Source organism: Tenrec ecaudatus, chromosome X (assembly GCF_050624435.1).
Source record: "Tenrec ecaudatus isolate mTenEca1 chromosome X, mTenEca1.hap1, whole genome shotgun sequence".
Taxonomy (NCBI): Eukaryota; Metazoa; Chordata; class Mammalia; order Afrosoricida; family Tenrecidae; genus Tenrec; species Tenrec ecaudatus.
Genome location: NC_134548.1, coordinates 151,401,518 through 151,545,696, shown reverse-complemented (window position 1 = coordinate 151,545,696; position 144,179 = coordinate 151,401,518). Strand labels below are relative to the sequence as shown.

The 144,179-nt window shown below is 46.4% G+C and overlaps 4 protein-coding genes across 6 annotated transcripts; 2 read left to right on the top strand and 2 right to left on the bottom strand.

Annotated features, from left to right (window-relative positions):
• Positions 1 to 32,161: 32,161 nt before the first annotated feature.
• Positions 32,162 to 35,119, bottom strand: LOC142433887 (small integral membrane protein 10-like protein 2A). Its single transcript, XM_075538537.1, has 3 exons — positions 34,505 to 35,119; positions 33,932 to 34,050; positions 32,162 to 33,324 (listed from the first exon to the last, which is right to left on the bottom strand). Exon 1 carries the CDS (start codon positions 35,051 to 35,053, stop codon positions 34,817 to 34,819), a length of 237 nt encoding a protein of 78 aa, XP_075394652.1. The 5' UTR covers positions 35,054 to 35,119; the 3' UTR covers positions 32,162 to 33,324; positions 33,932 to 34,050; positions 34,505 to 34,816.
• A 2,172-nt stretch (positions 35,120 to 37,291) lies between these two features.
• On the bottom strand, positions 37,292 to 53,955 carry ZNF449 (zinc finger protein 449). Its single transcript, XM_075539187.1, has 5 exons — positions 53,925 to 53,955; positions 50,986 to 51,426; positions 48,898 to 49,102; positions 40,513 to 40,626; positions 37,292 to 40,356 (listed from the first exon to the last, which is right to left on the bottom strand). Exons 2-5 carry the CDS (start codon positions 51,337 to 51,339, stop codon positions 39,461 to 39,463), a joined length of 1,569 nt encoding a protein of 522 aa, XP_075395302.1. The 5' UTR covers positions 51,340 to 51,426; positions 53,925 to 53,955; the 3' UTR covers positions 37,292 to 39,460.
• Positions 53,956 to 81,741: 27,786 nt separating this feature from the next.
• ZNF75D (zinc finger protein 75D) lies at positions 81,742 to 93,402 on the top strand. 3 transcript variants are annotated; one of them, XM_075539037.1, is made up of 4 exons: positions 81,742 to 81,891; positions 84,028 to 84,517; positions 84,973 to 85,099; positions 92,275 to 93,402. In XM_075539037.1, exons 2-4 carry the CDS (start codon positions 84,110 to 84,112, stop codon positions 92,982 to 92,984), a joined length of 1,245 nt encoding a protein of 414 aa, XP_075395152.1. In that variant the 5' UTR covers positions 81,742 to 81,891; positions 84,028 to 84,109; the 3' UTR covers positions 92,985 to 93,402. The 3 variants fall into 3 exon arrangements, with proteins under 3 accessions (XP_075395152.1, XP_075395150.1, XP_075395151.1); XM_075539035.1 differs by having other exon boundaries at positions 81,762 to 81,997; XM_075539036.1 differs by lacking the exon at positions 81,742 to 81,891 and adding an exon at positions 82,161 to 82,314.
• Positions 93,403 to 113,940: 20,538 nt separating this feature from the next.
• LOC142433794 (zinc finger protein 75D-like) lies at positions 113,941 to 118,953 on the top strand. Its single transcript, XM_075538482.1, has 3 exons — positions 113,941 to 114,411; positions 114,845 to 114,971; positions 118,241 to 118,953. Exons 1-3 carry the CDS (start codon positions 113,941 to 113,943, stop codon positions 118,951 to 118,953), a joined length of 1,311 nt encoding a protein of 436 aa, XP_075394597.1.
• Positions 118,954 to 144,179: the final 25,226 nt, after the last annotated feature.

Sequence of the window (144,179 nt, the reverse complement as noted above, 5' to 3'; positions counted from 1 at the left end):
AGGACCTCAGCTCTTCAGAGTCTCTGATTTTGGTTGATGATCATGTGACTTGGTATCTCTTGTCTCTCATTTCCATCACCTGTCTGTCAGTTTGTCATACTGTGGTGCCTTGTCAGTTTTGGTTATGTGCCACTGGTATTTCAAATGCCAACAGGGTCACACAAAGTGAGCAGGCTTCAGCCGAGCATTCAAACCAGGAACAGATGACGAAGAAAGAATTGGCTGCTCACTTTGCAGGAAGTAGCTGCTGACAAGCTTATACATAACATTAAAAACAGTGTGAGAAACAGATGAGCCAATGAATGGAAGTATAATCTTGTCAGAGCTAGTGCAGAGGATGGGCTTCTTGACTTGGAAGCAATGAGACTAAGGAGAAGCTGCTGCCTCAGAATGGAATCAACCATAATGACGTGGATGAGAACTTGGAATGTACTAAATATAAACCTAGGACAATCAGGAGTCGTCAAAATTAAAGGAAAAGCATAAAGAGCTATATCATAGACATTAGTGAGCTCAAATGAACCGGCATTGGCCACTTTGAATCGGAAAAGTATATGGTACACTGTGCTGGGAATGACACACTCCAGAGGAATGGGGTTCATTTATCATCAAAAAAGACCTCTCAAGATGTATCGTGAAGTACATTGCTGCCTGTGATAGGATAATATCTGCCCACATACAAGGAAATCCAGTCACTACAACTCTTACTCAAATTTATGCACCAACCACGAAAACTAGTGATGCAGAAATTGAAGAATTCTACCACTGTCTTCAGTTGGAAATTGATCAAACATACAATCAAGATTCATTGATAAATATTGGCAATGAGACTGCAACAGCTTAAATAATATGGGAACATTAATTGGAAAATATGGTCTTGATGATAGAAATGAAGTTGGAGATCATATGATAGATTTTTATAAGGCCAATGACTTCGTCTCAAATACCTTTTTCAACAACATAAACGACAATTGTACGGACACATGGACTTCTCCAAATAGACTATCTATAGACATCAAATTGACTATATCTGTGGGAAAAGACAATTAAAAAGCTCAATATAAGCAGCTAAAATGAGGCCAGAAGCCTACTATGGAACAAACCATCAATCGCTCATATATAAGTTAGGGTTGGAAAGATCTGGAGAATATGCCACATGAATGTTGAGACCATCTCAAGAACAAACTTGACTCTTTGAACACTTATCACAGAAGGTTTTTGATGTGCTGTGGGATGATATGAAGAACATCCTACAGTAAGAAAGCAAAAGGTCATTAAAAAAACAGGGGAATAAAAGAGCAAGGTGGATGTCAGAGTAGACTCTGAAACTTGCTCTTAATCGTATACTAGTTAAGGCAAATGGAAGAAATGAAGTCAAAGAGCCGAACAGATAATTTCAAAGGGCAACCAGAGAAGACAGGAAAATATTATAATGAACTGTGCAACGACCTAGAATTATAAAACCAAAAAGAATACATTTAGCGTATCTGAAACTGAAAAATCTCAAGAAAAAATTCAAGCCTCGGGTTGCAATCTTGAAAGATTCTGTGGGTAAAATATTGAATGATGTAGGAAGCATCAAAAGAAGATGGAAATAATACACAGTCACTGTTCCAAAAATAACTAATTGACATCCAACCATTTCAAGAGGTAGCATGTGGAATATAGCAGCCAGATAACAAGCACGGGAAGACTGCTTCAGCACCTACCAGAGAGGTTTCACTAGGAGAGATATCCTCCATCTCCTGGCAAGGAGAAATCAACTTAAACTCTAAGTGACCCAGGTTTCTTAAAGTGGGAGAGCTGTGGGAGACTGCTCTTTGCTATTTACTAGAGCAGACTCCTCTTTACTATTGAACTGAGTGAGGTATGCACTGCTTTTGTGAGGCCAGCTCCTCCCTGGCACAGTCAATTCTTCCCACCCTCTGAGGCATTCCAGCCAGCCAAACCTCTTAACTCACTGGCCTCTGCGGGCATGGGTGGATAGCAGATTGCTTGGGCAGCTGGGTGCAGACATACTCAGTACCCAAGTTTCACTTTTTGTCCCTGCTCTTTCCTCCTTCGTTATTGCTTTGTTCTCTGGTGTCCTCCCCCCTCAATGTGCCCACACTTTCCCCATACAGCACACGTGTACACAAAATAACATTAACAAAGGCACAAAAATCCCCACTCAAAAGAGTTTTCTGTCTTTTAACTTTTTAAAAATTTTTATACTTTTGTTTATTATAGTACTTTTATTATATTTTTCTAGTTATCTCTCACTTCTTCTGGTGTCCTCTTCTGGTGCAACCGCACCCTCCTGAGAATATGCATTCTCTCCTGGCAAAAACAGGGAGGCCTGTAGATTCCAGCACACCCACCCAAATAATGGCTTCACACCACCACCCCAGCTCACAGACATTTCCGCATTCATACTGCCATAGCAAGAGAACTTCAGCACCCAAACTCAAGCCAATCCAAAGTCTTTTTGTCTCTTCTGTCCTCCTTTTCCCTGCATAGCCACCTATTTTCTGCTTTTTTTCCCTGTGAAATATATTTCTGTGTTAACCAGGGTTGGCTAAAGAAACAAATCCAGAGACACTCTTATGTGTGTAAGAGAGAACTTTATATCAAAGAGTAATTGTACATTAAGAAGACATCCCAGCCCAGTCCAGGTCAAATCCATATATCCGATATTAGCCCATATGTCTGATACCAATCTATAAATTCCTCTTCAGACTCACGAAACACAATGATGCCAAATGCAGGAAGATCACAGGCCAGTGGGTGGAAAGTCTTTTGGATCCCCTGACATCTCAGTAAGCATCTTAGTGCTGGTGTGTGTCTCCACATAGTTTCTTCAGCTCCAGGACTCTAGCATAGTTCCATGTGTCTTGTCATGAGGAATACAAAGCAGAGAGTGTGTCTGCCCTCCAGTAGCTATTTATCTCCTTCACGCCTCCAAATGAGGTCATCAAGCTGTGACCTGATTGACAGGCTAGATTCTACCCCTTCACAAGTTGATGTGAGATTATGTAACTGCCACAATTTCCATGAAACTTATTGATTATGATTACAATTCTCAAAATACATTTTTCCTATTTCTTTAAGAGATAGCATATGATCAATAACCAGTGGTACATAAAAAAGAAATCCAAACTGCATTGAAGGCATTAGCTAAAAATAAGGGTTCCAGATATTCATGAAATACCAATTGAAATGTTTCAGCCTGCTGGTGAAGAACTGGAAAAATTCACTCATTTGTCCTTGGAAATTTGAATGGCAGCTACTTTGCCAACTGTCTGAAAGAGAGCCATATATGTACCCATCCTGAAGAAAGGCGACCCAACAAAATGCTCAAATTATTGAACAATGTCATTGATAAATACATGCAAGTAAAGTTTTGCTAATTTAAAAAATTGCTGAAGATGATCCAACAACAGTTTCCACAGTACATTGACATTGAAGTTCAGGTCACATTCAGAAGACATGGAACAGGAGCTATCATGGCTGATGTCAGATGGATCTTGGCTGAAAGCAGAGAATACCATAAAGATAAACTTTTGCACATATTTTGCTGATTATGCTAAGGCCTTACACAGTGTAGATCACAACAAACTATGGAAGTTCTTGAGAAGGATGGGAATTCCAGAACACTCCACTGTGTTCATGGAGAGCAACTCTCTGTACAACAGAACAACACACTTCTTGGTCCTGGGCCCATCTCATAATTGTTACTGTATTTGAATGCATTATAGCCACTGGCTATGTGTATGTGAGGAGATGCAAAAATACTTGTGGTTGGCAAAGCAGCTCAATGCTCATAAGACAAAAACTGATTTTTAAAAACAGCTCTCTCTTTAACCTGTTGTTATGAAAAAATAATAACACAGGAAGTCACATCACTTGGATTTAGACTGTGGGCAAAGGGAATACTTGTAAATACATATCAGAAGTTTTAATTTTATCTGACTTGATTTAGTATAAGTTATAACCCCTTCCATTTGAGTGGTTCCCATCTGGATAATTTCTTTGATTAAAACTAATTTTTTTGCATGGTAACAAAAAGACGTAGTTGTGCAAACAGAATGCTGCATGATTTAACATCAAGAAAGTGCGTGTCAGTGTTGTATCCCCTCACCATTCTTTTTTAAAAAATCATTTTATTCGAGACTCATACAACTCTTATCACAATCCATACATACATCAATTGTGTAAAGCACATTTGTGCATTCCTTGCCCTCATCATTCTCAAAACATTTCCTCTCCACTTAAGCCCCTGGCATCAGTTCCTCATTTTCCCCCTCCCTCATGAACCCTTGATAATTTATAAATTATTATTTTGTCATATCTTGCACTGTCCAACGTCTCCCTTCACCCACTTTTCTGTTGTCCATCCTCCAGGGAGGAGGTTATATGTAGATCCTTGTAATGGGTTACCCCTTTCCACCCCACACTCCCTCTACCCTCCTGGTATTGCCACTCTCACCACGGGTCTAGAAGGGATCATCTGTCCTGGATTCCCTTTGTTTTGAGTTCCTATCAGTACCAGTGTGCATCCTCTGGTCTAGCCGGATTTGTAAGGTAGAATTGGGATCATGATAGTGGGGGAGGAGGAAACATTTAGGATCTAGAGGAAAGTTGTATGGTACATCATTGCTACACTGCACCCTGACTGGCTCAACTCCTCCCCAAGAACCTTCTGTAAGGGGAGATACCATTGTCTACATATGGTCTTTGGGTGTCCACCCCGCACTCTCCCTCATTTACAATGATATGATTTTTTGTTCTGATGATGCCTGATACCTAATCTCTTCGACATCTCGTGATCGCACAGGCTGGTGTGCTTCTTCCATGTGGCCTTTGTTGCTTCTGAGCTAGATGGCCGCTTGTCTACCTTCAAGCCTTTACGATCCCAGATGCTATATCTTTTGATAGCCAGGCACCATTAGGTTTCTTTGCCACATTTGCTTATGCACACGTTTGTCTTCAGTGATTGTATCAGGGAAGTGAGCATACAACGATATGATTTTTTTGTTCTTTGATGCCTGATAACTGATCCGTTCGGCACCTTGTGATCATGCAGGCTTCACCATTCTTTTTTTAAGATCATTTTCAATCATTTTTCATTAGATCATTTTATTGGGGGATCTTACAACTCATTACAATCCATACATCAATTGTATCCAACATATTAGTACATATATTCCATCATTCTTTCTAGACATTTACTTTCCATTGAACCCTTGGGATCAGCTCCCCTGTCTCAGTTTTTTAATCGTTGTGCTGAGCAAATCATGAGAGAAGCTGGATTCTATGAAGAAGGTTGCAGCATCAGGATTGGAGGAAGGCTTATTAACAACCTGTGATATGCAGATGACACAACCTTGCTTGCTGAAAGTGAGGAAGAACTGAAACACTTGATGATGAACATCACAGATTGCAGCCTTCAGTATGGATTACAATTAAATGTAAAAAAATACCAAAAACCTCACAACTGAACTAATTGGTGACTTCATGATAAATGGAGAAAAGACTGAAGTTGTCAAGGATGTTGTTTTGCTTAGATCCACAATCAATGTTCATTGGAAGCAACAGTCAAGGTATCGAAAGATGGTTTGCATTGGGAATATCTGCTACACAAGACCTCTTCAGAGTTTTGAAAAGCAGGGATATTACTTTGAGGACTAAGGTGCGCCTGACCAAGCCATGGTATTTTCAATGTCCTCATATGAAATTTCGATATTAAATAAGGAAGACTAAAGAATAGATGTATTAAATTGTGGTGTTAACATAGAATATTGAAAGTACCATGGAATTTTTAAAGGATAAACAAATATGTCTTGGAAGAATTATGGCCAAAATGCTCCTTAGATTCAAGGATGGTGAGGCTTAGTCTCATATACTGTGGACAGGTTAACAAGAGACACCAGTCCTTGGAGAAGGACATCATGCTTGGTAAAGTAGAGGGGCATCCAGAAAGAAGAAGACCTTCAAGAGATAGATTGACTCAAGGGCAGTGAGAGAGTTGAGTCAAATTAACTAGATTGCAATCACCTCAGTAGCACTGAGAAATGCAAGGTTATGGTAATGTCCTTCCTTCCATAGATATGCTGAGCTGAATTCTTGCTTCAAAGAAACACACACAACTCAAGAATTCAATTATCTCAAATTAGAGAAGTTTGTCATAAAATATGAGTGAACTTCTAAATGTTTGCCAAAAATATCATTTAATTCCATTTTCCCATGAACTTTTCAAAGCCCTATCATATGGCAATAGAGGAATTTTAATTTATCTGCATAAATTAATTGCAGTGAGTCCTAGAGATCATCTAAGCTGATGTGTCCAGAATGGATATACAAGTATTACTAGGAATATAAAACAGCATAGTCAATTGACATGTAGATTTAATGGATGCATTTGATATTATATGGAGCCCATGAAAGTAATGTGGTAAGAAAATAGACTCTGCAGTAAATCAGACTTCACCACAAGCACAAGATGATAGACTATTGAGAGAGAAGTAAGTAAGTTTGTGTCATTTAACTTTTATACACTTTTGTTTCCTCTGATGTCCAATGGGGGCAATTATAATAGAAGCCCTGGTGGCATCATTACAAGTTCGCCTGTGATCCACAAGGTCAGCAGTTCAAAACCACCAGATGTTCTGTGGCAGAAAGACAGGCCTTTCTACCGCCCAAAGTGTTACAGTTTCAGAAACCCACAAGGGCAGTTCTACTCTGTCCTGTAGTTAAAAAGTCACATCTTTCTCCCCAGATCCACATGGTCAGCAGTTCAAAACCACCAGCAGCTCCTCAGGAGAAAGACTGGGCTTTCTACTCCTCTAAACAGTTACAGTCTTGGAATCCCACAGGGGTCACTATGAGTCAGCATTAACTCAATGGCAGTGAGTTTTTGAGAAGACTCCTACCATGAAAGAAAGGCCTAACAATTGGCTTCTGATAAGATTACAGCCAAGAAACCCCTAATGGAGCAGTTTAATTCTGTAACACATGGGGTAGCCATGATTTGAAATCTATCAGGTGGCAATGGGTTTGTTTTCTGTTTGTTTATAATCTTAAGAGCATTAATTCTAGAACCAGACTGCCTGGATTCAAATCTTAGCTGTACTACTTGAATAATTATGCTACCTTAAGCAAGTTACTTAGACTCTCTGGCTTTAAATTCCTCATCCTCATCTGAAAATTAAAGATAATAATACGCCCTTCATAGGGTTGTTGTGAGGATTGAATGGTACTTTTTGCTATTTTGTTTTTATGTAAATGTACTATCTGTCCAACCAAGTTTCAGCACATATCAATGAGGGCAGAAATTTGACATATTCATTACTGAAATTAATGTTCAATAGATATATTCATTGTTGAGGAGGAAATGATATTTTCCTTAATACATCAATTTTGAAAGATAAATCTCTGCAATTGCCCCAAGGTGGTTTTTAGCTGCCACTTTCTGGTTTAACTAGAAATAAGTCAATAAAATGGGTCAACTACCACTCTTAAATTTATTAAACAAAACCAGATACTCCTCATGTAATAATGCCAATCATAGCTACATTTATCACTCAATACAGCATAAAGTTTTGGCTTTTGTTTTAAAGCAATCCCCAAAATGTTTTAACAAAGCAAAGAACTTCTGCTGTGGTGATAGTATTGTATGGGACTTTTAGCTTTGCTTCCTAAAGAGAAAAACCTAGGAATCAAGCTAACCAAATAAACAAAACACCTATACAAAGCAAGCTACAGAATATTACTACAAGAAACCAAAAGAGACTTACACAATTGGAAGGATAGCCCAGGTTCATGGATAGGAAGACTTTATATTGTGAAAATGTCAACACTACCTAAAGCAATCAACAAATACAGTGCAATTCTGATCCAAATCCCACTCATTTTTTAAAGAAATGAAAAAAACCCAACTAATTACCACCTTCCTATGGAGATGAAAGAGACCCAGGATCAGAGTCTTTCTGCTCCCTGAAGAACATTGGCCTACATGGAGCCATCCTGATTTTTGGCCAAGTGCCAGTCAAAGGAAGTCACCCCATGATGAGCCCCAAGACTATCTGTCATTAGAGTTTGTCTGAGCAGGGTTTCCCAAAATGGGTGATACCACTCTCTGAGGAGCACTGAAATGATCCAGGGGGACTGAAAAAGCAGATAGCTATACTTTATCCTGTATTATGGGCTATAGAACAAACATTTTTAATTGCCGGAGGTGGGGGAATGCTGAGTTTTGTTTTGTTTTGTTTGTTTCTGAAAAGGAGGCAGTAAGCCAAATCAGCTTGGGAGTCTATGGTCAAGCAATACAGCACTTACTTGATCACAACATTGTTACTTTGGAGATATTCTATAATCTGAACTCCTGGACTGTACTGGGCCATCCTGGAATTACCAGAGAGATTGGAATTGAGATAAGAAAGGGTTCAGTGGCCTCAGTGTAAACTCTATTATCTCAGCATTGCTTTCCCCAAATCTGTTTGTCCAGCCCTCTCCCAACCCTCCAAAAAATTTACACAGGAAATTCATGATTTTGCAACTCTCCTAAAAATATATAGCCAATTTAGTTGACTCAGGAATCTGGTCTCAATGTGGGTCCATTCTCTAAGTAAAATGGATCCCTGATTGTGCACTGGAATAAGCATCAGGCTTCCAGCTTCAAAGTTAATGATTCAACCCAAAGCAACTTCTAGGAAGAAAGATGATGTGGCATACTCCTCTGAAGATTTATAGCCTTAAAAACTCCAAGGAGCAGCTCTAACCTGTACTTTAAAGTTTTTAAGAGTCAGAATAAACTCAATGACTTGATTTTTTTTGTTTGGTTCCTAATCAAAACTTTTATTCTTGAGACTTTTATACTATCTTATTTTCTATGCACCTGTTTTAATTGTTTTGACTTTACCAGCTCCAGTCTTTTGACCCTTCCATGTTTTCTGATGCAATTAACCTTGTTTTCTATGCAACTCCTTTATGACCAAGACTAACCTTGTGGTCCACTAGACTAATCATGATCTCTATTTCTAAGTCATCCTTTTATACTGAGACCATCTCTATATCCCAAGCCAGCAGCCCCCAAGAGCTATTTTAAACTATTTTCACGTCTCACTCATAGTACAAGAACCTTTATCCAAGAAAAATGAAAATCTTCAGGCAGTGTCAAAATGGTGTGGCAGATGGGTCTGATCTCCTGTAATGTCACAAGGGAGAAGGAGAATCATTGTCAGCATCAACAGCCCAAGGCTGAGTCCTGTGGTGCTGAGGTAGACCTACTCTCACCAACTGTCTTATCAATTCAGACACCAGCCATCCCTCCCACAGCCCTCTTTACTTCTCCTCTGGGTTCAATAATTTATCGCAATGATCACACGGAACTCACAATCAATAATAAACCTTATGGTGACTACAATTCAGGATCACAAACAACCCAGGATACAGTTGTTCAGCATCCTGAACAGCTTCTTCTCAGTCAGGCCCCAGAGCAAACCACTTTCTGACCATTGGCCTCTCACCCCCCCCCCCTTAGCCCAGTCTCTGCTCTTCTTAGGCAAAGTAATATAAAAGCATTTTAGGTCTTCCCATAAATGCCCAGATGCACCCCCGTTCAGCCAGTAAGCCTCTGCCCAAAGGCACTCCGCTTTCTTAATTTTTGAGTAAGCCTTGCTCCACTTTCAAGTACCCAGAAGCACCCCACCTTACGCACAGGCCCCCCTCTTTCTCACTCTGTGGATGAGAAGCCCACCATACTATCTCCTGCCCATGCCCTGGTTCAGCTGCCTCTACTGTCACCATTTATCTGTCACTGCTTCTTGTTGCCTCTTAGCATCTCCAGTGCTACAACTCTTGTCTGCTGGGTCTAGGAGGTTCCCTGTGGAGGGATTCCAGGTTCAAAGAACATGCTCCACTTCCAGTTATTTTTTCTTAATGGTCATGAGCTTCTCTCCCCCCCCAGCAACGCCCCGCCCTCTTTGGTGGGCCACAAGCACCTCATTTACATAATCTCACCCTTTAGCGGTCTAAAGGCTGGCTTAAAGGGTCATGTTAAGTCATTCACTGCACCATCTCAACTTTCTGCCCTCATTCCGCTAAATCCCCACCGATATCAGTATCCATTCTAGTTCCTCTTTCGTGCCTCAGCAAAAGAGCAGTCACTCCTAAACCCAGTCTCTCCATCTGTGCCCTGGGTTTTCATTACTCCTGCATTCTTAGGCTCTATAGAGTGTTGAGCATATAGTAGACTCTCTGTAAGCATTCATTGAATGAAGTCCGTCCTGACTTCTTGCCTTCATTTCTCCCTTTCTTCCCACTAAAGTCAACCTCTTCTTTAACGTTTACCATTAGCAGTGAAACACATCAAGTTCTTCCTATTAAAACTGCATACGTAGCTCCCTTTACTCTCTAAATATTGCCCCTTCTTCCTTCAAGATCATGCTTTATATGTGCTGCCTCTACAACTAGCTTTCCCATCCACTCCTCAACTATTGCAATCTTTCTTCTACTCCCATCATTTATTTTATATGGATCTTGATAAAATGCAATTATTTTATTTCTGGTCATTTACATAGAATAGGCCACGGTTACCAACTACCTCCATCCTGATTGCTCACGCAATTCTATTTCTGTGCATGGTTCTTTATCCAACCAGATTCCAAAGGACCAGTCTTCAATTACTTTCTTCTAATATTATCCTCGACTTTACCTACTTGAGGAAGGAACGCCATCATACATTTCTTTTTCACATGACCCACAGGCGCTCTTGTGTCCCACAAATGCTATTTTAAACTATTTTCATGTTCACTCATAGGGCAAGAAAAATGAAAATATTTACGCAGTGTAAAAATGGGGGCATGTTTTTTTTTTACAATGGATACATCAAGTAATAAACTTTATTTGTGAAATCATAGGTGTGGTCCTAGTAGTACTTGGCCTAAGGACACTTATATGTCCAAGCTACCCAAATATTGGCAAATGAGAAGCATGACAGACATCAAAAACCCTCCAATTACATATGGAGTCCTTGGAGGGGAAATCTCTGTATTTTATTTTTAGTTGTTGAATCATTTCCTGAAGATAGCATCCCCAAAGTGATAATTGATAGGTTAAGGAGTTACATAGCTCATAATAAATATGTTCAAATTGCTTCCTCCAAGTGTTGCTGTTAGGTGCTGTTAAGTCGGTTCCAGCCCACAGAAACCCTGTGCCCATCCTAACAAACACTGCCTGCTCCACTACCATCCGGACAATGATTCGTATGTTTGAGCTCATTGTTGCAGCCACTGTGTCAATCCACCTCATTAAGTGTCTTCTTCCCCGGCCCCCTTATGCTTTAGTAAGGATGATGTCCTTCTCAACTGTTTCTTTTTGCCCATAGAATATATTTTTAAAAATTAATAAATCATTTTATTGGGGGCTCTTACAGCTCTTAGAACAACACATACATCGATGGTATCACACACAGTTGTACATAGGTTGCCATCATCATTTTCAAAACATTTTCTTTTTGGTTGGCCTTTGGTATTAGCTCCTCTTTCCTCCCCTCCGTCACCCTCCCATGCTCGTGGACTCCTGACAAATCATAACTTATTATTATTTTCATATCTTACACGACCCGCTGTCTCCCTTCACCCACGTTTCTGTTGTTCATCCCTGAGGGGGGAGGTTAATATAACAATCAGTGTAGTTGGTACCCTGTTTCTCCCCCTTCTCCCCTCACCTTCCCCCTACCCTCATGGTATTGCTACTCCCATTATTGTTCCTGAAGGGTTGATCTGTCCTGGTTTCTGTGTGTTAAGAGCGCTCATCTGTACCAACATGCATGCTTCTGTCTAGTTGGATTTCTAAGGTCATGATGGGGGGCAGGAGCATTAAAAAACTAGAGGAATGTTGTGTGTTTCGTCAGTGCTATGCTGCACCCTGTCTGTCTCATCCCTTTCTTGTGACCCTTATGTGAGGGAATGTCCAACTGTCTGTAGATGGACTTTGGGTGTGCACTCTGATCCCCATAATTTGCATCAATATAGTTATTTGTTTTGGGCCTTCTGATGCCTGATCCCATCAACACCTCGTGATCACACAGGCTGGTGTGCTTCTTCCAGTGGGCTTGTTGCTTCCCTGCTAGATGGCCGCTTGTTTAGCTTCAGGCCTTTAAGACCCCAGACTACTATATCTTTTAAGAGTCAGGCACCTTCAGCTTTCTTCACTACATTTGCTTATGCATCGATTTTGTCTTCAGCGATTGTGTTAGGGAAGGTGAAGGTTACAGAATGCCAAGTTATTCAAACTAAGTCTGCTACCTTGATATTTAACCTATAAATATATGTACATAGACATATATCCCTATCATTATATATTAATATATTGGCATGTGTGCATACCTCTATTTAGACTATTTAGACCTCTATAAATGTCTTTTGTCTCCTAGTTCTTTCCCCTATTTCTTTTTACTTTCCTTCTGCCGCACTATGAAATTTGACCTTCATTTGGCTCTCAGTATTTTCTCTTAGCTACATTGCTCTTGATCAAACCCCATCAGGCATTCTATGCGCTCCTCGTCATTGATTTAAGATCTCTATTGTTCCCTTGTCCCTAGGTTTGTTGGTCCCCCCTCCCTTTCTCTCCCCTCTTCTCTCATGTCCCCCCGCCACCCCACCCTGAGCCATCAGCCCTACTGTTTTCTCCCAGGGATTGGTTATCCTGCCTATCATATATTGATAGGCATGAGAAAAAGGAAAAAGAATGAAAGAAAGAAGGAAACCTATAAATAGTTACAGGTATGTCTGCTCTTTCTGAATATTTTCCAGTCAGATTTGGTGAAGTGTGTCGGGTCAGATTCTGATGTTTTGTTCAAGCTCCAATGCAAAATTTTTTCAACATTTCGCATCGAATTCCAATTATGTCCAGTACAGATTTGGTTGAGTACTGTGTTTGTTAAAAAGAAATAAACAATTTGTTAATAAGAAATAAACAATTAATCTATAAAGCAGTATAAATGGCTCAGTGCAACTCACTTCCATGAGATAGCTAATACACTGGCAGTCCTTCACGTCTTGAGGGCCACCAGGTAGCCCTCTGTAGAGCAATTCAGGCTATTTGGCCACAGGCAGCAAACATCAAGGCAGGTCACCAACAGTCAGCCAGATGACAGGGTCCAACAGGCCCCAGTGGCAAAGCAGGTCTTGGAGGAACCTCAAACTACAGCGACACAGTCCACGGGTTAGGTGTCCCAGAGGTAGTATAGCTTGCAAATTGAGTATTTGTGAGAACCCATGGTCTGAAGGAAAGGCAACCAATGGGCACTCTGGGGAGGCTAAGTGAGGCAGGCTACATTGAGTTGACCAGAACCTGACCAGATGACGAGATTTTGAGCCTGTGAACGGGTGCATATTGCTGCAGACTTTACGGATGGCCTGTCCTGATTTGACTTTGCTTATGGATGCAAACTTCACAAGGTTCCAACTGGAATGAAGATTCTTCACACCAAAAAACATGAATGTCTCCTCAGAGCACTGGGTTGGTGTAAGTGGGCAGTATAGAAACTGGATAGCCCAAATTGAGGGGATAACGGCATGAAGTGGTTGGCTTACAAACTTTCATAGGTGGGGGAATATATTCATAGGATTAAGGTGTAGGTGTTACTTAACTGAAATTGTTAGGCTAAATAATTGTGTACAGGGGCAAGGGGTAGATTGAGATCGTAAAGGTTTATTTGCCATCCTGGCCAATAAATACATGTGGGATTAATTGAAGGGCAGAGCGAGAAATGGCTCAGTGAGCCTCAACTTTGTAGTTCTCAGGTCTCTTGCTTTCTGATGATCAGACCAGGGTGCAGCTACCTTAGCCAGTTCCCTGCTTCAGCTGGCAAGGCTCACTTCCTGTGAGACATCCCTGAAGAGAAGCCACATGGACCTACCCTGATGCAGCCCTGGGTGTTGGAGCAGCCACGTGGAGACCCGTCCAGTGCTGAGATGCTTACACGCTCAATGATTCTGCTTTCCTCCTGCAATGGGCAACATTGTGTGTGTCTTGTGAGATGGAGGAGGACTTTGTGGATTGGTGTCAGACATATGGGCTAAAGTTGGACTTATGGACTTGGACAACACTGGGTTGGGATGCCTTCTTAATGTAGACTTACCCTTTATATAACACTCTCTCTTATGCATATGAGTGTCTGTGGATTTGTTTCCCTAGTTTACCCAGAGTAACACACCGGGGTTCTACTGCACATTTCTTTAGGGTTTACCAGACAACTCTCTCCTGAAACCTTGTATTCCATTGCTTATCTGAATGGGGGATGCTCCGTACCTGGCTATTATCTTATATTTTCCTTTTTTTATTTGCTAATTGAAAGCTCATTTTAGGGGAGCGTGGGCTCTTACAGCTCTCATAACAATCCACACATCAATTGTATCAAGCATACTTGTACATATGTTGCCATCATTATTTTCTAAACATTTACTTTCAATTGAGCCCTTACTATCAGCTCCTCTTTTGTCCCTCCTTGCCCTCCACTCTCATGATCCCTTGATAAATGATAATTATTATTTTCATATCTTGTACTGACCACTGTCTCCTTTCTTCCACGATGTCTGTTGTTCCTCCTCCTGGGTAGTGGTGGTAGTTATATGTTAATAACTGCAATTGGTTCCCCCCTCCTTCCCTCCTCTCCCTACCTTCCCAGTATTGCAACTCCCATTTCTGTTCCTGGATTCCGTGTGTTGTGAACTCTTATCTCTTATCTGTACCTGAGCACATGTTTCAGTGTAGCCCACAGTGAAAGGCAGGTCATGATAGTGGGGAGGGTGAGGAATCCTCAAGAAACCAGAGGACTATTGTGTGTTTCATTGGTGCTTTACTGTGCTTTTATTGACTCATCCCTTCCCTGTGACCCTTCTGTGAGGGGAGGTCCCATTGTTTACAGATGGGTTTTGGGTCTCTGCTCGGACCCTTCTCATTCTCAACAATATGTTTTTTTTGTTTGTTTTGGATCTTCTGGTTCCTGTTCCCATCGACACCTCATGATCCCACAGGCTGATGTACTTCTTCCATATGGGCTTGTTGCCTCTCTGTTAGATTGCTGCTTGTTTCACTTCAAGTCTTTAAGACCCCAGACACTATATTTTTTGATAGCCAGGTACCGTCTGCTTTCTTCTCCACATTTGCTTATGTACTCATTTGTCTTCAGGGGGAGAGTGAGCATCACAGAATGCTAGGTTGTTAGAACAAAGTGTTCTTGAATTGAGGGAGGGTTTGAGTGGAGGCCCAAAGTCCCTCCACTACCTCAGTGTATTGCCATATAAATATATGTACATAGGCCAATACCTCTATTTTTATGAATTAATGTATTTACATATGTGTACACCTATGTTTACATCTCTATTCATAGCTATATTTCCTAGATCTTTCATCTGTTTCCTTTTACATTCCTCTTGCCCCAGTAACACGCTCAACCTTCCTCTGCCTTTTAGTGTTTCCATTCAGTGAGATTGCTGTTGCTCCAACTTCCCAGGATCTCTATGTCCTCCTTGTTGTTGGTTTTAATTCCCGAGTTGTCCCCCTGTCTATGGCGTTGTTTGCTCACTGCTCCCTTCTCCTGCCTCCTCCTCCCCCCAAGACCCTCCAGAATCGTCAGTCCTGTTGTCTTCTCCTCGAGCTTGCTTCTCATGCCATGCTTTTTTTTTTTTTCTTTTTTTTTTTATTTTATTTTTTTTTTCATGCCATTCTTATATAAGTAGGCAAACCAACAATAACAGACCAAACCAAAAGTAAACAAAAGAATGAAAATAGAGAAAAAGAAAAAAAATAACCAGGAGAAAAAAAAGCATACATACTTCCATGTCTGTCCACTGACCCTTTTGACTATCTATCCACTGGTCCTGGGGGAATTCTGGTAACAGCCCCTCCTAGCTTGAAGTCTATTTGGGGAGGCTCCTCAAGGACTTGTGGCTGTGCTTTGCTCCCATTGCTGATCTGTTATGTTCCCGTCTTGGTTCACCCCCTGTGGGATGTTCAGACTGGATTAACTACCCGCCGTGTGTCCCCAGTATTGTCCTCTGTCACAGTGTGCTACAGTGAGGGGACATCATGTGTTGAGCCATTGTTGGCTCTACAATCCTCTCTGTGCCATAGGAACTCTGTGTAGGGATGTGGTCCTCTAGGCTGTGTGTAGGGATGTGATCCTCCAGGCTGTGTGTAGGGATGTGGTCCTCCAGGCCGTGTGTAGGGATGTGGTCCTCCAGGCCGTGTGTAGGGATGTGGTCCTCCAGGCCGTGTGTAGGGATGTGTGCTGCTATGCGGTCCAGAGCCTCACTCTCTTTTTCCTTCTTGGATTGCTTCCGTGTGGGCATTGCATGCCAGCTCCTCTTTCTAACGGGGCTATTTACTTCCCAGAGTTAGAACATCCCTACTGGTTAAGCTTAAAAGGATTTTTTTTTCTGCAAGGGAGGGTGCCGTTACATTTTGGATTTCAAACAAACTAAATATTAAATTGCTGTATGATATATTCATAATATTTTTATTAGCAGCAGGGTAACTCCTTAACCCCTTCTATCATTAGGAAGGTAATTTTCTGGCTGTGACTCATTCTTTCCTGGTGTCCCATCCAAAGCTGAATCCCGTGAGATATCACCTGAGACAGCATCCTTTACTTCAGTGCAGGGTAAATTGTATCAGGATCCTGGGCTGGTACACTGCATACACTGTCATTTTAGTACCAATATCCTACCGGTACAACTTAAATTCAGAGTTAATAGTTTCCTGAGTTTTATAAACATAATTCTAGACTCGAAACACCAAATGCTGCATACTTTTGGGTGTCATTAATCCAAATCAAGTTTCCACAGAAGGAAATGAGAACCTCAAAGGTGAAGGGTCTTAAGCAAGCACACACAGCTAAGACATGCTGACTAAAAACGGGTCTCTGGACTCACCTGCCACACAGTTCTCCCTATACATTATACTTATTTTGTTCCAGCATGCTTCCTTCTAGGCTACCTTTGTTGGGGAGGTTACATCTCTTAGCTCGAGCCCTAGGTCTTCCTAGCTTGGCTGGGGTCTACTGAATCCAAGTAGTAAGCACCTTGATAGTGTTCCCTGAGATGGGAATGGAGGAGCTCTGGTGATGTAGTGGATACTGTGTTGTGCTGCTAACCTGCTGGTCAGCAGTTTGAAACTACCAGGTGCTCTATGGGAGAAAGATGAGGTTTTTTTACTCCTGTAAAGAATTACAATCTAGGAAATCCACAGGGGCAGTTTTACCCTGCCCTATAGTCAGAGTCGATGGGGTGGTGGTGAGAGTGAAGATGACAGTTACTCCATGCCAGGTTTCCCAGCCTGGAGCACTCAAGCTCTCGCCTTTCTCCTCCTCTTGGTCAAGACTAGCGTTACTCTGGAAGCAGCACCAGATTCGATTTCTTTCTGAAGACCCTTTGAGATCAGGAGTTTGGAAGCACCCTTAGGTTTTGTCATTTTTCTTGCCTGCATCTCTCCCCTTTAGGGCTTCTGCCCAGAGCCTAAGAAACCACAGGTAGGAGGACATCTCCGGATCCAGCACTGTCTTTGCAGAATCTGAGGTGGGTGGGGGTGGGGTGGATAAAGGAACACTTAGTAGCAGTCTCAATTCAGAAAACCTTTGAACTTTTTAATCAATGGATCTTACATTTCTCTTGGCCACAACCCCTTCCCCCAACCCTTTAAGGAACTGATGAGAATAATAGGCATTGCTCAGTTCACACTCACAAAAAAATTATAATAACAATTTCAAGTCCTTTAGTGGCCCTCTGAAGCCCATCCAGTCAACAGATAATTGTGGGCCATTTGATCACCTTGGTTTCTTCCTGGCCTCTGCAGGAGATTTCCTTTTCTCAAAGAGAAAGCACAGATCACCGCTGTGTTTCCAGTAGGGGGTGGGGAAGTCCTTTGTCATGGAAGGTTTTTCTCCCCCTGGGCTCAGGCCCACAGTGGCACCTGAATAATTGCAGGGGCTGCAGGGCATTATCACAGCATGCTTCTTCCTAAAGCCTCCCTTTGAATGTGCTGCTGGGCATATGACACAGTAGCCAAAATAGTCTCACGGTCCAGGTCTCCCTGTAACACTGGGAACCAAAAGCTGCTTATGATGCATTTTGGTCAGCTTTTAGGATGAGAGCAGGGTTAACTCCATAAAAGCTCAAAAATGAATTGGCTTTAACAGAAATGAAATGCTAGAGACATTCCACCAAATAAAAGAATGGCAGTACTAGATTTAAAAAAAAAACCCACTGTCATGAATTGAACTCCAACTCTCAGCGACCCTGTAAGACAGAATAGGGTAAAAAACAAACAAACAAACAAACACAGAGTAAGGTCCAGGTTAGGGAAACTTTAGGCTTTTCAAGACTGTGCATCGTGATGGGAACAGATAGCTTCATCTTTTTCCTGCAGCGTGACTGGTGGTTTTGAACCCCGGCACCCTTGCAATTAGCGAAGCAATGCAGAACTCACAGCACCAACAGGCTACTTTGATTAAATTAGACCTAGCCATCCCAGGTACTATGGAGCTGTTTCTGACTCATGCCAACCCTATGTGTATCACCGGGTATTCAATCACGACTTTCCCCCCTAGAAATAGTAGCCAATGGAATTGTCAAACACCACCTGACATGGATGAATTTGGAAGATATTATGCTGAGCAAAGGCAATCCATTCTAGTGACTGACTGCTAATGTGAAAGATAAAAGTCAAGAACATTGCTTTCACACCAAAAGAAGCCAGCTTGGATGGTTACAGAGAAGCTGTGGTGGGATAGGGTTTAGGGTGTGGGCGGGAAGGGAAGAAAATAAATGAACTTTGATTTTTGGAAGATAAATAGTGGCATAGATACATGGGTAAGCAGATAGTAGCACAGATAGAAAAAAAAGTGTTTCAAAAAAGGCTTTGGGCAAAGGCCCTGCTATAAAGCAAATGGCCAACGCATAGCTGAAATCCAGAGTTGAATGTGTTCAGCGGCTTGTCCTTGGGACTGTTTGGGTAATATATCAGTACAGGTTCTATTCCAGTGTCTTTTTAAGCACCCGAACTTTTAATACTTCTTTCATGGGAATTTAAAATTTTACACATGCCCTCCACTTCTGAAACTAAGCACCATGAAGATAATGTGTTCATTCCTGATGCCTAAAGGGCATGGTTATAAATATTAATCATTCATACTAGTACTATGACCAATGTACAGTAAAGCAACCCATGACATTTACTTTTGGTGGTCTCATTACATTATGCTTTCAGACTTAGGGAAGTTCACTCCTTCATGGCATGGTCATTGTTCATGACTTTAGTCAGTTTTTTGTTTGTGTGTTTATTTTTTTATCATTGAAATGGACATGAGCCTTGTCCACTTCTATCTGCTGTTAATCTACTGGGTTATTTTGCATACAGGAGAGCTGGAAAGAATGGGAGTTTGGGTTATGCATCCTCTTCTCTTGCTCAACTCTCAGTGTTTCCTGAACATTAATGACTTCCTTGTTTTTTGTGTGACTTCAAATGTCCTCTACCTGCTTTTGGTACAGTATTTGAAAGTTGGCCATTTTGTATGGGGGGGGCGGTGATGGATAACAAACTAAATGTTAGAGGTATTAAGGAGTTTTAGATTTAGATTGAAAGCTGAAGGTCATGTGGGGATGTATTCATGGTGGGAAGAAGGTTAAATTGAATCTCTAATAAAAGGGGTTTGAATAAGTTCCTAGGAATATGGTATTTAAGATAATGGAATTTTTCCATGAACTTTTTGAAGCCCTCTCGCATATCACTCTGTTTGCAGGGAACATTGGATTAGTGTGGTGGTGTTTTCGGGATAAAGAGATGGAGAACAGGCAATGTAGATCTCTATATTTTAGAGGTCTTCAGAATTCAAATTTAATGATGAAAAAAAATGAATATTCATTGGAATCCAAAGTAAAAAGAGATTAGTTCGATTTCATAAAAATTGTTAACATTTCATGACACAAAAGACACTGTGATAAAGGAGGGTCCAAGGTGATGATTGAGTCACACTATGCTATCCTTCTATAGCAAAGACCCGAGAGAAATCAAGTGATACATATACAGGTGACAAACCTGGAACCTTGAGCATCCAAAGGAAAGATACAAAATTCCATTGAACATCAATTGGAAAAAGAAACTAAAAGAAAAAAAGAAGGAAAGAAAGAAAGAAGGAGAGATATGAAGCAGAGTTGCCCTGCCAGCTGACTTGGCAAATTGAGACAAAGGCGGCAACAATCCTGAATGGAGAACATAAAAAGGTGACTGCCCAGAATCCCCAACAGGAGACTGAAACTGTGTGGAATCTACCTGGAATGGAGCAAGTGGACTGAAGGTAAACCCACTTTAAGGAAGGAAAGTACAGGAAGGAAGGTGAGGGCTCCAGGGACCCAGATGTGCTCCGAACAGGGACGGTTAGGGGGACCTTGTTACAGCTCCTTCATATTTGCAGCACATATACCTAAGTACATGTGCAGAAATAACCTTTGTGAAACTTTGTCTCATGGACTTTGGATATGTTGTCAGGAGATACCAGTCCCTGGAGAAGGACATCATGCTTGGTACAGTAGATGGGAGGCGAAAAAGGGGAAGGCCTTTTACGAGGTAGGTGGACACAGTGGCCGCAACAAATGGTCTCAGACATAACGACAATTTTGAGGATGGTGCGGGCCCGGGTGGTGCTCTTTCTGTGCTGTACAGGGTTGTTCAGGGTTGGCGGCGTCGTGATGGCACCTAACAACAGAAACAACATGCTGTTTATTTTATTTTTAAACTTTATTCGTATTACTATTTGTGCTGTTTATAATTCACTTTTGATTCTAGGAAGTTATTTCTTCTACTACAGACCTTTCTCATTTTTTGTTTTCTTCTATTAGTAGACGTTTTTGAAACAGGATACTATTCAGTTTCCATGTATTTTATCTTTTTCCTTCTCCTATTATTGATCTCTAATTTTTATACAGTTTTGATCTGTTCTTCCTAAGCTATTCACATTATTATTTGCCTTTAGTTGTGCTAAGTTTATGAAATATCTAGGTGACTTTCTTTTGGGGTCATCCTATATAGGGTTCTTTGAGTTTCTTGGATGGATATCTTCTCATCTTTTATGATGTTGTTCTAGTTCAACCTTTGGCAATTCTCTCATTATCTTTATTTTTCCCTCCTCCTGTTCTGGAATTCTGATCCCATGTAAATTTTTCTTTTGATAGTGTCTCACATAATTCTTAAGCTTTCTTCATTTTGTTTGGTTAAAACTTGAGCCATGGGGGTAAATTCCATTTCAGACCTCAAGGATGCTCAAGGGCCATAGTCTAAGGGGTTCTGCCAAGTCTCTATCCAACCAGCAAGTGTGGTCTCTTTCATGATATTTTGCTTAGTTTATTTCCACATTTTCTCCCACTCCACCCAGGATTTCTACTGTCATCACTTTCAGAGAAGTTGGTAGTAGTAGCCGGGCACCAACTAGCTTTTCTGATCTCATGCTTGTGGAGACTGATATTTGCATGGACCAACTCTCTTCTTTTCTCCAGACAAGGACAGACCAATCATTGCACCTTAGATGAGCTTTTAAGAACCCAGCTGCTTCCAAAGAAAGGATGATATATATTTTGTGAACTATTTTATGCCAATTAACCTGGTGTCCCCCACGATGATGGTCCTGACTCTGCAGGTCCAGTGTCTTATTCCTTCTAGTAAAATGTAGTCCTTGACAACATCGATCTTTTCTCCATTTATCATGATGTTTCCTACTGGTCAAGTTTTAAAGTTATTAGTGTTCTTTGTGTTGAAAGCTGTAGGATTTGTTCATCAATAAGCTCTTCAAATGTTCTTCATTTTAAGTTTACAAGGTTGCATCATCTATCTATTGCAGGTTGTTAATGAGTCTTCCTCCAGTCCTGATACCACATTCTTCTTTGTATAGTCCAGCTTTTCAGATTATTTGCTCAGCATACAGACTAAGTACTGTGAAAGGATACAACCCTGATACACACTTTTTTTATTTTAAGTCACACAATATCCCTTTGCTCTGTTTAAATGCCCACCTCTTGGTCTAGGTATAGATTTTGCGTGAAGACAATTAAGTTGTCTGGAATTTTCATTATTGGCGATGATACCCCTAATGATTCACAAAGTCAAATGCCTTTCCCTAGTCAATAAAATACAGGTAAGCATCTTTCTGGTATTCTCTGCTTTTAGCCAAGAACTCTCTGATCTCAGCAATGATAGCCCTCACTCCATATCCTTTCTGAGCCCAGCTTGAATTTCTGACAGTTTCCTGCGGATACACTGCTGCAACTGTCTTCAAATTGTCTTCAGCAAAACTACTTGCATATGAAATTCATTACAATTTTCAATAATTTCCACATCATGCAAAATCACCTTTCTTTGGAATAGGCATAAATATGGATTCCTTCTAGGTAGCCACCTAATCTGGTGTCAATTTAAGGATTAAGAGTAGGGGTGGAGTCTAGGCTATCAATGAGACTTCTGTGTGGGCATGGTCTTCTGCTGAGCATTCTGGAAAATTGGGGAATTCCTTCTTGGAGGCAGGAAATCCTCTCTCTCTCTCTCTCTGCTACACCCTGGGAGACATTACAGAAGATAAGCCACATGGACGCAACCAGACCTCAGAAGCCGGAGAAACCACAGAAAATCCCCAGCCAGTACTGAGAGGCTTACAACGCCACTGGACCCAAAGACTTTCTACCAACTGGATTGTGATCGTCCTGCATTTGGCTTCATTGCATGTGTTTCGTGAGTCTGAAGAGGACTTTATAGATTGGTATCAGACATATGGGCTAATATCAGACTTATGGCCTTGGAGTGGACTGGGTTGGGATGTTTACTCAATGTTCAATTGCTCTTGTATATAAATCTCTTTCTTATACACATGTGTGTCCATGGATTTGTTTCTCTGGTCTACCCAGACTAACACAGTGCTTCTAGTGCTTCATCAGTTTGTTGAAATACTCCAATTGGTATGTGTCGATTCCTGGAGGCTTGTTTCTGTTTAATGCCTTCGGTGTAGATTAGATGTGTTTTCTTTTTCAAGACCATCAGTTCTTGATCCTGAAATGATTGAACATTGATGGATTCTTTTTGGTACAGTGATAGAGATTCTTTCCTTTCATCTTCACTTGATGCTCCCTGCTCCATCCAGTAATTTATTCACAGACTCCCTCAATATTGCAACTTGGCATTCAAATTGTTTCTTAGGTCCTTTCAGCTTGAAGAATGTCAAGCATGTTCTGACCTTTTGGTTTGCTAACCCCAGGTCTTTGCACAGTTCCTAATAATACTTTAATTAGTTTTCTTGATCACCCTCTGAAATCTGTTCAGCTCTTTTATTTCATCATAGCCCCCAAATTATCTATTGAGGGGCCTGGAGAAACTGCTTTTGCCAGGGAGTGGTTGTTTCTCAGTGTCATCCAGGGCCCGTAGAGCTTTCGACAGCTTCTTGCATGCCCTTCTACTATCCTGATATCCAGGGATACCAGAGCTCTCAGCAGACTAAATCCCTATTATCGCACTTCATTGTATGCTAAAATCTAGAAGAAAAGCCTAAGATATCCAGGGAAATATCAAAATATTTAAAGCTGAACAAGCAGAGGATTGTTCATCTTCTGCTCAGCAGACAAACCAAAAATAAATCTCACTGCCATGGAGTGAATGTCACCTTATAGTTAGCTTACACCAGAGTAGAACTGCCTTTGTAAGTTTCTGCAATTGTAACTCTTTACAGAAATAGAAATCCCTGTCTTTCTCCTGAGTGGTTGGTGGTTTTGAACTGCTGACCTTACAGTTAGCAGCCAACTCATGATCCCATGGATCACCAAGTAGTAACTCACCCATGCAAAGGTCATGTGCACAGGAACCACGGCCTTCTTTCCCAGCACAGCCATGCATCTTGCAGTCACAGTGTACAGGAGACAGGCCCTTCAGGGCACAGACAAACCCCGATGAACACTCGTATCTCCCAGCCTTCTTCATTCCTTCCGCCATTGCAGACCTGCACGGACTGTGCGCTTTGGACATGTTGACAGCAGCTCTTTAACATGAGCCATTCTTTTCCAGCAAATCATGCTCAGAAAAGCTCCCAGTTATTTCACATGATCGGGTTCTGCGCCCTGGGGGCACAGTGGCTGCTCATTGGCCTGCCTACAGCAAGGCAAAATCACCGGGAGACAGACGGGGCTTTCCAGTCCCATCAAGAGTCACAGTCTCGGAAACCCACAGGGGCGGTTCTTCCCTGTCCTAGAGGCCCACTTTGCATCGGCATTGGATAAAGGAGAGTGAGCTGTTGTTTGTTTTGGTTTTATGTCTGCTGAGCAGACGATGGAAGGACAAACCTTCTTTGCCCGATCAGCTGTACGTATTTTGATGACTCCCTGGCGATCTCAGGCTTCCCTGCTAGTCTCAGAAACCCACAGGGGCGGTTCTGCCCTGTTCATAGGGTCGCTATGAGTCTGGACTGACTCGATGACAGTGAGTTTGTTGGTCCTCCCTTGATAAGGCGCCCAGGTGGCACAATGGTGAAGAGTTGAGCTGCTCACCCCGAGGCTGGCAGGTGGAAGCCTGGAGCTTCGGGGGAGAAGGACCTGGTGACCCCACTGCGGCCTAGGATGACGTGTAGGCCGTTCTTCTTTGTCACATGGAGTTGGCACAGGTCTGACAAGTTATTGGGACCCTGGTGTCTTTTTTTAAATTACAGCATTTTATTGGGGCCTCATACAACTATTACCACAATCCACACATACAGCCATTGTGTCGATCGCATTTGTACATTCGTTTACCTCATTTTTCTCAAAACATTTGCTTTTACTTGGACCCCTGGTGTCTGCTCCTCATTTTCCCCCATGAACCCTTGATAATGTATAAATTATTATTAGTTTGTCATATCTTATACCTTCTGACGTCTCCCTTCACCCACTTCTCCGTTGTCCGTCACCCAGGGAGGAGGTTACATGTAGATCCTTGTAATCGGTTCCCCCTTTCTACCCCATCCTCCTGGGTCCTGAGGCCGTCTGTCCTGGATTCCCTGTATTTCCAGTTCCTATCTGTACCAGTCTGCATCCTCTGGTCTGGCCAGATTGGTAAAGTTGACTTGGGATCATGATAGTGGAGAGGGGAGCTGGCGGAGAAAAGTTATATGTTTCATTGTTGTTACACTGCACCCTGACTGGCTGGTCTCCTCCCAGTGACCCTTCTGTAAGAGACTGTCCAGTTGCCCACAGATGGGTTTTGGGTCCCCACTCTGTACTCCCCCTCATTCACAATGATATGATGTTTTGTTCTTTGATGCCTGATACCTGATCCCTTCGACACCTCGTGCTCACGTAGGCTGGTATAAACAAGCGGCCATCTAGCTGGGACTCTGATAGCTTAACAGCCTCAGATGCAGCTGGGAAAGCGAACGGAGGCGGCATGGTATTTAGCAGGCACTCCCCCGCGCCATCTGCTGGTGGACGGTTGTATTTCAGGTGCGTAGGTGACATGCAGGGCCAGGCGGCTGCTGGCCGGTCGGCTTCAGAGGCATCCATCCGTTCTGGCCTTGCTGGGTGAAGGCACACCAGCCACCGTGTGCCCATGCCCACGCTATCCAGGAGAGCAGGCAGAATAGTGACCCAGAAGAGGGCTCCTACCCCCGGTAGCCAGCATGTCCCGCCTCAGTGGGAGGGAGGGAGGGAGGGAGGGAGGGAAGGAGGGAGGGAGGGAGGGAGGGAGGGAGAGAGAGAGAGAGAGAGAGAGAGAGAGAGAGAGAGAGAGAGAATGTGTGTGTGTGTGTGTGTGTGTGTGTGTGTGTGTGTTGAGTCCCAAGGTGATGGAGGACTATGGCCCCAGAAGGGCAAACCCAGCAGCGGATAGAGCACCTCGGGGCCTCCTTCCAGAGCAGAACATGCCGGCCTCAAAGATCGCCCAAGCCACAGAAAGGCCATCTTTTCAAAGGACTGGGGTGCATGGGGGTGTGGAGAGAAAGAGCTCCCTACGTCCACGTTTTCTTTCTCTCGGTCACCTCCTTCAATGTACACATCCTCCAGCCCCATCTGCAACTAGGTGCTGGGCCCCTGGCCACGTGCACAGACCAGGCCCTGACTGCCAAGGCCCCTGACCCAGCCCTCCGAAGTTCCAGCACTGTAACTTGCAGGCTGCATCTCACCTTCACATCGGCCCGAGGTGGCTGTGCCAGTCTCATGGGCGACGACGTGCCTGAGGTCCCTTACGAGGTGGTTGGTGGCACTGCTGTGCTTAAGGAGAGAGCCTTCCCCATCGACCCCAGGCTGCTTTCCTGAGGTCCTGTGGGGGAAGGGCCAGCCCCCCACCGCTAATGGCGGGTTCGACAAGTGCAATTATATGGTTGATATGTATATATAGCTCAAGTGTATATATAAAGATTATAGTAAAGTCCTAGAGAGCATGAGAGATAGAAGGAGATTGACGTAATGGAGTCAGACACATTTCATAGTAGCATGCTCACCTCAGCCCAGCTTGGTGGTCCACGTGGAGAGAGGGGGAGGGGAAGAAGGACAAGGGGAAAGGGAACAGGAGAGCGAGGACCGGAGAGGAGAAGAGGAGCTGACAAGAGGCCAAGAGGGGAGCCCGAGAAAGCTCTTTATTGCGAACCCAGGCCTAGATATCTTTTGGGGGGCGTGCAAGCCCACTAATTACAGGTAAAGACAAACGTCCCAGGAAGGGGTTGCACTATAAGTTATACAGCAATGAAAGGGGGACAATCTAGGGATATACACGCAATAGGAAGGGGAGGGATTGGGGTATACATGTGACAAGAAGGGCGGGTCCTAGATTCAGGATGGCAGCCTTATTTTGGAGCCAGTTTGACCAGTTCCCTGGCTCAACTATAGAGACCATTATCAGTAGGATGTAAACCCACCCTAGACCATTATCAGTAGGGTGTAAACCCACCCACAGGAACAAAGCTAATGGCCACAAATCTTTAGGGAGAAGTAGCCAGTTGTCCTTAACAGCAGGGAGCAGGCTCTACCTTGGTGGCACCAGACAGTTGTCTGGTAACTAACTGCCTTTAGGGAGGATGTCTCTAAGCATCTGGCCTCCCACCACATGCTGGCAAAAGTCATTAATGTTTGGGGGAAACAAAACTGGGAAAAGTCTCTTTATAATCCCACAAGGCCCTCTCTTCCTGACCGATTGGATTTGTATCATGCACCAAGTGAAATGCTGCCTTATATGTGGGCCTCACCATCCCCCCCCCCCCCCCGTGGATTACCAACCACTTTGCAGGTGGCAGAGGTGAGGGCTTGGTCAGAGTCACCAGCGCGGAGCTTGCTACCTTGTGCGCCTTCTTTAAGGAACAGGGTGGCCTGTCTCCTGGAAATTCATGGCGCTTTCCAGAGACTGTGCTCTGGGTGGTGTCTATGAACCACTGCTGGAGGCTTTGGGGCGCTCCACTACTACTGTCGGATAAGACGTGGGCTCCTAGTTGCAAGGTTGAGCGTTCAAACCCACTAACCGCTTCGTGGAAGGAAATGGAGGCTGTCTGCTGCCGCACAGATTTACACCCTCAAACACTTTAGGGTTGTTATGAGCTACAGACCATGGCTTAAGCTTATAGTCCCGAACTTCTACACTTTTTGGGTAACGACTAATCCCATCTTCGTGGTGTATTTCATTGACTCAAACCTACGTTTGTTAAAGCGGGTGAAGCGCTCCGGACCCGTCCGCGGTGTTAGACTTGCGCGCCAGTGAGACTCTCGCCACCTGCTGGCGTCTCTGTGGAACAGCACCCGAGCGCCCTGGGCGGGTGTCCCGCCGCTTTGGCCCAGAGACTCTGTGGGTGTCCCAGCGGGCTTAGATGAGAGGGAGAGGACAGACCACGGGGCACGGGGGCACAGGGGGCAGGAAAGCCTGGAATCTCACGGGGAGCGACGAGGGAGCGCCTCCTCGAGCGGCACAGTCTCTGGGGACAGGCGGGCCAGCAGCGCGCCTTCTTCCGTGGGTTGCAAGTATGAACCGGTGGGGCGGGGGACGCCTGTGCTGGGGACCAGGGCCAGGGCGGGGCTGAGACCTCAGAGCACCCGGTCCCCCTGTGCAGGTGGCCTCCACCCCCACTGCTGGCTCGGGAGCGGCACCAGCAGGATGTGCCGGCGGGGTGGGGTGGAGGGGCTCTGACTGCCTAGGGTCCTGCTGCTCTCTGTGATCCTCTGCTTGGCAAAGAGGAACAAACAGCCTGCCTGGGGGCAGGGGAGACCTTGGAACATTGAGGGTGGATCCCAAGGGAGGGAGCTGGCCTTTGGGGAGAGGGGGGAGGGCGGTTGCGCCCTGATGGGGTCCAAAGAGAAGTCCACAGGTTTAGAGCCCAGAGACACACCTGAGGGCCTGGGGGCACCTGGCGCTGCCTGAAGCACCATCTGAGCCGTGCTCCCCCAGACTGGCTGCAACCAGGGCACCTTGGAGGGAAGGACTGAGGGCCAGGGCCGCCAGAGGATGCATGAATGGCCTTATGCTGGGGGACTTGATGGACGCTGATGCCGTGGGTGGGGTGCGGGCGGCTGCCTAGGATGGAGGGAAGGGCCAGGAGCGGCCTGCGTCTGTGCACCAGCCCAAGGACGAAGCGCAATCACAGGCCCGTTCCTTGTTTTTCTACCGCGCCTCAATTCACACAACATACAATCCATAGTTTCAGAGTACAGTTGAGTGGCGTTTTGTACATTCACAACGTTGAACCACCAACCATCAGCTCCAGCTAGGGCAGTGGTTCTCAACCTTCCTAATGCCGTGGCCCTTAATCCAGTTCCTCATGTTTTTGTGAACCTCAACCATAAAATTATTTTTGTTGCTACTTCATCAATGTCATCTTGCAACTGTTATGAATCGTCATGAAAATATCTGGTATGCAGGATGTATTTTCATTGTGACAAATTGAACATAATTAAAGCATATTGATTAATCACAAAACAATCTGTCATTATAGATTGTGAACTATTTCTGTTTTATAGATATCTAAGTTTATTAAGAGTTACTAGGGTCAGGAAAGAGAAAGTAGGGGGTGGAGGGTATGGGTGATGGAAAAACTACATGGATCATGGAATAGTATGCTTGCAAACAGATTCTTGTAATTGCTGTCCAAAAGGCTAAATCCTGGAAAAATAAACAGGCAAAAGTTGTTGATAGATAGATATACAAGGGGGCTTCAAAAAGTTTGTGGGATGAACTATTTGTTTCTAACGATAAATCAATGAAATTTTGTCTTGAAGCATGGTGCAGCATGGGTGACAGTCTTCACGCCGGGGACTTCTTGTAGGTGGGCATATCTGCATGTGGGCGGACCCGCCTGGGGATGATAGAGGAGCTGTGTCTATAAAAAAATAGGTGTTTTCTGATGGTCTTAGGTGACCCCTGGGAAAGGATCATTAGACCCCCAAAGGGGTTGTGACCCACAGGTTGAGAACAGCTGGTCTAGGGGGTGGAGTGAATTCTGTGTTGGGCTGCTAAGTTCAAGGTCAGCAGTTCAAACCCTCCAGTTGTTCCCACCAGGTGCTCCTGTGGAGAAAGTGGAGGTTTTCCACTCTTGTAAAGCGTTAGCAGTGGTCTCAGAACCCCCGAGGGGCAAGTCTGCCCTGTCCCAAAGGGCCACCATGGATCAGAGTGGACTCCATGGTAGTGAGTTTTGCTTCTTTGAGGGGTTTTGTTTTTGAGAAAGATGACCCACAAACACTAAGTAGTCACCCCATTCCCTGCTCTCCCCAGCCCCTGGCAACCATTAACGTGTCTTCTGTCTCCTTGTTGGTGGTGTTGTTGTTAGGTACCATCAAGTGGTCCCCACGCACAGAGACCCTGTGCAGGACAGGAGGAAACACTGGCAGGCCTGGGGCCATCCTCACCATCAGTGTTGGCTTTCAGGCCCCGGCCGCAGCCACCGTGCCAGATCATCTCTACCAGGGTCTTCCTCTGCCACCTCCCCTGACTCTGCGGGCTGCCCCATGCTGGAGCTGTCACCTGAATGGCATCTCACACTATGTGCGTGTGGTGTCAGGCTGCCTCGCTTGGCACCCCGTGTGTACCAGGAGCACCAGCCTTGCAGAGTGCATCCATGCGCGATGCATGGCACAGTGGAATCATATTGCTTGGCGGGGGTCTTGTGCTCTGCCAGCACCACGCTTCACATGCCCTCTGGTGCGTTGCATTCGTCCATTCCTCCAGCGAGGGGCGGCTGGGCGACTTGCACCGGGGCTACTGAGAATGCTGCGGCGGCTCTGAACATTCACATCCAAGCTAGTGTGCCTGTGCCTCTTTGCAGGTCTGTGGGGCTTACCCACACCTTACCCGGAAGGGGGGGGGTCTTGCTGGACCACATGGGCACCCGCAGGAGCCCTAGTTGCACAGTGCATTCAGCACTGCCCTACTAACCTCAAGGTGCGTGGTTTGAGTCCCCAGCCACTCTGCGTGAGCAGGACGAGGCGGCCTCCTTGGGTGACGAAGAACAGCCCCAGAAACCCTGCGGAGGGGCTCTGTCCTGCTCTGTGCTACCAGGTCTTGGGGAGTCAGAAGGAACTTGAGGGCAGTGGGGTTGGCTTCACTTTGGGTGTCCGATCATCCTGTGGGTAAATTTTGGAGCAACGGCCAAACTCTTCTCGGCAGTGGCCATGGCATTTTACCCTTCCACCAGCAGTGCGTGAGGGGTCCAGTTTCTGCACCCCTGACCGCCACTTGTCTTTCTGTCCATCTGGCCGGCCACCGTGTTGCTGTGAGCCGCCTTTCTGGTGCTCGGCCAGTTCTCCCTTGGGTGCATTGTTTTCCTTATTACCTGCAGAAAGTAGAGCACCTTTTCTGACGGATGGAGGAGGCAAGGCCCTGGTCAGATGGACTTGCTGCTGCTGCTGCTGCTGTTGTGAGGGGCCACGGGGCCTGCGCCCTCCTCACCGTGGTTCTTCCATCCAAGCGCATTGTTGCGGCCGCTGCGACGATGCCGTCCAGGCTCTTCCCCTTTGTCGCTGCCCCTCTGCTTACCAAGCCTGATGTCCTTCTCCAGCCACTGCTCTCTCCTGACAGCATGTCCCAAGTACTGGGCTCCAAGGCTCCCCATCCTAGGCTCTAAGGAGCCTTCTAGCTGTACTTCTTCCAAGACAGCTCTGCTAGTTCTTTTGTATTTTTCACCTGCACCTGCATTCAAATGCATGCACTCTCCTTTGGTCTTCCTAATGTCCAACTGTCACTTGTCTATGCGGCCATTGAAAATACCAAGGCTTGGGTCAAGCTGTGTGAAAAAATGCAAACCCTGCCAGCGAGCGGATGCCGAGTCATCGCGACCCTTAAGGGACAGGGTAGAACTGCACCTGTGAGTTTCCAAGACTCACTCTTCACTGGATAGACGAGAAAGCCCTGCCTCCTTGGGATCAGCTGGTGGTTTTGAACTGCTGACCTTGCTGTTAGTACCACAACTCGTAACCACTATGTTACCAGGATTCTTCTCAGATACACTGGGGGCTTCAAAATGTTCAAGGAACATGGAATTACCGGACCATGGGATTTTGCCATGCGTTTCGGCAGGAAGCCCCCTGGCGTGTCCTTCGTCTGACCACCAACTTGCATCCTCAGAAGGCCCTGCTGCCACGCCTTTGCCCACACTCTAGCCTTCTGGCAAGTTGGCAACCCTCAGCGCTGCGCACCCAGCAGTCCGGGTTGGGCTTCTCTGCAGAGATCCACGGAGCGGGGCGGAGCGGGGTCTAAGCCTGGGTCTCCTGTGGCCGGAAGGGCAGCAGGAAGCCCAGGTCTAGGCGGTTTACCTGCTTCCAGGCTCACACCAACCTGGGCAGGAGGGCGGCCTGGGCTGACACCAGCTCGGGAGGGTTCTCAGTCCTGCCGCTTCACTTCATTGGCCACCCGCAGCCAGCCCCGGTTCAAAGGAGTCAGTACTTTTAAACGCGCGGCTGCACGGTTGTCCAGCGCATCAGGTCGCCAGGACACGCGAGGTACATCTGGCCAGGCCTCTTGTCTGGGGCGGTGGTCCAAGGCCAGTCTGCTCTTAGAGAGCCTTTCAGAACAGACCTCATACCCGCCCCTGCCACCCCCACCGTGAGAAGCCCACAGCCGGAGAACCCCGTGTTCACCAGACCCAGGTCCTCAGCACTGGGGATCTCCCCTGCCTCCGAAGTGTTATCAACTGGAAACAGGAGGTCTCATTTGTGTTGCATTTTATTTGAATTCGAAGATTTGTTTTTGGTTTTTAACTTAAAGAGTCAACACGATGTGACAACGCAGACATTAGGACATTGCTCTGCCCAGGCTACGCCGACAGGTACAGTTAACCCCCAGCCATCTGACACCTGAGGGGCCTGACACTCAGATCCCCCAACCCCTCTGGGATAAGTAAAGTGCACTCAGGCAGGTGGGGGGGGAGGGGTTTAGGAGACAAGGGAAGCCATCAACTGTCCAAGGGCAATGTGGTCAGAGACCCTAAGGCTGGTCCCTGCCTTGCCCCTACCCAAATCCCTTGAGCCAAGGCCCCCCCGCCCAGGGCAGGGTAGCATCAGGGACCCCTGTGCAGGGGTGGGGTGGCTCTGCAAGGCAGGGTCTCTGTGAGCTGAGGGCAGGGACCCCTGGGCTCTGCCACACATTTCTCCTGTGGGAAGGTAGTGTGTGAGGCTTTAGGCAGTGCCTGGGGAGCCTCATGTCTGGGGCAAACACCCTGCAGGCAGCTCTGTCCCCAACACACACACACACACACACACACACACACACACACACACACACACACCCCACTCATTCACTCACTCCCTTCCATGGTGGCCCAGGCAGAGGCTGGAGATGAGGGTGGTCACCTAGAGGGGCAAGCCCGGGTTGGAAGGGGTCCAATCTATGAGTTATAGCCAGGAGGCCCTTCACCCCTCGGCCTCCCCCCACCTGTGGTTGGAAACGGCAGGCTGACATGCCCCCAGAGACTGTCATGGGTGGAGAGAGATGGGTGGATAAGAGGGATCACCAGGATCGGGGCTCCTAGGAGCCTTGGCACAAGGAGAGAAGCCCCCCCAGCTCTGGCTGCGGCAATGGGAGTGGAGGCAGCAGACGGCCTCTCCTTGGCCCGGCTTCAGTGGGGCAGCCGAGCAGGGAGGCTGCTGAGACTGGACCGCTGTGTCAGGCAGACAGGCTGCCACTCCGAGTCCAGGGCCTCAGAGGACTTGGGCTGTGAGCAGCCAGCACCAGAGTGTGGGTGCAGGGTCCGGGCATCTGTTCCTGCGCCCCTCGGACTGGGTGGCCGGCCAGGTGGCAGCATACACAGGGCCTTCAGGAGCAGCCAGAGATTCTGCAGTGGGATCCTGGGCAGGCGGTGGGGTGGGGGTGGAGAGGCTGGGGACAAAGAGACAAAGGATACTCTATAGGTCTCAGCTCCATCCTACCCTGGTTGTGATCTTTCTGGTTACAGTAGGTCCCGGGAGTAGAGATACACTGTGTAGCCGCACCTACCACCACCACCGTTCATGGCTCCTGACCCTACTAGCGAGGCGCCCTTGATGAAGTACTGTGTGGGCTGGGAGGCCGGACTGTTTTGGTACCAGCCTGTGTGGGTGGGGACCTCCACTCCTGGGGGTTCTGGGCCTCACCTTTCTGTCCCATCTCAGGCCAGGCAGTCCTTGTGGTCTTCTCTGGGACCTTGTATCCAACCCCAAGGAGGGCTAGACTAGATACCACTCCCTCCTCGGTTGTCTGGTGGCCCTGTGTTCCCTCCCCATCCCAAGGTCTTGGAGACACCTGAGGAAGGAAAGGGCCTCTGGGAGGGGAGGCCTAGCTGCACTCTGCTCCCCACTTCATAGTGTGGACTAAGTAGCAGGACCCCAGCAAGAGCCCTGGCCCACCCGCCCACAGTGTGGTTGGGGGACACAGTGCCCTCGGGGCACAGGGTGCTGACCTTCCCCAGGGCAGACTGGATGGGCAGCCTCGAAGCCTCTGAACTCACCTCTGTCAGGCCTTCTCCCTGCTGCTCCTCAGGCATCCCCTGGGCTGTGGGTGGTGGTGCTGCGACTCAGATCTCTTGCCCAGGAGACAAGGGGTGGCCACCCCTACACACCCCGACTCCTGAAAGAGACTCAGTGATGCCTCCCACCCAGAGTGCCCTCTGTCCCCATTGCTGTCCCTCCTGCCCTCGTCTGCCCCTGCTTCCACCTGAAGCTGCTGCTGTCTCCCGGGCTCATGAGGACGACCCCACTGCAGAGGCCCTGGGAGGGGGCTGGCCGGGGGAGCATCTGCAGCAAGCTGGGCGGGGCAGCCTCTCCTGCCCTCCTCAGTCTCCATGACAGTCTAGGGGTAACCCGGGGGTGCGCAGTAAAGGTGACAGCAGGCAGGGCCCAGCCCCAGCCCCAAAGATGGGCAGGAGACACTCGGTGAAGGGTCGCGGTGGGAAGAGGCCTGCCCTGCCTTCCTGTTATTTCCCAGGTTCAGATGCCACCATGGGGCCTCTGGGGATGGGGGGAGGGGGTGGATCCCATCTGTCTGCACCCCCAGGGGCTTGTGGTCTAGCTCTGTCACCTACCGTGGCGGTCTGGCCGGGTCAAATCCGTTTGCCGGTTTCCCCTCCCACGGGAGCTTCCTGCCTCTGGCTTCCCTCCGCGAGGCAACAGGTCTCGGGGAGCAGGAGCCGGAGCCCGAGCCCGGGGTAGTTTCCTGCGCCGTCGCTGGCACGGGCGCGCCCACCTGGCCGGGCTGGGGGCCGCCGTCCCCCCCGGAGCCGCGGATCGCCTGCTCGCCGCCGCCCTCCTCCCCCCTCGAGGGCGGCCGGGCTGCCCTTCAGGCGGCGTCAGGGGCGGCAGGGCAGCAGGGCACGGCGACCCGGGCCCGGCGGGGCTCACTCAATGCGCACCTGCAGGCGCACGTTGAGCAGCACCGAGGCCATGACATAGAAGTAGGGGAAGTTCACGCGCAGCCGCCACGCCAGGTCGAAGAGGGTGAGCAGGGTGCGCGTCAGCCCCTTGCAGAAGACGCCATAGGAGCTGCGGACTGCCACCGAGCGCGACAGCCGCACCGCCAGGCCCGACAGCGCCGCCGCCGCCGCCGCCGCCGACAGGGCCGCCGACGCCGCCATGGGCTCAGCTCCCGCGACCCCCCGGCCGCCGGCCGTCTGCCTCCGGCTCAGCGCCGAACCTGCGCCTCCACTTGGCACTGCCGCAGCCACGGCCCCGCCCCTGGCGGGCTCCACCCCCTCCTAGGAGCCTCAGAGGCGGCTCCTGCGGTAGCCCCGCCCACCGCCGCCGTCGCCCGCCCATCGAGCCCGCCCCCGCTGCCTCAGCCCCAGTCCTTGCTGGCTTGGCCCTCTTCCTGGCGGCCTAGACACGCCCCTGACTTCCTATCCATGGGGCCGGTTCCTGCAGTCTGAGCCCCGCCCCTCACTGGCTCCCAGAGCTGCCAATAAGAGTTTAGCTCCAACCTGCTTCCAGGTACCAAAGTAGGCGACCACCAATACCGTCTGGCCCTGGTCTGCACAGCCTTGGGCCCATCCTTTTAGTCCCAACTCCGGGTATTGCTTTCTCGACCAAGCCAATCCCCACCTCAGAGTCTGCTCTTCAAGCGTACTCCTACCTTCTGCCCGCTGGCACAGCCCCATCTCCTGATTGGAAGGTAGTGCTCTGGGGAAAAGTTTTAAAGAATCCACCAGAAGCCTGGAGGGTCTGACCTGTTATTCTGATCATGTGCAAATTGCCACCCCATGGCCCCACCCCTCCTCAGGGTCCCCATTTTCTTCACAGGAAATGACTTAAAACTCATTGTCCCTTTCTTTAATTAATATTCTTATGGAATGCCACCAAACACACATGCGTGTCCTTTCTTTTTTGGTTTACTGGCTGATGATGTATTTTGCTTGATTGGTTGTCCTTTCTTTAACCCAGGGTGGTTTGTAAACACACCTCTTAATCATAAGGCGCTCGGGTGGCACTATGGAGTAAACTTTAGACTGTTATTTACAGGGTGGTGTTCAAAGCCATCAGCCACTCTGAGGGAGAAAGATGAATCTTTCTGTGCCTGAAAATTTAGTGTCTAAAGTCAAATATAGTATCGATCAGTCACTATGAATTGGAATCAACTTGAGGGCCAATGGGTTTGGTTTTGCGGTTCCCTTTTCCTCAGTTTCCCCTCGATGCTCCACAGGGTTTTCATTTGGCGTTGTTTGAAGGTCTTTCTAGCTAGTGTGCCTAGGAAACCTGTTGTGGTTTCATCTATACAAACAAAATCAAGCCGCTTCCAAATGAGAAGTGCAATACTGTATTTGTGCTATGGAGGCACCCTGGCTAAGCACTCAACTTTGCACAGAAAGTGCTCAGCGGTTTGAACTTCAGAAATCCTATGGGGCAGTTTTACTCTGTCCTGTAGGGACACAATAAGCCAGGTAGCAATGGCTTAGGGTTTATTTTAGGATACTTACCAACTTTGGTGAGTCTTTGTTTACAAGCAGAACCTAAAACTATAATAACAAACTATCTGAGACTCATCAATGAGAACATTATATATAGAAATTACAAAATGTTGAAATGTGATCAAAGCTAGACTTAGGGGAAATACCAAAGCCTTAAACAACAAAAGAATTAAAATCCAGTATGCTGATTATTTACTGAAAGCACATTCTATACAAGCCTGCATTTAAAATATATTTCCTTCCATGTTTATAGTGTCCATTAGGTAGACAAAGAGCCCTAGTGGTGAAGGGGTTACGTGTTGGACTGCTACTGGGAAGGTCAGCAGTTCTCAACCACTGGTCACTCCCTAGGAAAAAGACGAGGCTTTCCAGTCCTGTAAGGATTTATAGTCTCAGAAACCCACAACGGCAGTTCTACCCTGTCCTTTAGGGTTGCTATGAGTCAGAATCAACTCAGTGGTAGTTTGAGTATTAGGTGAGTACTGGTTGTTGTTGGGTTTTTGGCCTTTTATGGTACTTATGAAATAGAACTGTATTTTGCCCTTGTTTTTCAAATGCTCCTAAGTATAATTAGGCATGTGCATGCAATGTTCCAACTATGTTACAAGTTTCTAAGAACTATTCACATGCTTCTTGATTTACTGGCATACTATTTATTAATCCTTAGTGTGTGTAGGGTACTATAATGGATGAAAAGAGATGATCACTACTCCAAAAAAATTCAGCTGTGTGCATTTATGATATAGATTGGGAGAATGCAGTTCATCTTATATTCACAACTTATCCTAATAGTGAACATGGACTGTATTACATGCTAAAAACAAACAAATAAAAAAAGCAAGAATGCATAAACAACATTGAGGCTGCACAGAGGAAAGATTGAGGCAAGAAGTGCTAATACATATCCACTTTATTAAAATATTGCATAGATACAGAGCAGTTGGGCAAAACCATTCTAAGGCACTGTTCTGGTTTGAGGACAAGTTCACAAAAGAGATAAGAGAAGCCATTACATTCAGCTTTTTTCATTTCTACATTCAGACTCCTCCCATGAGACATGTTTATCGCTACTGGGATTCTGATTTTTAACTCTAGAAATATAGCAGCATCATACAGGGACCTGGTTGACAAGACTCCTGGTTCAAGCACTTGGTATAATTTGGCACTTAATGATAAAGTCCTTTGTAATGTTCTCCATTTGTTTCCAAACTCTTGTTTAACTATAGATCATAAAGTCTTTATGAGCCAGATCCTTCATTTTATTTGTAAGCTTCCATGAAGCCTACAACAGAGTTAGTTAGCTACATAGTAGATACTTAGCAATACAAGTACTGACATTGGTTATCACTTCTAGTAACTTCAATAGAAGATATAGACTTTCTCTGATTGTACTGTAAAGATGATTGGCTATCTTCATGAAGAGGAAATGCTTGGATGTTCTATTTCTTTAAACAGAAGCCAGGCTCAATAATTATTTCCACATAATAAAAGTTTTCACTGACAAAGAGAGTTCCTTCCTCACTGCAAGAGAATTTAAGATGTTAACTTGATCATACGAGAACATTAATATGTGAGGACATTTGGGTGTGTGTGTATCTATATCTTAAATAAAATTCAGAGATTGAGAACCACTGGTCACCTTATAGTGACCCTCATCATTTTAAAGTGATGGGTGTATTACACAAAACAATTCTTTTGTGCCTTCTCTTGAGATACCTGGAGATAAATAGGCTTGGGAGCAACAAGTCTATTTTGATGGGTATTCATTTGTTTAGGACAGTTTGTTCTAAGGACTATTTCCAGAATAATGCTTCTGTGGGTGTGTATGGAAACCTCTTCTGGAGTCAAATGTGTTTGGAAAACATTTCAAAAAGTTATTTGTGTTTTTATTCTTTTACTGGATGATCGCTCAAAGATTCTCATATGCTGGTGTGGAGAGTGAGTCCATAAAGGACAGACAACATGACACATTTCCCAAATGTATCTACAGAACTAAATGTTCTATGGCACACAATTTGGGAGACACGGGATTAAAGAAGGCATATGATTTCAGACTCTTCAAAAGATACATGATTGAATAGCAAAGAAGAGTGAAAAGCAATAGATTCTGCTTCCTCAGTCCAACTAGATTAAATTGGATTGTACTTCAACTGTCAAGTGCATTCTTCCAGCTAGAGATCTTATTTATTCTATGACACAAATCAATCATCAAATTATCTTAGCTGTAAACAGTACTACCACAGGCCACTGATGGTGCTATGGGGTACACATTGGACTGCTAACTACAAGGTTGGTGGTTCAAACCCACCATCTGGTTGCCAGGAAAAAAGATGAAGTTGTCTGGTCCCATAAAGATTTACAGTTTCAGAAACCTTATGTAGGGTCACTATGAGTTGAAATTGACTCAATGGCAGTGGGTTTGGTTTCTCTGTTGTTGTCTTTTGGCCAACTAAACAGTATAGCAAAGTTTTCAACATTCCAAATGTTGTTACTTTGATTTTCTTAAATATATATATATATATACATATATATATAAAATCATCAATGAGAACAATACAGTTCTTACTAGGTAAATGTCATTCATTCTAGCTTTATGTTCCACACACATTTTTGTAGTTTGATCAACTTAACTGTCTTATCTTTTTCACCGTCCTTGAACTAATTAATATATTCCTCTTTGCTAACAACACAGGAACGTAATTGCAGTACTGCTACAATAGATATGTCTGGTAGACTGACTTTGACAGAGACAACCCGTTATACTGATCCTACAGCCGACAAGAACGTCATCGCCGACATGCTTGACACTTATCCCTATGATATGGTCGGACGATTGGCTTGGCACACAAAACAACCTCATTGTAATGGAAAGATACAGTTGCAGAGACAAAGTCAAAGCTTGGAAAAGATGCAAGAGTTGGTGGGATACTCTAAAACTGGTATGCCTTGGAAGATGGAGTTTTAAGGGCAGGGAGGGGGAGCTGCTCTTAAAAGCTAAAAACAAAACCAATTGTGCCTTCCAAGACAAACAAGTTCTACTTTTCTGAGTTCGCCGCCAATTTCTGTTGGACCTTTTTTTCGTCAACAGTTCTTAAAGAAATCTTCCCTGAAGTGAGTGACTTGGTGCATAATTAGGCCTGCTCGCTGCCTGAAGCTTTTGGAGCAATGACTGCACTTAAAAGGCTTCTCTCCCGTATGAATCCTCAAGTGAATAACAAGGCTCGGCCTCTGTCGAAAGCTCTTCCCACAGTAACTGCATTTGAAAGGTCTCTCTTCAGTGTGAGTTCTCTGGTGCAAAGTGAGCGCCGTCAGTCGAATAAAGCTTTTCCCACAGCTGTGGCATCTATGAGGTTTTTCACCAGAATGAGTCTTCAGATGTCGTTTCAGACTCGATCCGTGACAAAAACTCTTGCCACACTCTTGGCATTTGTAGGTTTCTTCTTCAGAATGGGTTCTCTGGTGCCCTATAAGGTGCGATCGCCGAGTAAATCGCTTTTTGCACACAGTGCATTCGTAGGGCCTCTCCCCAGTGTGAAGCCGGTGATGCCTGTAAAGGTCGGAACTACGAAGGAAACTTTTCCCACATTCAGGGCACTTGTGCGGCTCTTCTCCAGAATGAATTCTCTGGTGCCCGGTGAGTTGTGACTTCCGAGCAAAACATTTCCCGCACTGAGAACATCGGTGAGGTTTCTCTCCTGGGTTCGTTTTCTTCTGAGGTCTGGGCGCAGCAGGTTCTTCCAGAGTGGCACTCTCAGGTCTCTCTCCTATAGAGTCGTTCTGAGGAGTTGCAAGCTTAGCCAAATCTGTCTGGAGCTCCTCGGGAGGTGGTGCCCATGGATTTTCTAACGGTGCACAGTCTTTTTGCAAAATGGGACCGTGTAGAGCATTTCCCTCTAATGTCACAACAAAAGGGTACATATTCTCCATCTTATTCTGTTTTGAAGTCTCTTCTTCGTGTTCTGTCTCAATATCAAAACCTGAGAAAACAAACAGAAACTCCATCTATCTCCAGGTTCTAAGGAAACAGGAAAGGAAGACGAGTTCTCTGGAAGTACTAGTTGGAAGACTTTCCCCAACGAAGCCTGAGTTTTTCCTGTTTGTTCTTCCATAACAGTCACTGGACAACGACTTACCTAACTTGGGATCAAGTAATGGTTTCATTTCTTTGGAGTCTTGTAATTCCTTCACCCATGACGCTTCTCTGTGCTCCAATGGCAAGTTCAGGTCAAGCTTTAGTATTGGATATCCTGCTCACAAGAAAATGGGAAGCAGGAGTTAGGCTCATCAAAGATTTTTTCAGCTTTTAAGCTGATCAATTTCTTGCACAAACAGGCTCCTTATATCTACTCCCTTCTCAATTGGGATTACTTTATCCAGAGCCCCACAGTGTTCTATTGTTGTTTGAAAAGAGAAAACCTAACCAAAATGCAAGGGAGACCCTTTTGTATTCAATTCAAGGTGGTCTTCTAACCTGAATGACTAAAATCTGTGCTAAAATCAATGCAAGAGTTTAGTTCCACATTGTCTTTGATAACAGAATTAGTTTGGTTAGGGCCAAAATTGGATGTGAATCTATCTGACGTTTTGCATACCGAAATTGAGAAGCATTCTGTTACTAAGTACCAAGTGAGGCGAGAGAAGAGTAAAAGTTCCCTGTGACCAGAACAATTTCAGCTAAGAGATTTTCAAATACAAATGAAAACTGAATTGGGTTGACAACCTGCCAAAACCGTCTTTAGAATAGATGTTCTTTTCCCCTGGAAGTTTGAAAGGGGCTTATCTTGACCTTCATCCAAATAATTCACAGTGTTTCTGTCCATCTAAAGACAGCCAGGAAAATCTGCTCCCACTCACTCATCCCTGGTGACCTGCTACGCCTCTCCTCACTGCACTGACAGCAGTTACAGTAGAATCGGCCTTTTCACACCTTTCCTCTCCTTTCTCCTGCCTGGCTAAGTGTTCTAGGCGGCAATAACACATAGTTTGGAAAATGCCGATTTATATGTAAGAAAAAAGAGAAACTTCCAGCATGCCAGTGTGAGCAGCTCTGCAGTGAACCAGGGGGAAATGATGTTTTTAAAAAAATACAACACTTTTAAAGTCCTCTGAAAAGGCCATACAACAATGGAAGAAACATCCATTTGAGGAAAGCTACTAACATTTTGTAAGAACTGCAAAAGGATGAAATCACCGAGTCCAGATTTTTCTCTTTCTCACTCAGCAAGATAAGAAGCTCCTATCAGAGTTGTACAGTCAAGGGAAGAAAGGTGCAGGATATTCTTAGTGCTTATCTTGGCCCCAGCTACTGTTGCAATTGTTGTTGGGAACTGCGGAGTTAGCTCTGACTCACAGTGACCTTGGGTGTGGTAGAATGAAACATGGCCTAATCCTACCCTTCACATCCTCACAATAATGTGTCTGGTGCAGCCATTGTGTCATCTCTTTTGAGCGTGTTTTCCTTGTTTGCTTTTCCTAGCATCATGTCTGTCCCCAAGGACCTACCTGTTATTGTTAGGTGTTATTGATTCGCTTTCCAAGCCATAGAGACCCCATGTACAACAGAAGGAAACATCGCCTGGCCCTGGGCCATCCTCACAATTGTTCTTATGTCTGAGCCCATTGTTTCAGCCACTGTGTCTATTCATTCCCTGAGGACCTTCCTCTTGTGCATCACCCAGCCATTTTACTGAACAGGATGTCTTTCTCCAGGGACTGGTCTCTCCTGACCGCATGTCCAAAGTATGCAAGATGAAGGCTTGCCATCCTTGCCTCTAAGGAGCACTCTGGCCGTACTTCTTCTAAGATAGACAGGTCTGTCATTTGAGCAGTCTTTCTAGCTACCTGTTACTGAGCTTAAATGCAAGGCAACTATTACCAAGAGGCAGGGGCTCTGGTTTTCACCCATCACCCAGCAGTGGGATGAAGGTCCAATTTGAAAACCAGTGGTTCCATACCAGGGAAGGAAAGCCAGGAAGACTTTGGGCCCCTGTCCCCTCCCCTCTAGCTAGCACTGGCGCTCCCACCTTCAGCTGCAGTTAGGGCTCCTATGAGAGTTGGCCTGGGGGGTGAGCAGACCATAAAGCAGGTAATTGGTAATTCTCTGCTGCCTCCAAATTTATTATTTTTTCACATCACATGGAGAAGTACAAGGCTAAAGGGCCCCTTAAAAGGAGTGGAGGTAATCTTGAAAGCAATGGTAGACAGACTGGAGACATAAGCTCCGCTGTAGGAGGTTGGGCTCTAGGGGAGAACCAGAGAAAGACACAACTGGGATGATCCCTCTTGAGGTCAAAACCAATCTCTGAATTGGCCCTCAAAAAGTATCCTTTCTTCTCCCCACAAGCCTTCTGTAAGAGAGTGTACAATTGCTTACAGATGGGAGGGGGAGGAAAAAATGAACTGATACCAACGGCTCAGGAAGAAAGAAAATGCTTTGAAAATTATGATGGCAACGTATGTGCAAATGTACCTAAGACAATGGATGTATGTATGGATTGTGATACGCGTTGTAAGAGCCCACAATAAAATGATTTTTTAAAAAAGGAAAATGGCAAAGGGGCAACCATCAAAAAAGAAGAACGGTCCTTTCAAAGGAAACGGAATTTCATTGGGTTAATCTGTATAGCAAGCAATGATGCGGGCATTGTTGGAAACATGGAACCAATCAGGGGACAATTAGTGGTGCTTAACAGCTGGGTCTGGTCCCTTGCAAGAGAGGAAGGAGCCCTGTCAAAACCATGGTCACCTCCAAGGCTATGCCCTATGAGATACAATGTCAGCGGTTTAGGTCTACAGGAGGGAAACTTATCACTAAAAGAATCCAGGCACTAAAAAAGCAACAAATAATAATGACATGGCCCAGGGGCCAGCACACTGTTACCACAATGTCTACAATGTCCAGTTTCCAACAAAAAAGAGACATGTACGTGACCAGGAAAATGCAATCCACACAGTGAAGGGCGGGGGGAGAAGCAGCCAACAGAAACCGGTTATGAGAACAACCTGATTAAAAGACAAAGATTTCCAAAGAGCTACAAAAAATGTGCTAACGAATGGCAGGAAACCATGATCAAAAAAGTAAAGGAACAAATGAATGCAAAGTCACAGCAGAGAATATCCATGGCGAAATTATAAATTATAATAAAGAACCAAATGGAAGTTCTGGAGTGGAATAAATGAAATGGGGGATAGTGGGGGGGGCTGGGATCATTGAGTAGCTCACCCAAACCAAGCCAAGCTCACTGCCATTGAATAGATTGTAACCCCCAGTGACCCCATAGGACAGGGTAGAAGTGCGCTTGTGGGTTTCAAAGACTGTAATTCTATGTGCGTGGGAAACGTCATCTTTCTTTCTCCCAAGGAGCTGCTGGTGGTTTCAAACTGCTGGCGGGTGATTGGCAGCCCAACTTGTAGCCGCTATGTCACCAGGGCTCCTTGAGCAGCTCAACAATAGGTCTCCATTGCCAGAAGACAGAATTAAATGAATGTGAAGATAGATTTTTTTCTCTTTAATTGAAGATAAATTTATGGGGATTATACAATCAGAAGAAATGACAAAAGAAGAATAGAGCCTTAGAGAAATATGGGACTCAACAGCTTTAAGTGCAGCATTTGATTCAAGGGTAGTGAGACTAGCACTAACTAGTAATAACAGAAGGAGGAACGGAAAGAAGCATTAGAATAAATAATAGCAGAATACGTCACTCATATCGTATGCCTTTTGCTCAGAATGTAATCAAGAACAGTAGTCGGAAAACTTTTCAGAGCGAAGAGTCCATCCTGTCCCTCATAATTTATAAATTATTTGAGAGCCATAAATATATTTTAAAATGAAATCACCGCAGTCTGAATAATATCCGTTAAATGATCGTTTTCTTTTCATTTTCAATTTTATGTCAGAGTCACATGTCCGTACCGCAAGGGCCACTAGTATCTCGCAAGCCACAGTTCGCAGACCCCATCTCTAGAATATTGGCTTCCCAGTGATGATAGTGTAATGCCTATGGTATTAAATGTATCTTGTGGTTATAGCCATGAAATTTATCATAGGTACACTCAGTTTGATCCAACTGAAGAAATGTTGCGGAAAGTAAAAGATTAGTAGGGGCAGTGAAGAATGGGGATGTGTGGTAGTTTTTAAAAATGCCTTCTATTTCTTTGACCTTCAAAAGGTAGAGCATAGATCTCCTCCCCTTTAGGATGGCTTGGGCTCAGTGACCCTGCTAATGAATAGAGTGGAGATGCTGGTTTGTGACTAGGATCATTAAGAGCATTCATGACAGGAGAAGCCTGTTATCCACACCATGAGGACACACAGATGGAAAAGCCCACTTAGTGGGGGACTGAGGCCTCCTGGGTGGTGCAAATGTTTCCCACACTCAGCTGCTAACTGAAAGGTCACAGTTTGAGTCCACCCAGAGGCACCTGGGAAGAAAGACCTAACACTCTACTTCTGGCAAACTAGTCATTCAAAATCCTCTGGAACAGGTCTAGTCTGTCACATACAGGGAGACTCAACAACTGGTCCCAGCATCCAGGTGGTGAATCATCTTGATAGTGCATCCTCCAGCCCCAGTCAAGCCTTCAGATGGCCTACAGTCCCTGGTGACATCTTGACTACAACCACAAGAGGGACTGAGTCAGAAATAGCCAGTAACCACTACCCACTTCCTAAGCTCTAAAATAATAAATATTCATTAAACTACTACATTGTGAGGATAATTGGTCATAGAGCAATAGATACCTAAAACAAACAGAGGGAAACGCAGGTTAACAAAGGTGCTGCAGTGAGGAATGTTTCCCCCACTCCAAGCTGAAGGAATGCCTTTAATCTAGCTCCCTTATCAAATACTCTGTCAGGGGGGGCGCCACTAAATCCAGAGCTATTATTATGGTGGGGGTGGGAGGACTGAAAATTGGCTTTTACCGTATATTAGTGCATAGAGCAAAGAAATCTGAAGTCATTAAAGTTATACGAATCTTCTGATGCTTTGCAGATTGTATTTGTTTATTCTACATTTTGCTTTAAATGAATCATTTCTTAAATCCTTTATTTTGGTTTAAGGATCCCTGGTGACCCAGTGGGTTCTGTATTGGACAGCTGACCCACAGGAGGGCAGTTTGAATCCACCAGCCACTCCATGGGAGACAGATGAAGCTTTCTGCTGTCACAAAGCTTTACAGACCCAGAAACTATAGGGAAACCCTGTCCTGTAGGGTCTACCCTGTCCTGTAGGGTCAATATGCCTCATGCCTCAGAATTGACTCAATGGCAATGAGTTTCATTTTGTTTGGGTTAAAAAAATCTTTTATGAATACTTTTATTGGGGTTCTTACATCTCTCATCACAATCCATACATCCATCCAGTGTGTCAAGCACCTTTGCACATATGCCGCTATCATCATTTTCAAAGCATTCTCTTCCCACTTGAGCCCCTGATATCAGCTCCCCATTTCTTCTGCCTCCCTCCCCCACCCACCCTCCCTCAGGAACCCTTGATAAGTTAGATTATTATTTTCATATCTTACATCATCCTCCGTCTCCCCTCACCACTTTTCTGTTGTTCGTCCCCCTGAGAAAGGGTTCTAGGTTGATGCCTGTGATCGATTCCCCCTTCCTCCCCCAAGCCTCCCCTAATCCTCCTGGTATCTCTACTCCATTGTTGGCCCTGAGGGGTTTATCTATCCTGCATTCCCTGTGTTGCGGGCGCTTGTCTGTAGCAGTGTGCATGCTCTGGTCTAATCCGATTTGTTTTTTCCCCTTTGTGTATTTTGGTTTAACTTTTTATTTCTCGTGACCTTTGGCCTTTTGGGTATGATTCTCTTGTGAAACCTCATCAATTGAAATTAAAAACTCTAAGAGTTGATAACTGAAAATGGTTCCAATTTGGGTGTTCTAAGTTTGACCCCCGCATTTTCAAAAGAAAAGTGTGATAGATTTTATGTCCTTCGGTCCAGCAGTTCCTGATTCTGCTTGCAAACATTCTACTATGATTGCCTACCTCCAACATCTGGAAATGTCTGGCTTGGGTTCAAATGAAGATTTTTGTTATGCTTATGTCTTTCTTGGATCCCTTCCCCTTGCAGAAATGAAATTCTCCACAGTTTGCATCACACTCAATTCAGCTCCTTTTCTCTGGCAGTTCTTTCAACTAAGAAACATTCATTGTATATTATTCATGTTTTATAGGCTTTCTGTTCTACTAGCAACCCATACAAACACACCACTAGCTTCCCTGCATTGCTGACACTTCTATTACCTGATTTAGCAAGGCTGCATCGCCTGCTGTTTACAGGACTGTGCTTTTGGCTTGTTGTCGTTAGGAAAGAAGGACCACAATCATCTTACTTTAACAAGACCTGGATTTCTGATTTCTCTTTGAAGGTTCTTACATTCTTCTCACACAGTACAGACTCCCATATGACAGAAGTGTCCCTGAACTCCCTCTACTCAGTCTCGTTTTGATTCTTTCCATTGGCTCCTTGTACAAGGACAGGCACCTGACACATCAAAGGATTCCACAGATGATTGTGAGGATGCCATCTTAAACAAAATTAGCTTAGACTTCTGGCTACTCTGTGGATATAAGCTTCCTTCAAATATTTACTAATAGGCATTTGCCAAATGAAAAAAACTTTTTTCATCTAAGTGGTTGTTTTCTGATGACTAGATATGAAAGGGCTTCAAAGGGGCTGTGAGGAAAAATGCCATTATGTTTTAACTCTGTTTTACCACAAACTTTGGAAGACCCCTCGTATGCGTTACGTGTATGTGCGCGCGCGCGTGTGTTCGTTTCATATACCCAGCAATGTACTGTTCTGGGATAAAATAACTGTTTTGAGTAAAATACCTTTCATATTTTTTGTTACATTCCATATTTTAATATACATATAATGCTATGTAGTTTTGTCCTCGCTATTTAAAATTTGTTTCTCTTTTTTTTCTGCCAGCATTCTGTGTTTTCCCCTCAATTTATAAAGGGACTTGCTTCACATAATACATCTACAGTGTTTTCATCTTTAAAAAAAAACAAAAACGTAATCTTTTTTTTTAAAAAAACGTAATCTTTAAAAGAGCAGTAACTCTTGTATCATTTTTCAAAGCAACCGGTGATGTGAAAAGGATACTTTTCCCTCCTCCAACTTTATATTTTTATTTGTTTAATTAATTCATCTTATCTAGCCCTTATTAAACGCATTGAATTTCCATGTGCTCTGGTGGCAAAGTGGGTACACATTGGGCTGCTAACCACACGGTCGGCAATTTTAAACAACCAGCTGCTCCACAGGAGAAAGACCAGGCTTTCTACTCCCATCAAACGCTACAGTCCCAGAAACTCACAGGGGAAGTTCCACCCTGTTGTGTAGGGTCGCTATGAGTTGGCAGCGACTCGATGGCAGGAAGTTTGGTTTGACTGGGGGTGCAGAGGCCAAGCCTCTCTCTCCAAGTGGAGCGAGGTCTTTACCCTAAAAGGTGAGATAATTCCCTTGACTCCAGTCAGCCAGGCACTAGGAGATGGAGATGGCTCTCACACTGGAAGCCAGAGGGATGGAGAAAGCAAGTATCAGAGCCTGAAGATGCTTGGCATCAACAGGAAACACAGCCACTAGTATCAAGTGGCTCAGAGGGCACTGGGAAGTAAGAACCCAAATAATGTACCTGAAAAGTTGTACAGATCATTGAACTCACGTATCTTGTCTGGCATGCCATCTCCCAGGGTCTGCCCGTGGGCCCTTGTGCTTTCTGGTGCTATACAATCCTTGGAAGATCTGGACTAGTCATGAAACTTCAGTCACCTTTGACTTGAAAATTGCTATCTTGTCCTGATCGCTCTCCTGAGCTTTCTTCCACATGGGCCATTTCTATTGGGAGACCCATAAGCACCCCAAACTCCACAAATTCCAATCTAAACTCACCTGAACCCACTAAATTGCCTCCCCTGTGTACTCTGTCAGTGTGCCAGTGGATAATCTACCATCTACCCAGTCCAGGAGACAGGAAGTTGGACACTGTCCCCAACCCTTTTTCTTTTTTTATGCAACCCCTACCATCCACCACCAAGTCCTATAATTTCTACATGAGAAATTTATTTGGCAATGGCCAGAGGGTATGTCAATTCCATCATCGCCAACATGACCTTAGTTTAGAAAATGATCCCTCTTCAATGAAAGACTACTGCTCAAAAGGTAGGAAAATGCACACTAGACATCTAAATTCTCATGGACTCTGGACTCTCCGGAGCCATGGAAGCTGGATGAACTCCTGAAAGAATTGCAATATAAGGAATAGACGGGGAACTTAGGGAACAATGAGATGATGTTAATAGGGCAGAACCATTCAGAAAAGGACAAGGGTGAGAAGAGCTTACACAACTTCAAGAATGCGATCAATGCCAATGAAGTAAGCCTGTAGAAACTGGTCAATCGGTGTATGCTCTGTATATAGTCTCAACAATAATAAATTACACACACACACACACACGAAAAGAAAAAAGCCTAACAGAAGCCTCTTGCCTTACCTGGCTCAGGAAAGGGCGGACACTCCCCAACACCATCATAGTTCAGATTCTGTGGCTCTACCTGTGGGACCCACGCCTCTGCCACTGTGACCTCCTGGGAAGGTCCTGGGATGTGGACCTCAGGTGACTCCAGATGGAGGTTAGGTGGCAGCTGTGCCGCTCCCACTGGTGCTAATTCTTCCAAGCACATCTCCTGCCTCCCGTCCTGGAGGAAACAACAGGACCCATCACTTTAACGTCCAGAACACCACTGTCCAGTTGAAACATAACATCAGTCACATGGCACTTTACATTTTCTAGCGGCCAGATGAAAATAATGGAAAGAAATAGCAAAGTTCAGGCTCAGTAGCATGTTTACAGAACTCAGTAAGTCCCGAGTGTTATAAGTTCAACAGGTAATCAGTATAAGTTCTAAAGGAGGCATCTTATACACTTTTTTACACGAGTACTCTGGGTTCTGCTCCACACTTCACCCTTCCACATATGTTGGTGTGCACTGGCCATGTCTCAAGTGAGCAAGAGTCACATCCCACTAACGGCCACAGTATCGGTTAAACAAATCTGACCCATACAAAGCTGATGTCTCATTTAAATAGCAAAGTGTGGAAGAGAGAGAGAGAGAGGTGGTGAACCCCCAAATCCTCCTATCCTAGCACAGCAGAACACTCTGGAAGGTGCCTCCCCCTGGGGGCAGGAGACCTGCGTTGGGACACACAGCTACTGCAGAGCCCCAACGAGGCACGCACTGCTGGGCCCCTGCTGCCCACGTAGCAGACCTGCGTGCTTCCCCCAGATGTCCTCGACTGGCCTCAGCTCAAAGGCCGCAGGCAGAGGTTTCAGAGGGGCTCTCGGCAGAGGTCAGTGGCAGCCCCAGCTCCTGCGAGGCAGGTTATGTGGGGTGGCAGCTGTTAGCAGCTGAATTCTTCTGCGAAGGCACAGATGAGGATGATGTTCTTAAGGCAGAACTGTGTCACGTCCCAAACAACTTTAAGCCGTTCCACTGAGACATCCACAGAGATAAGAAGAAGCTGCCTGGTACTAAGGAAACCCTGGTGGCAGACTGGCTATGCACCGGGCTGCTAACTGCAAGGTCAGCAGTTGAAAACCACCACTGGGCCAGGTCAACAGGATCCTTGTGAGTCATCACCATAGCCATGGTAACGGGTCTGCTTGGTGTGTGTGCGTGCACGTGTGTGCGCGCATGTGTGTGTGCGTGCGTGTGTGTGTGCTTGGTCGGTTCCAGCATAACTTGAATGTTGTAGGACTGTACTACCGTGCAACGCAAAGGAGGGATTCCTTACACTTTTGCTCAGAAGGCTACAGGGGGCTGTCTGGGAAATCTCATGACCAACAGCAGTGCTCTTTGAGCTCTACCAGCCTGGATGTCTGGTTGTCCCTTTCACAATGCTTCTAGGCAGAGAGGAGGCCATCTGAGGAGGACGCCCCCAGCCCTTCAGGCACAGGCAGGCACCCGAGGTATATACTGAAAGGCAGCTTGCTGGTGGTGGTGGGGGCTGCCGGGTCAGTTCCCTCTCTCAGAGACACTAAGCTTGTTCCTGGTTCGTTTCTTTTAACAATTGCTTTGGATTCCAGCTAGACTCCACTTCAGTCCGTGTTTGTGGAGATTTTTTTTTCTAGAAAGGGCCAGGCATGAAATATTTTCATCTCTGTGGCTACATTTGACATGCCAAATGATCTCTAACACTCTCTTTCTCTATTCAATTTATTAAATAGCGCCTCTAAAAAGGCAAAACTCACAGGTGTACAGAAGTAGGCCTTGAACTGGGTTTGAGCCCAGGGCCATGGACTAGTTTAGTGATGTTCACTCGATGTATGCATATGTTACATTGTCTCTAAAATTCACTGCAGCAGCGTCAAGGAGATATTGCCAAAAACTTGTTAAGACTGAGTTTGGCTCTGAGTTCAGCAGAAGAAAAGGTGAACAGGACTTGGGGCGCAGGGGGAAGTAGAGGAGGACAAGCGGAAGAAAAACATAAAGACCAAATATCTGGGCTAGTCCCAGGAACTGCCTTGGCGACTTCTTTTAGTCGAACGGCAGGGACTCCCCTGCTTGTTGCTTGTTCTCACCTGCTGCTCTGGTATCTCAAGTTCTCTCTGTAAGTCTTCTATCAGAGCCACAACTCTTTCTCTATTCTCTGGGCAGTGTTCCCTCACCCAGGTCTCTATCTCCGTGGGCAGAATAGTTAGGAACTGCTCCAACACTAGCAGCTCCAAGATTTGTTCTTTAGAACGCATCTTTGGCTTCAACCACTGACAGCAAAGCTCCCAGAGCTTGTTGAAAGCTTCATGAGGCCCGGCCGCTTCTTGGTACTGGAACTGCCTGAAGCGCTGACGAAAGACTTCACAGTCAGTATCATACTCTTCAAGCATGAGGCCCTGATTCAAGGAGGCCTGGATTGCACAGCCCAGGGCCACAGCCATCGCTCCCTTCCAGCAGCTTACAACTTAGCTGGGACCTGAAGTCTGAGATTCCAATGTGTGTCTCTAATAGTCGGGTGTCACCTACAGCTGAGGATAGGAAAAATATAAGAAAGTAGAAACAGCGGTGGTTACACGAGGGCATACTTACTTCGACATCCTTTAAATCCCATAACTTACTTTAATTTTTCTCTCTGCGACTTAACATATGAAACTTTATTTCTTGTTCCCAGCACAGTCCCAATCACTAGTCTGCAAGCAGCCCTCCCCAGGGTGGTGCAGGAAGCCTGGGTCCATTTTTCCCTTTGCACCAAAGCCCTAAAGCAGCAGCTCTTAGACTGTTTGGTGGTTTTGAGAATCAGGTGCAAGCTGTAGACCCCCCTTCCTATAAAAATACACATACGTAGCCACTTCGAGGCACATATTCAACGTCAAAAGGGTTACAAAGTCTCCAAACCCACCCGTCCAGGGACCTTCTAGAACTGTGCTATCTGTTCTGGGGGGCACTAGTTCCATGTGGCTCCGTTTCCATTGAAGCTAAAGAATGCTGGTCTTTGACCACACTAGGCATCTTTCAAGGGCTCAATAGCCTCAGGATTGGATAGCTCCACGTTCGAATTCCATGGACTGCCTATGAAGAACTCCCTGCCCTTAAGGAACCAGTATACATCTGTGGCCCTTTAACTTTATTTCCAGTTAAACACCAATTGTACTGTCTTTGTTTTTTCACATAGGGAGATCCCATACTAACAATATTTTCGAATCATCTGAAATGTCCCCCTAGGTTTAAGTTCCTCATAATAAATCTTTAACAGAGAGACCGTAGGTAGATCCATGCTTTGGAAAGGGCAGCAAATCCCCAATTACTATTCCTGTCTTCTTGAGAAATGTGCAGTGCTGCAAACATTCCCACGCCAGCCCCGTCTCGTAATAACCTTCCTAGTGTACAGCAACAAGGCAGACCATCAGGAGCCTGCTCTGCAAACATTTACTCAGCTCATACTACGTGCCAGGCACGGATCCAAGCATTCTGCATTTACGAGCTCTTTTATTATCTCCTAGCATCAGGAGGGGGTTTTACTCTCAAAAGACAGATGAAAGGACTGCCCTTTGAGACTTTGCAGCCCCGAGGAACTTGTCCAGAAAGTCAGAGCGAATGCCAGGGCAAACTAGTCATGGGGCTAGGACTTATGATTCCCCAGAAATTCAAATGTCTAAAACCATCGCAATGTTCATAGTGGGATGTGAGGTCACAGAGATGGCCACACATATATGTCGAAACAAGTCTCACGAGCCCTTGTGCTATGAGTCTTGCGTGCTGTGACAGCTATGTCACTGTCTTCTTCCGTGGAGTGCAGCAAGGGTGAGAAAACCAATAGTAACCTCCGCAACTCAGGATTCTCTTCCTGCCTCCCCCTCCAACCCCGGCTTGCTACTCCCACTTCACCCATTACCATGAAGAGGGCCTCAGCAGTAGCAAGGTAGCAACAGTCACATCCCGGTTTGAGTTACCTGCTAGTGCACGGCCTTGAGCAAGTGACTTAGCTGACACTTAATGCAGTGGGCTGTAACAGGAAAACAATAGCAGCATGGACTGACACTGCCTACCGTTTTGTTTGCTTGGATTTGGGTTTTACATCGTATAGTATCACTGTTCTACATTCAATATCACAGTGCATTATTTGCAGGTGTTATTATTCTCAGATGTTCGCTCACATCGCTCAGTGATATGATCTATAAAGATACTGACAATAAATAGCAGTAACAATGAACACTCTAAAAGCGCAACATTTGACTGACAGCAGAACCAATTTACAACGGAGTCTTCGGACTAGAACCCCTTTGGAAGTCGGGGTCCACCTGTACTTCAGCGCATCTGTTCTCCAGGTGCAACAGCAGGGAAGTGAACAGGCGGAGTGCGTGGCACAGAGTAAGGATATCGCTGTCGCCTGAGGGCATCTGGGAATGGTGCCAACAGGGGCTGTGGGCACACCAGTTAGCAGCTGGACCTCACAGCTGGGCAGCCCTCCCCTGACTGACCCAAGTCCATGACCACATCCACCAGGGGATGGACGATTCCAAGGCTCCTGCCATAGGTCCCTCCAAATGGAAGGTCTTCCTCCTGTGGGACTGCGGGATTCTGTCTCCCTGTCCCCGTTAAGCTCCTGCCCCCACAGGAGCAAAGAGGAAAGCTGTGTGTGCAAGGGGGATTACCGGAGGAACATCCAGAGGGATGCCTCCCAGAAAAGTTGAAACTCTGGTTCAGGAGCGGGTGCCGATGGGTAGCATGGTCCCGCGCGCTCCTTGGTGGCCGCGTGCCTCTACAAGGGGCGCCCACCCACCCTGCAGGGAATCGAGAAAGGCCTGACCAGGGGGCTGGGAGCGGCGGCCAGGATCCGGCCAGATAGGGGCTAGTCGCCCGCCGCTGGTCCCCACTGTGCCCGCCACCCCGGCCACGGCTGGAGGCGGCCACTTCGCGAGGCCGGACGCGGCCGGCGGAGACAGCCCTGCCAGCCCGCGCCCGCGCCCCCCCCCCCGCGCCCGCGCCCAGGGGACGGCCACGCCCTCCGTGCAGCTCCGGGACTCACCGACTCAGCACCCACGGCTCACCCACGTTCGCCGCAACTGCCTAGGGCGCAGGCGCAGAGTGGAGCCGCGGACTACATTGCCCAATGGGCTCCGCGCCACCGCCGAGGCCACGTGGGTACGATAGAGGCGGGGTTGAAACGCTGACCTCACTCAGCAAGGTCTGTAACCGCTTAGAGAAAGACCAGTCTTTCTGGTCCCAAGGCCTCCAAAGCCTCATGGGGGAGGGGCGACCAGGAAAGCTGTCTTAAGTCCCATTGCCATTGGCTTGCTTCATAGCGACCCTGCAGGACTGAGATCTATCTGCCCCTGGTGGGTTTCCCAGACTGTGAAATGTTTACCGGAGTAGAAAACCTTCTCTTTCTCCCATGGAGCCACTGGTGGGTCCTAATAATTCATAGCCCTCTTTTCCACCAAGGCTCCTGTGGAGCGGTTGGGGCCTCCTTTAAATCTGGTAGCTGCAAACTTCCACGGCAGTGGTTCTCAACCTTTCTAATGCCAAGACCCTTTCTTAAAGTTCCTCATGTTGTGGTGATCCCCAACTATGAAATGATTTTCGTTGCTACCTTCATCACTGTCATTTTGCTACTGTTATGAATCGTCATGTTAATATCTGCTAGGCAGGATGTATTTTCATTGTGACAAATTAAAGCATAGTGATTAATCACAAAACAATGTCATTATATATTGTGAAATATTTATTTCTAATGACAAATAAGTGAAATTTTGTCTTGAAGCATGGGTAAGTCTTCACGCCGGGTACTCATAGGTGCGCGTATCTGCATGTAGGAGGACCCGCCTGGAGATGGATAGAGGAACGGTGTGTCTGGGTTCCTAAGAAGGCCATCTGAAGTAGGTGTTTGCCGATGGTCTTAGGCGACCCTTGTGAAAGGGTCGTTTGGCCCCCAAAGGGGTCGCGATCCACAGGTTGAAAACCGTTATTCTATGGGGAGAATTTCTTTTTCCCCTCCATGTTTTATTGGCATATAGTTCAGATACACAAGTCCATAGTCCAATCACATCAAGAGTTATACAATCATCACCGCAATCAGTTTTAGAACAGTTTTTTCTTTTTCATTCTTCATGGAGAGAGTTTCTTGGAGGAGTTTGTTCCCAATTCAGAATTCTGCCCCCTGCCCCTCTGCCAACACCACCACCACCATCACCACCACACCACTACGCTGAAGTACTGAGTCTTCTGGGAGCTCTGAACTTCGCATTAATAAGACTTTGGTTTCCTGTAGCCTCATTGACCTTGGACCTCATAGGAAATTTCCTATCTGAAAGACCTGAAATTTGACCTAGCGATCTCGCTCACTTCTTTCTGACCAGTCTTCCAAACCTGGAGCCCCTCAGGTTTGGGGATTTGCCCGATGGTGCCCCGCACTTGACCCGTCTGTGAATGCACTTTCTACCTTCATGATTTGCGGGGATTCTGGAGTGCTATCTGATGAAATGGGTGCTAGATGTGATGGTGTCATTCGGGAGAGGCAGTCCAAGCAGGCCCACTTGGCCAGTATATGCCACATTGACAAACTGGACTTCTGTCATGAGGCCAAGACCGAAGAGAGATGACAAGTGAAGACCTGTCTCAGGGAGGTCCGGTGGAAAGCAGGAAAGGGGTAGTGACTGCCAAATCCTGGACAAAGGCTAGGATAGCAGAACCAGCTGCTCCCAATGTGTTGTTGTATTCCTTAGCAGAGGTTTGGGGGTCTGGCTGCCATTTCAAGCTGGAGCTCTGAGCGCTAGATGATGGAGTTGAACTTGAGGACTCAGGAGCAGGTAGTGAAACCACAGACATGCCTACACCCAGAGCCAGGAGTTCCCCTACTTGATACTCCCTGGCCCAGAGGCCTATCACCTGCACTTCACACAGGTGTGTTTTCAAAAGGTCCTGGGGATCTATCATCCTGTTCCGGGCCATTTGTCATGGTGGAAAAGCCAGAGCTGGGTGCAGAAGCTGCAGCTTGACTATGGGGAGGATGCAGCGACCCATTTGGAGGCTGCAGAGAGAATTTGGGAGGCTGAGGGAAGAGGTGAAAAAAACAGCAGGGTTTTTAAAAACTGGGGGCTTGGTAGCCAGGACTGCAACATTAGGCTGCCCTGTTCTCTCATTCCAGGAGTCCTGGTGGCGCAGTTCTGACAATGCTCACCTGTTAACCAGAAGGTGGGGGACTGGAGCCCACCAGCTACTGTTTGTGAGAAAGACATGGCAGCCTCCTTCCAGAAAGATTTAGAGACTTCAGCGATTGTGTCGGGAAGGTGAGCATCACAGAATGCCAGGTTATTAGACTGAAGTGTTCTTGCGTTGAGGGAGTACTTGAGTAGAGGCCCAATGTCCACCTGCTACCTTGATACTTATCATATAAATATATGTACATAAATCTATTTCCCTATTATAATATATAAATATGGTTACATATGAACATGCCTGTATTTAGACCTTTGCCTCCTACTTCTTTCCTCTATTTCCTTTTATTTTCCTCTTGTCCTACCATCATGTTCAGCCTTCATTCGGGTTTCAGTAATACCTCTCAGTTACATTGCCCTTGATCAAGCCCCACCAGGCATCCTACATCCTCCTTGCCATCGATTTTAGATCACTTGTTACCTTGTCCCTGAGTCTGTCAAGCCCTACTTCCTTTCCCTGACTACCCTCTCCAATGTCCCCCTGGAACTGTTTGTCCTATTGTTTTCCCCTTTGGCTTGTTTATCCCGCCTATTTTATCTATATAGACATGCAGAGACAACAGTAAGCACAAAAAACAAGGCAGAGCAAAACAAAGCAACGAGAGACGACAAAATGTGTGCATAAGCAAATGTGGTGAAGACAGCTGACTGTGCCCAGCTATCAAAGGCTATAGCATCTGGGGTCTTACAGTCTTGAAGATAAACAAGCAAGCCATCTATCTGAGAAGCAACAAAGTCCACATGGGAGGAGCACACCAGCCTGTGTAATCACGAGGTGTCATGGGATCAGGTATTAGGCATCAAAGACTCAGAACAAAAAATCTTATCAATGTGAATTAGGAGGAATGCGGAGTGGAGACCCAAAGTCCTTTTGTAGACAATTGGATGTCCCCTTACAAAAGGGTCGTGGGGGAGGAGATGAGCCACTCAAAGTGCAGTATAACACTGATAAAACATACAACTTTCCTCTAGCTCTGTAATGCTATCTCCCCCTGCCCCCACTATCATGATCCCAAATCTATCTTACAAATCCGGCTAGACCAGGGCATGTACACGGGTAAAGATAAGAGCTGGAAGCACAGGGAATCCAGGACTGATAAATCCCTCAGGGCCAACACTGGTAGTAGAGATAACAGGAGGGTTGGGGGAAGGTGGGGAGAGAAAGGGAGAACTGATCACAAGGATCTACATATAACCCCCACTGTGGGGTACAGACAACAGAGAAATGGGTGAAGGGAGACATCTGTTAGTGTAAGACATGAGAAAATAATAATTTATAAATGATCAAGGGTTCATGAGGGAGGGATGGAGGGTGGGGGAGGGAGGGGAAAATGAGTAGCTTATACCAAGGGCTCAAATATAAAGCAAATGTTTTGAAAATGATGATGGCAACAAATGTACAAATGTGCTTGACACAATGGATGGATGGATGGATTGCGATAAGAGTTCTATAAGCCCCCAATAAACTGATTTAACAAAACAAAGTAACAACAACAACAAAAAAGATTTAGAGACCCTGTGGGGCAGCTCTACTCTGTCCTACAGGGCTATTAAGAGTGGGAATCAACTTGAAGATAGTTGGGGAGAGGTCCCAGTAAAAAGTTCTTGACTGCCCAGTGCCTTTGTGTGTGTGTGTGTGTGTGTGTGTGATAAAAAATATGTAACCAGGCATTTGACATTTCAGTCCTTTGTAACTGTACAATTGAGTAACATTATAGTCAACATGATGTGTAACCATCACCACGCTTTCCAAATGTTTTCATCGCCCTTAACAAACTCACAAATACCTCTCCATCCTCGCCTCCCACCAACTCCTGATGACCAACCTTGGCCTGTATGCATTTGCCTAGTCTAGGTATTTGATATAAATGGATCGTCTAAAATTGTCCTGTCTGACTTCCTTACTCAGCACGATGTCTCCAACATTCATTCATGTCGTAGCACTTATCAGAAATTTGCTTCTCTTTATGATTAGAGGCTATTCCATTGTGTTTATCCATTCATTCGTTGATGGACATTGGGGTTGTTTCCACTTTTTGGTCATTGTGAATAATATCGCTATGACTATTGGTGTACAAGTGCCTGTTTGAGTCTCTCAATTATTTTTGGTATATACCTGGTAGTGGATTTGCTGGACCATATGTTCATTCTGGATAACTTTTAAAAAATTGGTTTATATTTTCTTTGTTTAAAAATCATTTTCTTAGGGGCTCATACGACTCCCATCACAATCCATACATACATCAACTGAGTAAAGCACGTTTGTACATTCGTTGTCCTCATCATTCTTAAAACATTTGGATAACTTTTTGAAGAATGACCAAACCTTTTTTACGCGAATGGCACCATTTTACATTCCTACCGGAAGTGCAGGAGGAATCAAGTTTTACCACATTCCTTCCAATACTTGTTACCATTTTTCTGAGAATAGGCATCCAAGTGAGTGCGATGTGATGTCTCATTGTGACTTTAAAATTTTTTTTAAAAAAATCAGTTTTAGTTGACCTTGCCTACATTGCCTTTGCAATTTGTATTTAATGTAAAGAAGAATCGTTCCTGAGATAATTAGATAGTCATGAAATATTCATGAGAGACATAAAATGTATATCTGACACACACAATTGATCTCAATTCAGCCTGGCCACATTTCAGGTAGGCCCTTGAGGCCAGTGGCTGCTGTATTGATCACTGCCGGCCTCATTGTGGCTTTTATCTGCATTTCTCTAATGATTAATTCGGGAGAAAGACTGAGCTTTCTATTCGCATAAAGAGTTACAGTCTTGCAAACTCACAGTGGCAGTTCTAACGTGACCTATAGGGTAGTTTTGAGTCAGCATCGACTTGATGACAGTGAGTGAATGAGGGAGCCCTGGTGGCATAGTTGTTACTTATTGGGCTGCTAACCACAAGGTCAGCAGTTTGAAACTACCAGTCTTCCCACATTGGAAAGACGACGCTTTGTACTTCCATGGAGTGTTACTGTGTCAGAAACTAATGGGGCAGTGTTCCCCTGTCTATAAGGTCACTATGAGTCAGAACGGACTTGATGGTAGTGAGTTTGTTTTGTTTGTTGAGTTTCAATGACTAATGACATTCAGTATTTTTTCTTGGGCTTCTTGGACATTTATATTTCTTCTTTGGTGAAATGCCTATTCAAATCCTTTGCCCTTTTGTTGTTGTTGGGTTTTTTGTCTTTTGTTGTTGAATTATAGCAGTTCTTTATATATTCTGTGTAATAATATATATAATCCCCAAATATTTTCTCCCAGTCAGTAGTTTGTCTTTTTGTTTTAAGTCCTTTGGTGTGAAAAGTTTTAACTTTCAATTTATCACTGTTATAGTTTGTTACACATGCTTTTCATGTCATATCTAAGAATCTGTCATCAAAAAAAAGTCTGGAAGCACAGCTGCTGTTGTTGTTAGTTACCACTAAGTAGGTTTCAACTTATAGCAACCCTAAGTACAAGAGAAGGAAACACTGCCGAGTCCTGTCCTATCCTCACAATTGTTGTTATGTTTGCGCCCTTTGTTGTAGCCACCATGTTCATTCATCTCATTAAGGGATTTCCTCTTATTTTTGCTGCCCCTCTACTTGACCAAGCATGATGTCCTTCATCAGGAACTGCATTAAACTTAAGTTTTTGTTTTAAGAACTCGATTGTTTTTGTTCTTACATTTAAGCTATTGATGTCTTCTGAGTTAATTTTCCCACAAAGTGTGAAGGATGAGTCTAGACCCATTCATTTATATGTGGAAATCCAGTTTTTCTAGCACTATTTATTAAAGAGGCTTTTATTTCCTCATTGAATGGACTTAGCACTCTTGTCAAAAAAGCAATTGACCATACATGGATGGGTTTATTTTTGGAATTTCAATTTTCAATTCTATTCCATGAGGGAAAAAGACAAGCCTTTCTACTACACATAGAGTTATAGTCGAGGAAACCCAGAGGCAGTTCTATCTTGTCCTATAGGACAATGGGTTTTGTTTTGCTGTTTCAATTCTATTTCATTGGTCTATATGCCTGTTCTTTTTTGTCTTTAAGGTGATTATTATAGCACCATGACATTAAAAATTGGATAAACACAAATGTTCATTCCCATTCTTATACAAGTAAATAATGCTGTTGGAATTTTTTAAATGATGGTAAATGTACATGTAACAATACATTTGCCATTCAGTATTCTTTACATGTACAATTCAGTGACTTAAATATGTTTTCGTGTTGTTCAGCCACCATGGTTATTAATTTCCAAAATTTTTCATTACTCTTAATAGAAGCATAATGTGCTTTAAACCGCGAGTCCCTCTTATCCCCTCTCTCCTGTCAATCCCTGTAAACCACTAATACATTTGGTCTCTATACACTTGTCTGTTCTAGATATTTCATTCTCTTGAATCCATAGATTGCTTTGGGAATATTGACATCTTAACAATGTTAAGTTTTCCAATCCATGAACATTTTAATTTATTTAGGTCTTCTTTAATTTCTTTCATTAATGTTTTATAATTTTTATTGGACAAATCTTTAACCTCCATGATTAAATTAGTGCTTTTAGATGTGATTGTAAATTAATTTTCTTAATGTCCTTTTCAACTTGTTCGTTGTTGATGTATAGAAATCTATTTTTGTGTTGACCTTGTACCCTACAAACTTTGTTGAATTCATTTATTAACTAGAATACCTTTCTCATGGATTCTTTGGAATTATATATATATAGGATCATATCATATATGAATAGGGATAATTGGACTTCTTCCTTCCTGCTTTGAATAACCTTTATTTCTCTTCTTTCCTTAATTATTCTGGCTAGGACTTCTAGTACAATATTGAATAACAATGGTAACTGTGAGCATTCTTGTCTTGTTTTCAATCTTAAGGAGAAATCTCTCAATCTTTCTCCATTCAATTTGATATCACCTCTTGATTTTTAATAGACAACGTCCTTTATCATACTGAGGAATTTCCCTTCCATTCAAAGTGTGTTCAGTTTTTTCTTTTTATTTTGAAAGGGTTGAATTTTGTCAAATAATTTTTACTGCATAAATTGAGATGATCATACAGTTGTTTTCCTTTGTTCTATCAATGTGTATCACACTGATCTTTTTTTATGTTGAACCAGCTTTCCATTCCTGAAATAAATCTCAATTGGCCCTGGTGACGTGTTTTGCTAGCTTTTTGTTGCCACTATTTGTCGGGTGGCTTGTCGTTCTGTGGTGCCCTGTGTGTTGCTGTGATGCTGGAAGCTAAGTTACTGGTATTTCAAATGCCAGCAGGTCATCCAAAGTGTAAAGGTTTCAGCAGTGCTTCCAGACTAAGAAGACACAATGATGAAGGACTTGGTTCCCCACTTCAGAGGAAGTAGCTGCTAAAAAACCGATGCATAGCTTAGAAATAGCAGATACTGCAGGCCTAATGAATAGAAGCAGAGCAATGTGAGACATAGTGCAGAGGATGGGGCTATTAGGTTCAAGGGCATTCAAATTTTGACTGAAAAATAGTTGATTTATCCGAGTGGAACAGACCATGGTGAAATAAGTGGGTAAAGTCTTTGGAAATGGAACCTTCAGAATCTTCATTTGATGATGGGGCATGACGCAAGGTAATGAGAAACAACTGTAAAAATCTGCTAATGATTTGAACTTGGAATGTGCAAAGGATGAATCTAGAAGAATTAGAAGCCAGCAAAAATGAAATGGAATGCATAAGATCAGTATCTTAGGCATTAGTGAGCTGAAATGGACTTATATTGGCCATTTGAATAGGAAAAATCATATGATTTATTATGCTGGAAATAACACAATCAAGAGGACTTGAGTGGCATTCATTGTCCAAAAGGACATTGCAAAATCCATCATGAAGTGCAATGCTATCTTAAAAAGTTTATATCTAGCTGCCTTCAAAGAAATCCAATCAATACAACTATTATTCAAATTTATGCATCAACCACAAAAGCTGGTAAGGAAGAAATAGAAGAATTCTATCATTAACTTCAGTCAGAAACTGATAAAACATGCAATAGAGATGTATTGATAATTATTGGCGGTTGCAATGTAAGTTGGAAACAAAGAGAAAGGAACAGTAGTTGGGAAATATGCTCTTGAAGATAGAAATGAAGCTGGAGATAGCATGATAGATATTTGGAAAACCAATGATTTGTTCATAGCAAATACCTTTTTCCACAACCATACAAAAGGTGATTATAAACATGGACTTCTCCAGATGGAATACACAAAAATCAGATCAACTACATCTGTGAGAAGACATAATGGAGAAATTCAATATCTGCAGCTAAAACCAGAGCAGGAGCTAACTGTGGAACAGACCATCAATTGTTCATATGTAACTTTATGTTATAGCTGAAGAAAATTAAAACTACTTGAGAGAGACCTCAAATCTATCACACTTGAATTTTGAGAACATCTCAAGAACAGATTTGCTACAATGAACACTAATGACAGAAGACCTGGTGAACTGTGGGAGGACATCAGAGCCACCATTCAGGAAGAGAGCAAAGGGTTATTAAAAAAAGACAGAAAAGAAAGAAAAGATCAAGGTGGATATCAGAAGAGAGTCTGAAACTTGCTCTTAATCATAGAGTAGCTAGAGCAAATGGAAAAAAAAGGATGAAGTTAAAGAGCTGAACAGAACATTTCAAAGGTCATCTCGTGAAGACAAAACCAAATATAATAAAGAAATGTGCAAAGATCTAAATTGAGAAAACTGAAAAGGATGAATACTTTGAGCATCTCTGAAGCTGAAAGAACAGAAGAAAATAAATAATCAAGCCTCAAGTTGCAATATTGAAAGATTCTATGGACAAAGTATTGAATGATGTATGAAGCATCAAAAGCAGATGGAAATAACATACAAAGTCACAGTACCAAAAAGAACTAGTTGACATTCCACCATTTCAAGAAGTAGCATCTGAGCAAGAACCCATGGTGCAAAAGGAGGAAGGTCAAGGTGTGCTGAAAGTGTCAGCCAAAACCATGGCTTCAGGTATTTGTTTCACCAATTGAAATATTTCAGCAAGCCGATGTGGCACTCGAAGCACTCACTCGTCTATGCCAGGAAATTTGGAAGACAGCTACTTGGTCAACTGATGAGAAGAGATCCATAGCTGTGCCCATTCCAAAGAAAGGTGACCCTAAAGAATGCTCAAATTATAGGACAGTGTCATTGATATCATTCGCAAGTAAAACTTTCTTGAAGATCATCCAACAACGATTGTAGCAGTACACTGACAGGCGTTCAAGCATGATTCAGAAGAGGACGTGGAACAAAGGATAACATTGCTGATGTCAGCTGCATCTTGGCTGAAAGCAGAGAATACCAGAAAGCTGTTTACTTGTGTTTTGTTGACTATGCAAGGCATTTGACGGTGTGGACTATGGATAACCTTGAGAAGAAAGGTAATTCCAGACCACTTCATCGTGCTCATGAGGAACTTGTACATGGATCAAGAGGCCCCTGTGTAAACAGAACAAGGGGATACTGTATGGTTTTAAATCAGGAAAGGTGTGCATCAGTGTTGTATCCTCTCATCATACTTGTTCAGTTTGTACACTAAGCAAATCATCAAAGAATCTCGATTTTAATGATGAAGAATGTAACACTAGGATGGGAGAATCGGGATTTTAATGATGAAGAATGAAACATTAACAACCTGTGATGTGCAGATGGCACAAGCTCTTCATTTATTCTTCTTTGTGATAAGTTCCTTTTTCGAAGTTTAATCTGGAACATTCATCCTTCAGATCCAAGTGCAGTGCCAACAGTATCGGCTGTCTTTTGAGGAAATGTCGTTGTAATAGAGTGAGCTCTGAAGTTAGTTTGTCACAGTTCAGATCCTACCAGCTATGTGACTTTGGGTGAGTTACTATCTTCTCTTTAGGACTCAGTTTCCCCACTGATAAAATACCAACCCGCAAATCACTGTAAATGATTTGATGTGACTCTTAGTGAAACAGCAAATGCTTATGGGAGTAGACAGCCTCGTCTTTCTCCCACCAGTGTGCCTCATAAATAAAATGACAGTAATAAAAATATCCTTCTGAGATATAGTGGATGGTTAAAGACAGAGGAACGTATACATTTTGATCACACACTAACACATAGTGCCGAATAAATGTTAAATGTTATATTAGGGTCAACAGTCTGGTATCCTTGGCAGAACTGTATCTCAGCTAATTGTGAACTTAGAAAACCGGCTTGGCACTGACGCTTTGAGGTCACTCTCCCCAAGGCCACGCGTGTTAGCTTGTTTGGTAGTGAGGAGCAGAAGCAGAGAGAAATGAGGGGGAAGGCCTGGAAGACACTTTGCCCACTTGGACACAGTACTCAGTACTCTTCCACTGCTAGCCCGTCCTCTTTCACTACCTCCCCCATCACAGCCCACCCCTACCCCCACTGGGATGCAGAAAACTTCAGAAGCCTTTTGTTGTGAGATGGTCCCTGCACCTGGACTGATCCACCTTGTCTGGGTGCTGTTTCTTGGGAACCAGGCACTATTTGAGATGAAAGACTTGGCTGTTGCTTTCATTTTGACATTTTGATTTGTCTCAATCTGCTACTCAGACACCTTGTGGCTCAGCTCCTCCAGAGCTTGGTGCAGTGAGCATGGCAAGTGATTAGGTGCCAAGTCATTCTGGAGAATCAGAAAGCCTGAGAATCCCATGGAGCAGTGCATCATAGGGCCATGGGTGGGCCTTAGATACATTCTGGAGGGAGAGTAGCAGATCAAAGTGTGTGAGGGTCCTTGGAAAAGTGCTAGTGAAAACACACCCACGGGGAGGGTATCGTTTATGTCTCCACAGGAAAGGGAAAGAGAGACCAGACACCATCCCAGAGCGCCAAGCCTTGAGGGCAATACACTGGCATGAAGCAGCTAACAGGAGGATGGGGTTGGGCCCAAGCCAAGCTATATTGACCCCCTCCAACGAAGAAGGCAATACAGAGGACAGTACTGAAGATATAGCCTGGGGAGAGAGGCAGATCTGTTCAGACCACACAGGAGTGAACTATGAAGGGGAGAGAGAGAGAGAGGGTGGATGGGGGGGGAGGAGAGAGAGAGAGAGAGAGAGAGAGAGAGAGAGAGAGAGAGAGAGAGAGAGAGAAACACCTCATCATGGCCCCCCAGTTCATGGGGACAATATCCCTGCTCAGAGCAGCCAATGCACAGAGTGGGCCCCATAGGACCAGCCCTACCACACGACACAACATATCCTCACTGACCCATAGTGCTACGGGGGACAGCATTGGAGACACTGTGCGGAAAGTGTGCCCAGTCTGCCCCATGAACAGCTGGGTGAAATGCGTAGGGAGTGCAACAGGGCAGCAAGGGGAGCAAAGGAACCAAGTCCCCAAGGAATCCTGAAAATAGACTCATGACTCGGGGGACAGGGCTTGGAAAATCATCAGACTGAAAACATATATAAGGGTCAGCAGACAGACCTGGAACTATCCATGTTTTTCTTGTTTTGTTTTCTGTTTTTATTTGATTTTGCTTTTGTTTTTCCCTATGTCTATCCTTATATAAGATAGGCAGGATGAATAATCCCGAGGAAAAAACAATGGGACCAGAAGTTCTAGGGGATATGGGAGAGGAGGGGGAAGGGTGGCGGGAGTGGGGATCCAACAAACTATGGGATAAAGGAACAACAAGAGATCTAAAATTGATGGTGAGGAGGGTGTACAATGCCTGGTGGAGTTTAATCAAGTGCAATGTACCTGAGAGATTGCCGAATAGAGGGTGAGCATGATCATGGGATAGGAGGAAGGTGAAAGGAAATAGAGGAAAGAAATAGGAGGCAAAAGCTATTTATGGAGGCATAGCTATAGGCATGTGTCTATGTAAGTATACTGATTTATAATGAAAGGAATAGAGGCCAATGTCCATATTCTTATATGTTCAGTATTAAGATTGAAGATGGACTTTGGACCTCCACTTGAGGCCTCTCTTAACACAAGAACACTGTGTTCTGATATCCTGGCTGCCTTTGATACTCACTTTCCCAACACAATTGCTGAAGACAAAATGGGCGCATAAGCAAACGTGGTGAAGAGAGCGGATGATATCAGGCTACCAAAAGCTATAGCATCTGGTGTCTTAAAGGCTTGAAGTTAAACAAGCAGCCATCTAGCAGGGAAGCAAATAAGCCCACGTGGAAAAAGCACACCAGCCTGTGTGATCATGAGGTGTTGACGGGATCAGGTATTAGGTATCAACAGATTTAAGATAAACAACTATATTGATGTGAATGAGGGTGCTGAAGTGGAGACCCAAAACCCTTCTGTAGACAATTGGATATCCCCCCACAGACGGGTTACAAGTAAGGGATGAGTCAACCAAGGTGCGGTATAGCACCAACAAATCACACAGCATTCCTCTAGTTCCTGAATGTCTGCTCCCCTCCACTGTAATGACCAGTTCTGCCTTACAAGTCTGGCTAGACCAGATAACACACATTGCTACAGATAAGAGCTCTCAACAGATGGAATTCAGCACAGAAACCCCCTCAGGAACAGGAGTGGGAGTAGCAATACCATGAGGGGAGGGGGATGGTTGGGAAGGGGGAAGGGGGAGAAAGAGAGAACTCAAAGGGGGCAGATAACAGAGATGTGGGTGAAGGGAGACAAAGGACAGTGTAAGATGCGAAATAATAATAACAACAATATATACTTGATCCAGGATTCATGAGGGTGGGAGGCTTGGGGAGGGAGGGGAAAAAGAGAAGCTTATACCAGTGGCTCCAGTAGACAATGTTTTGGAAATAATGATGGCAACATATGTGCAAATATGCTTCATACAATTGAGGTATGGAATGTTAAGAGCTGTAACAGTCCCCCGATAAAATTTTTTTTAAAAAGAAAGCGCCAGTGAACCTCCCCCCCCCGCCCCCCTAGGAGAACCATGTCTGTGGGTCGGGGGAAGTGCTGGCAAAGTCTGAGGGACACTTTATGGCCCATGCCAATGTGGCTGAGAGAATGCTAGTAAAAGCCATTGATGATGGAGGCCTTCCACTTTTGAAGGGGCCTTAGGTTCATCCCTAGAGCATTTGACTCTGACGGAACTCACCTAATGAGTCAAATTAGAATCCAACCCAGGGGGCAGGGCCTAGCAGCTAGGTAGCAGCCAGGCAAAGCAGTTTCCCAGAGAAAGCTCTAGGTGCCCCAGGTCCGCTGGCATCTGGCAAGTGCCCTCCCCACAGTCATGATGCCTAAAAGGAAGGTCAGCTTGGGCCCAAGGGGCCCTGAAGGAGGATGAAACCTGCGCCTGCAAAAGTGGAGAGGCAGCCGGGAAAGGATACATCTTCAGAGCAACAAGCACATGCCAAAGGGAAAAGGGGAGCCAAGGGAAAACAGGCTGAAGCCGCTCCCCAAGCGACTAAAGATGTACCTGCTGAAAAATGGAGAAAGCTAGGAGACTCTGCCTCTGATGAGAAAAAGAAGCCCAGTCTGAGGAATGTTTGCCTAACCATGTCTTATCAGGGGGCCCTGTTAGCTCCCTTCTTGTACAGCCCCGAGGAATATTTTTATCAACTGTTTTGTAAATGCACGTTTTATAGTAGAAATATTTTTAAGAAGGAGGAAATCCCACTTCATCCTATTTTTTAAGTGTAAATGCATTTGTTAAGATGTGAAATTATTTACTGCTTGTTTATTTTTTGCTACAATCAGAAAATTGTGGGATGTTTGATTGTGGGAAGATTTGACTGTCTTGAGTGTCAATATAACACTCCACAGTCTGGGGGAAGTGTTTGTATCGCTAACACCAAACATACTTAATGGAAATGTGGAGTCACTATCATGCATTTCTAGAGGCTAAACATTTAAAATTTTGTTTCCATCTTGTTATCTTTTAGTGGAATCGTGTCTCATGGCCATTCTGTCATCTGGCTTTCTTATCAGAACTGTGTGAATTCTGCCACACCTTTGGTCGTAGTAGAGCAATTTTCCTGATCATTGTGTTACGTGCTGTGAAGGGCGGTACATTTGAATGTGTAGTGTGTGTGACATTAAATTGTGAACTCGTGGGACTTAAGTTGTAACCGTTTTATCAACATTTGAAGATAATGGCACTTGATGACCTCTTTAAAAAAAAATGCCTCCAAATTTAAAGCTGGAAAGTCACTGGAATTTAGAAACGAATTGGAACTCTTTGCCATTTTAGGATTTGGCGACGTGCATTAAGAATTGTGTACAAATTCTCCTTGATATGATCAAACAGTTGAACTTTTGAATTGTATGATACGTAAATTATATGTCAATAAAACTACAAAAAAATTGTGAACAAATTATTCATAATGTCTCTGTACTGATCTCAGAACAACCAATAAAATGTCAGTTACAGACACACACACACACACACACAGATCCAACAGAGGGGTTCCAGAGCTAGGGAGGCAATTCTCTAGCCATTGCTACGGCCATCCCTCCAACACTGGGACCAGGGCTGGTCCCGAGTGCTGAGGAACTCTACGCAGGTCCTTGACCCTGTTAACATCCTACACTATAGCAAGATATTGAAGCTCCAAATGAAGAACAAAGAGTAGAGAGTCCTTTGGAATTTCTTTACTCAGTGGCCTCAAAGAACTTAGATCCTCTTCCGAGGTAATCTTATCAAAGTTAATAGGGAAGAGTACAGCCGTGTGTGTGCGTGTCTGTGTGTGTGTGTGTGTGTGTGTGTCTGACCAGAGCCCAAACCAAGAGAGCAGCAGCAGCAGCAGCTGAGGACAGGGCCACCTCCCTGTTGCCTGGCAACCAAGGGGACTAAAGCTTCTTACAGTTAGTGTGGTGGTCACAGGGCTCCTGCTGAGGCTGAGGCATGTTCAAGACTGGGTGGCATTCTCTGTAGCCTCAGTGATAGACCAGCAAGGAAGCAGCAGGCAAAGGGGAGCAATCCAGTTGCTCCATTGCTCCGGCTCCAATTCTGCGCTACGCAACATCGAGTGCTAGCGGGGTGTCCATGCTGCACACCATATAGCCTTTACCTGGGCCCCCCTCAAACTCACACACCCCAGCTTCCAAAAAGTCCCATGTGAGTTCACTGCTCTACCTGGCTGTCCACTCCCCATTGTTAATGAAACAGGTGGCCAAATCACATGACATCAGTCCCTACAACAGGTAGGGATTCTGTCCCCTCCACCCCATTCAGGGTGGGAGGGCCTGCTGGGCTCCCATCAGACCTCTCAACTCTCAGAGAGAAGCAGGACTAGCGCTTAAGCGAATGTTCACCTTTGTCCCCAGCGGGGACTGGAGACCCTCTGCTAAGGTTAGAGCCGAATGGAAAAATGATACTCTAAATAATGGCGCCCAGATGACTGTGGCCCCATTACTCCTGCCACTAACATAAAGGAAAGACAGAGTGCGCTCTGTGGTTTGGGGGTCTGAGGTCACCACCACAGAAACCCCTTGCCCAAGCCTGACTCTGAGCGGGCCTTTTGGAGCACCATGTTTGGTCAAGGAATGAAGGAGCGGAAGGCTCTCAAGGAGAGGGATGGACCCAGTGGCTGCACCAATGGGCTCAGGCATAGGAACAATGGTGAGGATGGGGCAGGACCGGACGGCGTTCCCTTCTGTCGTGCATCAGGTCGCTATGGGTCGGATCGGACTCCACGGCACCTAACAACAGCAACAAGTCTCTGTTGTATGTGCCACTCTCCGAAAGCGGTGTTGGTACTGGCGTATGCCTGCTATCCTTTGCCCCAAGTCCTGAAGGGAATTGTGGTCAGGGGCACCTTAGTGAGGCATAGGGAAGACAGTGAATCTATCTAGCTCTCGGTCTGTAGCTAATACCCTGGCTCTTTGGCCAGACCACTGGTAAACCCCCTTTTGCCTGTGTATATTCTAGTGGGTCACATGCAGGGCTGCAGACCACAAGCAAGTTCGCTGTTGGGGCCAGCCCTCTGAGTAAAAAGCAGCTCTACTCCTATTAAACTGGTGACCCCTGTGGATGCTCACCAGAAAGGCCCCCAATTAGAGGAGGGGAAGCATAACCAACCCGAGACCTAACTTGCTAACTGAACATGCAGACCAAATGTGTGACCCACAGCAAGCAGATACGTGACCAATCGTTTCCTGAACTCACAGGAAGACAGCTCATGGGGATTCGGACACCGTCCTGCACTGGGCCTACACTCTCCTACCCCAAAAGACCCTGACCAAGGCTAACATCTCGGCCCAGGGACCGATTCCCAAGTAGTTGGGCCAGGTCATTCTTGGCAGCTCGCTCACATTCAGCCTATCCAGAGGGTTTTACTGCGCCCTGCTTGTGATTGATAATCTCTCCAGGTTTAGCCTAGCCATCTGCATCTTATCCAGACCCTTCAAGGCTAGATTTCATCAGTTGGTCCTGAGCACATGACTTTTGATGATGGCCCAGGTTTCCAGTCTAAGCTACACGTCAGCGAACCTAATATGCAGGTCATATGATGGACTCTTCAAGCTCTCTATCATTCTCAAGCCACAGTGAGGCAGGGGGGCTGGACTTCTTTCTGGCCTGTTAAAGGACGAGCCAATGTGGCTGATGGGTGGCAATAAGATAACCCGAGCCTGGACTATGCATCTCAGGGCAGCAGGCTGGGGTCTCAATGAAGCAATTCCCTGGAAGGGCTCTTCATTTTTGGCGTCTGTTTACCCAACCACTCTGTCCCTCCTTTCCCATACAGACCTTTTTTTTTTTTTTCCGGGGGTGGGGAACATCCGGCCTGAAGGCCTTGTATGGCACTCACAATCATCAACACCAGCTAATACTACCCATCTCATCAAAGAGAAGCAGTTCCAGTCATCACATCCCCCCAACACCCCCTCCCCCCAAAACTCCCTGCCATTGAGTTGATGCCAACTCTATAGAACGAGGTAGAACTGCTCCTATGGATTTTCAAGACTGTAACTCTTGTGGAGCAACTGGGGCTTTCGAACAGCTGACCTTACAGTTCACAGCCCAATGTGCAATCCACTACACCCTTAGGGCTCCTATCCCAAAACCCTCACTGCCACTAAGTCGATTCCAACTCATAGTGATCCTACAGGACAGGGTAAGACTGCCCTGGTGGTTTCTGAGCCTGGAACTCCTTGCTGATGTAGAAAGTCTCCTGAACCATTGATAATTTACGAATTATTATTTTATCATATCTTGCACGACTGTAACTCTTTTATGCGAATAGAGAGTCTGCTATTTCTCCTTCAGCGCAACTAGTGGTTTCAACCTGGAGGGTAACAGCCAGCCAGTGCGTAACCATTAGGGGATTTGTAAATAACGTTTTGATGACTTAATGGGCCAGACATTGCTAACAAGAGAAAACGAACTCCAAACCTCAGCACCTCAGGAGGTGGTCATAGGGTGGGTAGGGGATAGGGGCCTTGAATAATTTTTGTGTTTTCAAAGTGCTAGTTGAAAACTGTTTCCTCCTCTTGAAGAAACCTTGTGAGTACTTTGCATTGGGACTGCCCACCGACCTACCACCAGTTCTGTGAGGCCCCACCACTGCTGCACTTTCCACGTAAAGCACCTCCAATGTCCTTCGCTTTGAACTGACGTTAGGGACAAACTGAGGGACACTGATGCCTTCAGCGCTCCCTTTGAAGCCAAGGATCAACCAGCAGACTTCAGACTGGACTAGGGGCCCACGGCAAAGGCCCTTCATGGAGGGCACCTAAGGGAGCCTGTGGACCTGCCTACCCGACGAAAACATGTCCTCTTGGGGTGCCCAAACATTGATGATGCCTTTTTTCCTGCAGGGACCACTGTGTGCTCTCTGGGATGATACTTCTGGTGCTTGGGCTCTAGCCAGTACCTCAGCTCTGGGAGGCATGCAGGTCAGCTTCAATTGGCCTGAGTTGAGCTGCACCTCAATTGAAGTCTTAGGTCAGGAATTTTAAAAAATGCACTCAGAAACGTGAGGAGAAAAGTGCTCTGGTTTTTGTGGTGTACACCTTAATGGTCTATGAGCCATCTTTTCCTGCCTTGACAATAGCTGAGACTCATGGTTATGTTGAATCCTTCAGGCAGGCCTAGCGATGTTGATCATGGCCTTGGTCTGCCATTGGCCTCCACCCAATAACCCAGTTTTGGATAAAACTTCTCCAAGTCTGACCCCTTTGGGTCCAGAACGGACTACTCCATGTTTCTCACTTGGGTGAGTGGAGGGAGCTGAAGAGACTGGCTTGAGGCTAAAACTTACAAGTGATTCATCAGGCCTGACCCTTGGCAGGGGCAAAGCTTTACCTGACAAGCCTCAGTGGAAAAGTCACCCTTGGACTCGGTGCACAGCCAATGCGTTGTAGTCTTGGAAGGGAATCAGTCAGGGGTCCAGCCCCATACCTCTACCAGCCTGGGTTGTATTAGTCAGGGGTTCAGCCCCATACTTATACCAGCCTGCGGTGTATTCCCAGCCCAGGTGCCTGGGGGGTAGGGGGACTGGCCTCAGGTGACTCTGTGGAAGCCTCTGTATCAGCGGCAAGAGAACCCTGAAGACAGTCTCACCCACGTGGACTCAGTACCAGCAATTTTTTTCCCAGCCCTCGCCTCTCCCCCAGCCCAGGGGTCATAAAACCATAAGGGCATTTCATTAGAGAGCCCCTCAGCAGGGACATGGTCTCCATGCCTGCTCTGATTCACCTGACCGTAGCTTCGGTGTCATTCCTGGGAAAATACGGAAAATGGAAACAAATGGCCAGCAGCGTATTCTCCAAGTTTATCACAGCCATAAGTGATTACAAGGCTTGCCTGAGACTTTCATGTTGGTGCATCGTACCTGGCGACCCAAGACACCGTGCAGCTCAGCTCAGCTCAACTCTCCTCTCTAAGTACAGCCCCAACTCCTTGGCAAATAGGCACAAGGAACATAGTAGCCATTCAAACGCTGTACCCATCTGGAGAAGCAGAGAGCCTGAAAGTTCCAAGAGCATATTATCACTTGGATGCTAGCCAAGCTTGGGGGGTGGGGGTTGGGAGTGGGGGAGGCAGTGTTGGGAAAGAATACTTTAGGGTGTTTGCCAAAGGGGAGGGTCTGAAGCTTACTGTTGTCTTTGTGCACTGTTTCTCTTTCTCGGGGGGGGGGGGGGGGGGGGAGGCGCCCTGTTGCCAAGAAGTGTGTGGGTGGGAACCAGTGCTGTTGCAGGAGCCTTGGCCATGGGAGATAACAGATAACGTTCCAGCCGGAGCCCAGCCCCAGCAGGAGCTGCTAGGTCCCAGGCCCCAAAGGGACTGCCCAGCTAGAAAGTGGAGGGGTGAAATGCTGATAACAGGACAGGTTGGAGAAAAGAGGGTTTTCAGAGGTGCCCCAGTCCCACCAGCAGCATAAAGCCCAGCCGCTGAGAAGGAAATACTGCAGTTGCATTCCGGGAAATGGAGCGACCCACCCACTGCTGTCAACGGGACTTGGTCTCACAGCCACGCTGAGGGTTTCTGAGGCAGTCAGTGTTTATGGAAGCGGACTGCCACGTCTTTCTCCAGGAAAGCAGCTGGTGGCTTCTTAAGGCCCATCTTTCAGTTAGCAGCCTAACTAACACTTTACTAACCCGTGGGGCCCTCGAGCTACTTGCGACAGAGTGAAAGACCTTAGAATGTGAATTTGGCCTCTTCTGGGGTGAGGGACAGAGACGAGGGACTGTCACAATTGAGTCCTTTAAAAAAGTTAATCTTTTTAATTTTCAGATCATTGTAGATCGACCATCAGTTTAAAGAAAGAAAGAAAGAAAAAGGTTACCTTATTCTACCCAGTGTCTCCTGTGGTAAAAAACCAGTTGCCATTGTGTCGATTCCAACTCAGTGGCCAGTGTAAGTCAGAATAGAATCAGGTTCTGTAGGGTTTTCAGTGGCTTATTTTTGAGGCGTTGGCCACCAGACCTTTCTGCTGAGGTACCTCTGGGTAACCATAAACCTCCAACCTTTTGATTGGAAACTAAACTGGTTAAGTGCGCCACTCAGGGTCTCCTCCCCAGTGGGGTTGGTGGTCCGTGCTTTCCAGTCAGTTCTGACTGAAGAACCTTATGTAAAACAGAGGCACTGTCTGGTCCTGCGCCATCCTCAGCCCATTCTGTTTCATCCCATTGTTGAAGTCAATGGTAGTGTCAATCCATCTGATTGAAGTTCTTCCTCTTTTTCACTGACCCTCTACTTTACCATGCGTGATGTCCCTCCTGATAATAGATCCGGAAGTAGTCTTACCCTCCTGGCTCCTAAGGAGCATTCTGGCTACACTTCTACGACGGAGCTTGGCTCTTCTAGCACTCCATAGTGTAGTTAATATTCTCTGACAGAAGTGTAACTCAAAGGCCTCAAATCAGTTTGGATCTTCCTTCAATCTTTTCTCTATTTCTCATAATGTTGCTTATGTTATCTTGATGTTAAGACGTAACCCATCCTGAAGACCATAGTCATTGATCTTCATCTTTAAGTGTTTCCTCTTCACTTTCCAAAAGTCAGATTGTGTCATCTGCATATCTCAGGTTGTTAATGAGTCAGACTCCAATCCTAATACTAGGGTCTTCTTCATATAATCCAGATTATGGGCTCATCAAACCTGTTGAAATGATACAACCCTGATTTTAAACCATACGGTACCCTTGTTTTACAGTTTCCACATGAGCACAATGAAGTGCTTTGTAATTCCCATATGTTAAAGTGTTATCCACAGTTTTGTTATGATTCACACAGCCAAGTGCCTTTGCATAGTCGATAAAACACATCTGGCATCAACAGTGATATTCCCTTCTGAATGTGGCTTGAATTCCTGGCAGTTTTCTATCTATATACTGCGGCAGCCACTTATATGCAGCACAAGTTTCCTTGCATGTGATATTAATGACATTGTCTGGCCATTTTTGCATTGTTGTGTCTCCTTTCTTTTGACTGGGCACAGATATGGATTTCTTCCAGTGGCCTGGCCAGGTAGCTGTCCTCCAAATTTAGAATTGCATCCATTTGTTGAAACGTCTCAATTGGTATTCTATCAATTTCTGGAACCATGTCTTTGCCAATGCCTTCAGTGCAGCTTGGACTGGCAGCGCCTTCCGAGCCCATATCACAGTATCAGGCCCAAGACACTGATGGTCTAGGTAAGAACAGCTCCATCATCAGGAACCCCCACCTGACCCTCATTGCCCCACTCCCCACACAGGCACACACCCATCCCCACATTCCTCTCCCCTGGCAACCATCAATACATTTTCCATTTCTATAACTTTGGCATTTGAAGAATGATCCAAACATGGAATCATATGGTATGTAATCTTTTTTTATTGGCTTATTTCACTCAGGATAATTCCCTCAAGATTTATCTAAGTTGTTCTGTGTAGTAATAGTGTGTTTCTATTTATTGCTGAGTCAAAGTTCTTGGTATGACGGTACTGTTAGGTCTCTCTCTCCGGGACTAGATTTCAGCCTTGGTCCTTGGCTCCACGCGAGAAAGATTTCATGCCGAAGCCGGGCTCGTTATCCAAGTGAATTTAATGAGTGTTAAAAGAAGTTTCAGGTTTTACGCAGCACCCATTAAGATTCCTTTGACCATGTGGCCTGGCAGAGACTGCCCCAGGTCACAAAAGGATCTCTCTCCTCCCACGAAGACGACCAGACCCGCCCAAGCAAGACCCCTCTCCCTCTCAGTCCCTGCCTTTTCAAGGGTTCCCCGGGGAGGCGTGGTGAAGGACCCCAGGTTGATTCCATTGACTGAATTGCAGTCACCTGGCCCAGGTGGGCTGCTCCAGGTGTAATGCCCATCCAAGCCCACCGTCGGGAAAATCCAGCTTTCCTATGCTGGCTCTCCTGGGCATGCGTAAATGGACTTCCCAATTCCCGAGGCTAAGCTGCCTAACAGTACCATCATTTGTTGAACCTGTTGAAAGGTATCTGTATTGCTTCCAGCTTTTGACTATTACAGAGTGGTAAGCACTAAATGTATTTAGTACAAAATTGCCAAAGCATTTTCCGAATGATTGCGTCCTTTTAGATTACAGCCAGCAATGTGAAAGTGAGCCAGTTTCTCTAACTTTACCAAAATTTTGTGTCTCAATAAATTTTATTTTAGCACTTATTACACTACATGGAATTATCTCACAATAGATCTACTTTGCATATTGATGAAAGGAACATCTTTTCATATGTTTGTCATCTGTGGAACCTCTTTTGTAATATTCCTGGTGAAGTGTTTTGACCATTATCTAATTTAGTTATTTTTCACTATTACGTTTTGAGCATCCTTGATACATTATAGATACTGGTGCTTTATTGGGTATGTTGTTAGATGCCACCCACCAAGTCAGTTCCAACCCATAGCGACCCTACACACACCAGAACAAAACACAGACCAGTGCTGGGCCATCCGCACAATTGTTCCTGTGAATTGCCACAGTGGCTGCAACAATGGGGGCTGGAGCATAGGAATAATTGTTGGGTATGTTTGCAAATATCTTCTCTTTCTGATACTTGTCTTTTCATGTGCTTGTCAAAGTCTTTGACAGAACAAAAGTTTTCTTGTTTTGATAATTAATTTAAAACTTTTCTTTGAAAGATCATGCTTTTGGTATTCCAACTTTGCCTAGGCCTAAATCACAAAGACTTTTCCCCCTAAACTTTTTATATTTACGATTCAGGTCCATGTGAAGTTATTTTTTGGGTGAGGTCTGAGGTGTCGGTTGAGAAGGTTCTTGTTGTTGGGTTTTGGGCCTTTGATGACCAATTACGATAGCATCATACAGTTTACTCTTCTTTTCATGGAATTGCTTTTACCGGTTCATCAAATATTCGTTTGGCAAGGGGTAAAATACAGGGCAGAATTTCAAATTCTCACAGATTGCAGACTTCTAGGAGTCATGGAGACCGGCTAAATTCCTAAAACAACTGCTTTAAGATAATCTTTTAAACCTCAAACCAACCATAATCTTTAAGTCTTCTTAAAGTAAAAAAAATAGTTGAGCTTTAGTAAAAAAAGGTCTTCCCTGAGAATTATGCTCTTTTAAAAAACATCTGTCTGGGATCAAATTGACAACAGTATCTTGATAGATTAGGGAGGAACCTTAGGGGGCAGCGAATTTATGTTAATGGCTGAGAAACAACTCCGAAAAGGAGTTGCATAGCTCAAAGTATGTAATTAGTCTCTCTAAATGAAGAAACTGTTAAATTGGTTTATTGTTTACTGTGTTTATTTTGAGCAATATTAAAACAAAACCTATGGCATGCAATTCTTCTCTGACACATGTATTAGGACTGAGTTGACACATAGATTTGTATAACCAACTTCAGGCTAACAGAACAAAGTTCCCTCAGGCTACCCCTTTGAAATATTTTAAATGAGCAGTAGTTACACAAGGTCAGCCTTTGAAAACTACCAGTCATTCCCAGAAAGCGTTACAGTCTCAGAACCCAAAGGGGCAATTCTACTCAGTCCCATAGGAACACGCACTTTGAGTCGGCATGGACTCAATGACAGTGCGTTTCGGTTTTTCCTTTCAATACTAATCCACAAATAATGTAAAAGCTACAAGTTTTATTTAAAAATCAGTTTGACCAACTTGTTTGAATCTGTTTCTGGGTTCTGTATTCGATTTCATAAACCTGTTTACCTATTGCTTACCCAGTATCACAGTCTTGATGTGTGTAGCTATATAATAGAACCTAATATAAAGTTCAGCGATTCTTCCCTCTTCGTTTTACTTTTTAAAGGGTTGTTTTAGTTATTCAAATTAGTGTTCCCATGTAGGTTGTGTGTACTTTCTGGTTTTTCTTGTTTCTTTTTTTTGGGGTGGTGGTTGTTCTTCATTTTCAAAAGCTTACTTATAATGTGTCTTGCCATTGATTGTTCTGGTATTTATCCTGTTTGGGATCACTCAGCTTCTTCAACCTATGTTATCCTATGTCAAATAGGGAACATTTCCCCTGTTATTTCTTCCAGTATTCATTCAGTCCCATTTTCTTGGTCATATCCTTCTGGGACTCCAATGGTACAAACATTGCAGTTTTTGTTATTGTCTCACAGGCATATGAGGCTCTGTTGGTTTGTTCACACAGTCATTCAGTCATTTGTTCACTTGAGTCTAATGTCCTAGTAGTGAAGTGCTTGCATCCTCTGTCATTTTCACTGCATTATTGTACTCTCTGTGTGAGAATTTGACTTTTTTTCTTTAACAATCTTTTTCAATTTTGTGACTTCTATTTTTTGATAGTTTTTCTTCTCTGAAATTTTCTTTCAACAGATTTTGTCATTGGATTGGAGCTATTTTTATGACCAAACCGAAAAAAACCCCTAACCAACCCAAACTCACTGCCATGGAGCCAGTTACAGGGTAGGACTGCCCTGTGACTTTCTGAGACTGTAACTCTTTTAAAATCAGTCAGATAATGCTGACACTGGATGCCTCTCTGTGGTAATATCAATTCTTTGTCTTTCTAATTTCAGTTTTTACTTTCCTGATTGCATGATGAATCTTTTAAAAAAGTATTATTATTGTTTCTGTCTGTTGAAGGCAGGGAAGCAGACTGTCTTCTGATAGAGGAAGGAGCTGGTATAATCTGTCTCTTTCAGTACGAATAGCATCTCAGATTCTTCCTAAGAAGGCACTAGGTACCAAATGGAAAAAGAAAAAAAAAAGGGAGGAAAGTCATGGGATCTTAGTGTCCAGAGTTGCAAAGAGAACCTGAGCCCCCAAATCCCCAGTTAATATGACTTTTTGATAGCCAATTTAAAAGATCTTAATGTTCTCTCCCTTTCTCTGGTTCACATAGTTCACAAAGGAGGTCCGTGGCAGGGTGAGGACTAAAGGTGTAGGAGGGGATGGAGCATTCAGGAGAAAATATTCCAGGATTGCCAGCGTCCAGATAGAGCAGGACAGGGCTGGTGTGGCTGTGGATTCTGTGAAATCTCTGGGTTGTTGTCAAGTTGTTATTAATGACTAAACACCATCTGCTAGTCTAGTAGTCCATTTTGTGAACTGTGAATCTCATAGTAATGAGATTTTGACATAATGTGTATTTCGACATAGCCATTGGCAGCAAGCCCCTAGGCTGTGTCTCTTTCAAGCTGTTTGCAGACAAAGTTCCAAAGACAGCAGAAAACTTCCACACTCTGAGCTCTGGGGAGAGGCTTTTGTTTATAAAGGCTCCTGCTTTCACAGAGTCATTCCAGGGTTTATGCGTCAGGGTGGTGACTTCACACGCCATAACGGCACTGGTGGCAAGTGCATCTATGGAGAGAAATGTGAGGATGAGAACTTCATCCTGAAGCACACAGGTCCACGCATCCGGTCCAGGGCACATGTTGGGCCCAATACTAACAGTTCCCAGTTGTGTATGTGCACCACTCAGACGGAATGGTAGAATGGCAAGGGTGTGGTCCTAGGTGAGGTGAAAGAAGGCATGGCCATTATGCAAGCCATGGAGGGTTTGGGGTCCAGGAATGGCAAGACCAGCAAGATCACCATTGTGGACAACTTTAATAAATCTGATCTGTATTTCATCTCCATTTCTCGTGGAGTTTGGGAAATCACCCTTCTATTCCCAATGTGCTTACAGTATGGTTAATCTTTGCGCTCTCACTCCAGCTCTCTGAGTTTCCTACTTTCCTTAGTCTCTTCTAATTCCAGCTGGAAAGCAGAGTTAAGTTGATGATTATGAAATAAAAATTAAATAATAAAAAGAAAAGAATCTTACCATAGGGGTGTATACGGAGTTGGTAGTTGGAAACATCTGTATAAAAACTTGAGGTAAATAAGACATCTAATAGGTTCTTTCAGCTATAAGAAGCGGATCTTGTTTTTACTGACCTCAATACAGCATTCTCAGAAGCATGAGATTTAATTTGAGTGATACTTATTGTTTACCAAATTCATCTCTAGGTAAATAATTGATGATGGCAAATTTCCATTCTTAGCTTCTTCCTTGTGTCCGTCTGATAGATTCTAAAGTGTTGTTTTTCACTGAAAGGACTCCATATTTAAGGTGGCTACTCGTAAGGTCAGCAGTTTGAAATCACCCAGTCACTCCATGGGAGAAAGACGAATGAGACTTTCTACTCCCGTAAAGAGTCACAGTCTCAGGAACCCACAGGTGAAGTTCAATCCTGTCCTATAGGATCAGAATTGACTCGATGGCAGGGAGTGCTTCCACATTTGGCATGTTATCCAAGTTCAGAATATGGAAGTCCTTAGAGAGAAATAAAAAAACTTTACAAGTAGTTTCACACAGTGAGAAAAAGTAAAAAGTCAATTCTCCTAGCACTGGTTTTTTTTCTAAATGTACATTAGTGCAGAGTATGAGCACATTTACTATACAAGAAAATTTTAAAGTTTATGAAAAATAGAATCAAAAGATAATGCCATTTTGCATGAACTTTCTGAGGTCCCCTTGTATTTGAGACTTGAGATGACTCTTTGGTATGGATTTTACTGTACTTCAGTCAAGTCTCCTGTTTTTCACCTGAAGAAATTTAAGAGCTTTATCTATTGGCACTCCTGATCTGTTGCTTCATGTAAAGCCCCCAGGGTTCTATGCCTTCAGACATTAATCTCAGACCCCACCTACTGCTGCCCATAGCCATACCAGACACTTGAAAATGTCTTTCTGTAGATTAATTTCATGATTATCATTCCAGATATATACATAAGGAGCTAAAATGCCCGCTTTTATCCATTCCAGGTGTTAACAGGAAGTAAATTATGCCACAGAAACGAGGAGACTTGATATCTCAGTAACTTCCTCTGACTGACCTTCATTTATTATTGAACTAATAGGGTTCTCTCAGGTTCAATAGAAGTCAGAAGAATACAGTTGTCTTCCAATATTTGTTCTAGGAAATGCCAGCTTAGGGGATGAGGCACTGTCTTATGATGGTTTCTTTAGAGAAGCAAAACCATATATGTATATGAAATTTTCTATTTTCATATATGTGTGCAAAAGTATATGTAATTTTCATATATGCTGTTGTTGTTAGGTGCCATCAAGTCGGTTCTGAGCTATACTGGCCCATGCACAGCCATAGGAAGCAGAAGGAAACACTGCCTGGCCCTTCACCATCCTCACAATTTTCCCTCTGTTTCAACCCATTGTTGTAGCCACTGTGCCAACCCATCTCATTGAGGGGCTTCATTTTTGTGCTGCCCCTCTACTTTACCAAGCATAATGCTCTTTTCCAGGTGTTGGTCTCTCTTGATACCATGGCCAAAGTATGTAAGACAAAATCTGGCCATCATTTCCTCTAAGGAGCACTCAGGCCGCACTTATTGCAAGATAGACCAGTTTATCCTTTTAGCAGTCCTTGGTATGTCTAGTATTCTTCACCAGTACAATTCAAATGCACCTACTGGTTTTCTTTTTTCTTTAATTCAATGTGCAGCTTTCACATGCACATGAGCCGCTCTATGGGCGAAAGACGGCGCTGTATACTCAGGTGAAAAGTGTTACAGTCACAGGAACCCGGGGCACAGGTGTAAGAGTCACCATTGACTTGACAGAAGTGAATATGCTACCCAAATTAAAATAGTTTGCAAACTGTATATCTAACCAAGACTTGCTCCCTGCTATTGAGTCAATGCAGATTCCCAGCGACTGTGCATGCACCATGGGGAGCCAGCCCCGCCCCCGACTCCGCCCCCCCCCCCGTGGGCCAGTAACTACCGGGTTCCCTTAACAGCTCAGAGGCGCCTATCCCTGGGTGGGGTGGCCAGAGAGGTAGGGCGTGGGTGTTGAGAGTGACACTGGAACGCTGCGGCTGCAATGAGCCTGAAGTCATGATTGCTACCAAGCGAGGGAAGATTTCAGGCACTCCTGAGGGTTCCTGAAGGTATGCGGTCAATAAAGGGGTTAATAGCGACGGCGGGAACCGGTTCCTCAGGAAGGGTAAAGACGCGCGGACCAGTTGCGGAAGCCCCGAGGATGCGATCCCGCAGGTAGAGAGGGAGGGGAGTCTCTTGGCGTGCCCCGACGTCAACGGAAACGCTCCCTTTCCTCTTCCGGTCGGCGCGTGATCCGCAAACCTCCACCCCAAAGTAGCAAGTTGGGGGGGGGGAGGTAGGGTGCTGGGGGGAGGGGTTCAAGAGGGCCCGATCTCCCATTGGCTGTGGGAGATCCGGAAGCGAGGCGGGAACGGATATCCCCAGGCCGTCTGCACGCTGCGCTCACACGGCCTATCCTGGGGACGCGGGCGTGGGCTGCTGGCCGTGAGAACGAGCGCGCAGTGGGGACCGGAAGCCAGAACTGTCTGGAGGTAACCGAGAAAACTGGTTTCCCGTTGGGTGCCGACCGGGAGACCTTGGGGGCAGCTGCGTGGCGCGGGAGTGGGCGCGGGTTCGGGTGCAGCCATTTTCCGGACCCAGCGATAGCCACATTGCCGGGAGGCGGCCGCTGCCCTCAGCTCCCGCCCGCGGTCCAACTTGCCTCTTTCTGTCCGGGGAGAACTTACGGGCTGGGCGACGGCGGCAGCGCCCCGCTCGGAACCACGAGCCCAGCCCAGCTGCGCCGACCAGCCCGTAGTCCCGGAGATGGACCGGGCTTCTCGACGCCCCCTAAAGAGTTAGTCTTGGAAACTTACAGGGGCCAGTTCTCCCGCGTCCCGGAGGGTCGCTTGGAGTCGGCATCGACTCCTGGGCAGTGCGTTTGAGTTTGGGTTTTGTAGTCCGTCCAGACGGCAGAGCGAAGCCAAGTTAGAGAGGCGGGACAATAATGTTTCTAACTACTACGAGAAAGGCTAGCGGTCCGGTCGGTTCAGGATATCCAGGCACACCGAAAGGGAGGGTCACCTCAACCCTAGAGGAAAATAGAAGCGCCCTCTTCACTTGTGAACCCCATTAAGTAGCCTGGAGCCAGCCATTTCCCAGGCATCCTTGAGGCAATTGGATCTCATCAGAGAAAAAGGGCTGTCCCCAGCTTTTCCGACATGTTAAATGACTCGGAGGAAGGCGGAAATAGCGAGAGCAGATGATTATCCTTTCCAGAAGCTTCCGTCTGTGCACACCTTCATTGTCACGTTTTCATTGATTTTTACTAGCTAAAATTTCTATGTCTTGTAAGCAACGGCCAGCTTTAATTTTTCCACCAGTTAAAGTAAATATAAAATAAAGGTAGAAGTTGTCTGGACACCCCCCCCCCCTTTATGTCTTGTGAATCAACCTCAGTGAAAACTGATGAGGTAGCTTAGTCATTGCCTGAAAAGGGCAAAGCTACTTTTTTCTCTTAACTACTTCTGTTCCGGTGTCACTCCACCTGCTCTCCTGCCCGTATTAACACAATGGTAAGGAGTCTGTTAATTCTTCAATTAAGTTAAAGCTTTCGTCTGCACAAGAAGGATGAAGGGGCTTGAGAAAAAGAATCTGCACAAACAAAACCAGAGCACTGCAGTGGCCTGTTAACATTTCTCTCTCACTACCAGGGAGTCAGGGCTCGCGCAGTGAGCCCTTGTGGGTTTCCAGGACTTTGTTTCTTAAGTAAAAAGCCGAGTCTTCCTCCTTTGACGCTGCTGGTGACTTTGTACTGCCAACCATGTGTATCGCAGCCCCACATGTAACCAGGGTATTAACATCCAGAGAAGCGAAATTTGTCTGTTTCATCGCAATATTCCCTGGTCATTGGAAAGATAGGGCAACAACACACACATTAGGTTTTCAGATGATCTCATATCTCCTTTCAACGGTTGGGTGCCAATTTTGTCTCCCACCAACCTTTCATAAACCAAAAAACAAGATAACCAAAGAGTCGTCGCTTGGCATTTCCCTTCTCTGAGCTGCTGAACCCCAAAGGAATGACATGTGTGTCCAGAAGTAACTTCTCCCCCTGGGTGTTCTAGGACTGAGCAGTCAGTTTGAAGGACCCTAAGCCAGCAGCATTTCTGTTCCTCTTTTCCTGATAAGTAGCCAGTAACACAAGGGTCATGTGGTTTTCTTCTTGTAATGTACCTTCTCTTGATCTCCCTCCATGTCCGCAGGAAGAAGATCCTCTTATTGTCCCACGTGTCACAGGTGGCACCGGGAGTTGTCACAGGAGTTAACTGTTCCCTGAGTAAAAGGATGATGGGGGATCTTGCGGCGGATGCAGGCTGGCTCCCCAAGCTGAGGCCCAGGTTGGGCCTGAAGGGGTCCGTGAAACCCACCTCCAATCAGGGTGAAAAATTCACCCCACTGAGTAGTAGTCTTGATCCTGAGAGCTCTCGCCAGCACTTCAGGAATTTCTTCTATCCTGCAGCAGCTGCCCCCCTCCAGGTTGTCAGCGAGCTTCAGGAATTATGCAGTCGGTGGCTGAGGCCAGAGAGCCACTCCAAAGAGCAGATCTTGGAAATGCTGGTGCTAGAGCAGTTCCTGGCCGTACTGCCCATGGAATTTCAAATCCAGATGCAGAAGCACCGTCCACAGAGCATCCACGAGGCTGTTTCTCTGGTGGAACTCTTTCGCGGAGAATTTGATCCTGGGAGAAAAGAGGTGAGAAGAGGCCGTCTTGATATGTGCAAGAAAATGATATAGATGTGCATCTCCTGGGGAGGGTGGGGATCCTGAGGGATGAGGGGGATATTGGGTTGCTCTTCTGTTGCTCCCTTTGCACTGCTGAGGCAGAACCTGAATCCGTAGGCACCAAGCAGTAGTCTTCTACAGGTCTCAGTCCCTTTGCCTGCTGTCTGTGTCCCCCCTAGTTCCACCCAGCCATCTCCCCTGCACAACCAGACATGGCACAGTGGGGATTGGGCACCTGCCAGGCATTTTTCTTTGCTCCCTTTGGCTCCTTCCTTGATAACTTCTCCCTCTCTCCTTATCCCTCTCCTTACCTCTCTCGCATACTGTTAGCGTCCTTCATCTCTGGCTCACCTTGCAACTCAAACAGGTGATTGGACTGCTTCTGCTGTGGCACGTACTGACCGGCAGCGCATTTTCTTCTTCAGAGTTTGCTGACCTTTGAAGATGTCGCCCTCAGTTTCACCCAAGAGGAATGGGAGTTACTGGATTTCAATCAGAAGGCCCTCTACAACAGTGTGATGCAGGACAACTATGAGAGCGTCATCTCTCTGGGTAACTATTAGCTTTTCCCCTTCTAAGACTTAGAGCAATCTGTTATGTCCTGAGTTGGCAGTGACTGCTTCTTCGTGTACAGAGAATGTGCATTGTAGATTCCCACGAGTCCCACTCTTTCAATAGCTGCTTTCCCCCCTGAATTGTATGGTGTGAAGGAAGTGGAAGATGTATTCAGATCACCGGGAGAGGGCATTGGCAAATACGCACGTCTCCCTTCCTTATTCTCTAGTAGAATGATTCACCTGCCCCACGCCTCAGCACACCTTACCACAGTGTTCATCGCAGGTCTTTCCCAGCAGGTTAATAGCAGTTACCACCATTCCCCCAATTGCACAGACCAGAAGCCGCATGGATATTATATTCCCCCCCACACACAAATCTTTCTTTTGAGCCCTGCAACCAATCCCTCTGCACGTCCACTTAGCTCTACCTTCACACTATATCCTGACTTAAGTCATGTCTCATTTTCTTCTGTTACCTTCTGATCTAAGTGATTGTCCTCTCTAACGCAGGCTTTCTTCAATGGCTTTATATCTCGAGTCCCCTAAGCCCCACTCCAGTGTGTGTTCCATAGCCTGACATCCACCACCACCCCCCAGTCAGTTTTCCACAGGGAAAGTCTTTTTCATTTGCTGTTGAGACTTCACAGCACCACGTACAGCAGTCTCAGTTCTGATGTGGACGATGCAGTGACATTGATGATAATGGTTGAATTGTGCCACCATTCTCAGCCTCCTCCTGAGTAATCCTCCCTCCCCCTTTGTTTAAGACACACTAACTGCGCCCAAGGACTGCAAGCTTATCTTTGAAATCTGCTCCAGCCCATAACTTTCGTTTTCCTTTTTCTTTCTTTAACACTAGTCCATCTAACCTATCAAATGTTTGCTCTTCAGAAGACATCACAATGATTGGATGTTTAGAAGTTATCCTCAGGGGTTTACCCGGTAGTTTGAAACCACTCTGTAGGAGAAAGACAAGGCTTTCTACACCTGAAAAGAGTTAGTCTCAGGAACCCTCAGGGCAGTTCTTCGGGCTACTGTAGGATCACTATGATTTGCAGTCAATTCCATGGCACTGAAGTAGTTTTAGATAAATATATTTTGGTCTTCCCGAAGCCTTCTGAGGTTTGTCCTCAGATAAATATGGCCCTTTTGATTTCCAGCCACTGAGTGTTCCCAGGTGTGCTTCACTCCCTAGTATTATATTTCCCCTTAGAGACCTGTGCATTGGCCATGGGGTGAGTTCATTTCCTGACCCTGAAGGGTGACTAAAGGGCATAGTCTTGGGGACTCCACCAGTCTCCATTTAAGCCTCTTTAAAAAAAAAAATCTTGATTCTTGTTCTGCATTTTTCCTCTCGCTCTAAGCAAGACTTTCTAAATATGAATCCATTCAGAGCAGTTGGGAGTGGCAGCTGGCCACCATCTAGGTCTTCTGGTCTCAGGGTCACAGAGGTGTGTGTTTGTTTTGTCCATTAGTACATTGGACTCCTTGTTTCCCTGTGCCTTTGGTATCCTTCACCCCCTTTCCTTCCTCTGGACAAGGAGCTACAAATACCTACACCTTATTTGACCACTACCAAGCTTGTAGGACCCTAGTTGCCCCTCACCAAAGCAGCTTTTTCATCAGTGCCATTTAGCCTTGATTTTTTCTGATTCCATGGTCCTGAGCTCCCAGGACCCGTGATTTATTCTGTGAAGGTGTTTGGTTACATCTAAGAAGTTTTAGTAATGTTGGCCCTTGGCTGCCTCATCACATGCATGGACAAGTTCCAGCACAGATAAATGTACACGTAGAAAGATATATTTGTAGGCATATGCCCACTCCTCCCCAACCCATTCAGCTTGCATGTCCGTCCCTGCACCTATTTCTAGATCACTGTGATTATGGGATTGTGTACATAACAGTCTTTTGTTTTCTTTAACCCTTGTACCACTGCCAGGTTTCCTCTGCCTCTGTCATTTATCTTGCCCTTCTCTGTTACATACTACCTCCACCTTCACCCAGTTTAACACTTAACTGCCTACTAGTCAGTAGTTTTCTCTCTCTACTCCTCTTGACCCTGGTAACCATCAAAGATTATTACTTTTAATGTGAGAACCTTTTCTTGACGTTTTACAGAAGTTCTCTCCTACCCGATTTGTCTTTTTATAATCTACTTATTTCACTCAGCACTATATCCTGAAGGTTCTTTCATGATATATGTTGGAATATTTCTTCTTCTTCTTAATATTTATAGTTATCCTTAATGTTGGATATCAGATTTATTGTTTTTCATGTTAAATTAGTCTTTATTAGTATTCTTTTGTGTGTGTGTTGCATAGTTTTTTTATCCTATCAGTGTGCATTTACATCATTTTTGTCTTTTTGCCGTAATAATCTTAGGAGCCTTCGAGCCCGTTTAGAGTCGTAGCAATCCTGTGTACAACCTAATGAAACAACATTTGGTCTAGCTGTCCTCACAACACAATTGTTATTATGGTTGAACCCATTGGTGCAGCCACTGTGTCCATCCATCTTGTTGAATGCCTTCCTCTTTTTCACTGCCCCTCCACTTTTACTAAATGTGATGTCCCTCTCCAGGGACTGCTCTCTGCTGAAAACATGTCCAAAGTATGTGAGACCAAATCACGACCTCCCTCCCTCTAAGGAGCATTCTGATTGTCCTTCCAAAACAGATTTGTTTGTTCTTTTGACACTCCACATTGCTTTCAATATTCTTTGCCAGCACCACAATTCAAATGCATCAATTCTTCTTCGATCTTCCTTATTTAGTTTTCCAATTCCACAAGCATATGAGGCAATTTAAAATGCTATGGCTTGTCTCAGGCATACCTTAGTCCTCAAAATAACCTCCTTTCCTTCATCAAAGAAACCTGGATGACTCCTGAGGACCTCAGAAATTTCTTATGAAAACCTTAAGTTTCTGCCCCAACCTAAAGTGATCTGTTAAGAGCAAGCGAGGAACTGCGAATCTAAAGGTCAAAGATATTATTGCATAGTTTCCTATAGATAAAGCGAGAAGAGATAAAATAGTTGATAGGAAACTATATAGGGGCCTCAAATTGGAAAGTTTTAGTCCTGCTTTTTTTAAGTGAAATTTTTAGCGAGGTAATTATAGCTTCACATACAGATTTCAACTGTAACACGTCAGATATCCATGTATACTTTACCCGTTTCCTTTGGTAATGTGCAATCATAACCAGGATATTAGAATTAATGTAATCCACCCATCAGTGAGATTTCCCAAGTTTTACTCATTTGTGTGCATATGTACATTTTGCAGTACATATGGAAATTTGTGTATCTGCCACTACCAGCAAAATAATTGAACAGTCCCATTACAGCAAACAACCCAATTGTATTTCCTTCCCACACACAACTTCCACCCATCACTAACCCATGCTCCCTATTACTATTGTGTGCATTGTCAACATTTTGCCATCTCAAAAATGTTAACAGAAGAGAAGCATAGAGTATATAATCTTTGTGGGTTTTTGTTTTGTTTTGTTTTTCCATTCAGTGTAATTTCCTGGCAGTTCATCCAATTTGCCACAAGTACCAGTAGTTCTTTTTCATTCCTGAGTAGTAGTCCATAGTATAGCTTTTCACATGGATTGTTTACAAAGATTCATCCTTGGAAAGATATTTTTGTTGTTTGTAGTTGTGAGGTGTTCTGAATAAAGTTCCTGAGAGCTATTGTGTGCAGTTTTTATATAGACTTAAGTTTCATTTCTCTGGGATGAATGTCTAAGCGTGCGTTTGCTGATTCATATGATAACTGCATCGTAGTCTTAGAGGAAACTGCTTGTTTTCCAGTGTGCCATTTTGCATTTTCATTATCAGTGTATTTTTGATCCAATTTCTCCATATTTTATATGCCCTTTTAAATTGTAGCCATGCTAATGAATAGCAAAGGGGAGCCCTTGTAGTGTATTGGTTATGTGTTGAGCTGTGATCCACCAGGTTAGCAGTTTGAAAGCACCAGCCGCTCCACAGGAGAAAGGTGGGTCTCTACTCTGGTACAGAGTTACAGTCTCAGAAACCCACAGGAGCAGTTCGACCCTGTACCACAGGGCCACTAGAGTCAGATTCGATTGAATGGCAGTGAGATTGTGGGTATAAAGGAATCTGGTGGTGCTGTGAGTTAGGTTTTAGACTGCTAACCATACACAAGGTTGGCTGTTGAAAAAAGCGATTAGCCATTCTGTTGAAAGTTGAAGCTGTCAGGTAACACAAAGATCTACACTCCGGGAACCTCTGCCGGGGTGCTGTGAATTAGAATCGACTGGATGGGTAGTGGATTTGGTTTCATTTTTTAGTGAGTGAAAATCACATTTTTATTTGCCTTTCCCTATTGGGAAATGACGCTCTACATCTTTTCACATGCCTGTTTGCCACCTGTAGATCCTATCCAGTGAACTGCCCTTTGATCATATTCTAGTGGGAGTGTTTGAAAAACTGGATCACTCATCCATTGATGATGAGAATACAGAATGATACACTCCAGGAAAGTCTCGGTGTTTCTTATGAAACTAAGATGCAATTAGAAGTGATATGAAATCAGCTCACTCTTAGGTAGTTAGCCTAGAAAGCTAAAAAGTATATTTCAGATACCGGTCCTTTGTTAGATAGGTTGTTTGAATCTAGTTTCTTTCTGTCAAGTTTTCTCCCACTCCCATCCTCTTCTCGTGGGCATCTGGAGAGCACACAATTTTTTATTTCCATGAATTAAAGTTTGAATTTTTTCTTTTATAGTTCTTTCTTACACTGTCAAGTCTAAGAACTCGGCCTAGCACTAGATCTGGAAGATCTTCTCTTTTTTTCTGTAAAGGTTTTGTAGTTTTGCACTTTAAGTCTGTGATCTGTTTTAATTATTGTGTAAGATGTGAGGCTTAGGTTGTGGCATTTTGTTTGTTCCTTTGCTGGTTTTGGCTTATGACTGTCCAGTTGTGTTGGCACCATTTGTTGAAAGGGGTATCCTTTCTCAACTAAAACACTCAGGGAGATCTCATTTTGGGGGTTTACTAGATCTTAACTGCCAAGCCACTGAGAATCTTGACAGAAAACCTAGCAACTTGACAGAAAACCATCATGATCATGGAACTGTTTTGCTATAGTGGAGATACTGCCTTATAAAATGTGCAGTGTTTCCTCCTGAACAAAGAAGAAATGATGCGGACGTGGCATCTGACCTTCTCAAGTTTTATGAGGGAGGAAAATCATCACCAGTGTCAGGTGGCCAAAGCCAATTCCTAACCATCTAAGGGGAACACATGTGCCACCCTTCAAACTTCCTACCATTTTGACACCAATTGTCTTCTCAGACAGCTTTGACGGCACAGTGGTTCTGAGTTGGGCTACTAATTTCAACTTCCTCAGGAGAAAGGGTGGCCTTCCTGCTCCCATAAAGAGGTTCAGTCTCAGAAAGTCACAGGGGGCAGTTCTATCCTGCCCTATAGGGTCTTTATGAGTTGGCATCAACTTAGTGGCAGTGAGTATGGAGTTTGGTTTGGTCCTTCTCTCAGGGATCGTTGGTGGTTTAGTGGTTATGCATTGGGCTGATAGCCATCTACGAGATCAGCAGTTCAAAACTACCAGTTCCTCCAACAGAAGACAGCCCTTTCCACTGCTGTTGGGAAAATAATGGGGCTTTCTAGTCCCATAAACAGTTAGGGTATCAGAAACTCACTTAGGTAATTTTACCCTGCCCTTTAGGGTCATTGGCATCAACACAGTGGCCTTAAGTTTGTATGTTTGGTCCCTACTACAGCACTGTCTACATTTCAGCTGGGTTCAGGAATTCATTGCTATGGCCACACAGAGCTAACAGACAATACTTGTGATTATGGGGTTTATTAGGGAATTCAAAAGTGAGAAATGCTCAGGATTATTGTTCAGCTCAGATAGTCCCTGCCATGTCTGCAGGCAGGCCTCACTCTGGCCCTCGGCCTCTCGACCTGGTCTCTGCCCTGCTCATGCATACAGAGCCTTTTTAAGTTTCCAATAAATAGCCAAATGGCATGCTACTCCACCAGTAGCCTCAGTACAAACTTGCACAGCTCGAGATCTGTGGATCAGTAAACCTAGCTCTCGCAATTACATTTTTGGAGGCACCTCACTCCACAAGCTAGCCTCTTGCCTGAAGGAACTCAGCTTTACTTTCTCTACTTCATGGTTGTGAAGTCCACCCCTCTGCTTCATGCTCCGGCTCCTGGTTCTGCAGTTGCTCCTCTACCACTTCTCTGCTGTCACAACTGTTGCGTGGTCCAAGGAAGTTAAATATGCAGGGATCTCAGGATCTGATGTACATGCTCCAGTCCTGTTGCCTCTCTCACACTAATAATGAAATCCTGCTTTTTGCTTCTGAGATGGCTGAATTCATACTCAGCAATATGAGCATCACAGTGAACCCTATTAACAATCACAGCTGAATCATATAGTCAGTATCTTCCCCTACCTTCTTACCCAGACTCATCAGGAAAACTGCCACCATTTGGTGACAGTAACAAAGGCTCTAGGTAGAAGAGCTGAATATTACGTAGTTCATTGCGTTTTTATTTTTATTTCTGCAAGAGATTTTATGAAAATATGTGTTATTTTTTGGTCAAATGTGTCAGGATACCAGGAAGAACGGACGTTTCAGCCCTGCAGAGGCCTCATACTCAGACCACTCGTTATTTCTGCCCATATACCCCGGTATCTTTTGGTTTAAAGGCACTTCTGGCCACTTGTGTTAGCTAGACTCCAGATTGTTCTGTTGGTGATGTTGGTTTTCTGGGTGTTGTCAGAGGGACTCCATTGGTTTCTGGGGAGAAAAAAATCTTGCCAAGACTGTCTCGTTGCAGGGTTGGTTTTGGGACATTCTTGATAGGGTTTATTTTATGGGATACTGTAATGTTACTCCTCCACTTCTGTGCTTCCAAACCTAGTTGTCTAATTCTTAATACTTTTCAGAGTTCTCCTTTTATTGTTATTTATATTATAACCTGGGTCTGTAGTTGTGCTGAGCCAGAAGATTAGGGAGAAACAGTTCTATGCCATTTGCCAAGAACAGTACCCAAATCATTTGTTCTAATATTCAAATAAATATCAATCATTACTGATTCTTCCTCCCCTGTGCTTCTCTTGCTATGGGATATAGCTGACTGCTTCTTCTGTTTATTCCAACAGGATTGAAGATCAGAAATTATTCCATGAATGATCAGCCCGTGCCTGCTGCTGAGTCAGAAATACAAGCCCCGGGAGGCAGAGTATCAAAAAAAGCCAAACTGGATGCCCCCCAGAAAACCACAGTCACAGAAAATCGTGGTGCCATATTCAGGGTACGGAAACGACATCGAAATTTTCCAGGGAGGAGAAGAAAGAAACATTCAACATGCAAACAAAACGTTCCCAAAAGTACAGATCTTCAGAAGAAAGGTCCCTCCGGAGAGAAACCATTTAAGTGTCAGGAATGTGGGAAAAGCTTCAGAGTGAGCTCTGACCTTATCAAACACCAGAGAATTCACACTGAAGAGAAACCATATCGATGTGAGCAATGCGATAGGAGGTTTAGATGGAGTTCAGATCTTAATAAGCACCTAATGACACACCAAGGAATAAAGCCACACAAATGTTCGTGGTGTGGAAAAAGCTTTAGTCATAACACAAATCTACATACACACCAAAGAATCCATACAGGAGAAAAGCCCTTTAAATGTCATGATTGTGGGAAAAGGTTCATTCAGAACTCCCATCTTATTAAGCACCAGAGAACCCATACAGGTGAGCAGCCCTATTCCTGTAGCACATGCAAGAGAAACTTTAGCAGGCGGTCAAGCCTAGTGAGACACCAGAAACTTCACAGACCGAGGGAAGATTGTCCTGTGTCCCCAGTCTGATTAAAGTCATTATAGGGAGCTTGATCATGGAGAGGGTGAAATAATATGAAACCCCACATTACCAATATTAGTAATCTCATCAATGAGAAATTTTGGAGGCGGCAATGTCATGCTTCACAGAAAGTAATCCTAGTTGGTTATCTTCAGGGTTATATTGTCAGTTAAGAGAACTCAAAACCCAGTGGCATAGAGTCATAGTAACCCTTTAGGACAGAGTTGAATTGCTCCTGTGGGTTTCTGAGGTGAGCACCATGTGCGGCCATTTCATTTTTGTTCCACACAACTTTGTACAGAAGCCCAAGATGTTACCCATTATAGCACCAGAGTTCCTGAACCTGAAAGGCTGCATGAAGCTGTATAATAGTTCGCTATCCTTAATTGACATTGATGCATATGTATTTTATAAATAAAAGTAAAATTACATCGTGTTATGTCATCATTCCATTGTGGTTAGAGCTTTCTCGTGCTCAGAGATTGCTATTCTCTGGGTATCAAGTGCTTGATAAACATGATGGGCATGAATCCTAGTTTCACTCTCTTTTTACCCCAACAGTTTTATTGGTGTATAATTCAGCTATCTCATAATTCAATAGTTGTATAAAGCCGTCATTACAATCAGTCTTGGAACATTTCCCTCCTTATTGTTCTCATGGTTATTAGCTCTCCAATTTCTCCACCTCTGTTGCCATAGCTGCAAAGAACCGCTAATCCAGTTACTGTCATAGATTTACCCATCCTGATTTTCATTTCCAGAAAATCATTAAAAAACTAACAACAAAACAGTTGCAAAACTTAAGCAAAAAATCCCAAATTATTAAAAAGTAGAATACAGTAAAATAGATCATAAGGGAGATCAAAGGACATCTGCCAACAGCCCTCTTTCCAATGCATCCTTTACCAGAGCTGGAAGGTAAATAGGCACCCCTCCAAATGGAGAGAATTCTTAGGTGTTAAGTCCTTACCTTTATGCCTGTCATTCTAATGGCTTAAGCACGCAAGCATGGTGTCGAAGGAGCTGTACCCCCTGCCAGAACAGTCTCACGTGTGTACCAGGAGAAGCTCCTGCACTCTAGTGATGATGGCCCTCAGCACCCACTCTCACCATGTCTTCTGTCGAGCAATTTCAAGCAGTAAGTGGCTGAATGCCAACACAGACCCTATGGACTCTAAGCACAAAACATCTGCCGATCCTCAACACTGGCAAAACTTGTGGTCAGGGCTGGAGAGAGATGGCTTGTAGAAATGGGGACCAAGCTGGTACTCGTAAAAGACTTCATGTAGCATGCAACTCGTTCACTCAAGTCAATCTGTGTCAGGGAAACTACTTCGTTACTGCACACCTCTTCAGAGCTTGTATATGTAACTGTACAATGGAAACTTGGTAAGGGGAGAGGCATAGGAGCATGCTGTGATTTTGGGTTTTTAAAGTCATTTTATTGGCAAGCACATTTATACGTGTTACCATCATCCTTTTCAGAATACTTGAGCCCTTGGTATCATGACCTCATTTTTTCCTCTACCCCTCCCATAAACTCTTAATTTACAAATTAGTATTCTCATATCTTATGTGGACTGCTGTCTCCCTTCACCCACATTTCTGTTGTTCACCCCCCTTGGGGGAGCCGTTATACATAAATCATTGTTATTGGTTCCCCTTTTCTCCCCTCCACATTCAACCTACCCTCATGATATTGCTACTCCCATTTTTGTTCCTGAGGTGCTATCCTGGATTCCCTGTGTCAAGAGCTTTTATCAGTACCAATCCTTTATCCAGCGTAAATATCTTATCAAGATAGATGATGAAGTAAGAGTCTTTCCAGACAAGGAAAAACTCCAAGAATACATTAAAAGTAACCCAGCCCTACTGAAAATTCTTGCCGACCCAGTATGGGCAGAAGAGCAACACTTAATGAGCACAAATAAGAGTCTGCCACATAGAACAACCCCACCCAGAGATAAGCAAATTGAAAACAGCCCCCAAGAAAGTATTGGCTCATTGGTGAAAAGAAGGCAAGAATGAACCACACACACATGCATAATGCACTGATAAGAGGTAGGAAAACATGCAACACAAAAGGTGCAAGATGACATCAGAGTCTATAGATGGATGTAATAATTCCAAATATCAATGGACTGAACTCAGGCATTAAAAGTCTGAGGCTAGCAGACTGGTTTAGAAAACACAATCCATCAATCTGCTGCCTACAGGAGACATATCTCAAAATTACAGTCAAAATTACGCTGAGAATCAAAGGCTGGAGAAAAATATCCCAATCAAATGGCAATTAAAAAAATCAGAAGTTGCCATCCTAATCTCGGACAAAATTGAGCTCAAGGTGCAAGTTATAACAAGAGATGAGGGGCACTATATAATGCTCAAGGGAACAGTAGATCATGAGCTAGTTAGCATAATAAATATATACGTACCCAAAGAGACGCCCACTAAATCTGTTAGCCAAACGCTCCAGAAGGTGAAAAAAGAAATCACAGGCTGAACAATTATAGTAGCTGACTCTAATACACTGCTCTCTCAGAAATATAGATCACAGGGAAAGATGCTTAACAAGGAGGCTATAGCTCTAAATTCTACAATTAAACAACTTGGCCTGATAGATATCTTCAGAGCTTTCCACCCAAATGCAACAAAAATTACATTCTTCTCAATTCCACATGCTGGGACACAAGTTGAGCCTGTGCAAATTGAAACAGAAGAGATTATACAGACTTCCTTCTTGGACCATTATGACACAAGACTGGAAATCAGCAAAAGGATAATTAAGAAAACAAAGGCAAGCAATTTAAGGATGAATAAGCAAAAGGAGTGGGTACTGGACCAGATCAGAGATGAAATTGGGAAGTTTCTAGAAACCAACGAGAATGCAAAAATGATGTGCCAAAACCTTTGGGACACAGCAACGATACTTAGAGGAAGTTTGATAGCAATCTATGCACACACGAAAACGGAAGACTTAAGATTGACATGGTGTCACAAAACCTACGGCAATTAGAGCAGAGTCAACAGGACTATCCTACAAATATCAAAAGAAAAGAAGTAATAAAAATTAAGGCTGAGATACATGAGAGGGAAAACATGAAAACTGGAAATAATAAATGCACCTAAAAGTTTGTTCTTTGAAAGGATTAAAAGAATTGACAGACCGCTGGCAAACCTCACCAAAGAAAGGAAGGAACACATTTCAATAGACAGGATAAAGGATGAAACTTGGGAGACTGCAATGGACCCTAATGAAATTAAAGGGACAATTACATAGTATTATGAAAACCTGTATTCCAATGAATTGAACAACTTGGAAGACATGAACAAATACTTAGAAATACAATCCCTCCCTAGACTATCCCAGATGGATGTCAATTACCTCAACAGACCCATAGCAAGAGAGAAATACACAAGGTTATCAAGGTATTACCTAAAAAAGTTCCCTAGACCAGATGGCTTCACAGGAGAATTCTGCCAGGCATTCAGAAAGATCTGACACCAATCCTACACAAACACTTCCAGAGCATAGAAAAGATGGCAAGCTATTGAACTCTTTCTCTGAAGCTAATATAACCCTGATAGCTAAAGTGGGCAAGGATCCTGCAAGAATCAAGAACTACAGAACAAAATTCCTAATAAACATTGATGCAAAAAATCTTTAACAAAATACTGGCCAATTGAATACGAATGCATATAAAATGAATAATTTACCATGACCAAGTGGGATTCATTCCAGGGATGCAGCGATGGTTCAACATACAAAAGACCATTAGCATTATTCTCTACATTGACATGAAAAATTATAAGAATAACATGATAATTGTGATAGATGTGGAAAAGGCATTTGACATCATCCAACACCCATTCCTGTTTAAGACACTCAAGAAGATAGGAATGGAAGGAATATTCCTCAATATAATACAAGCTATGTATGAAAAACCAACAGATAATGTGGTAGTCAGTGGAGAAAAGATGTAGAGAATCCCACCGAAAAAGGGAACCAGACACGGATGTCCCTTGTCCCCACTCTAAGTTAACATCGTACTGGAGATCCTATCTAGCACCATCAGGCAAAGGAAAGACATCAAAGGTATTCATCTGGGGAAAGAAAAAGTGAAATTATCAATATTTGGAGATTATATGATTTTATATATGGAAAATCCCCCAAATTTCACAAGTGGAATGCTGCAAGTGATAGAGGAATATGGCAGTGTGGCAGGATACAAGATCAAAAAACCGAAGTTTATTGGACTTCTATATAAATTGGACAAGACCATGGAAGAGGGGGTAATAACCGAGCATAGAGTTATTTCAGCATTATTTAGTTACAAGTCTTTGTGGTGTGTGAATGAGTGAGTGTGTGTGTGTGTGTGTGTGTGTGTGTGTGTGAGTGAGACATGTCTGAGAATTATAGTGCAACATAACTTCGGGAAAAACTGACCTAGTTAAACCTTTCACCGTAATAGGGATGTGAAGTACAGAGAGGTTACCTGTAGGGAACTGTGTGTCCCCCCACCCTGGATTTAAGCCATGTACGACCTTTATGAATTAACTCTCAGTTTCCTGCCATACAAACTGCCCTGAGATTTTACTGCCCTTTGTTCAATTCCCGCCAGAGGGTGGCTGCCTGGATCCTTGCTAGGATTGGTGCTCTTTCACTAGCAGCTGCTATGTTCATTGGTCAATACATGACTGGTGGCATCTCCCCCCAGGCATAAGGTATGCTTCATTAGCATACTTACCTGTTTGATCAGTTGCCCGCCATTTCTTGCTTATTTGGAGATGCACGAATATTGGCTACCTCAGCTGCACCTTATTTTACATGTGACGTAATGGTGCCCGCCCTTCACTGGCTATTTAAACCTCTGCTCTCAACTCAATAAATGAGGCTTGATCAGATTCCTGTCTTGCCTCCATCTCTCCGCGCCCTTGCCCATCTTCATTCCCAGTCCCTCTTTCAGGTACCCACGTTGTTGATGTCCCATGGGACAGGACAGTTACCTGATTTAGTAGAACAAAAATTTGGTTCCACATACTCAGACTCACAAATAAATTCCCTTTCCTCCACAAAATATGGCCTTGGGGGGGAGGAGAGGTATTGAATATTGGGAAGCTGGTATATACGCAACCATGGATAAATATTGGTATCAGTGCCAATGTTGGGTGACATCAAGTTGATTTCCATTCCCTGTGACCCTATGAGGCAGTGTAGAACTGACTAATTAGAGGGTGTTTTTTGTTTGACAAGAAAATGCTATTATCTTTATGGAAGCAGAATGCCAAATCATTCCCATGGAGTGGATAGTGAGTTTGAACCACTTTAGGTTAGCAGTTGGGATTGGTTTAATATGAATGTGAGTGGGCCAGTATTCTTCGTTGATTTGAGGTAACTTGTGTGGTCAACTCTATTGTGGGATCTTCTGTGAAGCTAAACAGTTCATCTCATCTTCATATAATTGAGGTGGGTATCATTTGGGGTACGGACTGGCAGTGACCAGAAACTAGATCATTTTTGTTGGATTAGGATCCTACATTTGGTTCATCAACCTCTAGTTAAATGACCTGCTGATCTCAGGAGCCATCAGCAGACTCCCAACCTTAGATTCATTCAACCGATCTCAGATTCAGTCAGCTCAGCATCCACATGCCTGTGGTCTTCCTGCTTCCTTTTCATCAGCTTCTGAAGCTACGGGAATCAGGAGAAAACTTCAGCTTACATCTAGTTCATGAACTTGAACCTCACTAGACTTAACATCTACAACTGTATGCTCCATTTCTTGGTATTATGTTCCTCCTATATACTGTACATCACTTTTCTAAAGTACCCAATTTAACACAGCAGCTAACCACTTAACTAGGGCATCTCAGAGCAATAATATACTCACCGATGTTAGCAATTTTGACTCACAATGACCCTATAGGACAGAGTTGAACTGTCCCATAGGCTATCCAATGCTAAACATCCTTGCGGAAGCAGATTGCCTCATCTTTCTTTAATAGAGTGGGTGATGGATTAAAACCATTGCCTTTTCATTTAGCAACCAAAATCTTTTAACCCTGGTATCACCAGGGCTTCAGAACAACAAGAATAAAACCCAAACCCACTGCCATCAGGCCAAGTTTGACTCAGTGACCTTAATTAGGGTTTCCAAGGCTGCGAATCTATGGGAACAGATAGCCTCAACTTTTTCCTGTACAGTGGCTGGTGGGTTTGAACTGCCAACCTTGTGGTTAGCAGTCCAACGGTTGCATGCCACTAAAACTGGGATAGATATTCAATTTCTAGAAGTTGAAGTAGAGAAAACCCCTGGGCCCCTCTAGAAGAGTTCATTTCCCCAAAGTCAAAGGAAGCTAGTTCTGATAGAATAGTCTCCCTTATCAGTGCTTAATCAAAACAAGTTTCAGTGGCTTTTAACAATTGCCAAAGGGAAGAACACATAGGACAGATTCAGTTCTGACTCACTGATGTTTAGACTAAATTCCCGCTGCCACAATAATCTGTAGTAAATGACAAGCAAGTTTCCTTTTTTAAATTTCCAATCTGTTGCAGACTGATTTTGTGTAAAATATGATAATTTACTAGAAAAGTTAAATAATAAATCAAATCACATGAAAAATGCAGTTAATTTTATTATTAAAGAGTCATCAACTCTAAAATTGCTACCAAAAGTTTTAAATGCATCCTCTCCTTTGCACTCAGTACCGCGGTAGGGACTGACGCCTGGCCACTGGTGCAATCTTGCCTGCGAGAGTAATCCCACCCTGAATCTGTGGAACCTTACATCAAACTGGTACACCACCCTGCTACCTTGAGGAAGAGTTGGAACTCCTCCTGCACCATGGACAGGTGATCAAATCTCCTTACTTACCACTGTATTTCTTCTCACTTTATTCACTCACCCTTCTAGCTTTCCCGCTACAGTCAGTCTCAATGGGCTCAGGTTTGTGTTGTATTTTTTCCTCTTTCTTTCTTCTTTTTCCCTCTTTCTCCTCTTCTCTCCCTCTCTTTCCTATCATACACCACTACTGGCTTCTAAGTCATTACCCTCTGCCTAGGGAAAATCAACCCAAATAGCAGAGGGAACTCCAGCCTGGCCTCTGTGGGAGTGCTGTACACCACACAAGGCAGCTGTGACAGCTCTCTACATTGTGCTCTGTTGGACCTCTAAGGTGATCTTGACAACTAGGGCAATTCTGCCCAGTCTCACTGGGTCCCTGCATTAAAAGGGCACACCAACCTGCCATCGTGGGGTAGGGTTTAAACCCTTCTGGCCCCTCATTCAGGCAATCAGGGATCAGCTCTCTTTTTATTATTTATTTTCTCCTTCTCACTAAACCAAGTTTAGTGAGCACAGTTGAGTTTTTTCCCCTTCTTTCTCTTCTCTTTTTCATTCTTCTCTATTTTTTGTTCTCTTCTTTTCTCTGCTTTTATAATTCTCTCTTCTCCCTCTCTTTCCTTCCACATGCACTGCTGGTTCCCAAGCCTACCCTCTGCCTAGGACAACTATACCCACTCAGTGGGGAGAGCTACAGCCTGCCCCCTAAGACACCGATGCACACAGCATGAGCAGTGCTACATATAGCACGGCATGGGGTTCAGCTATCTCTTTATTTAAAATGTTTTCTTCCTGCTTTCTTTTTTCTTTCCTTTTTTGGTTCTTCTTTCACTTTTCTTCTTTTCTCCTCTTCTATCTGTTCTCTCTTTCCTGCCACAGTCTCAGCAGATTCAGTTCTCCTTTTTTTTTTTTTACGGTTTTCACTTTTGTTTAGTCTGTGCATTTTAGTTGTGTGTGTGTGAGTGGGTGTTAGTTTGCTTGACATTCTTTTTCCAGTCTTTGTTTTCTTCTTCTTTCACTCTCTTTCCTTTAACAAGCCACTAGCGGCCTCCAGATCACTCCCATCCACCTAGGGTAACTCTGAAGGCCCAACTGGGGCAGCTCCCACCCGCATTTGTTGGCTTTGCATGCAGCTGGGGAAATTATTCCGGTCCTCTTCCATACACCAAGTAGTGGGGGTTCACCCCTTCAAACAGTAGGGGGAGCTCCAACCTAAAACCTATGGCCCTATAAGTGACTGGTGGAAAGTCCTGACCACCCCTGGGGCAGCTCCACACTATTGTGGGACTATCCACCCAATCACCAAGGCGATCTCTCGGTCTACGGTAATCCCCCCTGCCAGTTACAGAGCTCTACACCAAGTAGGGTACATCCACAAGCCCTCCTCAGCAATCCAGTTGCAGAGGGAAACACCATAGGCCACCCGAGGTGCTCTGAGCACCGTGAGGCCTATTTAGAGATCAGCTAGTGAAGCAACTCCCTTGTGGGCCCACAACAACTCAACCAGCGTCACATGAGAGGACTATCCAACTCACATTCCAAATAACGGAATACTGGATGGTGAGAGTAAGAGTGAAACCACAGGAAGATATAGCTATAGCCTGACTCCTCAGTGCAACTACCAGCAGGTAGTTCGTAGAAGCACTCATACGAGTCCTCCAAGAGAGAGCCCAGTGCTCTTCAACTCTGGAAGATGGCTCAGGTTCCTCTAAAACAGCATTTTAACAGCAACCAGTCATAACAGCCTCAATGAAAAATCAGGAGAGACAGAAGACAGTGCTGGAAGAAGTCATGAACCTAACAATGTGCTTAGAAGAAGCAAATATTGACCTGTCACAGAAATACATTTTCAGAATGCTGTGTGGAATCAAACAGGATATGAGGGAAGCAATGCAGAAAAAGGATGAAATGATAGAGGAGATAAAGACAATGCACCAGAATTGGAAATGGGCTTACCTGTGATATGCAGATAACACAACCTTGTTGGCTGTGGGACACCGAAGCACTTGCTGATAAACATCAATAATTTCCACCTTCAGACTGACTTAGAATTCAATGTAACGAAGCTGAAAATCCTCACAACTGAATATATAGGTCACCTCATGGTAAACGGAGGAAAGAATGAAGTAGTCACGGATGTTGTCTTACTTGAATCCAGAGTCAATGCACTTGGAAGTAGCAATCAAGAGATGAAATAACACACTGCATTGGCAAATCTGCTTCACAAGAACTCTATAAAGTGCAGTAAAGCAAAAATGTTACGTTGAGGATTAAGGTGTGCCCTATCTAAGCCACAGCATTTTCACTTGCCTTATATGCATGGGAAGGATGAATACTGAGCAAGGAAGACTGAGGAAGAATAGACCGATATGAAGTATGTTGCTGGCGAAGAAGTCTGTACATATCATGGATTGCCAAAAGGACAAGCAGACCTTTCTTGGAAGAAGTACAGCAAGAACGCTCTGTAGCAGCAAGGCTGTTGACACTTTGTCTAATGTATTTGGTACATTTTGTCAGAAGAGGCCAGCTGGAGAAGGACCCCATGTGTGGTAAAGTGGGGGGGGCAGCAGAAAAGAGGAACCTCCTTGACAGGATGGGTTGACACGGTGGCTGCAACATTGGGCTCAGACAGAAGAACAGTTATGACCTGTGTTGTGTCGTTCTCTTATACATAAGGTCCCTATGAGTCAGGGATGCCTCGGTGGTACCTAAAACCAATCCATAAAAAAAGCAGAGAAGCTGAGATGTTTTCCCAAAAGGAAACACAATCCCTGATAAGAACCCAGGACTGATATGGGTTGAATACTCAAACATAATGTTATGCATGGTAAGAAAAACATTTTTTACTGATTAAAAGTGTATGAAATGGTACACTGAGCAAAAGGATCAGCAGCTGAATCTCAAGCCCACTGTCCGCAAGGTGATTCCAACACACAGCTACCTGATAGGGCCGACACAACTGCCCCTGTAGGCTTTCAGAACTGTCTTTCTTTATAGGAGGAGAAAGCTTCCTCTGTCTCCCAAAGAACGACCGGTGGTTTCACTACCCTGACTTTGTGGGTAGCAGTGACCCACTGTATCATCAGGTCTCCTTCCAAGGGCCACGGGTTTTAGTAATGAAGAAACAAATTCCTCTAGAAGGCCCTGAAATTGAGCAGCGAGCAGGACAATCCAACATCTTATATCGTTGGGCCATCTCTCTGGCCATTACAAAGGCATGTAGACTTTAAAACTCAGAAAACAACCACACACACACCACAACACACACCACATCTGAGAGAGCTATAGAAAAAAATTTCCATCATTAAAAATAGAAGGCCACAATCAATTGAGAAATGTGGCTAGCTAACTTTTCTTCATAGAAATGTGAACATTGGATCGGTCCTTCCTTTTCTTACAACATTGAAAATCGCTGATAGTGTCCTTGCGTGGAAATCGCACTTCAGGCATTTGTTCTTTAGCGTGGAAACACAGGCCCTTATTTATTTTCATGCAGATGTGCCCACACAACAGTTTGGTCACATCAGCATCTCCTTTGTGGATGCCTGGTACTGGTTGAGACAATGTGGTATACAAAGCTCTGGTATATGGAGCCTGATGGTATAGTGGCTTCAGTATTGGGTTATTAAGGGAAAATTCTAGTTTCAACATATGGCCTGCTCTGTGGGAGAAAGACAAGACAGTCTAGTTCTGTTCAGAGTTCTCACTTGAAAACTCCTTGCTCGTCAGTCCATTCTAACCCTTAGGGACTCTATAGGACAGTGTGGATCATAACAACAAAAAGTCATTACAAAGACAGGCAAGAAGGAAAAGACTAAAGTGAAGGTCATAAGAGACCCTTTGTCTCTTGTCCCTTAGCATTGAAATTAAGTAACCATTGAGAATGGAAGAAAAGATGAAATAAGAGAGAACGAGAGAGAGAGAGAGAGAGAGAGAGAGAGAGAGAGAGAGAGAGAGAGAGAGAGAGAGGAGAGAGAGAGAACAGAACATTTCAAAATGTACCTGTAAAGTCAAAATAAAGCTTATATGTAAACATGCAAAGACCCCGACTTAGAAAAGGGGAAAACATGTTCAATGTACCTCAATGTATCTCCAACTGAAGAAAAATCCAAGACCTAGGGTGTCATATCAAAGTATTCTGTGGGCAAAATAATTAGCCTTGGCAGTAGAGTGGGTTAGTTTTTGGGCTGCTAACCACAAGGTCAGCATTTCAAACTCACTAGCTGGGCCATGGGAGAAAAATGCTGCTTTCTGCTCCATAAAGATGTAAAGTTCTGGAAACTGTACTGAGCAGTTCTACTCTGTCCATGAGGCTGCTATGAGTGGTAATTGAGTCAGAAGCAGTGGCTCTTGTATTGGATATGGGCAAAATAGTGGATTATCCATGAGGGAACGAAAGAAAATGGGAGGAATGCACTGAATCAGTGTACCAAAAAGATATGGCTGACATTGAACTATTGCAAGAAGTAGCCTATGAAATAGGAGTATTGAAGGAAGAAGTCTCAACTGCATTGAAACTTACTCATTTGCATCAAGTGGATGCCAACTCTTAGAGACTCTATAGGAGAGGATAGGACAGCCTTTGTGGGTTTCTGAGATGCGATTAAGAAGCGTTCTCTTTATCCTGCAGAGTGAACTGGGGGTTTCAAAGGGGGTGACCTTGAAGATAGCAATCTTATATATAACCACTACATCAGCCGGCTCCAAAATTGCATTGAAGCCATTAGGCCAAAACAAGACTCTAGGATTTGATAGAATACTAATTGAAATGTTTGAAAAAACTGATGAAGCCCTGGAAGCGCTCATTAATTTATGTTAAGAAATTGAAGAGCCCTGGAAGATATCTATATTGGTCGTATTCCAAAAAAGATGAACCAACATAATGTTGATATTACCAAACTCTACTTTCAATAGCATGTTCAAGTAAAATTACACTGAACATAATTTTTAAACTGTTTGTGTTAGGCCAGGTTGTTTAAAGAAAGAAATTCAAGACACTCGCACATGTGTAAGAGAGAACTTTATATATCAAGAAGTAAATGTGCATCAATAACACATCCCAGCCCAGTCCACAAATTGTTCCCGTGTCCATAAATCCCGCTTCAGACTCATGCAGAAACAAACAATGATGCAAAATGCAGCAAGATCACAGACCTGTGGGTGACAAGTCTAGTGGATCCAATGGTTTTGCACACATCTCCAAGGGTCTGGCAGGTCTCCAGCTGGTCTCTGAGAGACTTGGGAGCAGGAAGGTGAAGCAGAGAGACAGGAGGAGGTTCCCAGAACCCTGCTTATGAGGAGGTCAAGCCCACAAGGGCGCACTATCATGCTGTGTCCTGCTTGAAAGGCAAGACTCTATCCCTAAAATTTCAAGTTGACAGGAAATGATCTATCTTGCATACTGCTCTAACAGTTCTTTCACAGGGAGCTGCCAGAAATTCAAGTCAAATTCTGAAGAGGACCTGGAATGAGGGCTCTCATTACCAACATCAAATGGACTTGGGCTGAAAGCATAGAGTACTAGTAAGATAATTTCTTGTGTTTGATTGCCTATGAGAGGGCATTTGAGGGTGTGGATCCTAACAAACTATGAATACCATTTCAAAGAATGGGCATTCCAGGATATTCTATCGTGCTCCTGTGGCATCTGTACTCAGATCAAGGGGCAGTCATTGGAACAGAAAAAGTGGGGGGAGTCGCGTGGATCAAGGTTTTATTCTATCACCATACTTATTCCATCTGTATGGTGAGCAAGTAATCTCAGAAGCTGGATTACATGAAGAAAGGATGTCATCAGGATTCAAAGATGTCTCTTTAACTCCTTAGAATATGCAAATGATGCAACCTTGATTGCTGAAAGCAAAGATGGCTGGAAGCACTTCCTTTTTCATTCTTCTTTGTATATTTTTGGGTTTTTAAAAATTTCTTCTATTTTAACCGTTTCATCAGTTCCTAATCCACATATCATACAATTCAATAGTTTAATCATTCAATCAGATCAAGAAGAATTGTACTATACTTAACACAATCAATGTTAGAACTTGTCCCCCCACCTCCACGGTTAAAATTGCTTTTTAAATGAGTTGCATAAAACAATCAGTTCCCACCTTCTGTGTTTACTCCTGAAATCTTGTCACCCTCCCCATCTCTCACTCCCACCACTACATCCCCTTGAAACCCTTGCATCCGTTCTTATCTTTGTGTATCTACTTGCAAGCTTCCCACACTGGAAAACCCAACAGAAACAATGATAAAATAAAATAAAGTGGAAAGGATAATACCATGATACTACAAAGATAAAAGTGCAAATAATTAGTTACAAAGAAAATAACACCATCAATATTTAATAAGCCAAGGAATACATTTTTGTCATGGAACATGCAAGAGACACTTGCGCGTAGAACGATTTCAGGTGGGCTCCAGGGAGATATGAACGGATCAAGTCTCAAGTTTGATCGGGCACAATCAAGATGACAATGCTCCCTGTCTGATAATAAGGGTGCCTGAGATGCTTGCCTGTGACTAGTGGGGCTCTGCTAGAGGCTCAATCTGACTAGTTACTCTGCAGATGGGTTTTGGGGGCTCCAACAGTCCTACATAAAAATTGGGTGTCTCACCTGCAAACTGGGTGTTCATAACAGTAGACCTGATATTTTCCCTTCATCCTATATGAACTTTGCTATTGTCATCTTTGCATCACACAAGCTGATATGCTTCCTCCATGTGGACTTAGTTGACTCCTTACTTGGATGAATGATTGTTAGAATACAAAGGCTTGTATTCAAGCTCAATGACTGTAGCCCCCAGACGCTATTCTGATTTATAGCCAGGCACCTTTGTTAGTCTGGGTAGACTAGAGAAACACATTCATACATATGTAAGAAAGAGGTTCATACACAAGAGCAATTCAATATTGAGAAAACCTCCTAAATCAGTCCAGATCAAGCCCATAAGTCCAATATTAGTGTATATGTCTGACACCAATCTATAAAGTCCCCTTCAGACTCAAGAAATAGATGAAATGACGAGGAATGCAGGAGGATCACAGGCCAGTGGGTTAGGAGTCATGTCGATGCAGTGTCACTGTAAATATCTCAGTGCTGGCAGAGTTTTCTATGTGGCTTCTCCAGCTCCAGAGGTCTGGTTGCGTCAGGATAGTTCCATGTGGCTTCTCTAGCTCGCAGGGGGTAGTGCCATGTGTCTTGTCAGTAGAGTGACTTCAGGAAGTGAGCAGAGAAAGAGAGTGTCTCCCATCTCCAAGTAGAAATAATAAAGGAGTTCCCAAAATTCTCTGGAGAAGGCCATGCCCACACCGTGGCCTGATGGCTGTGATTCGATTGACAGACTAGACTCTACCTCTTCAGTCTTAATCCCCTCAAGTCCCAAATTGACACCAGATTATGTAACTACCACAGCACCATCTGCTTTCTTCACCACACTTTGCTGTAGCACCCCCACCTTCAGTGACCTTTTCATGGAGAGGAGGACCGAGTATCCAGCAGGGCCATGATACCAGAACTCACTGTTCTTGGCTTGCAGATAGAGTAAGTGGGAGTCCCAAATCCATCTGTTTTCATGGGATATGCACGACTTGGGTTTACTTTGGCAGCCAGAATACAAGGAAATCTAACACCAATAGTAACAATTCCACCAATAACAACACTGTGGCAACCAACCAACCAACCAACCAACCAACCAACCAACCAACATAAAGGGAACAAAAAGAAGACAGAAAGTCTGTATGAAGGAATGAAGGAAAACAAACTAAATCCAGGAAAAGAAAAACCCATAGAAACAAGAGTACATTGCCAATCATCCCAATGGGGTACTAGCCCGTTGCACTGATAATATCATCAATTTTCCCAATGGCACAGCACTCTGGGCACCATCAGTATGAGTCTATGCGAGTACATTTGCACCTTAAGCCACAGTCCTCAGTGGTTGCTCTACAGTTTGATCTCCCCTTTGATTGTGTTCTGCTTACCCTATGGATGGGGATGGGTGCAAGTGGGACCTTCCTGGATCAATTCCTCCAAGTCAGAACCCTGCCCAGCAGATTGAAAGCTGTCATGTCCCTGAGAGGTGGGCATCAGGGTGCTAAATACCTGGGGATTCTGGGTCCCTGTGCATTGGACACACCCTAAACCTGGGGTTCCCCCGAAGGTCCAATGACCGGCAGGAAGCGCTCTCTGAGGACAAGGAATCCAGCCTTCAGTGTGGGTTCTAATTCAATGTGATGAAAACAAAGTCCTCACAATCGGACCATAGCCAACCTCCTGATGAACAGGAGAGAAGAGTGAAATTGTACAGGACTGATTTTACTTGGTGGGCCACAAGCACTAGATGGGCTGTCTTACACAATCATTTTGTGGGAGTCACAAGACCATAGCTGTGAGCCCTGTAAAATTATGCACTAGACTGCCCTAGAAAGAAACAATCCAGTGTACACTTTTAAAGCAAGAGTTTTGTTTTGCCACTTACATGGCAATTAAGCTGTTCTGTAAGGGGAATCGAACAGATGGCCTTAAAAGCAATATCTCCCTATTGCAGCCAACAGTCATTCTTCTGAATGAAATCTCTTTTAATCTAGAACTAGATTTCTGTTACTGGATACTGGCATTATGTCAACCATAGATTAAGCATGCATGGTTAAATATACATAAATATGTGAGCAGGATCTGACACGTTGTGGTAGTTACACACTATGGTGTCAATTTATGACTTGACTTGAGAGCAGGAAGAGTGCAGCGGTGGAGTATACTCTGTCAACTGAGTCATAGCCAATGAGACCTCTGTGTGGGCATGTCCTTCCCCTGAGGATTCTGAGAATTCCTGTATTTCTTCCTGGGAGGAGGGAGACACTCTCTCTCTCTCCACTGACTCCCTCTGAGATGCTCTATTGACAAGCCACATGGCGCTATGCTGATAAAGCCTTTGCCCTGGGAGTTAGAGAATCCACGTGGAGCACCCCTGTCAGCGCTGAGGTGCTTACAAAGCCACTTGGTCTACAACGCGTCCCACCCACTGGCCTGTGATCGCCTGACATCATTTCAAGTGTTTCGTGAGTCTGAAGAGCACTTTATAGATGGGTATCAGACATATGGGCTCCTATCAGATTGATGGACTTGATCTGGATTGGGCTGGGATATTGTCTCAATATTCACCTGCTCTTGTATATAAAGGTCATATATATCTTGGGATTTGTTTCTCTAGACTATCTGGACTAAAACACAAGCTAAGTGTCCAGTTAATAAAACTGTATTACAAAATACAGCAAGACCAACATTCATGCTTGCTAAATGTGGTATTTGTAAGGAATTTTGGGGCGCGAAACAGAACCAAAGATCCAATCGGCAAATTTTAGAAGCAGGCTTTATTGGGAGGCTTGCGGGCGGATTCAGCAACTCAGGGAATTGAGCTATTGAAACTGCACTTTGGGAAATTTAGGCTGTGGTTTTTATACCCCTGCTGGCAGACACAGCTGGGAAGGGTTCAAGCTGGGGAGGATCTGTGCACACAGGTGCTTCAGAAGGGAGAAGGTATTTGACCTTGTCTATATGCCAAGGACGGCTAGAGTGGAGTGTGCATATCTTCAGAAAACATTCTGGCTCTGGGAGGAGCCGGCTCCAGGAATTTGAGGGTTGAGTAGGGGAGGGGGAGATCAGTGAGAGAGGGAGGTCAATGAAAGGGAGGTCTATGAGAGGTGAATTCTGAGAGCCACGCTGACGGCACCGGATTCAAAATGGAGTCCCTTTTGCCAAGACCAGGCAGTATTGACTCCAATTCATCAATATCGAGAAAGCTAGGTTAACCTCACCCAATCACACCATTTTAAGAACCCCTAAATCCCAGCGGTCATTCGTTAACAAATATATGTAATAAGAATTATATATAGACATATATTTGTAATTTGTTGTGCCACTGTCCAGGAGTAGGGCAAACTGCTGGGCTGGTTGCTTCAGGGACTCAGTCACACAGTTAAGGTTCCAATTTCTTTGAGTCTTGCTCTGCTGCACTCCTAGCCTGAGCTTTGACCTCCATCCAGTTTCCCAGACTTAAAAACCCACAAGACTGTCTGAAACCAGCGGAGCCTCTTTTGTCATCTGAGGAATGATGTATCCTTAGGCAGAAGGCTCTGGCCCCACCCGCCACCACTGTTGACTAGTCTGCTGCAGGAATCAGAATTGCAACCTTCACTAGGCCGCTGGTTTGTAGAACTGGGAGCACCTTGCTTATCGGAGATCAGTCAACCTCCCTGGAGCGAAAACGAACAAAAAAAACCCACCAAACATTCTAACTGATCTAGAACCAACTGGAAAATCTCTGTGGTCTGCCTCATGAACAACTAATGCTTGAGGGGACTGCTGGATCACAGCCGCTGGCCATGATTTTTTTTGGGCGTCATGATTTTTCCTTTTGTTTCGCGCATGCCCCTCCCCTCTCTAGGATGCAAATCTGCGCCTTCCTAGGAAAAGCCGTCTTAAAACCGACTTTCCGGCACTGGGTCTACATATGGAGGTGCTCAGCCTCTCTGAAGAGAGTCAGACAGGTGCATTTGTACATGTTTCAAGGACGTCAGTTCCATTGAGAACTGAGAATTTGAATTTGGAGGGATTCACAGGCACTGCCGGTACCATCTCAGTTCCGCACATATTACTGACGTCCCCATTTCGGCTTGAGCTCAGCACTAGACCTGGCATATGCACCTCGTGTTATTAGCAAAGCTCCATATCCCCCGAGAAGCATTGGAGCTAGGACCAGCAGCCATCGGGCCTGGCCTGGGCAGAGGTCACAGGTGGGAGCTAGGGATGCCTGGACAGTGGCGTTCCGGTCACTTCCGCTTCCTGCCCACCCCTTGTGCGGAGCAGAACATTCGGGGGAAGAAGGCGGGGCTAGGGAAGGCTCCGCCCCCAGGACCACAATCAGGGGAGAAGGCGGGGCTGGGGAAGGCTCCGCCCCCAGGACCACGCGCCCAGCGCGTCCTCTCTTCCTGGCGGTTGGAGCGGGAAGCAGAATAACTGTCGGGCCGACCGTGCCAGGCGGTGGACCCCGTGAGGTGAGGGAGTGTACCGGCTGGGCTAGTTTTCGGGGTAACCGTGCCCAGGACACCCACTTCTCCGCAAGTCCCCACCGGGAGTGTCGTCTCCAGGGCTCCAGGGGGGCGGCGGGAAGGGCTTCTGGCGCTCCGCGAGGCACGGAGGGCAGGCCTCAAAGGATGTTTGGTAGTCTGTGGACGAGGAAGGTGGCTTTTGGTAGGGCCATCGTGCTGCTCGACAAAGCCACGCTCTCTTGGCTGCGTGAGGGGTGGGCGGGTCGGGACTCACTCGGGGCTCTGCGCTCTGACTTTTAAGGACCAGCTTTGGCTCCTAACCCGAGTCTCCAGAGCACTGACTTCAGGCCGTGCTCTCGGGTAGCGAAGGTTCCCGAATCCCCCGTTGCTGGCCAGTCCGTTTCCACGCATGTCCTGGAAAGGTGTGCATTTCAACAATGGCAGCAGCTGTGATGCAAACTTCATGGGTTTACTGTACTCTCTCTTTCCTTAGCGAAGATTCCGTTTTCAGATGGGGAGACGAACAGGAAAGACTGGAATACCGACCACGTAGGTCCCAATCTTCGTAGAGTTTGGATGGATTCCATGATACATGCGTGTCCACGTGTGGTTTTGCTGCTGGTTTGTGTTTTGAGATAACATTTGTAGGTAAATTCGGGACTCCTTGATGCTTCAACATTAATTTCTATATTGAGGCTAACCTTGCTATTTTGCTTAACGATTTTGATCAAGTATCCAACTCAAATGATTTCCCTTAGGCTATAAGGAATTACATGCTTAGAAACTCACAAGAGCAGTTCTCCCTTGTTCTAGATCATGGTAGGAGTTGGCATAAACTGGATGGCAGAGGTTTATTATTATTTTGTCATGTCTTACAATGTTTGATGTCTCCCTTCACCCACTTTTCTTTGGTCTGGCCCCATGAGAGGAGGTTATATGTAGATCCTTAAAATGGGTTTGCCCTTTCTACCCCACCTTCCTTCCGTCCTTCGGTATCACCACTCTCACCACGGGTCCTGAAGGGATCATCTGTCCTGGATTCCCTGTGTTTTCACTTCCTATCTGTGCCAGTGCACATCCTCTGGTCTAGCTGAATTTGTAAGGTAGAATTGGGATCATGATAGTGGGGGTGAGGGGGAGGAAGCATTTAAGAATTATAGGAAACTTACATATTTCATTTTTGCTATACTGCAAGCTGACTGGCTCATCTACTCCCCAAGAACCTTTTGTAAGGGTTACCTACAGATGGGCTTTTGTTCGCTACTCTGTGCTCCCCCATTTTAAAGTGATAGGATTTTTTTGGTTTTTGATGACATACCTTTTTTAAAAGTCATTTTTTGGGGTCTCTTATCACAATCCACAGATATCCATTGTGTCAAGCACATTTGTACATATGTTTCCATCATCAGTGTCAAAACATTTTCTTTCTGCTTGATCCCTTCCTATCAGTGACTCATTTACCCCCTCCCTCTCCCTTCTACTCCTGTCCTTGCTCCCTCACGAACACCTTCCCCTCATCCTCCCAGTGTCACTATTCTCATGATTGGTCCTGAGGGCATTTTCTGTCCTGGATTCCCTGTGTTACAGCTCTTGTCTGTACCTGTGTACATGCGTTGGTCTAGCCAGATTTGTTACTAGAATTGGGATTATGATAGTGAGATTATTTTCATCTTCTCTTCCTTTTCTTTCAAGAATTGTCAGTGGTCTGCAAATGTTATTAATTCTTTCTAACACCTTTCAGTCTTGTTGCTTCTTTATGGGTTTATTTTCCCTTTCCTTTTCATTTATATTTTTTCTAATGTTTATATTTTCTCAACGATGGCAAGTTTATTTGGTTGGTTTTCTACTTGTTAGGGTTATTTGGTTAAGGTATTGATTTGGATTAGAAATTTTTTGTTGTAAATTGCCCCGACATTCGTATTTGGTAATTTCATACTCAACCAATTCAAGAAAAAATTAATTTTTATTTATCAGATCTATTATCGAGTAGTTTTTAAGCAAGGCATTACTCAGTTTCTATATATATGATTGAAAAAAATCTTACTATGGTGCATATCTAGTTCTACAGTTCTGTGATCTAAGGAGGTATTTTGTGGTACATCAATGCTTTTAAGTTCATTGAGGTGTTCTCTGTGACTTCCACTATGGTCTGCTCTGGAGACTGCTCCATTTTATGCAACGGAGAAGAATGTGTGAGGGGAACTTCAAAGAGTTTGTAGAAAAATGGAAGGAAAAGCAAATATATAAATGTATCTAATAGACATAAACCTTTAATGATAAGTCCTATTAACATAAGCTGCTACAGATTTAAGACATTTTTGTAAGTGATAATCGCAGCTGTTTAGTCCGTCCTAAAAGAACTGAGTGTGTAGGGAACTTTACAGTGTCAATGCAGACTTTTCTATATTATTCACTGGAGAAAACTGGGTGCCCTCTAAGGATTCTTTAACCTTAGAAAGCCAACAGAAATCAGAGGCAGACAGTCAGAGCTGTCTCATCATGAGCCCTTGAGAGTTGCTAGGACTTTGTTTCCTGGAGCAGAAAGCCTCGCCCTCCTCCCTTGGAGCTGCTGGTGATTTTGTAGTGGGAACCATGTAGAACCCAACCCCACCTGTAATCACTATACTACCAGGTTATTAACATCTAGAAAACCTTAATCTGTCCGTTTCATCCCAATTTTCACGGGTCATTGAGAAGGAAGTACACCAACACAGAGATGAGTTTTTCAAATAATCTCCTATCTCCTTTCAGCTGCTGGGTGTGAATTTTGTCGCCTGCCAACATTACAAGAACTAGAAAACAGATAACCCAAAAGCCATCGATTGGCATTTGCCTTCTCTGAGCTGCTGAGCCCCAAAGGGATGACATCTAGGTCCAGAAGTAACTTCTCCCCCTAGGTGTTCTAGGACTGAGCAGTCAGTTTGAAAGGACCCTAAGCCAGCAGCATTTCTGTTCCTCTTTTCCTGATAAGTAGCCAGTAACACAAGGGTCATGTGGCTGCCTTCTAGTGATGTACTTTACTCTGTCTCTCACCTCCATGTCTGCAGGAAGAAGAGCCTCTCGTTACCTCACATGTCACAGGTGGCACCGGGTGTTGTTACACCCAGGGAAGAGTTCTCCTGTTCCCCGAGGCAAATACTGATGGGAGATACCGAGGTGGCTGCAGACCAGATCCGCCAGCTGAGGCCCAGGTTGGGCCTGAAGCAATCCATGAAACATACCTCCAATCAGGGTGAAAAGGTGACCCCACTGAGTAACGGTCTTGATCCCGAGAGCTCTCGGCAGCAGTTTAGGGCCTTCTGTCCTGCAGCAACTGCCCCTCTCCAGGTTGTCAGCGAGCTTCAGGAATTATGCCGTTGGTGGCTGAGGCCAGAGAGCCACTCCAAAGAGCTGATCTTGGAAATGCTGGTGCTAGAGCAGTTCCTGGCCCTTCTGCCCAGGAAGTTACAGATCCAGATGCAGAAGCACCGTCCACAGAGCATCCAGGAGGCTGTTGCTCTGGTGGAACTCTTTCGGGGAAAATTCGGTCCAAGGAGAAAAGAGGTGAGGAGAGAGAGTCTTGACATGTCCAATAAAATAGGATAGATGTGGGTGTCCTGGGGAGGGTGAGGATCCTGAGGGATGAGGTGGATATTGGGTTGCTCTTCTGTTGCTCCCTTTGGACAGCTGAGGTAGAACCTGAATCCGTAGGTCCCCAGCAATAGTCTTCCACAGGTCTTAGTCCCTTTGTGCTGTTGGTGACCCCCACTCCTCAGCGTGCACTTCGAGGCTTGTTCCACCCAGCCACCGCCACTGGACAATCAGCCATGGCACAGTGGGGAGTTTGATTCTGATCCTTGAGGACTTTTCGCTGTCTCTCTCTTTAACCCTCTCCTTACCTCTCTTGTGTACTCTTAATCTCACCCTGCAACTCAAACTGGTGGTTAGACTGCTTCTGCAGTGGCACATACTGACGGGTAGCCCATTTTTTCTTCAGAGTTTGCTGACCTTTGAAGATGTCACCCTGATTTTCTCTGAAGAGGAATGGGAGTTATTGGATTTCGATCAGAAGGCCCTCTACAGCAGTGTGATGCAGGACACCTATGAGAGTGTCCTCTCTCTGGGTAAAGATTGACTTTTCCCCTTCTAATGTATTTTTAAAAATCACTTTATTGGGGTCTCATAAAGCTCTTATTACAATCCATAGAGACATTCATTGTGTCATGCATGTTTGTGCATCTGTTGACATCATTATTCTCAAAACATCTTCTTTCTACTTGGGCTCTTGGTATCAGCTCCTAATTGTTCCCCTCTCCCCCCACCCTCCCGCCCTCATGAACCCTTAAAAATTTATAAATTATTATTATTCAATCATGTCTTACACTGTCCGATGTCTGCCTTCACCGACTTTTCTGTCGTCTATCCCCCAGAGATTGGGTTATATGTAGATCACTGTGACCAGGTCGCCCTTTCTACCCCACTTTCCGCTTACTTTCCTGGTGTCGCTAGTCTCATTATTGGTGCTGAGGGGTTTATCTGTCCTGGAATGCTTGTTTCCAGCTCTGATCTGTACCAGTGTAGATCCTCTGGTCTAGCCGGATTTATAGTGTAGAATTCGGATCATGAAAGAACTAGAAGAAAGTTGCCTGTTTCATCGGTGCTATACTGCACGCTAATTAAGTTATCTCCTCCCTGGGATCCTTCTGTTAGAAATGCCTCATTGCCTCCAGATGGGCTTTGACTCTCCACTCTGCACTCCCCCTCATTCACAGTGATTTGATTTTTTTGTTCTCTGATGCCTGATAAACACATCCTATGAACACCTCGTGATCACACAGGCTGGTGTGCTTCTTCCAGGTGGGCTTTGTTGCTTCTCAGGTAGATGTCCGTCCGCTTGTTTATCTGTAAGCTTTTTAGACACCAGAATGCTTTATCTTTTGATAGCTGGGCACCATCATCTTTCTTCACCACATTTGCTTTTATAGCGACTTTGTCTTCACTGACCTAGAGTCTTTGATACATCCTCCTTAGTGGGTCCAATCAGCATAATGTCATGTTAGACAGGGTTCTCAAGAGAGACAAAACCAGATTGCTAGATTTTATATATATATATATATATATATATATATATATATATATATATATATATATATATATATACATATATTTATAACGATAGATATATAACACAAGAAATGAACAGTTAAATTTTACATAGATAGATAATACAAGAAATGAATGGTTAAATTATAAATTATAAAGCAGTGAGACACTAGCAGTCCTTTAAGTCTTGAGAGCTGCCAGTTCCTCTTCTGTAGAGAGAGCTGGGCTATATATACCCAGGCAGCAAACAGCAAGACAGGTCACCAACTGTTACCAACTGTCGCGCCCTAGTTCCAGAGATGAACATTCCAATCGTGTGGGCTTAAAGGTTCCTTAACTTACAGCGACACAGTCCACAGGCGAGACGTCCCACATGTAGTGTACTGCTTAAATTGATGCACAGAACAAGCAAGGCAGCTGCACACTGGTCTGATAATTAAAGAGCGAGAGACAAGGAAGGCAAGGCTCACCGAGCCATTTATTTCTCTACCCTTCAATCAATCCTACTTGTGTTTATCGGCCAGGCTGGCACAATAAACAATCGCAGTGAGCATTAAGGAATGCTAGTTTAGTGGAAGAAGTTGTTCTTTCATTGAAAGAGTACTTGAGTAGAGGCCCAATATCCATCTGCTATCTTAATACTAAACGTATAATTATATACAGATTGATTTATTTCCCCATCGTCATATATAAATATATTTATATACATTCATACCTGTATTTAGACCTCAGAAATGCACTTTGCCTCCTTGTTCTTTCCTCTATTTACTTTTACTTTCCTCTTATCCCATTATCATGTGCAGCCTTCATTTGGGTTTCAGTAATACCTCTCGATTGCAGGCTTACTACACCCTCCTTGCCATTGATTTTTGGATCCCTTGTTTGCTTGTCTCTGGGTTTGTTAACACCCCTTCCTTTTCCCTCCGCATCTCCCTCTCCCTTGTCCCCCCTGAACCATCAGTCCCATTGTTTTCTCCTCCAGATCATTTATCCCTCCTATGTTATCTAGATAGACCTGCAGAGATAATGATATGTACTAAAAACTAGCCAGAGCATAACAAAGCAACAAAAGAAAACAACAACAACAAAAAACCCAGCCCCCCCCCCAAAAAAAAGCCTTTAAGTAGTTCAAGGTCTGTTTGTTGACCATTAGGAGTGTTTTCCAGTGGTGTCAGATGGCTTGCCACTCCCTGGTTCCAAAGTCTGTTTTTGGTATTCCCTGATAATTCGTTCTGCTCTGCTTGCTGTTCTGCTGCACACCCTTAGTGTTTCGTCTTAGTGTTGTGGGGTCAAATCAGGAGCAGCCCCCGCACTGTGTCCCAAGTGTTGTCCCCGTAAGTACTAAGTGTCAGTGAGGGTCATGGGGTCTCTTAATGGGAGTGGGGGAGTGGGGCCCTCAGGTCCCTTCTGTGCTTAGGCTGCTCTGAGCAGGAATATCCTCCTCAGGGCTTGGTGGGCTAGGATGTGTCCCACTCTCTCTCCCTCTCCCTTCATTTGCTCCTGTGTTCTCTGATCAGACATGTCCCCCTTCCTGCTTCCATCCCAATCAGATGGTCTTTCTCATTCAAGTGGTGATTTTTCTCTGTCCGCGTTCTGATGAGTAATCATTAGATTATCACCTAGTCATCTTGCCTATTATGGAAGAAGATACTGGGCCGTCTTGATGTCCTTGATTTGAGAAGGGAACCATTTTGTTCTAGCACAGCAAGCAGATTCTTTCTTGTTTTGGTGTCCATGAGCCCAATGACTGCTTACATTTCAGAACTGTTATTTTGGACTGCTTTGTTATTTAGTACTTCCATTGGGGCTCCTGATGATTCCCTGCTGCACTGACTGATGGGGTGGTAGGTGTCTTCCCCGGTCAGGCCACCTCATGTTTCTTCATAAGGAAAGTGAGTCTTAGCCATAGGTGGAGAAAAACACTTCCTAAGCCGGGCCACTTATTGTAGCTAGGGTGTCTCTTTCCAGTTGTGCCAGTCCACCCTAGTGCCACCTAGGGAATGAAGGACCTTTCCGGCCTGCAGAGGCCTTCTATTTAGACCACTCATTATCTCTGTCCATATACACCAGTATCTTTTGATTTAAAAAAAGCACTTCTGGTTAGCCAGACTCCAGATTGTTTTGCTGGATTTCTGGGTGTTGTCAGTGGGACTCCATTGGCTTCTAGGGAGCAAAGAACATCAAAATCTTTTGTTCTGATATGTAAAAAAAAATCAATCATAGACTTTTCCTCCATCCCGGCACTTTTCTTGCTATGGGATATGACTGATTCTTCTGTTTATTTCAACAGGATCCAAGATCAGAAATCATCCTCAGAATGATCTGGCTGTGCCTCCGCCTGAGTTAGAAATACAAGAACCAGAAGGAAGTGTATCAAAAAAAGCCAAAATGGATGCTCCCCAGAAAACCTCAGTCACAGAATATCATGGTGACATAGTCAGGGTGCTTACACAACATCAAAATTTTCCAGGGAAGAAAGGAAAGAAGAATTCTTCATGTAATCTAGACCTGCCCAGATGTACAGATCTTCAAAATAAAAGTGCCTTAGGAGAGAGGACATACAAGTGTCAGGAATGTGGGGCAAGCTTCCTAGAAAGCTCTGACCTTAACAACCACCAGAGAATTCACAATGAAGAGAAACCGTATAGATGTCAACATTGTGATAGGAGGTTCAGATTGAATTCTTATCTTAAAAAGCACCTAATGACACACCAAATAATAATATCGCACAAATGTTCATGGTGTGGAAAAAGCTTTATTCGGAAATTAGATCTACATAGACATCATAGAATCCACACAGGAGAAAAACCCTTTGAATGTCAGGAATGTGGAAGGAGGTTCACTCAGAAATCCATTCTCACTGATCACCAGAGAACCCATACAGGTGAGCATCCCTACTCTTGTAGCACATGCAAGAGAAAGTTTTGCAGGCGGTCAAGCCTACTGAGCCACCAGAAGAAACATCACAGGCCGAAGGAAGATTGTCCCATGACTGCAGACTGAATAAAATCATTATAGGTAACTTGACCTTGGCGACAGTAAAGTCATAGGAAACCCCACATCACCAATGTTAGTAGTCTCATCAAGGAGAAGCGTGTGAGGTGTCACTGTCATGCTACAGAGAAAGAAATCCTAGTTGGCTTTGTTGTTCCTGTAGTATTTTCAGTTAGAGAACTAAAAACACAGTACCTTAGAGTGATAGTAACCCTATACGACAGGGTTGAATTTCTCCTGTGGGTTTCTGAGGTGAGAATCCTGTTCAGTGTCACCACCTGCTCCTGAAGTGTTGCTGTTTGGGTGTAAACCCCAACCTGTGTAGAAGTCCGAGATGTTCCTCATCACAGCAATAGGGTTTCTAACAAAGAGGAAAGGCCCTGTGAGGCTGTGCAAGAGTTCCCCAACCCTTGTTTATGTAGAGACCTAAGTATTTTAGAAATAAAGCAATACAATGATGTCGTGTGTTGCTGTCTTTCCTCCAATCTATCTGTGGTTACTTAGACCTTGCCAATGCTCAGAGGTGGATCCTCACCTGGAATCCGGTACTTGGAAAACATGATGGTCATGAATCCCAGATTCATCCCCACCCCCAACAGTTTTATTGGTGTATGATTCAGCTATCTTACAATCCAATAGTTGTGCACAGCCATCGTCAAATTCAGTCTTAGAACATTTTCCTCATTCTTGATCTCATGATGATTATCCACTTTCCCCCAACCTCCTCTGCCATACCCACAAGGAACCACGAATCCTGTTACTGTCTCTCTAGATTTACCCATCCTGGATTTCATATCCAGAAAATTCTTTAAAATCTAACAAGTGTAACAAAGTAAAACAGTTGCAAACTGTGTTAGTCTGGGTTCACTAGAAGAAATCCAGTTAACTATATGTGTATAAGAGAAAGCTTTATAAACTAGAACAGAGGAATATTGAGAAAACATTCCAGCCCATTCCTGGTAAAGTCCATAGGTCCGATATTAGCCTTTACATCTGATACCAATCTATCAATTCCTCTTCAGACTCAGAAAAATCATGCAATGAAGCCCAATGCAGGATGCTCACAGTCCAGTAGATGGAAAGTCTTGTGTATCCAGATGCAGGGGAAGCAACTTACTCTGGCTAGGGTCTCTTTGTGACTCTTTCATCTCCAGGGTTCTAGCCTAGCTCCATGTGTCTTCTCCACAGGACTGTCCACAGGGCTTAGCTTGTGTCCAGCCTCAAGAGAGCTAGTAATCACCGTAGCGCCTCCAAATGAGGTCATCAAGCTAGACCTGATTGACAGGCTACAGTCCACCCCTCCACTCCTAAGTCTCATATTGACACCAGACTATGTTACTGCCACAAAAATCTCAAGTGACAAGAAAGCAGAAAATATTTAAAATTAAATGGATCACAAGGGAACACAAAGGACAGGGCACTCCGTGTTAACCTAACTGCATCTGCCAACCCTCCTCATTCTTTACTACAAGAGATGGAAGAGACATAGGCACCCCTCTAAATGGAGAGAATTCCTTAGGTGGTAAGTCCTTACCTTTATGCCTGTCGTTCTAATGGCTTAAGCACGCAATTGTGGTGTCGAGGGAGCTGTACCCCCTGCCAGAACAGTCTCTCACATGTGAGTACCAGGAGAAGCTCCTGCACTCTAGTGATGATGGCCCTCAGCACCCACTTTCACCATGTCTTCTGTCGAGCAATTTCAAGCAGCAAGTGGCTGAATGCCAACACAGACCCTATGGGCTCTGTAAGCACAAAACATCTGCCGATCCTCTCAACATTGGCAAAGTATGTGGTCAGGGCTGGAGAGATCTGGCTTGATCCGGAGAAATGAGGACCAAGCTGGGACGCATCAAAGACCATTCATGGAGCATGTCAGACAGTCCTTCACTCAAGTAGATTTGACAGGAGTGTGTTTGAAAAATTCTGTATTTCCTTACTGGAGAACTCTTCAGGGCATTTATATATATACCTGTACAGTGTATGCATACAGTGTTTTTAGTATGTCTTAGCCACAAGACTTTGTGGTATGTGTGTGTGTTTGTGTATGAAAGGGAGATGTGTCTGAGGTTTGTAGTGCATCACCAGTTTGGGAAATACTGGCTAGTTAAAACTGTCAGCATCATAGGAATTTCAGGTGCAGACAAGTTGCTTGAGTTGGCAGAACACAAACTTGGTCCCACCTCCGGCAGACTCACCAGTACGCACCCTTTCTTCCACACTACATGGCCTTGGATGGGAGGAGAGGGTTTTCTTATTGGGAAGCTAATGTATATGCACCTATGATTGGGCCTTGGTGTCAGTGCCAATGTTGGGTGCCATCAAATTGATTTTCATTCACTGTTTACCCTGTGGGACAGAGTAGAACTGACCCATTAGACGCTTTTTCAAAAAATGCTGTTGTCTTCTTTGAAACAGACTCCCAAGTCACTATCATGGGGTGGATGGTAAGTTTGAACTACGTTAATTTAACAGGTGGGATAGGTTTCATGTGATCGTGAGTGGTCCAGGTGCACCCTTGATCTGAGCTAACCTAGTGTGGTCAAATCCAACTGTGAAGCAACCAAACAGCTCATCTGGTCGTCCTCTAATGGAGGTAGTTCTCATTTGCGATGTGGACTGGCAGTGTGTGGTTCCAGGAGTCATCAGCCGATCTTACAGTCATTCAGCACAGTGTCCACCAACCTGTGGTCTTCCTGCTTCCACTTTTTCAGCTTCTGCAGCTACAGGAGTCAGGAGGAGCCGTCAGCTTACATCTGACTCAAGGTCTTGAACTTCACTGGCCTTACTTCTACAACTCTAGGAGCCACTTTTTGGTATAATGCTCTTTCTAAATCCTTATACGTTGCTTTCTATAGAACCCAATCTAACACAGCAGCTAAACGCTTAAGTTGTGTGTTAATGCAGCATCTCAGAGCATGAAAAATTTACTGATGTCAACAAGTTTGGCTCACAATGACCCCGTAGGACAGAGTAGGACTGCCCCATAGACTATCCAATGCTACCCATTGTTATGGAGGCAGACTGCCTTATCTTTCTCCAACAGAGTGGGTTAAAACCGCTGACTTCATTTAGCAACCAAATCCTTTCAACCACTGTATCACCAGGGCAGGGCATCAGAGCAAAAAGAAGAAAAGTGCAACCCAGTGCCATCAGGCCAAGTTTGTGTCAGTGGCCTTAATTAGGGTTTCTAAGGCTGCAAGTCTACGGGAACGGAAACCCTCCACCTTCTGCACAGCACCTGGTGGGTTTGACGCCCCGAGGATTGTGGTGAGCAGTCAGTCCAACACTTACTGGACACTGCAACTGGGCTATATATGCAATTGCTAGACAATGGCGTGGAGAAATCGCCTGGGCCCGCTAGAAGAGTTCATTTCCCTCGAGCCACAGTAAGCCATTTCTGATAGAAGTCTCCCTTATCTCCTAGAACCTCTCAGTGCAATAGCAAGGCGAGTTTCAGTGGCTGTGAGCTACCGCCACAGGAAAGAACAGGTGTCTAGAGGAAACCTCAGCTGGCCCATTAGGCTATGGTAAATAAGAAGCATGGTTCTTCATTAAGTTCCAAACTATTGCAGACTGATTTTTGTGTGGAACATGACCATTTACTAGAAAAGTGAAATACTAAAGTAAACCACATGCAAAATGCAAACAGTTATTTTTACTATTAAAGAGTCATCAACTCTCAAACTGTTCCCCCAAGTCCTAAATGCATCCTCTCATTTTCTAGATTCAGGGCCAGAAAGAGTTCATGGACTGGTGAGCACTGGCCCGTGGCTTGTGCTCTCAATAGCACTGCATAAGCTTAAGTGGGGTTTCAGGTCCCCTTTAGGAAATGTCAAAAGCAACCCAAGTGGTGTAGCGAGTTCTTCTGGGGGCTGTTAATTGCAAGGTCAGCAGTTCCAAAGCACCAGGTGCTCCTCAGGAGAAAGGTGGAGTTGTCTACCCCAGGAAACGTTACTGTATCAGAAACACACTGTGCAGTTCTTCCCTGCCCTGAAGGATCACTTGCTACGACTTGATGGCACCTAGTTTGAGTGTTTCCGCCAATGTCTCATACTAGGCTAGTTGCCTAGTCAGTTTGTCGCACTCTGGTGGCTTGTGCGTTGCTGTGATGCTGTAAGTTCGATTATGGGTTTTTCAAGTGCCAGCAGGGTTACCCAAAGTGAAGAGGTTTCAGAAAGTCTTCCAAATGAAGAACAAAGGGAAAAGAACAGTGGTTGGAAAATATGTTCTTGGTGATAGAAGTGAGGCTGGGGATCATATGATAGAATGTGACCAGACTTGTTCCTTGCACATATCCTTTTTTCAACAGCACAACATGGTGGACATCTGCAGATGGAAGACCCAGAAATCAAAGTGACCGTATCTGCAGGAAGACAAGATGGGCATGCTCATTTTCAGAAGCTGAAACCAGGTCAGGGTCTGACGGTGGAACAGACCATCAATTGCTCATATGAAAGTTCAGGCTGAAATTTGGAAGGGTTACCTGGCCAACAGACTGGAAGAGATTTTATGTGTACCGTTCTGAAGAACAATGACCCAACAAGCCTCGCAAATTATGGAACAATAGAATTAATATCACATGCAAGCAAAACTTTTCCTGAGGATCATTCCACATCGGATGTGGCAGTTTGTTGTTGGGGAGCTGCCAAAATTCAGGTTGGTTTCAGAAGGGGACTTGGAACAAGCAATATCACTGGTGATGACAGACGGATCTTTGCGGAAAGCAGAGAATACCAGAAAGGTGTTTATTTGTGTTCAGTTGACTATGCCATGCATTCGCCTGTACAGATCATAAAAAAACTATGGCCAATATCAAGAAGAATGGAAATTCCAGGGCCCTTAAATGTGCTCCTGCGGAACCTGTACATGGATCAAGAGGCAGTTGTGAGACTAGAACAAGAGCACACTGCATCGTGTTGGATCAGGAAAGGGGTTCTTTGGGCGAATGCCGAACCCAAACCAGGGAAGATACGTTATATGAAGGATGATTCCTTTTCAGGACTGGAGACGGGCTGAGCTGAGATATGCAGATGACACAACCTTGCTTGCTGTGACAACCAGAAGCCCTTGTTGATCAACTTTGAGGATTGCTGCCTTCAGTATGGATTACAAGTCAATGTAATGTAGCTGAAAATTCTCACAACTGGACATATAGGTCACATGATGGTAAATGGAGGAAAGACTGAAGTTGTCACGGATGTGGGCTCACTTGAATCCACAGCCAATGCCCTTGGAAATAGCCATCAAGAGATCAAATGACATATTGCGTTCGTAAATCTGCTGCACATGAACCCTTTAAAGTGCAGTACAGCAAAAATGTTACTTTGAGGATTAAGTTGTGCCCTATGTAAGCCATAGCATTTTCACTTGCATTATATGCATGGGAAGCATGAATATTGAGCAAGGAAGACTGAAGAAGAATCGGCCCATATGAAGCACAGTGCTGACGAAGAAGGTGCTACATCTCATGGACTATCAAAAGGACAAACAGACCTTTCTTGGAAGAAGTACAGCAAGAATGCTGTGCAGCAGCAAGGCTGTTGAGACTCTGTCTAATGTATTTGGTTCATCCTTCTGTCCATCCATGTATAGTCAATATTCTTGCCTCACACCCTAACTCAGAGACATCCCTTTTTCTTGGGTCTTCCTTACTGTCTAGCTTTGACATGTAGGATGAGAGGTCCCCTCAAACCCATGTCCTCTAGAACCTCAGGATGGCACCCTGTCTGGAGGCAAGGCCATACTGAGGTAGGGTGGGCCTGAGCCCAATGAAGGGTGTCCTCATCAGAAGACAGGAGGCACACACCACACCTACACCTACACCTACAGACACACACCACACATACACATACACACACAGATGCACACACATACACACATGCACACACATGCACACACACACATGCACACACATACTCCACACACACAGAGACACATACACACATGCACACGCAAATACGCACACGGACACATACACACACAGAGAGGGCACAGCGGTGAGAAGACAGAGCCCGAGGTTGAGGCTGACGCTGCGGCCACCAGTCAAGTGCACCAAGGATGTCCGGCAGCCGGGCGGAGCTGGGAGAGACAATGGGCCGCCGTCTGCTTGAGCTTCAGAGGGAGCTCAGCCCCACAGACACGTTGGGCAGATGCTGGGGCCGCAGAGCTGCAGGGCAATGAACCCACCTCCCAGACAGCCACGCTCTCAGCCACGCCTCCCCCTGCTACCCCCTCGCAGTGGCCAGTGGCCAGTGGCAGGAGAGGGGGTGCTGAGAAAGGAGAGCCCTCATCCATCGCTGACAGGAGCACAGAGTGGTGCAGCCGCCGTGGGGAACAGCCTGTGCATCCTTCAAAATGCGAACCATAACACGACCCTTGACGTGAGGTGCTACTGAGTGGGTGCCAACCCACGGCGCCTCCAGGTACAACAGAACGGACCTCCCCCCCCCCCCCCCCCGCCCCGCGCCACCCGCACAGTCCCCGACCCGCCTGTGCAGGGCCTTCCTCTTTCGCTGCCCCTCTGCCACCTGCCGCTCCGGGGGCTCCCATAAGCAGTGCGGGTCTCGGGAACCCACGGGGGCAGATCTGCCTTGTCCTGTAGGGTCGCTGTGAGGCGGGATGGACGCCAGGGCAGTGAGCTTGGTTTGGACGGCTTCCATGAAGGCCGGCCGCCCTGGAAACCCTGACAGGCCTTCCTGCTCTGCCCTCTAGGGCCCATGAGCAGGAGGAACGTGAGGACCTAGGGCCATCTAGTGGGGTCTGATTCATTGCGACCCTAGAGGACAATGCAGAACAGTCCCTGTGAGGTTCTGAGGCTGGAACTGTTCATTAGGGGCGGGGAGGGTTTGTGGGAAAACGCCAGTGTCTTTTTGAAGAGCCCCTCACTTTTACCAGGAAAAGTAAAGGAGAACTGATGCCGGGTGTCTTCAGCCCCTCAGTTTGCAGCATTCTGATCTGGGCGCTCAGGAAACCCACACTCTGAGTCTGGGGTGGGGGTGGGGGAGGGTAGAGAGCGGGAGGTCGGCTCCTGTTACTGACATCTTATCCCTCCATTGAGGATGTGAATAAATGTTGTTCTTTCACAGAAATGTCCCAGACCCTCCACCCATAGTGCCTGGATCCCCTGAGTGGCCCCTCAGGAACCATGTCCAGTATCCCATCCCCCGTGATGAGTGTCCAGCTCAGGGGACCTCCTGCCACCAGCGGAGGCAGCAACCCAACTGAGACCAGGTGGCGTGGGCAGCAAAACGTTTTCCAGATTGAAAACAAGACCATCCAGTCCCAATGACCCCAAACTTTTCCATAGCAACATCAGAGAAGAAGGCTGCAGAGATGGGGGTGAGGGTGGTTGTACCCTAGCCTGGGAAACCCTGGCCAAGGACTTTCTATGGGAGACATGGCCTCTGGTCACCTGATCTTGCTCATGCCACCAGCCTACTGCACAAAACCCAGGATCTGTGGCTTCACAGCTGCCCTTGTGCCCCACACCTGCTGACTGCAGCCTCACATCCATCTTTCCACACTCACCTCTGACTGTGGGCCGCCACCCAGGAATGCACCCTGGTTGCAGCCACTCAGAGTCTTCCTCCCTTCAGCGTCCACCTGTCACCTCTACCGTCCACCATGAAACCTCTTCCTGTCCCTGCTGCACAGACCCCCAGAGAAGTCCCCTTGGAATCAGCCAGCCCAGCCTGAATGCCAGCATCACCACGTTGGGGCCCAGGGGCTGGCCGTGTTCCTGGAACATTCCGAGCCTCGGCCTCCTCTCTGCAGGACAGAGTCAGGTATGTCTGAGAGAGCATGGGTAGCCTTAGGTGCATAGAACCTGGTACCGTACCTGGCCGAGGGTCCTCAGTATTCCATCGATCTTTTGCTCTAAAGTCACGGCCTCGAGTTCCCTTCCCTCTCCTCGTCAAGGTTCCTAGCATACAAAATAGTCAATCAGAACCTCGTGGATCTTCAGGTGAGCTGGAACCTCACGTGCCTTCAGGTGAACCAGAACCTTGCCCTTGCCTGGCCTCAGGTGAGCCACAAAGAACCACACCTGGCCTCAGGGAAGTGGGCCAGAGCCTCACCTGGCCATGGTCAGAGAAGAGGTGTGATGATCTCTCTTGATTCTCATCCCAGAACCACCTTTCTCCAGGGCCTGGTCTCATCCCAGTACCTGGGGCTTACAGGGTGGGAGCTGGGGGCAGGGAAGGGGCAGGGAATGGTCAGGGGCACCAGAGTCCCCTCTGCTTCGGGTCAGTACCTCATTTCCTGGAGTCCTCTGAGGCCTTGGGACCGGGGTACCTAGGACAGGACGTCCACTTCTCCATCTGTCTGCTTGCTCCATGTGCATTTACTGAGCACCTGCTGTGTGGTGGCCCTTGGGGCCCCAGAGGATGCAGCAGAGAATGAAGTCGAGCCAACTTGCTCATGAGTTTCTCATTGTGGACAAATAACACCTCCAATCTACTCCATGCGCGGTGATGGGAAGCATGGCCAAGGCCGAGGAAGGCATGTGAGGGGCAGAGCCACTGTGCATCCTGGAGGGAAGGCCCTGGGCATGATGTCCTGAGACCAGAGATGGCCCCACCTGGAGAAGGGGTCTCCCTGAAGGATGGGTGGGGAGTGCCTGCCTGCTGTTCCTCCCTCCCCACTAAGCTGCAGGTTGCCCCCCTTCCATGAAGTTTATTGACCCTGTGTCTATGGCCCCATACCTGGCGTGTCACAGGTCAGGGATGCTGATGGAGTTAAGTGGAGGCAGGGTGGCCAGGTCTAAGAGGCCCAGGAGGACGTGACACCCCAGTCCAGACCCTGGCATTTCTGAAAGAAAATTCCAGAACAACCCCTGGGAGGAGGGAAGGGAGACAGGCAGGGTACTGGGGTGCCAGGCTTGCTCCACAGCCTACTGCTGGAGCTTTGCTTCCCCCAGTTGGCCTTCTTCGGTACTGCATGCATCCAATGCCTACCTAGCCATGCTCCTACCCTGCCTCTGGCCCTCACCTGTTTGCAAATCCAGTCTCCCCAGTCCTCAGCCAATGCAATACAGGCAGGGGCTGCAAGAAGAGGTGTGGGCGCTGCCTCAGCAACCAGCCCTGGGGTACCCTGTGATTGCTGTTATCCCTGGTGGGGCTTCCGCCTTGGGTGCCTCAGAACCTCCTGGTGGGAAGGTGGGGGTGGGGGGTAGGCTCTGACTCTACCCTCCCTAAGTACATCAGAGATCCCATATCTGTGAGCCTGGGGCAAGGGGTGTCGGCGGGGGAGGATGTTGCATTGAGGTCCCCAGGCCAGCAGCAGAGGCACAGCCATGCTAGGTACCCACATCTTTCCTTATCCAAGGTCAGCGCCAGCCCAGGTGGACAGGATCCACGTGCCCCAGAAATCGCAGGGCTAGACTGAGTTCTTTGTGGGGGGAGGGGGTTGCTGTCCCATGGGTTCTGCCAAATGCTAGGGGCCCTCTAGGACAGATAAGAACTGCCCCCACGGAGTCTCCGAGGCTGCTGGCCCTCCAGAAGTTCCCTGCCCCATCTTTTCCCCAAGGGACAGCTGGGTGGGGTCCAGCCTTCCGTTTAGTGGACGAGCGCTTAAGCACCACACCAGCAGGACTCCTTGCCTGCTCTGAAGTAGCCCGCACACCCTTAAACAAACAAGTAGAAAAGGCTCACAGCTGCCCAGCTGACTCTGGCTGGCAGTGGCTCCATTGTGACACACAGAAGGGCTGCTGGTTCCTGGGTGGCATCCTCATGGGGGGCAGGTCACCAGACCCCCAGGGGCCCCAGCCCAGCATCTTGTGCCTCCATCCATTTTGTCACAGACACACACACACACACACACACACACCCCATGGCCTCCCCTTCTTACACAGCACAGAGAGCCAAGCCTGGAACAAACCATGCTCACTGTGGCCAACCAGTGTAACGTGCAGTCCCTGAGGGCAGAGCAGGAAGGGCCTCACTGGAGCAGGTCTCCAGAGGTGCCGCTGCAGGTCAGCGACAACTGACACTGTCGTACTTAGCTGCTCAGCATTTACCCGTCGCACCACTGGCTCTCTGCTCTGAGCTATGGAGCCGCCCAGAGGCCCTGCCTCACCAGACCACTCTGCCCACCTGCTCCTGGTGGCCCCCTGGTCCTCCACGTGTCCCCCTGGAGTCCTCGTCCACCCGCAGGTCTCATCTCTGGCCCCGTCACTGTCACCTCCCCCATTGGGGTGAAGGTGAACCAAGGACAAGCAACAGTACACAGAGGACTGGGGGGCTGCTCGTGGCTGGGCGGCACTGTGACGCACTGTCACCATTGCTGCGCTCACCAGGGAATCACACAGTGATCTCGCCGCTAAGGTACCATCCTCACCCTGCAACCCTCCTCCCCTCGTGACCACCCTGGTGTTGTTCTGTGCATGGCCACAGAAATGGCTCCAAACCATAGGGAGCAGAGCACAACAGAAACCCTGCCCGGTGCTGCGCCGGCCTCACCATTGCCCCTACGCCGGAGCCCATTGCTGCAGCCACGGGGCCAGTCCGTCGCATCCAGGGCCTTCCTCCTTTTCGCTGTCCCCCCACTTTACGAAGCTGGTTGTCCTCCGGGACTGGTCTCCCTTTAGCACATGTTAAAGCACAGGACCTGAAGCCTTACCAATCCAAGACAGACCATTTGTCCTTTTATCAGCTCGTGGTATTTTCAGTGTTCATCTCCAGCACGTTTCAAATGCATCCATTCTTCTATGGTCTTCCTTATTCAATGTCCAACTTTCACTTGCATACGAGGCTATGGGAAATGCACAAGAGCTTGGGTCAAGCACAACAGTCTTCACAGTAACATCCTTGCTCTTCGATACTCTGAAGAGATCTTGTGCGGCAGATTTGCCGCATCTAACAATTTTTTTGCTCTCTCACCTGCTGCTTCCATCTTCAACTTCATCCTTGTCTCCGTTTATCATGATGCTACTTATTGTCCTGTTTGTCAAAAGGTTGGCTGGACCCTGTCCATTCACCTGTGCCCAGGACAGTATGGAAAGGGGGCCTATGGGCTAGCACGCCCCCAACTCACCAGACACACACCCTCCCCTCCCCTGCTCTCAGGTCACTTCCCCATCGCCCCAGGAGAGCACTTCCACCCACTCAAAGCACAGGGCCTCCTCCTGCTTCCCCCTGGACCTTCCCTTGTCGTCTCCTGTGGGGGTCAAACCAAACAAGGCTCTCGTGGGCCCCTTTCCCTCCACCCTGAGAACACTGTCCCCTGAGAGCGGTGATCTCCAGCGTCTGGGACCGAGACCTCAGTGGGACATGGGGTCTGAGATGCGGCCTCGCTGTGGTACAGTCATGATGGACCCAGGTGGGCCCTCAGCCCAGTGTGACCCGTGGCTTCTTGCAACACATATGGACACTGAGACACGGCCACAGGCGGGTCAGTAGGCCACGGACGCAGAGGCTGGAGACATGCGGCTACAAGCCAAGGAAGGTCAGCAGACCAGGAGCTGGACCAGGCAGGGAGGGTCAGGGTCCCACACCCCACCCCCTGAAGTGCATTCAGGCACACACAAGCACAACCCTTAAACTTCCCATCTGAACTCGTGATTTACTGTGCCCACTTCTTCCCACACAATCTGTTTAGTGCAGAGTCGATTCTGACTCATAGCGACCCTATAGAACAGGGTAGAACTGCACCTGTGGGTTTCTGAGAGTATCCCTCTTTATGGGAGTAGACAGTGACCCTGTACAACAGGGTAGAATCGCCCCTGTGGTTTCCCGAGACTGTCACTCTCTGCGGAAGCCAAAAGCCTTCCCTTTCTCCCGTGGAGCAACGGGTGGTTTCAAACTGCTGACCTTGCAGGTAGCAGCGTAATGCACAACCACTATGCAAAGGTGTGGGGGTTGTCTTGGAAGAAGTAGAGGCAGAAAGCTCCTTAGAAACGCAAGAAGCGAAGATGGGGGGACTTCCTCTCACGTCTGCTGACATGTCGGGAGAGACTGGTCCGTGGTGAAAGAAATCATGCTGGGTAAAGAGACAGCAAACCTGAGGAAGTCCCTGGACAAGAGGGATGCACCAGTGGCTGCATCAGTGGGCTTAAATGTACCAACCATCGTGAGGGTGGTGCAGGACCCGACAGTGCTTTGTTGTGTTGTACCAGGGGTCACCGTGAGGGCACTCGGTGCCACCAAACACCAACAGCTGCAACAGTGAGTGCCTTTAAAGGGGCGGCCCATTGTCCCAGTTTGGGGGCTAGAAGTCCAAACCAGGCCATTACCCTCAGACAAGGGGGTCTTCCTTGCGAGTCACCCCGAGCATCACTTGGTGTCTGTCCATCTGTCGGCTGCTCCCTGCCTGTGGGACTGCCCTGCTCTTTATACCACTCTGAAGGGACAAGGACCCAGCCTACGTCCACAGTCACGCACATGTTATCAGGAGGGACCAGGCCCCGAACAAGGAGCTCATGCTTGGTAGAGGGTCAGGAGAAACGAGGAAGGTCCTCAGCGAGGTGGACTGACACAGTGGCTGCAACCTGGGATCAGGCACAGGGATTGTGAGGATGGCGCCTGACCGGGCTGTGTTTCCTTCCGTTGCAAGTGAGGTGACTAGGAGTTTGGACTGTCTGGAGCGCACCTAACTGTATTGCGATCAGCATAACAAACAGAACTCCTTTTCTGAAACATGTCCTAATTACAGGAATAAAGGGGTGGACTCTGGTAGTTACATACTCTCCTGTCAACTTGAGCGAAGGGGTGGGGTCTACCTGTCAATCAGGTCGCAGCTTGATGACCCCATTTGGAGGCACGAAGGAGATAAGTATCTGAAAGCAGGGCAGACACACTCTGCCTGGTCTTCCTGCTGACAAGCCATCTGGAGCTATGCTGATGGCAGCCAGGGCCCTGGAGTTGGAGGAGCCGCTAGGAGAGCCCCACTAGCACCAAGATGCTTCCACCACCACTAGATCACAAGACTTTCCACCCACTGGCCTGTGATCCTCCTGCATTCAGCATCATTGCATGGTTGTATGAGTCTGAGGCATAATTTATGGACTAGTATTAACATGTGGGGTAATATCTGATTTCTGGACTTAATGTGGACAGGCCTGGGCTACTTTCTTATTGTATAATGCTCTTTGATATAAAGTTTTCTCTTACACACAAGTGTCTCTGGATTTGTTTCTCTAGTCCACCCAGACTAACACCACAATATGTTTTTTGTATGGAGGGGGTGGATGGAATTCAATCCATAATGGCCCCATTAAACTGTAATAAATGCTGACAAATCATTTACCAGGGAAGTCAAGATTCGTTAAAACGCCCGAGAATATACCAGGCCCACCATGCTTTACCGAGCTTCCCAGACGCTGTGACTTGTACAGCTTGAGGTTGGCGGGCTCCAGAGCCTGTCTCAGGGCCATCCCTCCAATTGTCTGTGTTCACTGTGCCCCTCCCAAGTCTCTCTGACATTTCCCATGTTCGCAGACAGGCACCAACTCCGAACCCAAACTCACCGGCATCGAGTGGATTCCAATTTGTAGCAGCGCTATGGGACAGGGGAGAATCCCTTCTGTGGACGTCTGAGAATGCCACTTGTTACGGGAGCCCACGGCCTCAGCCTTCACCTGAAAACTCACTGTCATCGAATTGATTCTGACTCAGTGACTCTTTAGGACAGAGCAGAAATGCTGCAGGGGTCTCAAACTGCCACTCTCTAAGCAGACAGCTGAATTTTTCTCCCTTGGTGTGGCTTGTGGCTTTGACCTGCTGTCCTTCCGTTTAGCAGCCCAACGAGTAACGGCGCTGTCACTAGGGCTGCAGTACAGCATAAACCAGAAGCTCTGAGTGGCTCGTTTTACCGCGCACTCTCTCGTCAGATTGTCCTCTGTGGTCTTTTAGAGAAAGACTCCCAGCAGCCCCACGTGTGTCTGAGTTGAACTGGACCTACCTGCCTACCACCACATGTCCATCCATCCACCCATCTGTGTATTCTTCCGCCCATGCATCTGTTCATCCACAGGCAGCTTAGCTAGTCATCAGATGGACTGGGCCACACGTAACCAAGCTGGAAGTACCTCTGCCAAAAAACTCACTTCAATCAAGTCGATTCCTACTTGTGATAATCCAGTAGGACAGAGTAGAGCTGCCCTGTGAGTTTGCAAGACTGTAACACTGCACGGGAGCAGAAAACCTCTTTTTACTCCGACTGATGGGGTGGTGGGTTTGAACTGCTGGTCTTGAGGTCAGCGGCCCAACATGTAACCCACTACAGCAAAAGGGCTACAGGAAATTCAATAGATGCCCAATTAATGTATGTGGAAAGGACACATTGTCCCCTGGGCGAGTCCTCCAGGAGCACTCAGACACTCACAGGACCCTTCTAGGGCCACTCTGTTGCTACTCCAGCCATGAGGGGGAGAACTCCAGTCATTTCCGAGTCAGTGCCCCTAGATGACAGGGCAGAACTGCCCCTGTGGAATTCTGGTGACTTTGAACTGCTGACCTTTTGGTTAGCAGATTGGAGAAAGCCCCTCACAATCAGGTGGCTGGCCCCTGCAAGTCGGACTGACACTCTGCCCCAACTGCCCAGCTCCCTGACCCCTTGGTCAACCAGTGCTGGGGGATGATTGGAGCTGCCCAGGGGTCATCACAAAAAGCAGGGACGCAGAGTGCTGGGGTGGATCTGTGCTAACAGCATCCCCAACCCACTCAGGTGGGATTCCTGAGCAGTGCTGTCACTGGGGGGCGGGCAGCAGGACACAGCCTCCCACTCACCACATGAAACTGAGAGAACACTACTGAGCTCAGGGATCAGGTGGGAACTCCCCGTGCATCCACAAGCCCCCAATACAGTCCAGAAGGCCCCCAAACTGGACTCCCTCCAAGAGTAAGCTCTTCTGTGACCTCCTCCTGGGTCCTCAGGGCTGAGCAGCGTCCACGGGAGCCTGGAGCCACGAGGGTGTCTCAAACCAGGGCAGGCTCAGGAGTGGTAGCCTGCAGCTGGTGGGGAGTGGGGGATAGGGGTGGCTGAGAGTGGAGGAGGTGGGGGAAGCAATGAGGTACAGCTGGAGCCCAGGGGCTGGGACAGGACTGAGTTCCAGGTGAGCCCACTAGGTGGGGCTCAAGCCGCAGCAGAAAAGGTTAGGGGGAGAGAGAGTGGTGAGCAGCTAAGCACTGGGCTGCTAATGACAATTGGAACTCACTCAAGGCTTCGCAGGAGAAAGATGGGGCTAACTGGTCCCGTAATGACTTCGGCTCAGAAAACCACAGGGGCGGTTCTACCGAGTCCTGTAGGGCAGCTACAAGTCAGAATTTGCTCGCTGGCAGTGAGTTTGGTGCCAACTGCTTGGGGGAGACGAACACCTCTGGCCCCATGTTTGAGCGAGAAGTGGGTGAGGTGAGCCTGCTGGGGGGGAGTCAGACTGGAGTCTCACGCCCAGGGACCCCAATGCAGAGGACATCGGATGAATCAGGCTGGTCAGGGTACTGCACTGCCCCAGCCACGGGCATCCAGTTTGTGATGCTCCAGAGGGGCCGAGGGTCAGCGGGCAGTCAACTTCCTAGGGGAACCCACTTCCTGTTCCTTGAGGAAGACCCGCCTTCTCCTCCTGGGGCTGACCCACATCCGGCTCCTGGAGGACTCACCTCCTGGTGCTTGGACAAGCGTCCTTCCTGTTCCTGCGGAGAGAAGGCCAACTTCCTGCTCCTAGAGGAAGACCCCCTTTCTCCTTCTGGGAGAGGCCCACTTCTTGCTTCTGTTCAGGAAGCCCACTTTCCCTTCCTAAGGCTTGCCACTTCTGCTCCTGAGAGGGGAACCCATATGGAAGGGGCATGTTTAGAAACCGTGCCCTCATCCCTTCAGTGCCCACAGCAGTCGTGGATAGCTGATCCCAGACTTATCCGCCAGGAGAATTCCAATCCTTTCCCTCAAGCTAACCCATGCGTAGCTCCCACCCCTGCCCAGATAGCCCCCTTGCCACAGGGCCCTAGGGCCCACGGGGTGGGGACTGCCACCCGGGCTTGCGTAGGCCTCCAAGCAAATTTGGGAAAGGTGCCCCTGGCCCAAGGAGGCAGCCCTCCAGCCTGGTACCCGTGTGCAGTGCACAGCCTGCACCACCTGACATGGTGACGCTGCTGCAGAGACCCAGGCCGAAGGAGGGCTGGCGTCAGGTGGCAAGAGCACCCAGACACGCTCACTGAAGCCATCGGTAATAAAACACTCTCTGTATGTATCTCTTCCTATAAAGCCCCCGGGGCCCCACTGAAGGCCCAGGGAAGTGGCTGTGCACCTGTGTGGGCCTGAGAGACCAAGGGCCATTAGAGCCACCAGCAGCAAAGGCCTGCACCAATCTGGGGCTTGAGGGGATGTACAGCTGACTGAGTCGCCCCTGTTCCTCCTGTAAGAGAAGAGAGCATCATGGGAACAGCATGTGCAGGCAGGCATAGAGTGACGTGGACACATCCTCAGAGAACCTGGGGGTGTGGTTTGCAGGCTCTGTCCTGAGGGGTGTTGCAGGCAGGTGAGGAGGGACCCATGGCCTAGTCCTCCAGGCCCCCTCTTCCACTTCAACCCTCTCTCTCCTGCCCCACCCCTAGCCTGGCTCAATCCTTAACCCCCTTCCCCCATCCCTCCATGATCCCAGGTCTCCTTGTCCAGGCCTCCTTCCCCAAACTTAGTCCCATTGTCCTCCAGGCCCCTGCCTTGATCCTCCGCCCTGCCCCCTGCCCCTCATCCATGGAACCCATGGGCGGGAGGAGTAGTGATAGGTGTCCATAAACCTCTGCCAGTTGTTCACCTCCTTGACATTCTACAGCATGACAAGGGCATCCCAGGGGCAATCCAGTCAAGGAGGCTGCCAGGGGAGCAGGGAGAGCAGGGGCAGGACAGTGCCAGGGGTGGCATGGGGCAGAATGGAGAGGGTTGGAGGCCAGGTTTGGGGTCAGCATGCACCCTTTCATGGTGGGATCCCACTGCCACACCACCGGGGGCCTCAGATATCCGCTCTGCCCAGGAACCCATATCACCTGCCATTGCCAGGTGGAGCCACCATGCCAACCCAGAACAGGCTGATCCCAATGATAGTGAAGGTGCAGTACACCACCTGGGGGCACTTGGTCAGGACCGCTCAACAACCCGCCCCCACACCACCCCTTGGGGGGCTCAGTCAGCCATGTCTGACACCCCGTTGCCACTCCACCCTGTGGGGATGCACAGTCTGTACACCTGACATCCCACCTTCATATCACCACCTGGGGAGGGGGCCTCAGTCAGCACCCCCAACACCCTTCCCTCAAGCCACCTTTGGGTCTCCAGGACCTGTTGGGCCACCTTCAGCTACAGACACTTCCACACTCATGTATAACACACACCCCACACCTTCATCACACACCTGCACACTGGCACACCCCCACACACATCATGTAAACCACAACCATCCATACACCCATACACTTGGGTACACACATGCACACCACATACCTGTACACACATACATACATACATACATACATCCACACACCTGTATACACTCCATCATACTCATGTGTACCATATATCTGCAAGACATCCATACCTATACACCGGCAGATATACATCCACTTCATGTACACCACACCCATACATACACCCACATACCTGTGTGCACACTTCGACGCTCTTGTACAGCACACCCACACACCTTCATCACACATCTACACCAAAGCACACACACACCCACATCATGTAAACAACCACACATACAGCCAGACACTTCTCTACACACATCCACATCATGTACACATCTGTAGACACATTCACACACCTATACATTCACCACACACCTGTACACACACCAGTATACACACAGATGTAGGCACCTACCCTGGTATATACACACTACAGAGCTTCAAAAGGCTCATGGCAAAATTATGTTCTCTTTCTTTAAATTCTATTAGTTGTTCATTCCATTTCTCCCCCATGCAACCGGACACATGACACCCACCTGTGAACTCATCCACAAAAGGATGTGTGCATCACACATACACTTCTCTACTCACCACACCCTTATACAGCTATATGTACCTGTTTGCACCTGCACACACCTGTACTAACACCCATACACTGACACCCCACATTCACCCACACGCATGCAGAGAGACCACACACCCGTATATGCACACCGGCACGCATTTTCCACCCGTGTGTTTATGTCTAACCCCACGCATATGTACACAGCATACATATACCCACAAACCATATGGTCACACTCCAAAACCCACTCACCCACCTCTGTGCTCTGGACACAATCACCCTCTTACCCACACAAACACACAGCTGCATAGGCACCCTGCATACTCGCTCCTGCACATGTATGTACCCACACATATGCACACACCAACATGTCCATGCACCGTCACCCTCTCCTTCACCCGCCCCATACCCGGGAATGCATATGGTTCTGGTGAGCGGGTAGCATCCGCGCTGGTGTTGGGGATGGTGCGCATGAAGCAGATGACGATGCGCATGTTTACTAGCCGCCTCTTGTTCCACAGGGACAGCAGGTCCACCCGGAGTGGTTTCCACCATCAAAAACCACCATCCTGGGGACACGGCAACACAGCCTGGATGTCCCTACAGACCTGCGGCACATCTGGACCCCTAACATGACAGGCTGCCTTCTTGGGGTGCCGTTTCTCGTCTCAAGCAGCTCCCAGGTCCATCACCGAGGCCAGCACAGCCCTCCTGGCACTTACAGCCACACCCGGGATCCCATCTCAGGCTCTCAGTTCAGGGCCCCTCCCCCAGGGCAGAGACCCCAACGGAGTGCCGAGGGACTCTCAGGCAGGTCCCTGTCTGGGCCTCCCCCCAGAGGACCAGGCTGTCCAGTTGGAAGAGGAACCCGGGCCTCAGAGAGGCTCCCCAAGGACCCAGAGGGTGCTCAAGGGAGAGGGGAAGGGCCCCCGGGGGAGGTGACAGAACACGAGGGCCAGGAAAGGGTTGAAGCCCGCTGTCCATGGAGGGGTGGGGAGCCCCCTGGATGGATCAGCCTGGGGATAGGAACTGGGACACGATGAGGGTCTCGACCTCCAGGAAGCATCACAGCAAAGGAGAAGATGCTGCTGCTGAGCAAGGCTGACCCGGCTGTCCCCAGCCCACGCCCTGGGCTAGTCCCCACATGGGCGTTTCCTCCAGGGCAGGGTGGGCGAGGGAAAGTTGGCAGCTACGTGCCCCTGATGGTGCTCCTGGGCCACTGACAGGTCAATGTGGCCGTGACAGTGAGAAGGCCACTCCCTAGAAACTGCGGTTTGGTGGGTGTTTTTTTTTTTTTAAATGTAACTTAAAGGTTCACCACAGCCCCTCTTCAGATCTGTGGGCGCCATTTCCACCGGCCATGGCCCATCCCACAGTCCCCAGGGAAGCGAGTCCAGGTACCGATGGACACCTGGCTGCCCTCGCTCCCCTCACGACCTCACACAGTCCTTGCCCTCAGGGAAGAGGGCAACATGGTGGGGTGGGGTTGGGGCAGCCACAGATCCCCATGGCCCCCCTGACCCCCAGCCTCTCCAGTGCCCCTGGAACCCACAGTAACTCAGCAGCAGCACTAAGGTGAGGGTGCCGTCAAAGACTGCTGAGGTGGGAGAGGTAGCCTCCAGGCCCAGGGCGAACACCTCAAGCTGCAATGCCAGCTGGGGGTACAGGAGGAAGCCCAAGTTCAGAATCTGCAGCGGGGACACACAGGGCAGGAAGTTAGGGTCAAGAGCCTGGGGCAGAGAGGCACTCCTGGGGCCACCAGCACCCACAGCAGGGGTACCACAGCCCCCTCTCCCCCAACTATGTCATTGGGCTCCAGGAGGGGAAGGAGGGGTCTGTTGGTGACCTTAAAGACTTAGTGCCCGCTGATGCCCCATCCTGTGCTCCTCTGGCCACTTTCCACCCACCCCACCTCCCGCCCTCACGCTGGCCAGCAGGGCCAGTGGCAATGCTGCAGGCTCACCCCCAGGAGGACGTCATCATAGTCATTGGGCACCAGGTCCGGGTCCAGCACTAGGAGCACCTGTGAGCAAAGAGGACCACTCACCAACTGACCTGACGGCCCCCTGGCTGAGCAATGTGGCTCCAAGTCCAGGTACCACAGGGGATGGCACAGCACCACATCACACACAGGGTGACCGACACTCAAGCAGGTGTAGATGAGGTGGTGGAGGGCGATGCAGTATCCCAGGTAGTCGAAGTAGTGGTGGCAGTAGAGGAACTGGGCACTCCTCAGGAACAGTGACCAGTTCTCAGGCTCTGGGGGATGCTGGGGTGGGGTTGAGAAGGACCTGCCCACCTGCATCCTAACACGTGGATCCACACGCGCCTGCCAGAGCACTTCCTAATGCTGACACCCGACCCTGGTCCAAATGCGCTGCCCCACGGTCCTCCCCCAACCCCAGGCCATCATCCAAGCAAGCTGACCTGGAGATCAGGGAAGTGGGAGGTCGACTTGGGGGAAACCCCATGACCGGTGGTACAGCCAGCTGCCCAGGGCCAGGGGCAGCAGGCCTGGACTCGGGACCCATGAGCCCTGGCTCACTTGGAGCTCCTACCTCCCTGACCACTCGCTTGTCCACCTCCGTTGAAGAGTGTCTGGAATTTGTTGGCTGACAGTGGGTAGTCGCCATGGGAATGCACCTTCTGCAGATGACAGGGCGGGGTCAGTGGCCCAGCCTGGATCAGATGTTGGCTGAGGAGCAGGAGCCCGAAACCCAGGCAGGTGGCAGGCGGTCCCCTGCCCAGTGACCTGCTTGCAGGGCTCGGCCATGTGGACTTTTGTCAGCAGCTGCAGGAAGGTCTCAGGCTGGACCCTGATGCCATCAGTGGGACAGGCCGAGAGGGCCGGGCCTGGCTGCCGACTCAGACCTCATTCAATGTGGGAGGCCCTGCCCAGGAGTGTCCCCTGCAGCCATGAATTGCTCAAGGCTGAGCCCCTCACAAAGTCTGAGAGGAAACAGGTCAGGGTCCCGTGGACCCAAGGTGGGGACAAGGATGGCAGGACCCTGCAGAAGTGACCTAGGGTCCTGGTGGGTACCTGGGCCACAGCGGTCCACGACCAGCCCCCATACTTCCTGGGAACCAGAGAGAGTGGCGCGGCATAAGAATGATGTCAGTGCCTCCGAGTCCCACGCGGGCTCAGAGCGCAGGAAATACCGCACCCTCTGCCCAGCTGACCCCACGGGATTCTACGATCGGGGCTGGCTGATGCTCCCTTGTGGGCCTCCCCACTGCCGTCTGTCAGAGCAAGAACACAGGAACACAGCGCCAGCCTGCCAGCGGGGGCCCAGCCAATCTTCCCCGGACAGACCTCAGGGAACACAGGTCCCTTATCTGAGCTGGGGCCCCCACACTCAGTGAGGAGAAGGTCCCAGGAGGGTGTCCCCCCTCAGTTAGAAGGTCCCCGCCCTCTCCTGAGGTCTCAGGCACCCCTACTCATGACTGTGAATGTCCCGCCCTGACCCCTTCTAGGGAGACAAGGACTTTGCAGGTGGCCTGGCTGCCAAGCCTTCTCCAGAACAGCAGCATCTGCAGACAGAGACAGGGCGGTGGGGGTTCTTCCTCTGCCTGGTCCAGGTCTGAGGGCACCAGGACCCACATGGACTCAGGGAAATGGAACCCCTCAGTCCCCCCGGTGTTCGGTCCTTCTAGGGATTGGGGGAGCTTCTTCCATGGCGGTGGAGGCCAGAAGGAATGGAGCCCCCAACCCCCACCTCCACGAGGCCTGGGCCCTCTCCTGCCTCCACGCCAGGCCAGGAAGTTTCACCATCAAGTAGCCCTGGAACTGAGTGTAGATGATAGCTGTGAGCAGGTTCATTGGGAACAAGCTGCTTTCAGGGAAGAGCCTGGTCAGTGTCCCCATGACCCTGTCAGCAGCCTCCTAGCCTGGTCAGCACCTGCACATCCTGGGCAGCAGCCTCTTGGCTGCTCAGCATCCCATGACCCTATAGTATGGTCAGAGAGGGTTGGGGGAGTTGCTCACCGATGATGGTGAAGATGAAGAAGAAGCAATAGGCCCAGTTCTTGGAGTAATCCAGCATCAACACTGGAGGATAGAGACCTCATAACAGGGGTCCTAAAATCCACTCTGCCCACTTCCCCTGCTCATTGTGACCCTCACACTTCCACTGATACACCCTCAGCAGCAGGGAGCTCACTACCTGTCATCCCTGTACTGAACTGAAGTCACCCTGTGAGCCAGCAGGCTAGGATCAGCACAGCTCAGGGTCCCATGAATCAACTCCCCAAGATCTTGACTCACTTTCCCAAAGTCCTGACCCTGAGCATCTATCACAATCACACACATACACTTTCACACTGATACACACACACACACACACACACACACAGTAAATAAGCATGGACACACCCACTGTCAGATACGGACACACTTGTGCATGCACACATCTGTCACACACATAACACAGCTCTTCATATGTGGTCACTCATGTGCATAATACACACCATTACATGCACACTCCATCGTACAATGCACTCACACACAGGTGCATTTACATACAATACATACACCATCACATGCAGACCCTGTTACACATACACACCCTGTCACACACACACACGCACACACACACAACATCATGCACACCCTTTTGGGATTTTTGTCTGTGGTCAGCAGCACGAGAAGGAAGGTCAGGGCTTCGTGGAGGTTTCTGAAGCACAGCAGCCTCTCCCTGCACACTGATCCCCACACCCCCTACATGGCTATCCAGAGGACAGGGCCCCCTGTACCCATCCCCGTCCCCCAGGGGCCTACCTGGCCAGCTGCGTCAGCACTTGAGTGTCTTCTTCATCATGCCAGAGTTCTTCCACTCCCTCCACCATCACGGTGGAAGGTCCCCAGGGCTGTCATCATGCGTGTGAGGATCATTTGGTGACTGAGAGAAAGAAAGAAAAGATAGAAAGCAGTTCCAAGGGTTTATTTCAGAGTTCCAGGAGGGAAGGGAGAGCAGAGAAATGGATGGGAGCATCCTGAGCTCCCGGGGGAGGTTCAAGGGGGCCACCAGTTGGGGCCCCGAGAAATCACACTGTCCAGGCGAGAAGTGTACAGTTTTATAGCCCCGGTCTGGGGGGGAGGGAGTAGCTGGGGCATTTCCCACTGCAACTTTGTTGTCTGCAGGTCGAGAGCTAAACACCAGTGTTCAATGTTATCTATAACAGTTAGTCTTCTGCACCTGGGCCGAAGGCCACCAAAGGAGAGGAGGAGGAGCGGGAAGGGTGTTCTAGCCTCTCATAGCGTCCTTGAAGTGTTTGTTTTCTTTACCAGCTCTATCTCCCAGCCTTCCTGCCCTGTTAACCCCTGATTCTGCCTGCCAGTGGGAGGCCCTGTCCTGAAAGTGAGCCTGGGTCTAACAGTAGCCCCACCCTGATCTCTGAGACATGCTCCTTGGAGTCCCCCAGCAGCCCAGGCCACATAGAGTCACAAGGAAAGATGAGAAGGCATGTCTCAGGCAGGAGAACCTGTTGCTACATCAGAAACAGAATCCCATAAGACCTACCCCAGCCCAGCCCAGCCCAGCCAAGTACAGCCAGCCCAGCCCTGCCAGACCCAACGTGATCACACAGGCTCCTTCCAGACACAGCCAGGCGGGCATGTGTCACATGCCCACCCATACAAACCCACCAGAGAGATGGGCATGGCAGACACACCAGGCACACTTGGCACAGGGGCAGCTGGGGAGCTCCTCCATCCTGCCCACAGAGTTAAGATTCCAGCCCACACCCATGTGCAACTGTCCTTCAATCTGTCTCCATGTGTACACGAGCACATAGGCACATGCCAAATCAGCATACACATACACATGAACACATGCGAGTGTCTGCGTGCAAGCACACATGTATAAATGTGTCCATGCACATGCGTAAATGCACTAGCCCCCGCCCCCTCCCACACACATCTACCTTCTCCTACTGAGTATGTGTCTTTGGAACCCGGCCCTGGAGCACTCACAGTCCCCGCCCCTGGTTGGCACTGAGTAGCACAGTGGTTCCCACCACACCTGCCCAGGGAAGGAACACCTGGGCAGCACCTGCATGGTGCTGGGACACAGCCACTGCAGAGTGGAGGCCAGGAGCCAAGTGCCAGGGTGGGCCCATCCCTCCACTCCCCTAGGGGGACCCCGTGAAACCCAGGTGGGGATCCGCAGCCATGATGTGCTCATCTGCCAGATGAGTGCACGGCTCCCTGGCATACAGTGGGGGACACGCCCAGGAGTGAGGACAGTGCCGGGTGGGCAGCTGTGTGACTACAGGGCCCGAGGCCCCACTGCCCAGGTCCCCGGCGCCCACAGAGCCTGCGTGGGTGCAGCTGTGACCCGTTACCTCGAGGCTGCTGCATACTGGGCCCTGCTGACCAGATAGCCCCATGGGCAGAGAGGCACCCAGCCCGCAGCCACTAGGTGACACCCGTATAGGGTGTCCTGCCTGGGCCAAAGCTAACAGAGCCAGGTGCTTTTCATAGGGTTGTAGGAGGCCAGTACCCACTGATGCCAGGTCAGCCTGAACTTGGGTTGTGGTCAGTCCCTTTCACACCCACTTGCCGATCCAACTTCCGCCTGTAGAGGCGCTGCCAGCGGCTGAGGAATTCTGCTGACTGTAACCCCCAGAGCAGCCCTTCCCAGACAGAACACACCCAGTTTGCCTGTTACAAATGCAACCCCCACACCCGCCAACCATGATCTGGGCCAGAAAGAAGAAATGAGCTGTGCCCAGCGGCCACCACAGCACACTTGCCAAGGCCCTGCCGTTGGCTCGAGGAGGACACAGTCACCTTCCCAGAAGCCAGGCGGGGTCAGGGAGCAAGGGTAGGACCGGTCATGTGACTGTGGCTCAGATTGCGGGGCGAGGAAAGAGTCAAGTCTGAGGAGCCCTGAAGATGGTAGTACTCCCATGGGACTCTGACGTTGGACAAAAATCCAGGCTGTGTGTGTGACCACAGCAGGGCCAGCGGCCTGGGGATGTTGAGGCTTGATCAAACCCACCTCTGTCTCTGTGTGTTTCTATGTGTGTGTGCGTGTGTGTGTGCTGTGGGGGCAACGTTAGGGTGGCCCAGGACCTCCATGTCCCCATCACCATTTCTACCCCCCAGGAGCAGCTTCTCTAATAGTCTGCCTGCACGCCCCCACGCAGACTCAGTTTCCTTTGTGTGGGGAAGGGGGGTGCTGTCCCCACCTTAATGATGACGTCACCCACGAAGACCAGCAGGCAAAGCAGCTCCAGTCTCTTGGTCAGGCTGCAAGGTGGCTCCCAGGGGGGGC

Bases quoted from the DNA above. Each gene is read 5' to 3' on its own strand.
- ZNF449 (XM_075539187.1), bottom strand. From the start codon at position 51,339: ATGGCTGTGGCCCTGGGCTGTGCAATCCAGGCCTCCTTGAATCAGGGC. The intron at 49,103-50,985 runs GTGAGAACAAGC...TGTTTCCTCCAG, and splicing joins TTGAGATACCAGAGCAGCAG to GACGGGAGGCAGGAGATGTG. The intron at 40,357-40,512 runs GTAAGTCGTTGT...TTGTTTTCTCAG, and splicing joins ATTACTTGATCCCAAGTTAG to GTTTTGATATTGAGACAGAA.
- ZNF75D (XM_075539035.1), top strand. From the start codon at position 81,894: ATGCGGTCAATAAAGGGGTTAATAGCGACGGCGGGAACCGGTTCCTCA. The intron at 81,998-84,027 runs GTAGAGAGGGAG...CCATGTCCGCAG, and splicing joins CCGAGGATGCGATCCCGCAG to GAAGAAGATCCTCTTATTGT. The intron at 84,518-84,972 runs GTGAGAAGAGGC...TTTCTTCTTCAG, and splicing joins TTGATCCTGGGAGAAAAGAG to AGTTTGCTGACCTTTGAAGA.
- LOC142433887 (XM_075538537.1), bottom strand. From the start codon at position 35,053: ATGGCGGCGTCGGCGGCCCTGTCGGCGGCGGCGGCGGCGGCGGCGCTG.
- LOC142433794 (XM_075538482.1), top strand. From the start codon at position 113,941: ATGTCACAGGTGGCACCGGGTGTTGTTACACCCAGGGAAGAGTTCTCC. The intron at 114,412-114,844 runs GTGAGGAGAGAG...TTTTTTCTTCAG, and splicing joins TCGGTCCAAGGAGAAAAGAG to AGTTTGCTGACCTTTGAAGA. The intron at 114,972-118,240 runs GTAAAGATTGAC...TTATTTCAACAG, and splicing joins TGAGAGTGTCCTCTCTCTGG to GATCCAAGATCAGAAATCAT.